Source organism: Schistocerca piceifrons, chromosome 4 (genome assembly GCF_021461385.2).
Source record: "Schistocerca piceifrons isolate TAMUIC-IGC-003096 chromosome 4, iqSchPice1.1, whole genome shotgun sequence".
NCBI lineage: Eukaryota > Metazoa > Arthropoda > Insecta > Orthoptera > Acrididae > Schistocerca > Schistocerca piceifrons.
The window spans coordinates 140,135,549-140,279,727 of NC_060141.1; positions in this window are offsets into that span (position 1 = coordinate 140,135,549).

Here is a 144,179-nt window from a genome sequence, read left to right on the forward strand (position 1 = left end):
GACTGCCTTCAGAACTTTTACGACAATTAATGCAATTTCTTCTGAAAGTAGCGACAGCCCACAGTGTTGGATGGAGTGCAAATCTTTTGGTGAAATTGTTACTGACCATGAATGTAAATATGTTTTCATGCAGAAATTAGTATTAATCTGATTATTGAACTTCGTAATATTAAAATGATTTTAGGTTCTATCATATTCCACAAACAAATACTATAGCACATAAGCAAACTATAGCAACCAAAAGAAATGGTTCCATATTTTTTAGAAAACATATAAAATTATGAATCTGTAAAGGAAGGACAGGAAATAAATGAATATGATTAAACTTTAACAGTATATTTTAAAGAAATAAAAGTCAACTTATGCCATTCTACACAGCCTAATATTTAAGACAAAAGAATCTCTACACGAAAGGTGCAATATTCAAATGCACACACTTGATATTCTGATTTCTAATAACTGCTCAATTTGTAAATAATTAAATAACAGTCCAAGAAATATATTGTATGATGACTTCATCAAATCCACAGAATTAATTGTTTAACATGAATCAAGCTAACTGAGAGAGACAAGAAAAATAGCATAAATAATAGGGCAAAAGAGCAGAGCAAAGAAGAAAAAGTCTTTCCTTCTCATCCTGTCCGGTAAGTCTCACCTGACCTTCGGTTCTGGGTGACTTTCCTGAACTGTATCCCTTTCCCTAAACCAATCCAGTCCTTTTCCTTCACCCCTCTTCCTCCCCCTTCAACTCTTCTACCAGAAGAAGAAGCCACTGGCTCCAAAAGCTTGTAAAAGTTAAATCCTTTTGTGTGTGTGTTCGCCTGCCGCCACTTAATGAGCAGATTTTTTTCTATCTATTTACATTATACACTCCTGGAAACGGAAAAAAGAACACATTGACACTGGTGTGTCAGACCCACCATACTTGCTCCGGACACTGCGAGAGGACTGTACAAGCAATGATCACACGCACGGCACAACGGACACACCAGGAACCGCGGTGTTGGCCGTCGAATGGTGCTAGCTGCGCAGCATTTGTGCACCGCCACCGTCAGTGTCAGCCAGTTTGCCATGGCATACGGAGCTACATCGCAGTCTTTAACACTGGTAGCATGCCGCGACAGCGTGGACGTGACCCGTATGCGCAGTTGACGGACTTTGAGCGAGGGCGTATAGTGGGCATGCGGGAGGCCGGGTGGACATACCGCCGAATTGCTCAACACGTGGGGCGTGAGGTCTCCACAGTACATCGATGTTGTCGCCAGTGGTCGGCGGAAGGTGCACGTGCCCGTCGACCTGGGACCGGACCGCAACGACGCACGGATGCACGCCAAGACCGTAGGATCCTACGCAGTGCCGTAGGGGACCGCACCGCCACTTCCCAGCAAATTAGGGACACTGTTGCTCCTGGGGTATCGGCGAGAACCATTCGCAACTGTCTCCATGAAGCTGGGCTACGGTCCCGCACACCGTTAGGCCGTCTTCCGCTCACGCCCCAACATCGTGCAGCCCGCCTCCAGTGGTGTCGCGACAGGCATGAATGGAGGGACGAATGGAGACGTGTCGTCTTCAGCGATGAGAGTCGCTTCTGCCTTGGTGCCAATGATGGTCGTATGCGTGTTTGGCGCCGTGCAGGTTAGCGCCACAATCAGGACTGCATACGACCGAGGCACACAGGGCCAACACCCGGCATCATGGTGTGGGGAGCGATCTCCTACACTGGCCGTACACCACTGGTGATCGTCGAGGGGACACTGAATAGTGCACAGAACATCCAAACCGTCATCGAACCCATCATTCTACCATTCCTAGACCGGCTAGGGAACTTGCTGTTCCAACAGGACAATGCACGTCCGCATGTATCCCGTGCCACCCAACGTGCTCTAGAAGGTGTAAGTCAACTACCCTGGCCAGCAAGATCTCCGGATCTGTCCCCCATTGAGCATGTTTGGGACTGGATGAAGCGTCGTCTCATGCGGTCTGCACGTCCAGCACGAACGCTGGTCCGACTGAGGCGCCAGGTGGAAATGGCATGGCAAGCCGTTCCACAGGACTACATCCAGCATCTCTACGATCATCTCCATGGGAGACTAGCAGCCTGCAATGCTGCGAAAGGTGGATATACACTGTACTAGTGCTGACATTGTGCATGCTCTGTTGCCTGTGTCTACGTGCCTGTGGTTCTGTCAGTGTGATCATGTGATGTATCTGACCCCAGGAATGTGTCAATAAAGTTTCCCCTTCCTGGGACAATGAATTCACGGTGTTCTTATTTCAATTTCCAGGAGTGTATTATCAATAATTATTTTCATTGTTACATTATGATTATTGATATATTATCAAGGGGTGTCTGTCATATTTACATTATTACGGGTAAATTTCATGTAGATGTTGAGGATGTTACATCCCTCATCCACAATGAGGGTGTCAGTTTCAGCTAAACTGGTGGCTGTCCGACCTTTGCTTAACGTGATTCAGAAGAATAAAGATCTTCAGTTCAGCAACAATAACTTTATTGCGAGCGCGTATCTGACTACACCCGGCATGCATGGACTGATTGGAGTTACAAAATTTGCTTCCAGCCTCTACAGAAGGATCCTTAATCCTGGGAAAACTTCTGTAGTTATTGGAGAGAAAACAGTACTTGTTCAGACAAGCCAGGAGGCATGGAACTCAAAAAACAAGGAATAATAATAATAAACAGAATATATATAAAAGCTAGAAAACACAGCAACTCTAGAGGTTGGGCACGGAACTACACAGACGTTGTGTACCGTAATTACAACCACACAGCACTGCACTGGCACACGCGCACACCACACACACACACACACACACACACACACACACACACACACACACACACACACACACACACACACACACCGGTGAGCTTGAATTAGTGCGTGGTAGCGTTGCTACAAGGGTATTCTCCCTCAGCATCTCTCACTCGTTTCCTCTCCTCCCTCCCTTTTCATCCCCTCTCCCTTTTGTCTCTCCTCCCATTCTACCTCTCCATTTTCATCTTTCTCTCCTTTTCCCCCCTCCCCCTCTTCCTTCTTCAATTCCTCACCCTCTTCCGACATGTCTTTCATTGTACCCTCCGAACTATTTTCATTGTTTTGTGCATCCACTAAATCTTCTGTCCAAACACCACTCTCTATCCCTTTACCCCCTCCTTGTGTCCTTCCCTACTGCTTCCCTATGCCCATCAAATCAGGCAGATGCTACCAATAATCAAATATCAGTAATTAGCTTTGTAGAATGTGGATTTGGGTGTTTATGTTTAGAAATGTCTGTACTGTTACTGGAAGAAGATAGTGTGAAAGCTATTCTTTTATGTGTTGCTGTGATCTATGCCGTTCCTTTATTTTAAAAATGAATGCATATACTAATTAATAAATGTGTGTTTTTCACATCTCCTTCTAAAGCACTCAGTTGATTTCAACAAAATTTGAGGAACATACTACTTATTGTCTGGAAAGAAATACTATGCACCTATGAATGACCTAACACCCATATGGGCAGAGGTGTGAATAAAAAAATGTTGGTAACCTGAGATCTTGTTAAACTTGTCCTTGTTCTTGTTCTTTATTTGTCCATGGAATATTTCTTGCAATGATATCGGACATGCTGTAAATCTACCACCCTCTGTTTAACAATAATATCCAAAAGTCAAACTAATACAGGAGGTGAGTGGAAGTTACACTAAAATAATACATAACCTATTGTTTTTGATGCTGCTTCCACCTTGTCGAATTCTTCTTTTGAAATTTGCCTGGATCTTGATTTGCATGTGGAGACTATGTAAATAAAAGATTCAGGTGTACTTTCAATTTTATCGTTGTTCATTTGTTCTCCACATGATATAGACAGCATTACTAGAAGACCAACTGTCCAAAGCACACACTGAGACTGAGACAAAAGACTGAGAAAAAGAAATGTGACAAAGCAGCCCTGCTGTGTTCCTTTATATAGAATTTTAAGAATCAATTTCAAAATAACCCATTATTAATTTGGTACAATTTTGATGTTACAACTAAAATTTACAAAACATAAAGAAACTGATATTACAGCTGAGCATGGTATAAAATACCATATTTAATTACATAATTTTTTTAGTATCAACTGTAGATTGAAACATAAAAATCAACCTGAACTTTAATTACGCTAATGTCTTTCATATTATTTTAGTTACATAATTAATTACAGTGTGGTACTGATCACTAATATTTAATGACAGTACAGAATGCATGCTTTATGTAATTACATATGTAAAATTCACAAATATGGCCTCACATTCTAGAAATTGGCAAGTTGGCTAGTGTGAACAATGTTCAGTTAATTAGAAACATAGTTATAAAGAATGTTAACATCAAATGTAGACATAAAAATGAACAATGAATAAAAATACCTTGCTTGACTATTCCTTCTAAGCTATTTCACAAGGTAATGTGGTTTTCTGTTATCAGATTTTTATATTACCATTTTGTTAATTAGAAATATTGATTTTTCATGCTAAAATTTTTGCAGTCTCTAGTTACTTACTGTTACAGAATGATCACTACAGTCTTATGAAATGACAACTAATTTAGCTTAGGCACAGGTTCAGATTAATGGTGTCAGTCAATTAACAAATAGGAATTTACTTGCTGATGAATCCGGAATGTTAAATTTACTTATATAGACTTTAGAACATACAGAACTATACAATACCCCCATAACTATACAGAAAATATATATTGAACTGGTATCATACTGTTGACTTGAAATTTTGGGAAGCAGTACCATTATAACATCATGTTTACATAAAACTTACATATACATAGCAAAAATACAGTGATATATATAAATTAATGAAGGATTGCATTTATAATCTGATTGTTACACATATTTCCTAGTTACAAAAATGTAATATACATAAAATAGAATTTTCACAAACAAGTCATTAAAAGTACATTATAAAAGACACCAAGGATAATACAGTTCATTTTTCTGTAGTTCCTCAGTCTCCACCCAGCACTGCTAAGAAAAACAGAGAATGAGTAGAGGACAGCAACATAAGTGTTTTGACACAAAACATTATTTCATACATCTTATATACTGGAAGTAATTCTATACATAGTTTTACATTTGTTGCAGTTTCCCTTTGCAATGTATACTGATGCACTGTTTACTTTTTTATTTCAAGATATTCTTAAACACTGAAAGGGTAAATATTTATCAGATGTCTTTTAATTATCTTTTAGAAAGAGACATACTGTACATAATCTTCATACACTGCAGTAAATTGTTATTCAGTATGTGTCCAGCATTGACAGGCTGTTTGTCTATTAATTTTAGCCTACTTCCTTCTATGTGATAGTCATTTTTTATTCTTGTCTTAGATTCATGATATTCTCCATTTAACAGTGCAATGCAGTTAGTTTTTAAATTTTCTGATGCTACTGTTAAAATCTTTTGCTCCCTGAATTTATTTCTGCAGGATTCTCTAGGTGATACTATTGCGATGCACCATATGGCTCACTTTTGCAAACTTCACACCCTTTGTGTGCACACTTGCAGCATTTCCTGAAACTAGGATGCCATATAAGATGTTCTAATGTACTAGTCCATTGTACATTGTTTGCAGAGTGTGTCTATTTACTGACTGATATTTTTCTCATCAGAAATATGCTTGAAATTATTTTGCTGCAGATGTTATTTTTGTGATTCTCCCATCTCGTATACCCATCTTTTGATACAGCTAGAAATTTATAACTGTCTATCATCTTTAGTTCTAGGTCTCCAAGTCTGACAGTAATGTTGTCAAAAGTGTGTTTTTTGTTTGCTCATATCCATATATATGTTGTTTTCATTTATAAAGAGATTGTTTTCTCTGAAACAATTGTTTCCACTTTTTATGTTTAATGAAGCCTTCTCTTGCAGGTCATCATTGTAGAACTGGTAACAACAAATGAAGTGTTATCTGCATACATGACTATACTATCTGGTACTGTTTTGGTCATACAATTGCCATACAGAATGAAAACTAGTGGACCAAGGTCAAATCATATTTCTCAATTTTAAAATTTGAAATGACATTTGTAATATTATTTTTCACTTTTTGCTTTATTTCTACACACTGCTTTCTATTTTCCAAAAACGCTTTAATGATGTCTACTACTTTCCCCATTACACCATAACAGTGAAGCTTTTCTAATTGGATGTCATGGTGTACACAATTCTAATGTTTTGACAACTTAAAGAGTGGGTCTGGGTTATACTGATTTATTTCCCCAACCCACATTACACTTATTTACGAGGTGACTTACTTGTAATTTTGCAGCCCCTCTTTTTTACGGGTAGTCAGCTGCTGGAAAATCTCTTATCTTCTCCGTCGAATAGCACTGGGTACAGGAACTTTTAAGCCTCTTTCTATTCATAAAATGAGTAGACATACAAACTTTTCTTTTCATCAGTTAACAATGTATTTGACTTTCAAGCACAATATAATTCACACTTTCAATATACATATGAATCTTCCAGCAAGTACCTCATACCATCAAACATTAGAAACAAAATGAGTTACAGTTAAAAGAAAGTTGGCTTGACTACCATGACTTTCTTAAAATGAATCAGAAAATACACCTTGCCTCTACCAAGGCTGAGTCAAGAGCCTGCAAGAGTACTTTTTCAACTGTTCATGTTTCACATAACAATAGTCAATGACACAATAAGCACTGAGCAGCATAAAAAATCAATGGTTGTTCCTTACACATGCACCAACACATCTATGGATTTCTCAACAGGTACTTGTCAGTGCTGTTCGACTGCTACATCTAGCTTCTTCCCACAACTGATTTCAAACCTACACACACAGACATGTGCCATGCAGTAGGTAGGATTTTACCATCCCACACCTGTATCTAGGATATCGTGTTTTCGAGAAGGTAGAACGCTGAGTGGTTCTAGAATTTACACAGTAATTCTTGAATCACTTCATGTCCCCTCCCCAGACTGAACATGCAATATTTTATAAATAATCATTATACAAATAATATCACTCATTCCATATCTTAACAGTATACATTATATGTCCTCTCTTGCAAAATCTTACCCTTACTTTTTTCCTCTTTAACTTACCTTACTTTATTATTAAGACATAAGCATTTATTCATTGTTTTAGTCAGCTTTACTAGTATTTAGGAACTGTGAGGACACTTTTCTTTTCTTTATTTCCTTTTTCAATCATAATCTTCAGGTGCTTATGACACATGAATAATCTGTTTTCTGTTATTATCTTCTTGTACTACCTTTTTCCTAGTATGTATTATTTTCATTAGTTGCAGCTTGGAGAGGCTCTGAGCAATATGAAAGTGTTCTTTTGTTGACACTCATTTACTTCCACAAAACATAATAATGCTAGTCGTTCATAGAATTTACGGTTTCCAGAATAATTCCTACAGAATTTGAGATTTTTGTCACAATTCTGTAACCTTCTCCTAGGATCAGCCCCTATTCCTTTCTTGTGGGTTGACCATATGAGAGCACTCCCTCTTTCCATTCTGGCAGGTATACCCCTTACAAAACATCTCTATTTTTTAGGCCACAGATTGTCCTATCTCCACGTAGGTATGTCTGCCCTTTATATTTATCGATTGCCGGGTACAGCCCCCTTATCCTTTCTCGGTAGGCCTCATGGTTTATTACCCTAATATACATTTCTATGTATACCATAATCAAGTATCTTCTGGTAAAAATATACGTCTACTTTGAACTTTGCATTCATTCTTTAATATATCGTTCACTCCCTAGACTCACCTACTTATCAATTTCTATATTTTCAATAGATACTATGTCTACATATACTATTCATGTCCCACTATCCTTCAATTCCTCAGAGTATTTATTACAGTGACATTGCTCATAGCTTTTTCTTATTTATCCATTACTCATTACTATTTTGTAGTTGTTCGTTATGTATGGGCACCTCTCGTTATGTATACACGATGTAGAACCATCATATAACTCCCCATATATGTGTGCATAATTCCCTATGTACACACCCTTTCCCTACAAAATCTGACGGTTCTCATTTCGTGACAGGCTTCATCTTATATAGTTTAACATTTGCGAAAAAATGTATATTTGTGTATATGTCAATGTGTGTTCTTGTAGTCTGATTCTTTGGCCTTCTTATCTAAAGATAAGATGTAGGTTATTAGTAACAACGGAAATAAGGAAGGACTTCAATGACAGAGGTTTATGAATATGAAAAGAGGGAAAAGATAGACAGGTCCTCAAATGAGAAAAAGAAAGGAAGAAATAGATGTGGTTGCTAGGATTGAAGAAGAGAAAGAAAATAGCCCTAAAGACTAGGAACCCCTCCCACTCCTCTTCCCCAGGGTCCCTACCTCTCAGCTACTTGAGTGAGACACAAGAGGAGGTTTGATGTTAAATCGTCTCCTACAGAATGGAATTGTCACACCTTCACCCTTTGAGCTCCCCGAAGGAAATCCTAGCAACCCTATGGAAATGAAGAAGAATCAGGCACACTTGTTTGTGAGTGTTGTTTGAAAGGTGTGATGTGTGTTTTGTGTTGGTCATGATTTATCTGTTCTTGTAAATCAAACTTTTAGCTACAATACCCACCCTTTTCAAAATTTATACAAACCCTCCCATCTATATCACATCTCATAAAAGGTATAAAATACTTTATACAAAATAGAAAATCTATGCACTATGGCATAACAGTTGTTCAAATAGTCACATAATATTATATTTTCCACAAATAACATACTTTATTCAATTTATTTTGTCTGGATATTGAAGTGTAACAGTCTAATGGAAACTTATTAAACACATAAATTTTAACCATAAATAGTAATTTCTGCCATAGAGGTGTATGGAAATAAGTACTTGTGAAAATTATATGAAGAAAACAATTATGGAATCTTAATTACACTAATGTGTAGAAGTCTGTTAAATGGTAGGAACATTTTATTTGATATGAATCTTCTTTTATTAGTAAATATAACAAGTGTATTGTTAACATTTGACACCTAAGCATTTATACATGATACAATTAATATATAGACTAGAATTCACTCGTGTGTTTAATATATAAGGATCCAGGTAATCATTGAAATGCGTCATTTGTTTTAGGATGAGAGTTTTAATTGTTAATTAATGAAATAATAATTTTAAACAATGCTGAGGATTGTTTGGGATTGTTAAGAAAGTATAAATAGTACAGCCATGTGGTCAAAGGAAGTCAGTCTGGTTTTGATTTTTGAGCAGTGAGCATGTAGCTGCTACTTTTGTATTGTAAGTATTGTTTGCCTTCGTACATAACAATAGTCTGTGACACAATAAGCACAGAGTGGCATAAAAACTCCATGGTTCTTCCTTACACACACACTAACACATCTATGGATTTCCTGACAGGTACTTGTCAGTGCCATTCCTGCTTCTGATTTTAAAGTTACACACATAGACATGTGACACACAGTAGGTATGATTTTACCATTCCACACTTGTATCTAGAATATCATGTGTCTGAGACAGTAGAAGGCTAAGTGGTTCTAGAATTTACACGGAAATTCTTGAATGTTTTAGATAGGTCCGGGAACATACCACAGACTTTCTTCTGTTCAACAAGTACTATAGTTTCAAGTGTTAAGAATTCCACTATTGCTGTTTTGGTAGATTTGCCCTTTCCACATGCATATTGTTCATCATTGAGAATATTACATGTTTGTATAAAATTAAATATTCTGTCTTTTACTATGGGTTCTATTATTTTAGAGTGTGCAGATGTAATAGTTATCGGTCTCTAATTTATTTTCTAGCCCCCTTTATATATAGGGAATACTTTACTCTCTTTCAGGGACATTGGATGTATTCCTTTTTCTTTAGATAAGTTTATCAGATAGGCTAATGGCTTTACTACCCACTGTAAACAGTAGTTAATTAGTTTAGCGGGTATACCATCTAGTCCATCAGTGTTGTTTGTTTTTAGACTATATATTATTTTTACAATTTCTGATTCATTAGTTGGGGTCAAGAATACGTATTTTGTCTCATATGGAAATTTTTGTGTGTTTATTTTGGTAGTATAACTTTGATTTATTAATTTGTCCACAAGTTCAATACAATGTTTCTTTAGAGTACTGCTGATATTTTGTGCATCCCTCAGTTCCCTCCCATATACCTCAAGTGTTATGATATCAGTGGTTTCCACACCTATACTATTCCTCTCTTTATTTATGACAGACCATATGATCTTAGAGATATATTCTGTGGTTGCTATCTTGTTTTCACAATATATCGATTTGCTTTCTTTTATCAGTTTGATGTATGATTTCTTCTTTTCCTTAAAAAGCATCCCTATTTTCTGGGGGTTTGCCTTAGCTGACAATTTTCATACATACTTTTCACCTCTTCCTTTTTACCTCTACTATGAGCCAATTTTTATTATACTTCTCATTTATTTCCCTACGAAGTAATGGACACGCAACACCTATGTAATGGCCTAATGTATTGCATAATGATTCCCAGCCTTTATCTAGGTTTTTTGTTAAGTATACGTCACTAAATTCTTTCCAATAGCATTTGTAGGCTATCTATGTCTGTTTGCTTAGTTTGTCTAAATGCTTTAAATATATTTTCTGGCCTTCCTACATTGCCTGCTAATTCAACTAATGCCCCATAGTGGTTGTGTATAAGTGTATGTGTTGTGTATATGACCTGTGCTGTCTGCTTGCTCTGTGGTATAATAATGATTATGTGATTCATTAATGTTTCTGTATTCATCTCGTTGGACTGTCTACTACTAAATTAAATCCGTAAGCTTTAATCAGATCTTGATAACTCCTTGTCTAGCAGTTATCTTTTAGTGTATTAATGTTTAGGTCACCAGCTATAATTATATAAGGGAATTCCCTGCTAGCCATATCTAACAGGACTTCAAACTCTTTTAGTAATCCATTTATCTGACTGTTTAGTGATCTGTGTGGAGAACTGTTACCACACACTTTCCCCCATTATATTTTGTCTGTATTGCTGCAGCTCCAAACATCATTTCTGGACAGTTGTCTGCTGTAAATAGGCTTCAAGAGTTTGCTGTCAGATCACATTGTGCACGTTCCACTTCTCTGGTTGGCAAAGGCATATATGACGCTGATGTTCATCGCAGCATTCTTGTACTGTGCAGCATGTCTGGCCTAAATATGCTGCCCCACATTGACAAGGAATCTTGCACACACCAAGTTTCCTCAGGTCAATGTCATCCTTAACTGAAACCAACAGGTTTATCAGTTTTGCAGATGGTTGAAAAACACACTTAGTTCTGTATATTCTGAGGAGTCATCTGATTCTTGATGACATGGCACCAAAATACAGCAAAAAGGTGAAAGTGGTGGGTGTCTTCGTATCTTCATTCTACTCCACAGATTGAACTTGCCTGGGTCTGAATGATACTCTCTATTTTATTGTGTACATAGACTGCCACCCCACCACCCTTATTTTCAGATCTGCAGAAATTAACAACTGTTTTATATTGCTGTATGTTGTAAACATAAATTTCATTTCCCTTTAGCCCATATTCTGACACAATAAATATAAGTGGAAACTCTGCCGCTACTAGTATTGTATTGTATTAAACCAGAGACCTAGAAACGACAGAGAGGTTTCGTCCTGCCTTAGCCCTCAGCAGGCAGCTACTACTATTTTTATCTGCCCTGATTTACTGGATGCATACGTTACATTCTGCTGCAAGATTCTTACAATAGACAAATTTGTGTTAATGTTTTGATTTTCTATGGTACCTTTCTTTTTACCTGCTGGTACAAAAAATCCTGCTCCTTGAGATGTTTTTGCTTCTTTGTTCTTTCTCCTCTCCCTTATCTGGCACATCTTTTTCTTCTGTAAGTGATGACACTCCTTCTTCTGCTGGTGATGATACTGCTTCTTCTTCTGCTGGTGATGACACTGATTTTCCTTCCTTCTTTTGCTGTATAGAGTGATGTACCCTCTCCTCTCTTTCATCTTGTGGCTGTTTTGAGTCCTTTACTGGATACACTATTGTATCTTCTATTTCTGCCCTCATTGACACTGGTATAGGTCCACACACCTGTTCTTGTGTGCTGCTAATTTTTTTCTAATATTTCTTGGCACAGAATGGGTTTACCACAATTGTTTCTGTGCAAGCCATGCTTTGTGAAATCTTTTCTCACTGAGCTTGTTGCTTCAATAAGTGTAACATTAGAGAATATGCTACATATTTTCCTGGATTTTCAATTTGTATTGATGATTTCTCTGTTTACACATGAAGCTACTATCAGGTCATGCCTATGTGAAATTCTTACAACATATATATCAAAATGTGTACGTTTTCTTAAAGATTCCCTTAGAGCCTGGGTTATATTTACACTTTAGTTCTTATATACATCATTTCATCCCCAAATAACAACACATTTGGAACCTTTTGTTACTGTTGTTTCACAGTCTTTTAGCACTTCATGTAGAGTTGCATCAGGATGGGTAAAATCAGGTACTTTTAGTTTAGTTTGCATAATGACCATAATACCTGCTAAGCCTCTTCCATTGATAGTTGAAAATATGTAAACATCACCTTTCTTATTTTTCTCACATAGTGAAAGATTTTGCACATGTTTAGTATTTTCTTGCTTCTTTGAGGTGCTTCTTGGAGAGTGGAACCATTTCTCTTACTTCCCTGATTGATTATGTAGTGGATCATACTTGTTCATTGTTTTCAGTTCAAAATGTTTGTCATTTTGTTTCATAACAAGCCATTTTTAAGCCTAAAAACCCTCTCATTTTACAATTTTTGTTTTTGTTTGAGTTCATTTGTCACTGTTTCCAGATTACTTATGTATTGTTTTGCACACAATAATTCCTGTTCTAATGAAGAAACTACAATTTCTTTATGTTCAGTACCATGTTTTGGTAAATACATCATTTGCAAACAGCAGTCAATTAGACCACAGGCGCCTTTTGTGTTTGCATCATCAAAATATGAGATACACTTTGAATGAACCTATTTTTGGCTCACTGGACATAGTCTAATACCATTTAAAGTCTTTCACTATATACATTGCAATCTAGGTTGCCTTGCATGAGAGAAATGTTGTGCTGGGGGTATTTTAATGTGTTCCAGGTGTGATGAAGCAAGCTGGGATATTTTTACTTCCCCTCTTGTTTTGCCATATGCCTCCTTAAAATTCATTTCTTCACTTTTAACTAATTAATATTAACATATGTGAGTATAATCTGTGTTTTCATAAAAGAGAAAGGTTGGCCCTCAGTTTTAAAGAACATAACACCAGATCTAATTTTGTGCTTATTTTTATGAATGTAATTGATTTTCTAATTTACTATGACCATTCCTAGTTAATGCTATTGTTATAGGGTGAAATTGGTGATTGTTTCAAAACTTAAAATTCTATTATTAATGCATAAACAAATATAAATTATATACTAATTATAAACATTTGGAGGAACAAATAATACACTCCTGGAAATGGAAAATAGAACACATTGACACCGGTGTGTCAGACCCACCATACTTGCTCCGGACACTGCAAGAGGTCTGTACAAGCAATGATCACACGCACGGCACAGCGGACACACCAGGAACCGCGGTGTTGGCCGTCGAATGGCGCTAGCTGCGCAGCATTTGTGCACCGCCGCCGTCAGTGTCGGCCAGTTTGCCGTGGCATACGGAGCTCCATCGCAGTCTTTAACACTGGTAGCATGCCGCGACAGCGTGGACGTGAACCATATGTGCAGTTGACGGACTTTGAGCGAGGGCGTATAGTGGGCATGCGGGAGGCCGGGTGGACGTACCGCCGAATTGCTCAACACGTGGGGCGTGAGGTCTCCACAGTACATCGATGTTGTCGCCAGTGGTCGGCGGAAGGTGCACGTGCCCGTCGACCTGGGACCGGACCGCAGCGTTGCACGGATGCACGCCAAGACCGTAGGATCCTACGCAGTGCCGTAGGGGACCGCACCACCACTTCCCAGCAAATTAGGGGCACTGTTGCTCCTGGGGTATCGGCGAGGACCATTCGCAACCATCTCCATGAAGCTGGGCTACGGTCCCGCACACCGTTAGGCCATCTTCCGCTCACGCCCCAACATCGTGCAGCCCGCCTACAGTGGTGTCGCGACAGGCGTGAATGGAGGGACGAATGGAGATGTGTCGTCTTCAGCGATGAGAGTCGCTTCTGCCTTGGTGCCAATGATGGTCGTATGCGTGTTTGGCGCCGTGCAGGTGAGTGCCACAATCAGGACTGCATACGACCGAGGCACACAGGGCCAACACCCGGCATCATGGTGTGGGGAGCGATCTCCTACACTGGCTGTACACCACTGGTGATCGTCGAGGGGACACTGAATAGTGCACGGTACATCCAAACCATCATCGAACCCATCGTTCTACCATTCCTAGACCGGCAAGGGAACTTGCTGTTCCAACAGGACAATGCACGTCCGCATGTATCCCGTGCCACCCAACGTGCTCTAGAAGGTGTAAGTCAACTACCCTGGCCAGCAAGATCTCCGGATCTGTCCCCCATTGAGCATGTTTGGGACTAGATGAAGCGTCGTCTCACGCGGTCTGCACGTCCAGCACGAACGCTGGTCCAACAGAGGCGCCAGGTGGAAATGGCATGGCAAGCCGTTCCACAGGACTACATCCAGCATCTCTACGATCGTCTCCATGGGAGAATAGCAGCCTGCATTGCTGCGAAAGGTGGATATACACTGTACTAGTGCTGACATTGTGCATGCTCTGTTGCCTGTGTCTACGTGCCTGTGGTTCTGTCAGTGTGATCATGTGATGTATCTGACCCCAGGAATGTGTCAATAAAGTTTCCCCTTCCTGGGACAATGAATTCACGGTGTTCTTATTTCAATTTCCAGGAGTGTAGTATTCTTAAAGAATCTATTTGGCTCTATTTGAAAACATGTTAGCAGAGCCAGCCCTTAATTAATTCCAAAGAAATTAGCAATTTTGTCCAAAGTATTGTTTTCGTAACTTATATCAGTTAATTTCATGATTTAAACAAATAATTCGGCATAACCCTTGTATAGAGGAAACTGTTAAAAAGAACCAATTTTTCAATGTATTCAGTTAATTTAATGAGTTAAGTTTTAATTGTAATTTCTGTAAAATAAACTTCAAACAACATGTACTTTCAGCACCTATTATTGTGAGGATATACAGTGTGCGGCAGAGTTCATAGTGCAATTTGACTTGCGTAGTACAATGACATACTACAGGAATGCGCACCAGCTCATGCCGTATTTCTGTACTAATGAACTGCCATTTCGAGTGTGACAGCAATATGAAGTGGTGGAGTGCACAGCATCATGCCTTTGCTGTTGAAAGTTACTTCAAGCATAACGACTCTGTTCTTAGTACCCAGCATCTACTTCAGCAACATTTCAACTTGGAACATCACAGGAAAGTTCCAGATGGATGGACTGTTGTGATGAGGGTATGTGCATTTCGAACAACAGGTTCTGTTCACAGTGGTAAATTGGAAAGAAGTGAAAGAACTGTGCAGACACCAGAAGCCATGGAAAATGTGTGTGCTGCAATATTGTGTAGCCTAAAAAGATCTGCTCATTGTGATGCACAAACTGTGCATATGTCCGATCTCTCATTCAGAAGAATGTTGCACATATATCTCCATTTTCACCCATATAAGCTGCAGGCCTTGTGATTGGGTTTCATGTGAAACATTCTGCTTAACCATGCATGATCTTTTCGCCAAAATCCACAAATGTTACACACAATCCTGATGTCAGATGAAGCTCATTTTGAGTTATGTGGTTCAGTAAATGAACAGAATAAGCATTATTGGAGTAATATAAACCCACATGAACTGCCCATCAAGCCCTTGCACAGTTCTCATGTCACAGTGTGGTTTGGAGTTCCTTCCTTTGGGATTATTGGCCCTTACTTCTTTGAGGATGACAGCAGCGAGGCTGTACCTGTTACCAGTGAACGCTACCTAAAGATGCTGCAAGACTTTGTCCTTCCCCAATTAGGTATGGTCAATGTGGGTGTGGAACAATTATGATTTCAACAAGATGGAGCGACCTCGCATACAGCCAGAATCTGCATGGACTTCTTGTGACAGACATTTCCTGGTAGAGTAATTTCCCATTTTGGAGACATTTCCTTGCTGCCTCACCCACCTGGCCTTTCATGTGCAGACTTTTTCCTTTGGAGCTATCGGAAGCAAGAAATGTTTGAAACATACTGTACCACCATTCCTGAGTTGAAGGATCACATCAGAACTGACATCGGCAATGTCCCAGGGAATACATTACGCCAAGTAATGGGAGGCTTCCAACGCCGCCTAGACGAATGTGTTGTGCAGAGGGGGCATCATTTGACAAGAGTCATATTCAAAAAGTAAGCCATGTAATGGACAATGACTTGCACGTTAATAAAAGTCATATCTTTAACTATTAAATGACTTAAAGAGGTAATAAATAAATTACATTTACAGCCTGATGGTGTGTTTTTAATATCCTACTATGAACGCTGCTGCACCCTATATAAGGGCCTTATTTTTGGTCATGAGATAGTCAGTCCACAGCCACGTTCCAGACGAGAATGACTACAATGCATCAACCTAACAGTGAAATAAGTGTTACACAATTATGCCGTGTATTTAAACAATGACAGTTTCTGCTGCATACGTACCTTTCTGTTCTTCAAGAACAGTGAACTTTGCATTTAGGTTATTACTGCTTGTAATTTACTGCTTTTTTGGGACACACAAGGTCCAGTACTGGAACATTATGGGGAAAGGGGCACAACAATAAATGGTATACATTACAGTGAGATGCTTACTGCTAGGCTAAAGCCTACAATTCAAAGCAAATGCCGAGGATTGCTGCCAAAAGGTGTTGTGTTGGTGCATGACAATGCTACCTAACTGCTGAAACGCTCCAGAAACTCAAATTTGAGGTACTGGATCATCCTCCAAATAGTCCTGATCCTTCCCCTTCTGACTATAACTTGGTGGTCCACTCAAACAGGCATTAAGGGGCTGTCAATTTGCCTTGGACAAAGCAGTGAAAGAAGCAGTGAATTCCTGGCTCGCAGCTCAACTGAGAACCTTCTTTTATGAGAGCATCAGGAATCTAGTACAACAATGGACAAAGTGCATTGAAATACAAGGAGACTGTGTCATAAAATGATGTTCTTGTAAGTTTCCTATTTGACAACAATAATTTTTTTAACTTCTTGGTCTGAACTCATCAGTAGCTGAGTTTATAAGAGCATTAGATTATGTACTTGCTCAAGATCTGGAAGGGAAACTTATTATTTGAGGATAATATGAACATCAACAAAAGCAAGACGAGAAAAATGGAATGTAGTAGAAATAGGTCGGGTGATGCTGAGGGAATTAGATTAGGAAATTAGACACTTAAAGTAGTAAAGGAGTTCTGCTATTTGGGGAGCAAAATAGCTGATGATGGTCGAAGTAGAGAGGATATAAAATGTAGACTGGCAATGGCAAGGAAAGCGTTTCTGAAGAAGAGAAATTTGTTAACATCGAGTATAGATTTAAGTATCAGGAAGCCGTTTCTGAAAGTATTTGTATGGAGTGTAGCCATGTATGGAAGTGAAACATGGACGATAAATAGTTTGGACAAGAAGAGAATAGAAGCTTTCGAAATGTGGTGCTACAGAAGAATGCTGAAGATTAGATGGGTAGATCACATAACTTATGAGGAGGTATTGAGTAGAATTGGGGAGAAGAGCAGTTTGTGGCACAACGGAGGGCAGTGTGGAGGGCAAAAATCGTAGAGGAAGACCAAGACATGAATACACTAAGCAGATTCAAAAGGATGTATGTTGCAGTAAGTACTGGGAGATGAAGAAGCTTGCACAGGATAGAGTATCATGTAGAGCTGCATCAAACCAGTCTCAGGACTGAAGACAACAACAACAACAACAACATTGAGGATAATAACTGACTTATCCTTGTAGTGCTGGTCTCAAACCATAATCACTACTGCCTGTGTGTAAACAAAATGGTAGTCTGAAATTGTGTCTGTATAACAAATTTTGATTATTAAATTCTTTCTTAATGTCATTTCAGAGTATACATTGTGGGTGATGAACTGCAACTGTGTACTTACTTGATTCTGGAGCTAAAGGTACCCAATGAAACCCGGAAGTTAAATCCAAACTAGATAATCTGAATATTTTTAAATTTTATACAAACATTCATCAATGTTTTCACAGTTTTCTTAATTTTTTAAAATGCTTGCTGACATTCTTCAGTCCAAACGCAAATAGTATTCTTTTAAGTAAATTGCTTAAACAGGATGCACTCGTACTTCGTCCACCCACAAATTTTTGATAAAATCCGCATAAACCATAAAAAGACTTCAATTGCTTTCTACTACATGGTAATGGGAAATCTGAGATTGCTTTAATTTTATCAGGATCTGCCAAGATTCCTTCCCCGGTAATTACATGACCTAAGAATTTTAGTTCATAGACAGCAAATTTATATTTTTCAAATTTCAGGGTTATACCTCCTTGTCTAAATTTTTCACATACCTGCTTCAACAACTTCAAATGCTCTTCCCAACTTTGTCCAGTTACCAAAATGTCATCCTTATAAACAATAAGTTTCCCTACCAGATCTTGAGCAAGTACATAATCGAATGCTCTTATAAACTCAGCTACTGATGAGTTCAGATCAAAAGGTCCTACACAATATTGGTATCATCGACCACTGTGTGTTTACTTGGTTCTGGAGCTAAAGGTACAAGATGAAGTCCAGAAGTAAAATCTGAACTAGATAATCTGAATATTTTTAAATTTATATGAATATTCATCAATGTTTTCATGGTGATCTGTCCTCTATGCAAATACTTGTTTAGATGCCTAGAATTGAGAACCAGTCTCACTCCTCCATCTCTTTTGGAAACAATGATTAATGGGTGTTATATGGGCTAATACTTCTCTCAATGATATCACACAATTCCTTCTTATGCAATTCTTTCTCAACTGCAGCTCTCTTAGCTGTAAGTACACAATATGGCTTTATGAAAAATGGTTCATATGATTTTAACTGCAAAGTATGCTGATATCCTCACACTTTAACTGGAATATCACTAAACACATCGCTATAATCCCATAACAAAGATTCCAATGTTCATTTCTGACTGTTAGTTAACTCTTTTGCTTCTGAAAGCCGAATGTCTACAAGTTATTTAAATTCAGATTCATTTGTGACTAATCCTGATATATCTATAGCTACAAATCCACAGTATTTTAAACATAGTATCTTATTTATCCTATCCTCCTCATAAAATATATTTGACTTTATAAAATCAGTACAAATCTCCATCAAGTGCATTGATAATAAAGTTCTGCCCTCCCCAATTAAAACCTGCATTCACACTAATTATCAAATGTCATGCAAAGAATAAGATCTTCACAGAGATCTTAAATAATTAAACATCCATGCATAAAACTCACTCCCTTAACCACTTTGCTATTTTACATAAATATTTAGGCACTCCAGTAATTTGGCTGCCTGTGTCAACAAGACACATGTCTTCCCAGATCCTATTTTGACTGTAATGAATGGAAAACAAATTTCAGTACATTTATCAGTCTTTACATCCTCATATGACAGGTCATCTTCTATCTCTTCAAAACTAAAGACTCTAAAATCATGTTGTTCTTACCAGTTTCATTGCCTTGGCAATCTTTCATTAAATTAACGCAAACAACATTATCTCTGTCATTGCAAATTCCATCAATCCATATGCACTTACATGTTTCACTTAGATCAGCACTACGGTACTTGTCTTTAAGTTGTTTTACAATAATATGTTTAATTTTGTGTCACCAGTCTGGATATCAAGTTAAACACAGATTTTTTTATCATGATTCCAAAGCATTCATCTTTCTCAATAGCATAACTATTTAACCAGAAGATTCATCCTGATTCTTAACTTTAAGCAGCTTATGGTCACTGTCATAACTGGTAACTGAATTAGTATGATCATGTATACATGCCTCCTTAATAGTAATTAAATCAAGAGTTTTGTTTGCTGTTAAACCGACATTAATCTTTAGGTACTCATACAGCATCATAGCCACTACTACACATTTGCTTCTACTAATACCTAATTCCTCCAATTCTTCTTTAAGACAAACAAAATACTTTTCTTCTTCATTACTATACTCATCCTCACTTACCTTTAATTTATCATATTCAGTAATACCACAAACATCATCAGTATCACCACACAAATTACCAACATCATCATTCCCTACTTCATTACTGTTTAAATATCCAGTTTCATTTAAGTTGCTGTTCATTAATACGGTATTCACTTTTTTCTTACCTGGTTCTTCCATTAGTTACTGAATTCCAAAATCATTGCAAAAATCAGTTACTTCAGTGTTTAACAAATGAAAAATTTCTACCCATTTATAGAATTGTGATTAATTTCTTCTGTATCCTCTTTCTCAATTTTTGTGAGTTCACTTACCTTATTTGTATAGTTTGATTTACCTGGAGAACATTCCCCTCCCCCCCCCCCCCCCCCCCCCCCTCAACGGATATCATATTAACAGGATAGTACACTGATCACTTGCTCTCTCGAAAATGAAAATTCTTACCATTTACTTTATTATTTTCATTCTAATGATAATTAATATCATTGAGATTACTACATTCTCTCCTAATGTGATTATTACTGTGCAAATTTTGAAGCCTACCTCTTTCAAAATGTGTGTGTCAACTGTAGTTGTATTCTTCCCCTGTATTTTTCCAAAACTCTATCTAATTTATCTAAATATTTCAAACCAGTCAACTGTGCATCTGGCCCATAAACTAGGTCCCTTTGTACCTCAGCTGGTAACCACCTTTTTAAAACATTAGTCTGGGTGAGTTCACTAAAAGGTATGCTCAAATGCAATAACTTTATAAACTGAGTTTTGCAAAACTGTTTCATACTAATACACCCTTCCCAGTAATTTGATCCATTCACAAATTCACTTTTTATTCTAGCTTGCTCAGTCTCTGACCAAAATTTATCTAAAAATCCTCTCTCACAATCTACATTTGTTGTATCATCATTAATATATGTGATTTGCCCAGATTAGTGCTTCACCTTCCAGAAATCCTCAACAAACTTTATTTTAATAATAGCAGTCAAATTACATACAAAGCCATCTCTGAAATGCTGCAAAGAATCTACAAGATGTAAACTAACTTCACACGAAAAGTTTTTCACTGGAATGTTGCAAAACATGGCACCAACATTGTTGACAAAATTTCTATTAACCACATTATTTGACAATTCTTCAACATTATACACAAAACTTTCTAGGGTGCTAGTTTGGTGTTACTTAATTTTACATTTTCTGTAAATCTGCTGTGTACTGTTTTTACCTGTTCAACAAAACTGCTTCCAGAAAATGCCAGTTTAGTGTCAACATTAGTTTCCAGAGTTGAAATTTGACTATTTACATTTTGTCGACAGTTTTTTTTCTTCATTCACTTTTTCAAAAGCAATATTTTTTCGTAACTTCAGTGATCTTAACCTTGACATTTCAACTTCATTATTAAATTTAAATTCAATTTCTTTCAATTTGGACTGCACAGACTCTACTCAGCCATCTATCCTCGTCATTTTTTGATATCAATTAATTGAGCTGTAATTTTACCAATAAATCAAACGATGCTCTTACTGAATGGCCAATTTCTGTGAACTGATTCCTATTATTACTGATTAATGGAAAATCTCATATAAAGATGTGAAACTTTTTTTTTTTTTTTTTTTTTTTTTACACTGATACAATGAAACACTCCAGCAAAAAGGAAAAAAATAAAGAAAATATTTTCAGTAAGGTACTTAACTTTGTTGTTGGATATCAGTTTTGTTATCTGTTCACCTAAATTTTTCTTTTTTCCGTTCTTTTCTTCTTCTTGTTTGCAAGCTCCTTTGTTGCTGTGGCTCATATCTGGCCAATTGTTCACATCATATTTTCACAATACCTTTTAATCTCCAAGAAGAAAATAGTCAAGCACAGTGTTTCCATTTCACTTTCAGAAAATTAGTAATTTGAGTGGCTGGTCATATTTTCACAGCTCCTGCCACACTGAGGTAGTGACACACTGCAGCAAGCAACAAGGACAGTCAGATTTTAATAACCGTATCTGTTAGTAATAAAAATACTCATTTTTTTGTTGCTCTTCTTTGTTGTTGGCTCATTGTTCTGCTCCTTTCTGTGTTTCATCTTTGGATAACTGTCTATTTCACCCAGTTGGTTAGAGTTCAAGTGTGGATAGATGTTCATATTATCCATTCTGTCTGTTGACACCTGATAGTTGGGGCTTGAATGTTTCCTTTCCTTTTCAATGTTACCAACAATGTTAGGCCACAATTTTTCCTCCACTGCTTTCAACCTCTGATCTAATACATCTCTTAGTGCTGCCTTCTATACCTTCATTGCTTTCTTGATCTCATCTACATAACTCATGTTTTCCTGGACTACCTTCGGCAGCAGGGTACTGCCTTAGTCCAGGACACCAGCTCGGCACTACCCTTTATTTCCTTAATCTCTTTATCTATCCTTTCTTGCTACTTTCTCGTGAACTGAGTATTTGAACTGTTACTTAGTTGCAATGACAGGTCTTGCATTTGTTCAGGTAGACCTTTGTGGGCTGTTTGCAATCTGTCAACAGTACCGGTGAGTTTATTTATATCCTGGCACAACTGTGACTGCTCCTGATGCGTTTTTGTCTGAGCCTCAGATACCTCCTTCACCTTTTCCATGAACCACTCTTGTGTCTTACCTATTGATGACTCATTTTGGCCTAAATTATTTATATCTTGTGACAGGTCACTAAGCAATTGTGATTTTAGGTCTTTCTCTTTACTTAAAAGTGAATCTGATAATTCATTTGAACTGTTGCTGTATGTGGTTTAGAAAGCATCAAGAGTTTGTTTTTTTTTCTGTTCAAATAAATCCCTTTGTGTATCTGTCTGTTGTTTGTTTCAAATTTATTTTCATTTTGTTGTTTTGAAAAATCATTAAATTTTTTGTCAATACTTTGTTTGAGTATTTGTTTTCGTTCTTCCTTAAACTCATTCTTAAAATCATTGTAGCTTTCTTTAAATAACTGTTGTAACATTTGCATCGTGAGAGTGGTTTCTGATATGCACAGTGCACCCTATCAAGTCATGTTCACATTAGGTGTAAGTGTAGCAGCAAAGAATTGTTTAATAAGTCCACCCTGTCATGCATTACGTTTTTACCAGGGGAAAAAATACTCCTTGGAGAAAGTTGTTTCCCCATCTCATTTATCATCACCATTGTATAATTTTGAATGATAATATTTCTAATCATCTTTGTCTATGTTAATTGAGAAATGTAATTAGCCACCATCACTGTGACCAATATTTTCAGTTTGTATTCCATTTGTTGCCATGATCACTTTGGCGACATCCTGTGCCTGGCTATCTGGTAATGGACTGGCAACAATGTGCTTATTGTGTACTCATTATTTTGATAATTTTACAAAATGACAAAATAAATGAATACTTTTGAAAATGAAAAATTCTGTTTGTAATAGGATACTACTACGAAACCTGTTCAGCTGTGCCTCACTAACATGTATCAAAATACATTGTCTGCGTACCTCAATTGTATGCACACATTTCTCTTCCTAAAATTAATTTTCTGCCCAAACATCTGTGCACTTTATGAGGATGCTTCAGTTTGGGAACTGGATTAGGAAAGGTACTACAATCACCACTGGCAGAGATGCTACTAAGTGCAGTGAAGCTGCACACAATTGATCATTAATTTTCCTATCTTTCTGTTGCCTTTCTCGCTCCTTTCAGAATTAATTCTTCAACTGATTATGTTTAATCTTTTGTACATCATGTGATTTTCAGTCTTGTTGTGTTAACATAGTATCCATTCATAAAACAGAGAAAAACAACAATAAGTATAATCAAAAATTTACAATATTATATAATTATTTTAAAGTATAACATATGTGCTAACACTCTCCCTAGTGTAGGTCACCAGATATAGTAGTTGGGGTGATAAATAATGTAATTATCATTTAGCTACACCAAAAATTGTCTGTCCAGGAATGGGTGCAGGCATAGATGCATGTGTGTTAAGAACATTGTGGCAGTTCTGGAACACTGAATAAACTTTAATTTCTTTTAATTTTCGTGTGTGGCTTTGTGATTTACCTTTTCTACACAATGATGTACATCAATGCAGGCATGACTGTGGTGGTTATTTTCTCTTCATGTTGACTTTGTCTCTGAAAAACTCCATTTAAAGATGAAAGTCCTCATCACATCAGGAGAACAAAATTAGGATGCAGCTTGGTAGTAGAATGAAAACTTGTGACTTCTGTATAACTTTTACTCAACATAATACAGAGGGAATGCACCTACATTATGTACAGTACAACATCAATGTAACAGAAATATCCACTTCTTTTACTACTAGCTTTTTACCTACAGCTTCACATGTATGTACTTATGTCACGTATACTGCACTCATCTCCTCCTCCCCCTCTCTTCCTCCATCTGCTCCTTTGTTTCTCTTTGTCTGTATCCACCTCACCCCTTTCTCCATCCAACTCTTCCTGCCACCTTCCTCTAACTCCTCCTCCCTCTCTTTCTATACATCTCCTTCTCCACCCACTCTCTGTCAGTCTCTTCCTCCACCTGCCTCTCTCTGTCCATCTCCTCCTTCCCCTGTCTCTCTCCATATGCTCCTCAGCCCTGTCTCTGTTGATCTGCTCTTGCCCCTCTTTCTGTTTATCTCCTCCTGTCTCTCTCTCTCGGTCCATATCCTCCTCCCTGCTTCCTCTCTGTCCATCTCCTCCCTCTCCCTATATCCATAGAGCTCCTCTTCCCTTCCTCTCTCCAACCATCTCCTCCTACCCCTCTCTCTGCCCATCACCTCTTCCTCCTCTCACACTCTCATCATCTCCTCCATCCCATCTCTCTGTCAATCTCCTCCTCCCCCTGGCTCAGTCCATCTCCTCCTAGACTCTCTCTCTCTGTCAGTCTGCTCCTTCCCCATTTCTCTGCCCACATTTTCCTCCCCCTTTTTCTATCCATCATTCCATCCCCCACACTCTGTCCATCTCATCATCCACCCCTCTTTCTGTCCATGTCCTCCTCACCTCCCTCTGTCTGCCCCTCTCCTCTGTATAGGTTCTTTAAATGGCCTACACACATAAATAAATATTTGTGTCATCCCTGTATGGCAAAGATAACGTAGTGCGGTATGATTATCTCAGTATGTTAACAGAAATTTGAAGGCTAAACTGTCAACTTTTTTACATACCTCTTATTTCTTTTCACCGGTCTCAGGGTCTGTTGGTCTTCTGGAAATGATAATACTGATTCTTTCAGGATAGCAAGTAACAATTAATGGTAGGGAGAATCTCTGGTTAGAGAGCCAAAAGGCAGTAATAAAGATGGGGGACTAATTGAGCATTACATTGCAAAAACTGCACAAAGACATGATTAACTATATCAGTATGTTTCCCATGTGTAGTTCAAATGAGCTGGTGCTGTGAGTGAGGGAATACCTCAAATGACTTGACTAATAAAGCTCTTTTTTAATTCCTTAGTGGGTCAAGAGTGCTGTGTCACAGTTTGGTAGCATCCAATCCCCCATACAGGTAGATAGGTGAAACTTCCTGGCAGATTAAAACTGTGTGCCAGACTGAGACTCGAACTCGGGACCTTTGCCTTTCGCGGGCAAGTGCTCTACCAACTGAGCTACCCAAGCATGACTAACGCCCCATCCTCACAGCCTTACTTCTAACAGTACCTCATCTCCTACCTTCCAAACTTTACAGAAGCTCTCCTGTGAAGCCTGCAGAACTAGCACTCCTGAAAGAAAGGATATTGCGGAGACATGGCTTAGCCACAGCCTGGGGGATGTTTTCAGAATGAGATTTTCACTCTGCAGTGGAGTGTGTGCTGATATGAAACTTCCTGGCAGATTAAAACTATGTGCCGGACCGAGACTTGAACTCGGGACCTACTGCCTTTCACGGTCAAGTGTTCTACCGCTGAGTCTCGGTCCGGCACACAGTTTTAATCTGCCAGGAAGTTTCATATCAGTGCACACTCCACTGCAGAGTGAAAATCTCATTCAGGTAGATAGGTGGTCAATCAATATTGTTAAATATTGTGTTGCACCATAATAGCAGACTTATCCTGCATAATTTCTCTACCTATACAAATGTTGTCACACTTGAAATTATCTGGTAGATTAGAACTGTGTGACAGACTGGAGCTTAAACCTTGGACCCTTGCTTTTTGCATGAAAATTCTCTACCAACTGAATTATCCAAGCCCAACTCAAAAGCTAACCTCACAGCTTTACTTCCAGAAATGCCTCCTTGAAGTCAGGTAACGAATCATGCTTACATAACTCTGTTGATAGAAAAGTTTTACGCAAAATGTAATGGTCCCAGGTTCAAGTCATGGTCCATCACACATTTTTAATATGCCAGAGTGTTTCATATCAGTCTTCACACTGCTTTAGGCTGAAAAATCATTCTGGATTGCCATTCCTTCCGGTCACTAGCATGGTGAATGAGACATCTACAATGTTTCTTCATATTTTTGTGCTAGGTATTCCAACACTTAACAGCATCACTCTGCAAGTGTAATGAATGTGGGAATCTGTTCTCTTTTTTAAATGAAATATTAAATACTTACTTTCATAGTACTTGGTTGAAAAGTCACAACAATTTTTTCCTTTGCCTGTGGAGAAATGCAAAAGCCTCTTGGGGCTATGTGAAATGCATCTTGATCATGGTGATCATCTGAAGGAAGAAGTCTTGCAGAAATATCACAAGTAACAAATCCTGGATTGTGGAGCCATACTGCAGCTGACAATTTGCTTCCAAGGCCCACTTTGTTGAAAATCAGCCTACGTTCTTGTTTGATGTAGAGGCAATGTTCCTCAACCTGAAAACAATGGTAGTAAAAATAATAATTCTTGTGATCATACTGAAAGGAATACAGAGCTAACAATAGTTATGGAATACTAATTAAATATAAACTATACTAGCAAGATTGAAGCCTAAAAGTATAACAATCATCAGGTGTGAGATCAAATCATTTTAAACTTTTTATTTCTTTAGTCTAATTTTCAGTTTGTTTCTCTTCATTCTGTTCATCTTTCCAATAAAAGTAGAGACACAAATTTCAGTATTCATGCATATTTACAGAATTTATGGTAATTTATCACATTATACATACCTAATGTAAGAGTGTAAGAGATAAGAGAGGACCATAAGATACAGCAAATTACATTAAATTCAACATACTGGGCAAGGAAGTTCTTGTCACTGCAGATGCATTGCCCATGGGTGATTGGCTGTATGGGAGTGATTTTTTGTTGTGGAAGGGGTGACAGCTGTTGAAATGCAGGTACTGTTGGTGGTTAGTGGAATTCATGAGAACAGAGGTTTGGATGGAGCCATCACAGAGGAGGAGATCAATGTCCTGGAAGGCGGCGTGCTGGGCTGAAAAGGACTAGGTGAGGCGGAGAGAAGACATTGCAGTTGTGAAGGTATGAGGATAGGGAGACTTGGCCCTGAGGTCATTAATGAACCTGAAACAGACCTGGGGTTTGTGGATTTGAGAGGCTACGAAAGAGTCCTCTAGATGGCCTATAAACTTGTTGGAAAAGGAGGATGCCATGTGGATGCCCATGTCTGTGTCATGGATTTTTTTGTATAACTGACATTCAAAGGAGAATTAGTTGTGTGTTAGGATATACACTCCTGGAAATTGAAATAAGAACACCGTGAATTCATTGTCCCAGGAAGGGGAAACTTTATTGACACATTCCTGGGGTCAGATACATCACATGATCACACTGACAGAACCACAGGCACATAGACACAGGCAACAGAGCATGCACAATGTCGGCACTAGTACAGTGTATATCCACCTTTCGCAGCAATGCAGGCTGCTATTCTCCCATGGAGACGATCGTAGAGATGCTGGATGTAGTCCTGTGGAACGGCTTGCCATGCCATTTCAACCTGGCGCCTCAGTTGGACCAGCGTTCGTGCTGGACGTGCAGACCGCGTGAGACGACGCTTCATCCAGTCCCAAACATGCTCAATGGGGGACAGATCCGGAGATCTTGCTGGCCAGGGTAGTTGACTTACACCTTCTAGAGCACGTTGGGTGGCACGGGATACATGCGGACGTGCATTGTCCTGTTGGAACAGCAAGTTCCCTTGCCGGTCTAGGAATGGTAGAACGATGGGTTCGATGACAGTTTGGATGTACCGTGCACTATTCAGTGTCCCCTCGACGATCACCAGTAGTGTACGGCCAGTGTAGCAGATCGCTCCCCACACCATGATGCCGGGTGTTGGCCCTGTGTGCCTCGGTCGTATGCAGTCCTGATTGTGGCGCTCACCTGCACGGCGCCAAACACGCATACGACCATCATTGGCACCAAGGCAGAAGCGACTCTCATCGCTGAAGACGACACGTCTCCATTCGTCCCTCCATTCACGCCTGTCGCGACACCACTGGAGGCGGGCTGCACGATGTTGGGGCGTGAGCGGAAGACGGCCTAACAGTGTGCGGGACCGTAGCCCAGCTTCATGGAGACGGTTGCGAATGGTCCTCCCCGATACCCCAGGAGCAACAGTGTCCCTAATTTGCTGGGAAGTGGCGGTTCGGTCCCCTACGGCACTGCGTAGGATCCTACGGTCTTGGCGTGCATCCGTGCGTCGCTGCGGTCCGGTCCCAGGTCGACGGGCACGTGCACCTTCCGATGACCACTGGCGACAACATCGATGTACTGTGGAGACCTCACGCCCCACGTGTTGAGCGATTTGGTGGTACGTCCACCCGGCCTCCCGCATGCCCACTATACGTCCTCGCTCAAAGTCCGTCAACTGCACATACGGTTCACGTCCACGCTGTCGCGGCATGCTACCAGTGTTAAAGACTGCGATGGAGCTCCGTATGCCACGGCAAACTGGCTGACACTGATGGCGGCGGCGCACAAATGCTGCGCAGCTAGCGCCATTTGACGGCCAACACCACGGTTCCTGTGTGTCCGCTGTGCCGTGCGTGTGATCATTGCTTGTACAGCCCTCTCGCAGTGTCCGGAGCAAGTATGGTGGGTCTGACACACCGGTGTCAATGTGTTCTTTTTTCCATTTCCAGGAGTGTAGTTGGAAGAGTGCATGGCAAATGTGGTAGTGGGTCTGGAGTCTGAAGGATGTTGAGAGAGGTAGTGATTAATAGCAGCAAGACTATGGGCTTGAGGGATGTTGGTGCATAGGGAAGTGCCATCAACAGTGACAAAGAGGGATCCAGGACGTTAAGGGGTGGAGTTGGAGGAAAGTCAGTTAAGGAAGTGGTTAGCATCTTTAATATGGAAGGCTAGATTTTGGGTAATACGTTGGAGGAGTTGGACAATAAGGGATACAATTCTTTCAGTACAAGCACATAACGATCTACAATTGGGTGTCCAGGATTGTGTGTTTGTGGATTTTGGAGAGCATATAGAAGGTAGATGTGTAGGGATATGGGCTGTGGTAGAGGTTCTGCAAAGGGCCTATGGATTTCAGTAGGATCTGGAGGTTTTGTTGGACTTCTGAGATGGCATAATTCTGGCAGAGCTTGTAGGTGAAGGAGTCATATATTTGGCAGAGGTCTTCTGTCAGGTAGTCACTGCAACTCATCACAACAGTGATGGAATCTGTGTTTGCAGGTAGGATGATTAGGTCTGGATCTCTTCAGGTAATGTGTAGCTGTCCTTTCTTCTGCTGAAAGGTTACTGTTATTAGGAAGGGATGAGTGGAAGGATGCTGAGACCAAGTTGGAGGTAAGGAATTCCTAGAAGCTGACTAGGGGATGGTTAGGTGGCAGGGGGAGGGTCATGGTTGGATGGTGGTATGAACTAGGAGATGCCAGGTTCATGTTGGGATTAGGTTGACCTTAGTTGGAGGGATTGATGTCAAAGAAGTGTTTGCATTGCAGGGATTAGGAGAAGGAGAGCAGGTCTTTGATAAGTGCAGCATGCTTTAATTTGGGGATAGTGTTGAAGGTTAGGTCTTTCAAGAGGACTGAAACTTCTATGGGACTGAGACAGTTAACAGCAGTGTTTTAGGGAGTTTTGGAAGATGTGATAAATTAAAAAAGTGAGCTAGATAGCCACTGACCCAAAGAATCAACTACAAAGGAGAGTCCTCACTTCACCCAATATGACCCCAGACTGGAATATGTGAACAATATCCTTTGCCAGGGCTTTGATTATCTCTCATCCTACCCTGAAATAACAGATATCCTACCCAAGATACTTCCCACCCTTCATACAGTGGTGTTCCATATCCCACATAACATAGGCAACATCCTACTCCAGCCCTTTGTCACTACCATTCCCAACACCGTGTGAAGGATCATATTCCTGCAGCAGAACAAGGTACATGACCTACCCAATCCACCCATCAAGCACCTCCTACTCCAGTCCTGTAACACACTTGTCATTCCTCATTAGAGACCAGGTCACCTGTGAAAGAAAGCACATCATATGCCAAGTCTACTGCAAATACTGTACAATCTTTTATGTTTGAATGACTACCAACCAGCTGTGCACCAGTGTAAATGGTCACTACAAAACTGTTGTCAAGAACAAAGTTGATCACCTGGTGGCATAAGTAGCTGTGCACAACATGCTCAATTTTCAGTGGCTGCTTCAGAACAGAAGCCCTCTGGACCTTTTCCTGCACCAACAGCTGTAGATGGGAGTTTTATTTACAGGAAATCATCTGCCCCCATAATCATCCTGTCCTCAACATCAGGTGAACCACACTTCACCCAACAGTTTCTGCTCTCAATCTATGTCCCCACATTACCTTCAGTGTGTGCTGCTTCCCACTGACCACTACAACAGATTTATATGCTATAAATGTAGGATATTCTGTATTAGTTCAAATACTTGTTTTGTATTTTATTATTTGATTGATTTATTCCTTAAACAGCATGTGGTGGATGGAGTTGATAAGCAGATGCCCTCACATCTCAACAAATGCTGCATGGAGCTAACAAAACTGCATGGACTGCCAAAGGAAAGGGCAGTGAGGGTGAGGAGGGATGGGTGTACAACAAGAGAGAGAAATAAAGATGCAAGATAGTAATGAGAAACATCAAAACTGAAAAATTTCATATAATTTGAATTAGTATGAATTTAAGATTCACTTCATACAGATCTCTGAACACAATATGAATTGTCAACTATGATCATCAAAAACCAATTTGAAAAAGTGTAAAATAAGAAAAGGCTGCTTATCAAGTAATGCTTTTAGAAGAAAATCTAATCAAATATTTTATACATTTTTGCCACCCTGATACCCTCTTATGTGGTGGCCATTGTTGGAAATGAATCAGGAGTGAAGAAGTTCAGTTTCAAAATTAACACAGAAGAAGAGACTTATTAAAAAGAAACAGACATTAAGAAAAAAGAAAAAAATGTATATTGAATAATACTTTATTGAAGACTTTGTTTGTCAATAGTCAAAAATAGCTTACTACTTTCAATTCAGTGGTCTGGAAAAGACAGTGTAAATGCATACAATATAATTACATGAATGATCATTGCAGTAAAGCAAAGAAAGCTGGACTACTGTATGAAATAAAAGTAACTAAATGTTTTGTGATTACTTCAAGTGCAAAACAGAACTGAAGACTGAACTTTATGTTTCGTCTTCAAAGTGAATTATCAGATTATTTTACACTGATGTGGAAATACTGTGTTAAAGTGGTGTGAATTTAGTCTAAAAACATTTATGCTACTGAAGAATTAACATTGACCAATAGGGGCATAAATGCATATTTAATAAATCAAAACATTACTCTGAACTACATATTTTGAACTCGAAACAACTTTAAATTATTCAATATTATTACCACAGAAGAAAGAAGAGCGATATTTTTCTTGGCAACACTAATAAATCAGCATCTGTCAAGAAATTCTACAATGAGAGCAAACCATTAAACATTATAAGCTATGTATAAAAATGGAGAGCACTGTTTACAACATGCTGGTACTTCAGTCTCCAAGAAGAATAGTTTGAAGAGTGACAGCAGTGAGTGCTCTGCGCCTGCTCATCCAGTTCAGAGATGACTAGCAGCTTGCAGTTTGTAGTTCCAAACAGTGCAGATAGATGCCACAGTTAGCAACCAGCATGCAATAGCTACAGAATTTGACATATTTGATCTTTAGCAGGGCTTACTCTACTAAACTCTGCAGATTCTCCTTGTTTAAGGTATTAGTTACTGTGTCATAAATTCTTAATTGCTTTTAATACAGAGTGAAGGAATGTACTTGTCTGGTGAATATCAAGATATACAGTTGATTAGTTAGCTGATTTTCTATTTTAACAGATAACTTGTTCTGTAAATTTTGCTGTTTATGAATGACTTAAGTTAAAGAAACACACAGCATCTGCTATTAGTGTCCACCCACTTATCGTCAATAAAGCTTCTGTTACATTTTATATACTTTTTGTGAGGAGATTGATAAACATGTCTCTCAGAATAAAGAAAAACAAAACATTTGAAAAAAATATGCAGGTGTCATCATAAATAAACAACATGTGGGAGTGACATCATCAACTACTCAATATGTGACAAGTGCAGTATTTCTTCAACTTTTTGAGAATCTTTGTTCTTTCTGTACTTGTTAGCTGTTAATGTGTTCACACTGTGATTCTCAGATGTGTGTAATAAAAGTGAATATTATTATATCAGTAATTTGTCTAGGTGTTTTATACAGAAGATGGTAATGTTTTTACATAACTAGTGACTTACAAGAAGGAATTGTGTTCTGGTGGATAGGTCATTTTTCATGACTCAAGTGGATACATTCCACTTATGGCCAACACAAATAATCTACTGCACACCATTGGTGGTGGCATTCAGGACATTAAACACAAGGGTAAGGTTCTACAGTGCCCATTGCCTGCCTTTCAATCAACAGATTGCACACCACACATTAAACTGGCTTGGAAAAACATGTTGATATCTGTGCTGGTTGTGCCACTGGCAGCTAAGAGCAAAAGACTTTCCAGGTGTTGGCTCTCATGGTCCTCTCGCACCATGTTTACAATTTGGTCTCTGCTGTTTGTGCCCAACCAATCGGATATAAGCTTTAGCTTATGTTGAACATTTTTGCCCAATAATAAATCTGTGATGACTTTGAACAGTTCCCTTTAGTGATCAGTAATATCACCAACAAGTGACTTCATTAGTGTCAGATATTATCTCACACTCCCCCCCCCCCTCCCCTCCCCCTCCTCCTCCCCACACCAACACAATCTGCCTAAAATGCTCTTAAAATGGGGCTGATTTACATTACACAACACCACTGGATTAAATGCTCATGCGGATCCTCTACCATACTAGATGTGGTGACAAGACACAATCTGAATTATGAAGACATTTGAATGGAATTATTGATGGCAGTATCATTTCACGCACCTTGGTAATATACATCTGGCAAAATCAATTGTTATGACAAGGTCAGCTGACCTTAACCACTCATGAATGACAGCCATTTGCAAGGTGCTCAATGTTGCTTATAGGGCACACAGTATACTTGACTCGTGCACCATATTGGCTGCCATGACAACCATAGTTTCTTCCAAAGGCAGCCGATAACTGATGGGCCGGTCAAATGAATTAATGCTTTGCTCTGATGCCACCTTCACCTGACAACCCCAAGCTTACCAAAGGACCTCTGAACTCTCCACACCACCATTGAGTAGTTGACTAAGTGGTTAGAGACAACTCAAATATTTTGTATCGAATGATGAAAGAGGCCAGTAGGAGACCTAACATGGTAAACAAGCTCTGTAACATTGAAGATGATTATACAACAGTCAAACATAAAACTATTAGGTAATGGACAGAAAACTGTGTGTTAAAACATACTCTGAAGGGCACAGAATGCAAATTAAGTGCAGCCTGTAAAACACTGCATATGTTTAAGACATCTTCACAGTACAACCTCGCCTTTCATACAGCTGTGTCTTGGGAAAAACAGCAGATTGAGAACCCACAGGGTGTGGCCACACACAAAACAAAGCACCATATTCCAACTAGCCCAGTCTACCTGTTTCATTACATGCATCTTGAATCATACCAGAATGGCTGCTTGATACCTAAGTTATTTTCAAAGAGATGCTTCAGATTGAAATCACACAACATCCAGTCCTTGGTCCTCACCTCACCATTAATATGCAAGAATGATGGTTTATGGTATCCTTGCACCAATTATCATGCAATGACTGCCCAACCAATTCTGGATAGACATCCCATACCAAATATGCAGGATAACACCAGTGCCCTCATGGATGTGACCATTTTTAGTGTGTTAGAGTGGCAAACAAAATACACTCAGGTGACAATAACTAAAAATATAGTGATAATGCTGTTTGTACTATTTGAGTTTCTAGTTATGTCTTCTGGATTTAAAAAAGTGGCCTAGGAGTGGCAACGTTTTTGAGCAGCATTCCAAGGGACATTTCCTTTTTTCTTTGCTTACATTAATGACACAATAGTATTTTCTGAAAAGCACAGTAACATGAACACTGCTTAAGAGCAGTGCAACAAAGGTTAAATGACTATGGAAATGTGCTCAACAAGGACAAGTGCATTTTTAATGAACATATGGTACTGCTGCTCAGCTATAAACTGTCTGCAGATGCCATCACACCGTTATCTGGAATATTAAATACTTTATCTGCCCTTCTGCAGCCACAGAATTATCAACAACTGTAGCGTTCCCTCATCATGATCATTTTTACTGATGCCAGCTCTGCTGCAACACAAACACCTCTCACAAACACACTGGCAGGCCACAGCACAACAGGCAAGTTCCCTCTCTTGTGGATACCAGAGATAGAAACCACATTCAAGGACTTGCAAGAAAGCGTTGTTGATGTTGTGGAACTCACTCACCCCTCTCCTGGGGCATGCATAGCTTTATTTGTTGGTCCCAGCCAACATGCTGTTGGTGGACCACCAAAGAGTGAAAAACTGCAACCCAGTTAAATACGCAGTAGTGCTTATGACAGGGAGCATTTAGTGTACTAGGATGGCCTCCAACGTTTCTGCCCCCTTATCATGGCTTTACTTATTACCATTTATACAGACCACAAACCCATCACCCCAGTGTTCTAAAACATCAGTACCAAGTGTTCTCCATGTCAACTCTGATGCACTGAATACAGCTGGCAATTTACTATGGCAAATTTACATCTGGCACATTCACAGTGCTGATAACATCATGGCCAACTACTTTTCTTGTATCAGCTGCCTTTGCCTATTCTGAACTACAATGACCTTGCCACTGACCTGTCTTTGGATCAACAGCTTCAACTGTTGCTGAATGAATTCTCCAATGGCCTGTGCCTCCAAATGTTGCATGCTCTTGGTGGCATAGCAGGTATATACAGGGTGTCCAGAAAAGGACTCCCTGACTTCAAAATTAAATATCTCGAAAACAAAGATCGATAGACGAATGCAGTAAACGGTATGTTTATTGTGAAAGCTGTAAGACGTTTATACAGCAGTTTGAAATAATAGTTACAAAAGCTGCTAACAGATGGCGCTGTAATCGCCATACGTAATGCCTAGTATAAATAGTGATCCGAAGCCCAGAGCGATCAGTTCCACTATTGAAACATGAAAGGAGGTTAGCGTACTGAAGGAAGAGATTAAAACCAAGTACTCCATTGAACAACGTGTTTTTCTGGTGCTAGAGTACCACAGGTTAGAAGAGAGTCCTACGGCAACAAGGTGAAGTTTTCAAGCACGATTTAATGTTCCAAAAGGATCCAATGCAAAAACCATTCCTACGCTCTTCGCAAAATTTCAACAAACAGACAGCGTAACTGATGATCTAGTGGGACATGTTGGTCGCAAGCAAACCACAGTTATGCCTGAAAATATCACCACAGTTTCTTGAATTATTCAGCGAAATCCCATGTCATCCATCCATAGAATTGCATCTGAGACTGGTTTGAAGCGTTCCAGCATGCAGAAAATACTGAGAAAGAGCCTACACATGTTTTAATTCAAAATTCAAATGCACCAGGCCATACCCGTACAAGCTGTGCAACGAAGGGTTGCCTTTGCTAATCAGATGCTCACAATGATTGATAGTGAAGGATTTGATGTTGGCTGCATCTGGTTTACAGATGAAGCACTCTTTCACTTGAATGGATATGTGAATAAGCAGAACTGGCGATTTTGGGGTTCCGAAAAGTGTGAAGCAAAATCCCTGTATTCTTCTAAAGTTACTGTGTGTGCTGCAGTATGCAGCAGGGGCATTATTGGCCCTTTTTTCATCCGAGAAATGGTCACTAGTGCACGTTACGTTGCAATTTTGGAACAATTTGTCACCACACAGCAAGCGTTAGAGGATCGACCAGGTACTGAATGGATTATGCAAGATGGAGCCCGACCACATCAGACTGAACAAGTGTTTCGCTTTCTTGAGGAATACATCAGAAATCGAGTCATTGCTTTGGAATATCCCAAATTTACTGTTGCAGGCATAGCTTGGCCTCCATATTCGCCGGATTTGACTCCCTGTGACTTTTTTTGTGGGGCACAGTGAAAGACATGGTCTACCCGAAGCATCCCGTCATGCTGGACGAGCTTGAATTGGCAATCTCTGTGGCATGTGAATCCATTTCAGTTGAGACACTACGAAATGTAATGGCGAATTTCATTCTTCGTTTGTGCCACCTCTGTAGTGCCAATGGTGAACATTTTGAAAACATTGTGATGCGATTGTTTGCAAAGATTGTTTTCATACGATTATTTCACTTATGTATGCTGATATGAGCTGTACAGCGTACAGTGCCATCTGTTAGCAGCTTTTGTAACTATTATTTCAAACTGCTGTATAAACTTCTTACAGCTTTCACAATAAACATACCATTTACTGCATTCCTCTATTGATCTTTGTTTTTGAGATATTTAATTTTGAAATCAGGGAGCCCTTTTCTGAGCACCCTGTAGAAACAAATTGAGGCCTCAGAGCATGTCTTAATTTCAACAGACAGGTTTTGACAGAGTCCAAAAGCTGGTGCACCAAGGGCCAATGCTCCACTCAAGCAAATGGTTGATCCATTAGTGTGGTCTCGAATCAGGGCTTGCCTGTGCATACAGTGGCAATGCAGCAAGATTGAATGTCATCCTTCATTGACCTAGTCAGCCCTCTTCCCCATCTGAAGACTGTGTGTGTATTGTCAAGACTTGGCTCACACATTTCAGTTGCTTTATGATCACTAAAGACTAAGGGTGATAGTCTGGATCCAAGCTTTTCAAGGAACTGTCAAAATTGTATGGTTTCCACTGCCATCATACATAAACTAACATAAGTTAAACAACAGCACTGTTAAGAGATGGCACTGCACTTTAACGGCCACCCTCATGTGCCACAGTGATGCTTAAACTCAAGAATTGCCTCTGGTTCAACTAGTACTATGAATAGCATTTAAAATGGATGTCCGTTACTCATCAGCAGAGATGGTCCCTGGTGAACCTCTGGACATTCCAGGAGACTTCCTAGCCCCCCAACCACTGTCAGATGAGTCACAGCTTCCCAAGTGAGGGACGAAACAGCACGTTCAGTGTAGCAGAATAGGAGAACATTTAATGAAAACTAGGATCACAAACATATCAAAGTCTACAGTACTACCAAATGGAGTTTGTGGAAGATTACATAAATGCAACAGCTTGAATTATAACATTATTGAATTACTATACTGATGATAATAAGTCAACATTAGATGAATTGTGATCAATTAATTAATAAAGATATTGAACCACAAACTAGAAATATGTCAAAATAACATAAACAAAAGCCCAATTTATCTTTCATGGAATTCACACATAGAAAAGTGATAGTAATTATGCTGCATGATGCATCCACCTGTAAAGGCAAGGGATTTACATTAGGAACTAAAATCACTCTGTATTTTTAAACAAATTAACAAAAATAATTAAGACATTGTATGGATGCATGCTTCAGGCAACCTTGATATGAGAATTGTAATGTTTGGATATGGTAAATGTTTCTGAAATACTGCAATGATTCGTAAAGGCTAGCATGAAATACTTTAATTGTTAATTCTGATAAGTTTGGTTGAAACAATGTACAATATAGCTTGAACAATGGAAAATCCAAGATGGATCATGCACTGCTGCTGCTGCTCACAGTGTGCTTCAACCATCAGAAGCTGCAGTCATGTGGGTGTGAGTTGCATTTGCGTGTGTGTGTGTGTGTGTGTGTGTGTGTGTGTTTGTTATAACTTGGCAATTTCTGTTATCTATATAAGTGTCAATGGCAGTAGCCATGGTAAGTCTGCCTTGCCACAGACGCAATATCCTGCAATCATGCAGCTCTATCATACATCAGCATAGGTGATTTCATGCTAAAGCCATTAGTACTTTAAAAAAATTAATAAAATGATGCTTTCAGGAAGAAACCTTTGATACATAAAGGTTATGTAGCTCAGTTCCATGAAAAAGAGTCTCTAATGCTCTGATGACTTAAAGTGTGAGTGTGAATCTGGGTTATATCAGTTTATTTGCCAAAACCACCTTCCACTTCTTTATGAGGTGACTTATGTGGAATTTGCAGCCACTCTTCTCTACTGGCTAGCCAGCTGCTGGAAACCCTCTTGACTTCTTCTCCATCAAATAACACTAGGTACAGGAATTTTTAGACTCTTTCTATTAATGAAACAAGCAGACATACAAACATTATTTTTCGTCAACTAAGGATATATTTGACCTCCATACACAATAAAAATCTCACTTTCCACATGAATATGAAACTTCCTGCAAGTCTCTCATACAGTCAGACATTAGAAACAAATTGTGTTACAGTTACAAGAAAGTTGGCTTGGATACCATGACCTTTCTTAACACGAATCATAAAATGAGTGTTGCCTCTAACAAGGTTGCGTCAAGAGTCTACAAGAGTACTTTTTTCAACGGTTCTTGTATTAATAGCAATCGTCAGTGATACAATAAGCACAGAGATGCATATAAACTCCATGGTCCTTCCTTACACACTCACTAAAACATCTATGGAATGCCCCACAGGTACTTGTTGGTGTTGTTTGAGTGCTGTGTCTACTTTCTTCCCGCAACTGATTTTAAATCTGCACACACAAAAATGTGACACGCAGCGGTTAGGATTCTACCATCTCACACTCATATCCAGAATATTGTGTGTTCAAGATGGTTGAAGGCTGAGTGGTTCTAGAATTTACACAGAAATTCTTGAATCACTACAAGTCATACTAAGCCAGAGTTCTTAATCTACTAGTGTTGAATCAAAAAGACTTAAGTGTAGGTGCTGATTGATGCAAAAACTCATTTAATGACAATATTTTTTAGAGAATACAAGCATAGCTATGTAAGAAATAAAAATAAATAAAGAAAATAAAATAAAAAAGAGACAAAGGCATAATAACATACAGATAATGTGGGTGGGGGGCGGGGATAAAATAATAAGTGATCTACACCTCATAGCAAGCTATGCCAATGAGCATTTTGCAAGTATTTCAGACAAGTTACAACAACAATCCCCAAAAACGAATACAATGCCTGTAAATAATTAAGCACTAAGTGCAGTTATGTTAACTAACAACCACATAACATGAAGTTGGTAAAACTGGAGAAAGACAAAAAAAGTCAGTAGACTTAGATGAACTGCCAATGTGTGTATTCAAACAATGCATAGAGAGTATACAAGCTCCCTTAACAAACATAATAATCGAATCCTTTGTATCAGGGATATTTCCAGAGTATTTCAAACTGTCGGCAACAGTTTTACTTCTATTAAGGACACGTAATGCAAAAGACAATGGAAATTACTGACCCATTTCCTTGCTGTCACCATAACTAAAAATAATAGAATCAGTTATGAAAGGCAGATTACAAAATTAATTGAATAAACACAACTGATTATGTGAATCACAGTTTTGTTCTGGAAATCATCTACAGTAGTATTCACAGAAGTGTTACTTAGTGCTCTTGATAAAGATTATTGTGTCACATGCATAATTTACATCTTGTTAAGGCTTGTGATACTGTGCATCATAAGTGTCTACTAAAGTGAGCTGCAAATAGAACTGACCTAAAATTGATTTCATTTTTTTCTTTTTTTTAGGTAATTCATTGTGTGAAGATTCACAGAAATACATTTCACTGGTTTTGTGCACTGGTATCAAAACAGAGAGTAACATTATTTAAGTGCTGTTAAGTGAATACATTGTTGCCTATGTACTTTGCTGGTTACTATCCACAAGATGGGAGAATTAATGGCCCTCGTTAAGCCACAAGAGGAAGAGTTAAAAAGGAGTATGAAACCTGATGTAGCTGTCAAATAGTACAGCAACACACAGAGAGAAATTGGAGAAATCAGACGAGTTGTCTGACAGTATCATAACCCAAGACCAAGTGTTGTCAGATTTAAAATGAAAAGAGGAGGAGGTAGCTACAAAAGTAGATAAAATCTCAAATACAAAAGAGACATTACGTTTATCTAAGGTGTTAAAAGGCTGAGAGAGATAAACAGTGAGATTTAATTAGGAAGGAGGTTCAAGAAAGTTTAACAAGCTATATATCAAAATTCAACAAATTGAGAGTTTGTCAAATCATAAATTAGAAACTACACATAGTCAGATCTCAGATATGTGAAGCCCAGTAGATCTGTTAGGTCAAAATAGAAAATTTGATTAAGTAATTCATGCCCAAAACACTTTGGCTGGTTTCGAGGAGCATCTAAAGAAGCTAGGTGAATGAAAAGTACAAGACGAAGCTGACTAACACCAATATCAGTTTTGCCAATTCTTTGGGTGATACTATTAAAAACGACAAATAAATTTTGTGTCTGAGTGAGCTTCCTAAAGTATAAAACAATCATCAACATCATTTTGAAAAATATTTGAAATATAATGAATACTCAATAGAAGATTTAAGCTTGGAATACAGTATGTGACAGTAAAGTTAGACTACACATGGAGATACTGAAGTATTTATTGGTTTTTAGTTTGAAGTAATAAGCATACAAATGTGAACGAATATATGAATATAACAGCAATGTATGAGCACATATTATATAGCTGTCATGTGACTTAGTGTCAACTGAAACAGCACAGTTTGCAACAAATGGTCTCTGTGTTGGGTTCAGTATGCTACATTATGCAGATGCAATGTTTGTACACATACTGTGTGCATTTTTTGATACAACAGTAGAAAGTGAAGATGTAGGATGTATTTACTCTCCTGATCCTCGAGGAGTCCATCATGTATTGAAGGCACGTAAAGATTATTACAGATGCAGTGTGCCTCTCACAAAGCAGTGACAGAGCTGGGACGATTTTTAGTTGTTATTATTATAAAGGATATTTGGTAAAAGTCACACAACTATATTTACATTATTTACATACCTGAAGTAAATTTTGTTACTTATTTATTTGCAAGTGAAAAAGAGGAAACTAAAGAGATTAAGTATTTATGTATTCTAAGGAACTGGCATGTATACCTAATATGTTCCTAAATACTATGCATAAAAACAGGATTTTCTATGCTCATACCTCGGTTTCTATTGGTGACCAAAAGGTAGGAAAGGTAGTGTAAATTAATTTGGATAGCCCTTGGGCTGGGGACTATATGTATACACATCAGAAGGATCGTTTTAGTGTCACTATACTATGGCACAATGTCGAAGTGTGAATAAACACATTTCCTCCTGCTTGCACAAATGGAGCAAATTGGATTGTTCTTTTAACATCTGATGTGGTCCACAATGGACCTGAGGGACTTATAGAGGCACCGTTAGTTCATGGGTGAATCCTCAGAACACACTGCAAAAAAAAGAAAGGATTTTTTTACTATATTTTTGTCATCACCAGCAGACCAAAACCCAGCCAAAGATTCCAAGATGGCTGTGCACAGCAAATGACTGAAATTTTTATGATATGTTGCTAAGACCCTGATCTCAAACAGCCCTGAAAAATTTCTCAATTGCTGTATCCATGTCCAAGATACAGAGCTTGAAAGATATTGTGCTTTTACACCCAAAATCTGGTGTGAGGAAAAATCAAAAGACTACATAACCACAGCAAATTGCTTAAATTTGAACAGTATATTCTCCAGAGCCAATTCCCCATTTTCAAAAATCTTTATCCATTATTGGGAAACACCCCATAACTCCAGCCGAGGATTCCAAGACAGCTAAATACAGCAAATGGCTGTAATTTTTATGGTGTATTCCTAAGATCCTGATCTCAAACAACCTTGAAAATTTTCTTCTTACCTTTCTGTGTTTTTGAGATACAGAAGTGCAAAGTTACCCTACTTTACACATAAAATGTGCACATAAAATCCAGTGTGAGGCGAAATTGTACTTTATAAAGTGGTATAGCATGGAGAAATATGCTCTAAACTGTCTCCATTGTCATTTGGGAACCTCCTGTTGTAGTACTGCAGCATATGCGAAAGTTTTTTGCATGTAAAATATGGTCTGAGGTATAAGATTAATTTTGCATTATTTCAATTTCACTTAAGTAAAATATCTACATTTTAGTGACCAATATATTTCTTTTCACATGAGTTACACGTCCCCCTGCAGCAGAGAACAGAAGGGAACAAGCAGAAAAATGCAGGTATCTCAACACCATGAATACAAATACGTTCCTGGTTATTTAAAATACTCTGACTGTACAATGGAGTAATAACTGCCTCATTCTACCTTCCTTAGTACCTTTAAAAATTTTCCCAAAAATGTAGGCATGTGAACATATTCACACTTTTTTATGTGGAGAGAGAAGAAGATAGTGGCAGTGGCAAAGAGACAGAAAAGTAATAAATACTGGAAGATAGTAGACAGTGATTGTCTTATAGTCCAGTAATGGCATCACAGAAAATGCCCTTTGCTTGCAAAAAATGAGGTACAAGATTTTTTTCCTTGTGCATATAGATGAGAGTATGTTCTACATCCAATACACACAGGACAACTTTTTATGATCAAAAACCACAAAATTTTGGCACTTTTTCAGGTTTTCACCTATTACTCAGGAATTATGTGACCTGCTGAGAATTTTGCCATCACCAAAATGAAAGAGAATTAAATTTTGCTTTGAATGACCTGCTGAAATGTCAAAATCAGTCCACCCATTTGGCCATAATCAATTTTCAGAGTTTATTCATTTTTACCAACTTGGCTAAAGTGTTGGCTCCAACAACTGTAACTCAAAAATGGCTCCGCCAAATGAAAAGTGTCAAGTTATCAAAGCTGCAGAGCATGAAATTTTATCTTACAAATGCGTCTAGTTTTTCAGTTTTAGGCGCTATTAAGCGTTCATGCACTTGAGAGCCAAAGTATCCCATTGTGTTGTTGTTTTTTTTTTCTTTTTTTTCTTTTTTGTTTTTGTTTTTTTTATGTCAAAATTATACAATGAAATGTAATTTCCAGTGGAAAGATGGATCTCAAATGAGCATATATGTGTTTTCTGTGATGTTCTTCACTAATATGTCTATTTATTCACTTTCATCCATACCTTAATTGGTAAGAGTGGGTTGCTAAAATGAAAACCAAGTACATAGTAATGGCCACTGTATATTTATGTATCAGTAATATAAAAATTTGTGCAAATGAACAAATAAAAGGTCATGACAATGTCAAAAAACTAAATTTAAATACCAGAGATTCACATTTTATCAAATTTCAATTCCATCAAGGTCATTTGGGAGACCACAGTCCAGTATCCAATCTTCAGGATCCAGTGTGGGTCCTTCACCAGTTTTCTCATCCAGGAATATATCTTCCTCATTCTTTTCTACCTCAGTTTCTGGAGTATTCTAGCAAAATAAGCCACAACAGTGTTGGCATGTGGAGGAGCAGTTCAGTCCAGGTTTGTGACATCCACATACTGCCATGCATCCTGTTTTGCATTTGCAGAAAACCATCTTCAGTAGTGTGTGTGGTGCCAGATCTTTCATCATCATGATGAGAAACAAGTCTGATAAGATTTGTTTCCAGCCTCACTGGCATGGATCACTTTTCTCCCCCATCCATGATTGCCCTTTATTGTAGGATCACAATGAATGCTGAATTACTACCTTTGATGTTGTTGGCAGCCTTTCAAAACTGAAAGATTTTATTGGGGCATGCTTTGCAAAAAGCTAAAACTTGATTTCATTTGAAGGTGCACAGTTGGAATTCCCATACAGTGCTAACATCAGCTCTTCTCCTGCCTGTGCTATTACATCTTGAGAGACTGATGGTTTAATAAATACACACACACTTTGCGGTGTGACTGTTGTTCCATAATGTTTAGTAATTTCCCTTGTCGATGCTCAAGAAAAGAGGATACAGTGTCACGTCCCATGAAGGCATGGTTGAGAAGAGCAAATGAATGATCAAAATTGAAGGAATTACTTGAGTACCACACTCCTGCTGTTTTTCCTGTTTCTGGTTTGTGGAAGTACAAATTGTTGTAGTTGTTTCCTTGACCATGAATGTCTTTGGCCACAATTGTCACACAGTAAGACTCATCAACTTGGGAAATATCAGTTTCCACATATATTGAACCTGCATCTTCTTCTGCCTGTAGCTCTTGAATGCCTCCATTCTCAAATTTCTGCATGAACATCAAAATCAAGTGGTTCCTGTTGCTCTCATTTGTGAGAAACTTCTCTTGTGTGACGGCAGAATTTGTATCTTCACTAAAACTGATACTTGATATAGAACCGGGTGTCTTTAAACAACTAGATCTTTCAGAAGACTTTGTTCCTCTTTGCAAAGCACCACTTGAGTAGCCACTGAATATAATTGTGGTTTGGGATGTGTAGTGTCTTCTGAAATAGGTTTCATATTTCATACAGATGGCTCCAAACCTTTCTTTGATGTGCCAAGTATCCTTATTAAGCAGGTGACTACCTGCTTAATGACTTGTTTGTCCATCTTTGGAGTGGAATACACCACTGATTCTGTGCATCAGGGATCTGAAAATTTGATGGTAGGTTTGTGGAGGTATCTGGAATTAGATTTCTATGCACTGGTAATGTAATTCATGTAAATAATGGGCCACTGATTTGTGTACATGGTTATGGTGCCTCATAGTGACCCAGATGGATTCCATAAGATTGCCATCAGATGAACTTGGGTCTGTTGTGACTCACTGTAATGCACCTCAAACCACGGTAGTATTGTTCTGGCTCTGAGATCTGACAGTTATACTGCTGAAAAATGTCATCACTGTCGGGAGAGACATCAAGCATGAAGGGCTGCAGATGGTTCACAGTTGTCAGCGTGTCTTCAATTACTTCCACAGTTCCCTTGCAAGTGCAGGAGAATGTCTCCTCTAGCATAATACTGCTCCCACCAGCCTGGGTCCAGGGTGTGCCACACGTTTCAAACTGCCATTCACCTCTTTGATGGTGTTTGTGGAGCTGACCCTCAATCTAGTGTAAAAAAAATGTGATTTACCTGAAGAGCTGATGTGTTTCCATTGATTGACAATTTAATTTTGATAGCCTAGTGCCCACTGCCCTCATAATGAAGTCATTGTTTCAACATGTGAAAATGTAGGGGTGGTCTGCTGCAGAGCTTCAGGTCCAACAATGTATGATGAATGGCGTGCTCAGAAACACTTGCGCATGCACGAGTATTGTGCTCTTCAGTAGGTATGCCACAGATCACCATCTGCCTACTGTACAGAGCAGACAAGCCTCCAAACTCCATGTTTTATGAAGAGCTGTTGATATCCAACCATTTAGCATCTTGTGATAGTTCCACTTAGACTTCTACCTCTCTCCATAGTGGCTCACAATGGTAGCATGTGAACATTTGACCAGCTTCCCCATTTTTGAGATACTCGTTCACAGGCTCTGCATAATAATAACCTGCCTTTTGTCAAAGTCGCTTGTCTCAATAGATTTTGCCCTATGCAGTTCATATCTTTGCTAGGGTGATCCCCATCCTTGTCTACTCTGCTTACATACTTTTGTTACAGCATCCCTCACACAATACAGGAAGGCTGGGCACAGCTAATAATGGAATGGAGGGGATGGCAGCCTCAGCTGTTTTGACATGTCAATCAAGGAAGATCTATACAGATACCTCCACACCCAAGATTTATGTTTCCCTACTTGAAATTTCATTTCACTGAATAACTCTGACTTACAACCAACAACAAAGTGGAATTAGTTTGGCTCTCAAGTGTATGAACATTTAATAGTGCCTAAAACTGAAAAACTAGATTTTTTGTAACATGAAATTTCATGCCCTACAACTCTGATAACTTGACATTTTTCATTTGGGGTACCTGTTTTTGTGTTACAGGTGTTGGGGCCAACTTTTTAGCCAATATTATGCAACAGCCTCCCCCAAGATTAGTATGAACTGTCTGATACCACCTTTTTTATATGCATCTGTGCGTTTATCGTACAATTCACTGCTTCCTAGGGCCTTTTATATGTATTTATATAGGTATCATTCAGTTCAGAGTGCCCATAAAAGGGTAGAAGAAAGGGTAGATATATTAGAAACTAATTTCACACAAGAGCTGTCCAAAAATGAGGAGAGATTCAAAAATCTAGATAAACATGTAGGAGCAGAAAATTCTAAACTTAAAGTAGAGGTTGTTCAGACTAGGAGAGTTTTAGAAGAAAAAGCAGAAGGCTACAAAAGGAACTCTGAGTTAAAATTTACAGACATTACCAATCAAATAAGTAATGTAGAACTGATGTGTGATGAAAAGAATAGATTTGTGTAAAAACAATGTTGTAGATTTAAGTAAGAAAGTTGTAGAATTACAACAGGGTGTAGCTCAAAGAAATTTTGTTAGCAATATTAATAGTGCTTGGGGTGGCATATCTTCAAAATGCTTTCCAGGAGATGGGAAACTGCATCCTGTTGATTTTTTACAGCATTGTCAGGATGATTTTAGTAATGACATGACAGACAGTGTTAAAATTAAATTTGTTAAGCGATTTTTGAATAGAGAAGCAATCTCAAGGGCCAATCAGAATGTTAATTCTACCTTGTCATTTGATGAATTTGAAAAAAAGTTCTTAAATAAGTTTTGGTCAGGATCTGAGCAAGCTAGGATTAAAATGGTTGAATGTATAAGAAAAGTGATGGTAGCTTTAAGTGTTTTTGTGAAAACCAATTGAGGAAATTGGTGAACTTAGACAAACCTTTTGACGAATTAACAGGAGATTACCAAAAAGAGTACAATGGAAGTTGATTTATGGACCAGACAATTCTGTAGATCAGTTCTTTAGATATGTAGATAAGTTGGATAGAGCCTTTGAGAGAAATGAGAGACTACATAATGGCAGATTTGGCAGTCAACCATCTGGGGGCTTGGAATCAAAGCAGGAATCAAGGCAGGAGTGATAATGAAAATCAGAATAATAATAGTGGTTACAACAGAAGTGATAATTGATGGATCAACCATAGTAATGGGAATGGAAACAGAGGACATGACAACAGGGAGAGACCTTGGGAGAATAGTGGCAGACAGTTAGATAATCACCAATCAAGATGAGGCAATTTAAACTGACAGGCACCTCAGTGGGAGCCTGTCAGTTTGGGATGAAAAATAAGTACCAAAATCAGGCTAAACACCATTGGCCTAGAGACATTGAAAATAGATACTTAAGACAAAGTAAACGAAGATATTGGAGTGGAAATGCCAGAACTAATGTAAGCAGAGAAACTATCTCAAGTCTATATAATCAGTGTGGTGAAGAAGTTTGCACAGAAAATGTTGGTTCTGATAGTCATCTTGATGAGTAGGGATTAGATTAATTAATGGAGGAAGAATCTATCCCTGTTAAGCACGTAAGTGATGATACTTGTACTTGTGTACTTGTCAACAATTCTGATGATCATTGTAAAGATGTTGTAGAAGTGTCTAGTGTTGGAAATGATAGGATGTGTGGCAACGTTTATAGTGAAAGTGTCAGTAATAACGATGAATGGGAGGGAGAAGTAGAAAGCATGGTGTATATGGAGTTAATGAGATTTCATTAATGGTGAAGAAGATGATATCAGTAGTATTTGAGAAGAACATGAGAACCAGATTGTGCCAATGGAGACTGTGCAGGTATCATCAGATAAGGAACATGTGGACAGCCATCATGATTTAGATGTGACGCTAGAAACTTTATGTAATACTTACAAGGGTTATAGTGACAGTGACAGTGATAGAGTAAAAAGGGTCATCAAGATTATTTGTGAAGAATTGCATTCCAACTGGGAAAGTAGAACCAATCAGCAGGCTTACAGTGAGATCAGTTTTGGGAAAAGTAGACAGTGTGTAAAAGAGGGATATGACATCAAGAAATCATCTGATGTAGCTCTAAGTAAAATGGAGACAAGTAAGAAAAATTGTGCAGAGAAAAATGGTATAAATGACTTGGACTTTAGAGAGATTGAGGATGATTTGTTGCATGAAGATGAGGAAAGCAGGAAGGAAAAGTTTTAGGTTGCCTGTATATACACATAAAAGTTGCAAATTATGAGGGAGTTTGCCTCTTAGACACAGGTAGTCCTGTTTGTGCCATTTCTGAAAAATTTAGAGACCAGATAAGACATAGTGTTAACTTTGAAGAATATCCTGGTATTGGAATGAAAATGAAGGGAGCAACTGATAGGCACAGCAAAGTTGTGAACATGCAAGCCTTAATATCTTCCACCATTAATGATGTACAGTATAACCAAGGATGTTTTTTAGTCCCTGACTTCAACGAAAATATTTTGTTAGGAATGAATTGGATACAAGGAGTAAGTGCAGATTTTGACTGGAATAACAAAAAGTTAAAGCTTACCAACCCAAAGACAGATGTAACACATGTGACTAAACTAATCATCCAAATTTGCCTAGAGAACAATTTTCAATTTAGAAGACTGTTTTGTGTAAATGAAAAGATTGACTTTAACAAGGAAGACAATGAAGAAGAATGCGGTGAAGACAAGTATTCTGTATTAGTGACCACCAAACTAAAGGAAGCTGGGAGTCTAGAAAATGAACAGACAGATCGGTTAGGTAGTTTGCTGTGGGAGTACAAAGATGTGTTTAGTGAGAAACCTGGGAAAGTGAAAAACTATGAATGTAGACTTACACTAAAACCTCGCGAACTATTTTTCATCAAACCATAAGGAGTAACCATCTCAAAAAGAAAAGCTGTTGAGAAAGAACTACAAAAGATGGAAGAGTGGGAAGTAATTGAAAGGTGCAATAGTGCATACAGTAACCCATTGGTGGTAGTTTCCAAATGTGACTGTTGAGTGAGATTTGTGCTTGACTTGAGACATTTAAACAAATACCTCAAGAGGGAAACTGATCACCCTGAGAACATAGACGAGTTATTACATAAGTTTGAACATATGAAGTACATGTCTAGTTTAGACTTAACAGCAGGTTTCCATCAGGTACCATTGGAGATTCAGTCCAGGACATATACCACATTTTTGTATGAAGGAAGATGCTACTGCTATTGTGTTATACCATTTGGTCTTAATGTATCAGTTGCAGAATTTATCCAAGCATTAGATTTTGTTCTGGGAAAAGAATTGTTAAGCAATCTAGTCCTTTATGTTGATGACATACTTGTAACAGGAAAGAGTTGGGAAGACCATATACATTTTTTGGGTGAAGTATGTTATAGATTGAGACAGGGAGGTAGGCATTAAAACTAGAAAGGTGCAAATTCATGTTAAACAACTCAAATTTTTAGGCCATACTATCTCAGAAGAAGGAATCTTGCCTGATGAAGAAAAACTAGAAGCCGTTGCAAAATTTCCTGCACCCAAGACTAAGAAACAACTTCAATCATTCTATGGAATTTGTGGCTACTACCGTAAGTTTGTCATCACTCAAGCTTTAAATGTGCCATGTTTGAACAACTTGTTGAAGAAGAATACCATTTGGATATGAGACAAGGATTGTCAGGAGGCATTCAACAACTTCAAGAAACAGATGTGCAACAGTAAAATGTTATACAGACCTGATCTTACAGAGCCATTTTGCATTATGACTGACAGCAGTGACTACAGGATGGGAGCTCATTTGTTCCAAGAAAAGATTGTAGGTGGTGTGATAGAGAATAGATCAATAGCTTTTGCCAGTAGAATGTTACAAAAACATGAGAAGTCATATACTGTCACTGAAAAAGAATTGTCATCAGTCTATTGGGCTTTCACCAAATTCAAGAACTACTTATTAGGACATCAAGTAGTAGTATACACAGACCATAAGGCTTTAATCTATATACAAGCGTGTACTTGCATCACAGTAGGATAATGAGGTGGGCACTATCCCTCCAGCAGTTCGACTACACAGTCAAGTATATAAAATGTGAAGAAAATCTAATTGCTGGTGCTGTATCAAGATTGGCAATGGGAGGAGAAGGTGAAATAACAGTGATGAGTGTGAAAGGGAATTTTGGATTTTGTATCTAAAAGGGGTGGAAGATGTGAATGAAATAAGGAAAATTTGTAATGACATCCGCAAATATCAGAACCATGATTCCAACTGGAAGTTAGTTAAAAGTTATCTGGATAAGAGAGGATATGAGAAAGTAGAGCAGTATTACTGCAGGGTATACTTTTCAGAAGTTACAGTACAGACAGCGATACTTGGAGATTGTGTGGGACAGAGCAGTATATTGAAGTACTGATAAAGTATGTACATGAGAGTTTTGGACATTGTGGGACACTGAAATGTATTCAAAAGATTCCAGAAAATGTATACTTTTACTATATTGCCAGGAGAGTGAGAACAATTATCTACATGTGACAGGTGCCAGGGGGTAAAAGTTAGTAATCAAATCTGCAAAGGATTTATGCAAAACATTTTGACAAAAGAACAACTACAACTTGTAACAGTAGATTTTTATGGATCATTGTCTAAGGCAAAAGGTGGATATTTGTCACAGTGAATCTTTTTTCAAAATTCGTTAAACTATATTCGTTAAAGAAAGCAACAAGTATGAACATCATTTTGAAAATTAGAAGAGACTATTTCACACAGGTAGCAACACCGAAGAGCATACTTTCTGACAATGGAGCACAATTTACTTCTAAACTTTGGAAAACATTTGTTGATGATGAGAACATAAACCTTATTCTAATATCTGTTTACAACCCATCAAGCAATCCCACTGCACATTACATGAGAAAAATAGGGAGATTATTTACAACTTATTGCAACAAAAATCATGTAAGCTGGGTAGAGTACATAGAAAGATATACTAAACAGCTTACAGCATTAATCTACTGGGTTTTGCCCATATGAAATAATGTATCACGAGAAACCACTGAATCTGATCAATGAATTAGTTGAATTCGCAGCATGTAAGGCTATGAGTCCACAGGAAAGAGAAGAAATAGTGAAGAAAGTAATGGAACAACAAGGGAAATTGAGGAAAAACAGACATGATAAGAAGTTGAAACCTACAAATTTTGAAATTGATCATCTGGTCCTAGTGAAGACACATGAAAAATCCAAAGCTATAAGCAATGAATTAAAGAAATTCTTTGACATCTACATTGGTCCCTTCAAAATGTAGGTTATGCCACACCCAAATGCAGACAGGTCAGTGTAACCAAAATCTAGAAGGTTATTTGTTTTACGTAATATAACTGAGCCAAAACCCTACAAGCAAGTGTCAGACACCAAGAAAAAATAAGATGATGTAAAAGCCCTCAGGAGGACACCACATTTTTGTGTCAAGTGCCTGGTGAGCACTAGGTCTCCGAGCTATGTAGCAATCTATGTTTTTATTTTTGTTTTCGGATGCTACATCTTTTACTCATCTATAAACCTGTAACTAAATTATATCTTACTGTAAATATTATACATTCTCTGTAGTACAAGTTTTCTGTATATAATATGAATATTGAATGACAATATTTGAAGAATAATTTGAAAATGTAAACTGTGTACTAAATTTGACATTCTTAAAGTAATGATTGACCAATAATTTATAATTATTTTCTAACTCTTAAGATGCGTAAGTAATGATTCTTTAAGCATTTCAGACAATAGTTACTACTATAGCAAAAACATAAGTGAAGAGGACATTTTAAAACTAGTTCATGAGAAATGAGTTGTGTAAAACATAGTGAGAAAGTTATGACAGCTTTGTAGAGATGAGGGTGATGATAGGTTAAAGTGTGTACTATGTATATAATAAGTATTGTAAGTGTTGTTAAGAAACTACTTTCTGGCCATCACACTCTGTGGACAATTTGTATTAGTAATTAATGTTTGCTTTTCCTGTGTATATTATTAGCTTTATGAACCTGTGATGATTTCAGGAGGTAATTGGTGGGACAATGTACTGTTCTGGAAGTAGAAGACTATTTTATAGTTCCATATGTTTGTGTACTGTAAAGTGTACAATAGTTATAGATAAGTTAGTGTTAGCATTTTCGTGACAGAACAGAATCTTGAGTGTATACGATTGTGGCATCAATAGGTCACATCGACCACACAAATTACAATCTGTGGAATATTAACTGCTCTGATGAGCCACCATGTTTAATTCAGTCTGCCTTTGTACTTCATGCAGTGTTCATGTGTATCAGTCTTTATGGTAAAATGTATGTGTACATAGAAAACTTGGGAACTGTTTATTACATATATTATGACCCATATCCATAATCCCATATTGGTGACCCTGGACAAAACATTCTATATCTTCTGCGACTTCCATGCCGGTGTTATAGAGTCAACAGGTTTCATGTACAGTTCCATCGCTACATCACCGAACATTCTTTATGAAGATTTGGAAGCCCAGCTCTTACAACCAGGCTAACACAACCTCCTGCCGTCACTTATTTCGCACCTAACTGACATTGATCTATGACACTCGATGAGGATAACCTCTACTTTACCAACTCCACACTGACCAAGTATTACGCAGTTACCTCAAACAATGGAGTCAGGTTTTGTTTCACTGGATTACACACAAGAACAACTGAAAAGCGAAGCAGACGATCTACTAAATGGTGTGACGATCGATTGCTCCTACGAAGTTCAAAGGGACTGAAATTGGCACATGTGCTTTGATCCTCTACACACCACAACGTTAGTTATAGTAGTGTCATGTGCAATGCTGCCATTTGTGCAAAACGCACATGCAATCAACTAATTCCAAGCTATGCCAGCCTGGCCTTCATCACAAATCAGTAACAGACATTTTTATGCATCCAGTTCGCCAGAACAGACCACCAGATTGATGGCCCAGTTTCACAACCACATGAGTGCACTCAACATAGCCTCTTCACCCAGCAATGTTGTACTATGACAGTATGACTGTCAACAGGTTTCGCCAGTGTTTTGTGGTCCTACCACGAAAGGTGCATGGCCAGTGTGTGCGGAAAACTCTCATTGTTGCCACTTTAAGCTCCAGGCCACCCCCCCCCCCCCTCTCCCCCATCCCCTCCTCACCAATGGGGGGGCCTCGATTCTGACCATACAACTGCTCGCTCCTTCCACAGTACCGTCCACGTCTGCAGTGCCATCCTTCTGTGTCATTTCCGAGTTGGACAATGTCAGCGCTATTCCTGCAATTTCCAGTCCAGTTTATGGACCCTCATTATGTGCTGCTCGTCTGTTCACTTCCATGGTAACGACCATGCCTGCCGCGTTGTGTTTTCGGGAGTCTTCAGAAATGAACGTGTGTGATAGTAACATTTCCGCTCCAGTGATGCTGGATCCCAGCATGAACTCTTGTGCAGCGGGACCACAGGCCTTCCAAGACATGCCAAAGCCACCTACATCTCCACCTCCAGGCTGCCTACCCAAGCTATCTCCCCTATACAAAGACAATCCAGTTTCATGGTTCACAGTGGTGGGGCACCTCTTTGAGCTGTATAAAGTGACTGATGAAAACTCCAAGTTCCTATGTTTGGTACCACACCTTCATGACCACTCGGATTTAATTTGTGATATCCTACTTTCGCCTCCACCACCACCAAAGTACAAGATCACCAAGAAAACAATATTGGTCTGACTTGCCTGCTTGCCACAGAAATTGATAATCAAGATTCTGTATGAAGAGCACCTATGCGACCGCACTCCATCCCAACATTGGTGCCGCCTCAGGTTACTTGTGAGTGAACACACGATGCCAGATATCACCCTGTGGGCGATATGGTCTCCCAAGTTACCTACAGACCTACAGATACACCTACTGCAGCACTCTTTCGAGTCTATCGGGTCTCGCTTACACATCGCAGATCAGCTGTATGTGCTCCTGCGCCAGAAACACCGAGCTCATCCATCAACGCTGTGTGACACTACACCTCCTGGTTACCGGCTGTCTGCAGGCAGGGATAGGGTCCGTTCCACTTCCTCACCATCTACGCCTTCAGGCAGTACTCATTCAATCTCTCCTATCTCCAAGCACTCAAGAATTGCCTACACTCTACACATCCCGGTTCATGTCCCAGAACAGATAAACAAGGACAAGCCTCCCACACTATCACAGTCACAGCCACATCTGGTTCATCCATACTGTTGGTACCATAAGATTTTTGGGCCTGAGGTCAAGAAGTGCAGGTTACCTTGCCAACACCCAAACGCTGACTGCAGGAACTAAGTGATGCAGAGTCCTGTGGGGAAGTTCAAGGGCATCCCCTAACATTGCACTCCGTCCATTCATCCCCTGGGCCGAGTGGTCACTTATACATGACAGACCTTTCATCACGGTTTGCCTACCTAATTAACACTGGCGCTGATGTGACTATCATACCTCAATCATTGGCTCCTACCGACTTTTCACCTACAAAGTCTCTCCTACGAGCTGTCAATGCACCAACATTACAAACAGTAAGTTCTGTGAAAGTGATGGTGCACCTATCGCCTTCTCTGCATTTCCCATGGACCTTCTACACCACTGACATTGATGAACCAATTCCTGGTGTGGATTTTTTGTCTCATTACAAGCTCTTCCCAAACGTAGTAAAGTGTTCAGTGTTACACCACTCATCTAACAATCAGATACTGTGCTCTGGCTTCCATTCTCCTCGTTCTGTTTCTGTTGCAAAATGGGATTTAGTTCACGAGTGTTTCACCCTCGTGGGCAAGATTGTGACCTATGTCACTGACCTACTTTCAGAATACGTCTCAGTGGTGCACCTACACCAGGAGAAGGACGAGCTGAAACAATGCATTGCTCACACTTGTAACGAGCTTGCTGCAGCCTGCACCTTGCTGTTGAAACTGCAATCTGCAGCTCCTCCACCAGATCGAAATTCATCGCCAAGCATCAGTTCAAACACTCATCATGTTAGTTCAAAAATATTCCTTGCAAGTGATGATTAGCGTTCAGTGACCTCCGCACCGCCCTAGCCCCCACTACTTGCAATGCCTCATGTTTCACACAGTGGCTCTAATAACAGTTGCTTGCACAGCACGACCATGCCCACTATGCAGGCAGCTGCCCTGCTTGTTGATAAACATTCCCCCTCTCCCACATGCCACAAAAGCAGTTCGGCGGCCATCACTGTCCCTCACGTGACGCCAGTGACTCTCTCACCCGGGCTGGTTACCCAAGGCAAATTTAACAAGAGACAGTCACTGGGCTCCACACTCTGCTCCATGCTGTGCGTGCAGCTGACCTCTACAAACAAGTGCACACTAAACTCATGTAATTAGAATGTGACTTTTGTGCTGCCTTTTCCCAATCGCGCCAACGGCTACGCTTCATCGCACCCCAGTAAACCCAAAACTCCATGTCAGAATGTTACTCAGATTCATGTGCAGTTCCCAGTCTCTTCCATCACTGACAGAATGACACACAAGATAATTACGAATGCCGGCTCTCCTATAGACACAAGGTTAGATGCCTCAACCCCATTAAGTTGCTCGCGGTCCCGGCAGCAAATTAACAAACTTCTAGAGGCACACATTCTACAGCCATCAGACATAATTGGTCTTCACCAATTCACTTCATCACCAAAAATGATGGTTCTTTTCGAATGTCTGGTGATTACAGACATTTAAATGTTCGACTGTCATGGACAATTACCCTGTGCCAAACACAAACAATTTCACTCATATGTTATCGGGTGCCACAATCTTCAGTGTGATTGACTGCAAACGTGCTTTCACAAGATTCCCTTAGCGCCAGAAGAAATTCCAAAACCAGAAATCATCACGCCGCTCAGTTTGTTCCAGTACAACTTCATGCCATTCGGTTTACAGAATGCGGCGCAAATGTGGCAACGTTTCATTGACTCAATCTCACGACGATCTGAGTCCTGCTTTACATACCTGGATGACACACTCATTTTTAGCAAATCGACTGAAGACCCTGAAGATTATTTACCCCAGGTCCTCCAGACTTTGGCATCCAATGGAGTCAAGGTCAACAAAGAAAAATTCCAATTGCGTCAGTCTTCTGTGACATTTCTGGTTTACACTGTCTCCACAGACGGAATACAGCCTCCCAAATCCCAAGTGCAGGCTATCACATCATTGCCACCCCAGCTAAGTACAAATAACTCAGACATTTTAGAGGTACCATTAATTACTACCGCCATCATCCACCTTCCGCTGCCGCCATACAGGCCCCGCTGACGGACTCACTCTCCGGCAAACAAACTTCAGACGTTAAACCAGTATGTTGGACTGAACCCGTGCTAGAGGCTTTCAGGGCTGGTGATTGCCTTCTGCAATCTCCCTGCCCTGTAATGAGCCCATTCAAGCTTCAGTTGTGTTTTCTCTGTCCAATGAGTCACCACTGCAGTTCGCGGGTTCCTCAGGCATGCCATCATCATCCCAATTCACAGATTTTGAAGACATTTCAGGTACTAGAGATGTGGACACCCCGGCCTTCATTTTGTGCTGCTATGTGCCACCTGACTGCAACGACGACATGCCGATTATGGTGTTAGATAATCATGTGCTTGTACTGCTCACTGACACCACAGACCAGACCCTCACCGAGGAACTCAACATCAAGATAGTGCACAGCTTGTGCCTCACACAACAGTGTAACCCTTCATGTGTTCGAGCTTACATTTCTTTGGACAGCTCAGTATGCATTTGGGTAAGGCACGCTCACACACTGCCTCCTCTTCCATACCTCTACTCCTGAGTTGGACGATGCATCATTGCCCCCCCACTGGTTTTCGGATTATGAGTTGGACCAGCGGCTGCCCACTGTCCCGACGGAGATGGAGCTTCTGGCAGTGTGCCTGCCATCTTGCACCATTCACGCCAACTCTGACACTCACACAACCCCCCCTCAGGGCTCATAGGCCATACTCTGTACTGGGGTGGAGGGTGGGTTGGGGGGGGGGGGGGCTATGTGGCTTTGATAGGTCACAATGACGACACAAATTACAATCTTTGGAACATTAATTGCTCTGACAAGCTGCTATGTTTTAAATCAGTCTGCCTATGTACTTCATGCTGTGTTCATGTGTAGCAGTATTTATGGTAAAATATATATGTATATGAAAATCTTGGGAACTCTTTATTACATATATTAAGATCTGTATCCAGAATCCTATAAATGTATGAGTGTAGGTTGTAGACACATAGTTGATGGCATATGGAAGTTTTCGTCTGGCTGTGGGTCATGCTCAGATAGCCTAATGTTAAGGTGACCATTCATGCAATGTGGAAAATCCAGGTTCAAGTCTCACTCTGGAACACAAATTTTCATTGTTGTCATTCCATTATACAACTTATGGTTGTCCGTATTCACAAATGTGAATACATTTTATATATTTCATAATGGCTGTAGTTGCAGCAGTGTCTGTTCCCTTGGACATGCATGCATGTCAAAAGAAATTTGGCGTAGTGATTCTGAACAACAAAGGCACTGCAATATCATAATCATCAAAAGAAAGATACACTCCTGGAAATGGAAAAAAGAACACATTGACACCGCTGTGTCAGACCCACCATACTTGCTCCGGACACTGCGAGAGGGCTGTACAAGCAATGATCACACGCACGTCACAGCGGACACACCAGGAACCGCGGTGTTGGCCGTCGAATGGCGCTAGCTGCGCAGCATTTGTGCACTGCCGCCGTCAGTGTCAGCCAGTTTGCCGTGGCATACGGAGCTCCATCGCAGTCTTTAACACTGGTAGCATGCCGCGACAGCGTGGACGTGAACCGTATGTGCAGTTGACGGACTTTGAGCGAGGGCGTATAGTGGGCATGCGGGAGGCCAGGTGGACGTACCGCTGAATTCCTCAACACGTGGGGCGTGAGGTCTCCACAGTACATCGATGTTGTCGCCAGTGGTCGGCGGAAGGTGCATGTGCCCGTCAACCTGGGACCGGACCACAGCAACGCACGGATGCACGCCAAGACCGTAGGATCCTACGCAGTGCCGTAGGGGACCGCACCGCCACTTCCCAGCAAATTAGGGACACTGTTGCTCCTGGGGTATCGGCGAGGACCATTCGCAACCGTCTCCATGAACCTGGGCTACGGTCCCGTACACCGTTAGGCCGTCTTCCGCTCATGCCCCAACATCGTGCAGCCCGCCTCCAGTGGTGTCGCGACAGGCGTGAATGGAGGGACGAATGGAGATGTGTCGTCTTCAGCGATGAGAGTCGCTTCTGCCTTGGTGCCAATGATGGTCGTATGCGTGTTTGGCGCCGTGCAGGTGAGCGCCACAATCAGGACTGCATACGACCGAGGCACACAGGGCCAACACCCGGCATCATGGTGTGGGGAGTGATCTCCTACACTGGCCGTACACCACTGGTGATCGTCGAGGGGACACTGAATAGTGCACGGTACATCCAAACCGTCATCAAACCCATCGTTCTACCATTCCTAGACCGGCAAGGGAACTTGCTGTTCCAACAGGACAATGCACGTCCGCATGTATCCCGTGCCACCCAACGTGCTCTAGAAGGTGTAAGTCAACTACCCTGGCCAGCAAGATCTCCGGATCTGTCCCCCATTGAGCATGTTTGGGACTGGATGAAGCGTCGTCTCACGCGGTCTGCACGTCCAGCACGAACGCTGGTCCAACTGAGGCGCCAGGTGGAAATGGCATGGCAGGCCGTTCCACAGGACTACATCCAGCATCTCTACGATTGTCTCCATGGGAGAATAGCAGCCTGCATTGCTGTGAAAGGTGGATATACACTGTACTAGTGCCGACATTGTGCATGCTCTGTTGCCTGTGTTTATGTGCCTGTGGTTCTGTCAGTGTGATCATGTGATGTATCTGACCCCAGGAATGTGTCAATAAAGTTTCCCCTTCCTGGGACAATGAATCCACGGTGTTCTTATTTCAATTTCCAGGAGTGTATGTGTCTCAAGAAACATGTGTTGGATAAATTCACAGTAGATAAATGCCTGCTAAGTATCAAGTTGTCGGCCATAATTTGCCAGTTTTAGATTTCCATATAGGAGTATCTTACCCCTGTTCCTATCTTCTTTATGACTGTATCTAGTTTAAATTATCCTATACTTTACAAGCAACACTATAGAATAACTAATGCATGCATAGTGAGGTAATTACAAGTTACAAATAACACAGGGTTACATTTGTATTTGCAAATGACAGAAATCAGCAAACACTGGCCAGCAAATGGACTGCAGACCCTAGATGATTTTTTCTTTTAACTGGTATTATCTGTTTGCTTCGTCACTTTTGAGGGGGGATCAGTGAGGATATACCTTTAGCTATAAAGTGTAAACGTTATGGGATAACATCCAGATATGACAGCATTCATAGTTACAGTAGTACATAAATATATGTAGTTATTATGTACAGAGAGGTACAATCAACACAACACAGAAGGCAAAGGTGAGATCAGTTATGAATACAGGAACAATAGAAGTATGTTATCTCAACATATACATGTAGAAAAAGAAGATAGAGTTGTAAATAATATTAGCAGGATATTGTAGATTAATCTGTATGTAAGTGTAGTGCGTTGGAAAGGATAGGTGAATCTAGAGGAAAAGGATGACCTGTACCTGGGAAAGAGAATGGATTATGTAAATAGGGATACAATCAGTATGGAGAGTTCAGTGATGGTATAGAAATAATCTTTCCATGGAAAGAGGTGTATCTTGATAGTTCCTACATAAGAAGGTACCATGAATTTTGAATTTCCTCCAAAGAAGCAAAGGAGATGAATTTATCAGACTTTGTTAATCTGTTAATCCATATTTAAAGGTGTAAGAATAAAGTGACAAGTGTCTGCATTTTGTATGTTGTTCTTCAAGAATAAGAAGCCATTTTACAAATGCTGAAAGAGGCTGATGAGGCTACTGATGTCATAACAAGAGATGTTTTTCCTATAGTAACTTACACAGGTCAATATCCCATTATAACATTGTAGGTGTGTATGGTTTCATATACTTTTCCTATGTAAGTGACATGGTTAGGTTTATAGGAGTTTTTCCATGGAAGATGTGGGCAATTTAACCATGAAATTGGCATAATCTGAATGTTGGATTTACAGAGGACAAGGTGGTAACTGTGTCTTATTACTATCCTCCCCACTAGGCATCAATAGAAAGGTGTTAGAACCACTTTTCATGGCTTGGTGAGGAGAAGCTGATGACACCAATTCTCCAGAATTTGCAAAGATCTTCATTCTCTGACCCATCAGTGTAGAACCTACAAGGTGTGTGGGGTGAGGGCAGGGGCTGGGATAGGACTAGTATCAGTCTGAGGGATCTGTCTCCTTTCTCTCTTAAGTTCTAATGTCCTTAGACATTCTTTTCTGTCTTTCTTCTCCACCTGTAAACTTTAGCTATCCTTGCTCTTTCCCCATTCAGTAGTCTACGTCATAGAACCTTCTCATATTTATTTATTAAAATCTGCATACACCTGTGAGCCAGAGGTCTACACACATCCAATGATTTCCAAAAGTGCAGTGAGTATGGCTAGTAAAGCTTGAGTTCTGGAAGCAAAATAGTTGGATAAATGAAATAAGGATGAAGAGACTAAAAATACTACTCAACTACAGCTCCCAGCAATGAAGACTTCTTGGGATAAAATAAAGATATATTGTGAAACTATTTAATGAAATGTACTTATATGTAATATGTATTATCATAGGTTTCATCATAGTCATAATGAGAGAATGATTTCCTGGTAGAGGTTTAAAGAGGCTTAATCAAAATTAAATTAAGGACAATACATGACTATGATTAATGGGTTATAATTCATTGTGGAATATTCTACATGCAATTAACAGGACTAAGTATTTTTACTGCAAATGATATAAATTATAACTGTGATCTTGCATCAAATTGACACAAGCTCTTCCTACTTTTAGTGGAGTAGGTTATAACTAGTTTTGAGCTTTATATTTTAATTGTTAACTGGCTTTTCACAATGGTGATAATATCATATACCAAAGAGGGGAACCTGTAGTGTAACATAGTGCCTTGGTAAAGTGATGTGTTGCACAAGCCTTTACCAAACTGATGAATGATGATCACCACTATAAAAAGTTTATTTATGCAATGAATTAGTAGAGCCTCCTGTTCAGATGCATTTTTCATTTATGTGCGTGCAGACTGCAGAGCATGGATGCAGTGTACCTGTAAGCCTGAACATGGATAGAAATATTACCACATTCACAGTACCTGTTGGTTGGGTGGTTCATTCTATTTCATCAGGTCCTCCCTTGGAGATATGATGTGAGCTGTGGAAGAAGAAGGGACTGTGACAATGCCATTGGTGTCACAGGGACAAGAGAAAATGTGTTCTCTGTATATTTAATTGATATCTTTTAACTAAGGCAGACTGTTTTGGATAGAGTCTGTATTGATATATTGGTGATGTTCCAAATAATGAGTAAACTTTGTTAAGCATGGTAATCATAAACAGAGTATAATGAATGACACATTGTTTCTGAGTAGTATCATATTTATCTCAAGAATATGGAAATTTGATTGTACTCTCAATTTCCAGCAACTACAGCAGCACATTGCCACTCTGTGTCATGATAAGGAAACGAAAGAACATCACACAGAGTGGGCTTCTGGAAAATGTGTTCTAGGTAGCCCCCAGAGAATGTTTTAGAGCTTTTTCACAGGATTTTTTGTCGTGAGAACCACCCATAAAACTAATTTTTCCAGTTGATTGCTGGGCGATTAAAGTCTCCTCCAATGCTGAAAGTATGACTAGGAAACTTAAGTACAAGTGAACTTATGTTTTCTCTTAAGACTTTAGTTCACTTAATTTGCACTGTAACTCAAAAATGGTATGTGTTGGGGCAATTTGAGCATCACATTTTTATTTAAAAAGCCTAAAAAATAAGAAATTTGCTTAAATCAAACAGTGCGAAGTCCATGATAAAATAACACAATACAGAAAGAGTAAATTGCTACTCAGCACATACAGGGGCACTGAATCACAGACAGTGACAATGAAAAAGACTGCTAAAATAATTAATCTTTCAGAAAAAGTCGTTCCAAAAGAGAAAACACACACACCCATTCACACAAGCACAAGTCACATGCACATGGCCCTGCCTCTGTGTACTGGGGACTGACTGCAGTCAGAGTTAATGATGATATGTGCATGAGTTGTGCTTGTGTGAATGTATGTCTGTCAGAAAAGGACTTTGAAAGCTTAAGTATTTTGGCAGTCTTTTTCATTGTGTCTGTGTAACTCAATATCTCCTCTGCATGGTGAGTAGCAGTCTCTCTCTTGCATATTGTTGTTAGAAATATTTAGTTCAGTATATGTTACAAAAAGAAATATTTCTTGTAGGCCAGTGTAACAAGAGTTAATTTAGGATTCACTGTAAAATCCACGAACATAATATCATGTGTCAAAATAATTTTCTTCAGGACTATGCAGCCCTGTCTAGTGGTCAGGCCTGAAATTAAAAATCCTAACAACTTTCGCAATTTATCATAATATTTTGACTCAGTTTCAAAGTTTTTAATATGTCCATCCTAAGTCAGTATTGCTACTGTGGCTAATGAAAGTAATGCTTAAATGTGGGACTTAGAATGTCATTACCTTTTCTGGACACACAAAATCATTCACTGCTTCACAGATGTAATGTTCCTGAAACATACTTTCTGCATCATTTAGATCAATGGCAGGGAGACATGCAATTCCATATAGTTTTACTATGTTGTTGCTTTCATATAAAGGTAGAGGCTCAGTCACTTCAACAATTATTTCCTGAAAGAAATAATGCATAATATATCACTTTATGAATAAACATAATGCAGATCATGGTAAGACAGATAGTCTAAACTACAAAACTGATTTATTTAGAGTGCATTTGCTGACATTAATATGTAATGGTGGCAAAGACATCAAAGCTAAAAACACAGTAGTACTGGCAATAATAAGCACATAAATGCCTGCTGGAATTAGAACTGAATATAAAATTCTAGAAGTATTAGGAAAAGTAAAGAAAGCTTCTGGGACAAAGTTTTTTATTTCTTTGATCATGTGTATGTACATAGGATTACTACTTATGAAATCATGCTGTGTGATACACTGCATGTTTGTTTTCATACCACTGAAATGGACTCACAATAAAAGGAAAGTAGCACTACAAAATGCTTATGGATTATGTAAGTACTTGCCTGCAAACATTATGCTTACTCTCCAGGTCACTTTTTTCATATTTCATTTCTTTCACTGTGTATAATATCAGACAATGCAAAATCCACTATGGAATGTAACAATACTATGAAAAGGAAAGTTGCCATTCACAATATAGTGAAGATGCTATGAGTCGCAGATAGGCATAACAAAAATACTGTCACAAATGAAGCTTTCAGCCAGTACAGCTTTTGTCAAAATAGGCGCGCACACACACACACACACACACACACACACACACACACACACACACACATACACACACACACACACCCGACACATGCTGACCGCAGTCAGCACTTGCTCACACATCATGCTCAGGGATGACACTGTCAGACAACCCTTACAATCCTCTTACCTTGACCCCTTCGAAGTATTCTGGAGGAGTGAGACGACATTTGACATTATGATAAAAGATCACCCACAAACCATTTCTCTACACAGGCTCAAGCCTGCCTTTGTAGATCCTGACACCCCTCTGCTGTTCCAGTCAGACTGCCTGAGCACATGTTCTTTTGATGAACCCGATAACCTACGGCTGTGTTTTCTCTGCCCAATGAGTCACCACCGAAGTTCGCGGGTTCCTCAGGCATGTCTTCATCATCCCCATTCACAGGTTTTGAAGACATTTCAGGTACTAGAGATGTGGACCCCCTGTCTTTTGTTTTGCACTGCAACAGTCCACCTGACTGCATCGATGATGTGACAATTATCGTGTTAGATAATAGTGTGCTTGTGCTGCTCACCAACCCTCACCGAGGAACTCAATGTCAAGATAGTGCACAGCTTGTCCCTTCCACAGGAGTGCGACCCATCATGTGCTCGAGCTTTCATTTCCTTGGATGGCTCAGTATGCATTCGTTGAAGGCACACTCACAGGCTGCCTCCTCTCCTATACCACTTCTACCGAGTTGGTCGATGCATCATTTTGCTCCGTTGGTTTTCGGATTACGAGTTGGACCGGCGGCAGCCCGCCGCACCTATGCACGCTGTCCCGACGGAGATGGAGCTTCTGGTCATGCACCTGCCACCTCGCACCACTCATGCCGATGCTGACATCCACATGACCCCCCTTAGCTTAGGGCTCAGAGGACATACTCTATACTGGGGGAAGGGGGGCTTTGTGGTGTCAATAGGTCACATCGACCACACAAATTACAATCTTTGGAACATTAACTGCTCTTTTGAGCTGCCATGTTTTAATTTAGTCTGCCTTTGTACTTCATGCAGTGTTCATGTGTAGCAGTCTTTATGGTAAAATATGAACTGTTTATTATGTATATTACGATTTGTATCCAGAATCCCATAATGTGAATGTTCAGACATGTGATGGTGTGCAGACAGAATGCTTGCTATTAGTGAATGGACTACTTAAAGAAGCAGGTGACAGGTTGGATGAGCATCAGCTTGAAGGAGAATGTAAGTCATTAGTAACTAATAGTAATATGATTTTAAACTGTGTACATAACCTCAACATACAGTGGGACAAACTGGTGTAAATGCAAATTACAGAACCTTCGCAGGTTCGTATCCTGTCTCGGGCATAGAAGTGTGTGATGTGCTTAAGTTAGTTAGGGTTAAGTAGTTCTAAGTTCTAGGGGACTGATGACCTAAGATGTTAAGTCCCATAGTGCTCAGAGCCATTTGAACCATTTGAACTATGTAGACATTATCAGTGACATCATTCTGGCACCCCCTCAAATAATAACAAATAGAGCATTGTGAAATCAGCACTACTGTAATGCTTTTCACAAATGATAGAGCAACAATTAAAATGAGTTGTACATGACGAATGTCTGTGAACCAGTTCACCTTCACAACTTTGGCACTGGCTGCATGCTCTGGTAGACATTACCTCATGCCTGATCACATACATCTTGAAACCACTACATGTGCAACTAGCAATGATTTTGCAAGAGTGCAAAGCACTGGAGCAGAAATTAATGTTGGTAGATAGGATTTTTACAATACTGCAAAATAGACAATGTATCAGTGCAGCCAACAACAGTTCCTGCCCTAGAACACACAGCAGCTATGCTACCCCATGCAGCAGGAGGCAGCCAGACTGACCTGTCACAACTAACCCCAAGCCACAGGATGGAGACATACTGACAATCAAAATGCACAAGCTCATGCAGTTGGCAAGGACATCCCATGCACAACCTCAGTGTTGGGGTCAAGGTCTGCTCATTTCATATTTAGTTTGGTGATGCAGTATGGAACTGTAGGCCAGAGTGTGAAAATGAAAATTGCAATCCGTAATAGGTGCACCAGATCATAACAACCTTCAAGGCACTCTGTAATATATCAACAAAACATCCAGCACACTGCCTTCTCACCAGTGTTGCAGACTTAACATCCTTGATCGCATTTGAAACCAATATTTACTTGCTGACACAGGTCTGGTAGTGAATAACTCACGTAGTGTAACACATCACTTTGGTGGTGCAGTGATGTGATGCACAAGCATTTTCCTATCTCATTAATTTAGTGTGTGGTAGTCTACTTTCTGTTAAAAATGATAAAGCCTGATGATCTCCAAACTCCTCATAAGTGTTTGAAATTTTTGTAGACTCTAAACTATGAACAGCAATTCTGATTCAGTAGTTGTCTAATTTAATTTCTGTTTGTGAAGACTTCCACTGGCAAAAGTTATTTCATTGCATTCTCCCTTATTGGGACCCCATTCATCTTGAAACATCTCACATATATTTCCATATTCTGATGCGTCTTTTGCCAGTTTAGAGGGTTGATGCATTTCTGGATAACTCAAAATTTTAACTTGAAATAGAGTCCGCTTAATATTGTTAAACACTCCCATTTCTCCATCAACTATTGCTTCAAAAGCTTTAAGAGTTGTTGATAATTCACACACTGCTATTTTATAAATTACCTATTGAAGCCAACTAACCCAATAAATGAGTAAGCTGCTCCAGGCAGAAAATATGTTTTGTTGGTGCTGCACATTTCTGTTGTTGTGATTGAGATAAACTGGTTGGGCAGTGTTCATCTTTGACACACCTGTGTAAAAGTTGCCACAGAATCAGCTATGTGAAAGATCTGTACAATTTCCATGTTTATCTATACCTAAAAGATGACTTCAGAATTTTCCTTTGCGTAAGACTGCATGTTCCAGATTTGTGTGCTGATTTGAAACTCTAGATTCACATGTGTCACTGTTTACATCATTTTTGCATAAAATTTCACTGATTGCATCAATAATGGTTTTTATTGTGATATATTGTGAAATTTTGAACATTTGTGAGTGTTGCAATACACTTGTACTGTTATATGAATGCGCGGTGTCTGAATGAACAGACACCATGCAGAATCTGCAGCTCTGAAACATTATATGTAAACTGCAGTGAGATCACTGCTGTCAGCTGCATTGGGACATTAAGCAGAATAAGTGGTGATGAGCAAAAATGTATACCGGACTGGCATTCGAACCTGGGATCTCCTGCTTACTAGGCAGTGTAGTAAATACTGTGGCATCCGACACACAGCATTATCACAACTGCACAGACTATCTTGGCACACCTCATGGCTGATTCACATTCTCTTCATTACACGACATCCGTAACTGGCTGGTCAGGCTAAACTGAAATGCATGGAGTGGAGAAGGGGAATGGGTAGTAGAGTACAGGTGGGGGAAAAGGTAACAGTGCTGCCTGGCAGAGCATGCAGAGACTAAATTTTCAGACAAGGCTAGCTAGTGCAGCATCGGGTGGCAGTGGGGAAGGGAAGGAAGAGGAAAAAGTGAAGCAGAAGGTTACTGACAGCACTGGCAGAGAGCAGTGCATGATGAGAGTGAGAGTATGTGAATTGGGAGGCCAATCCCCAACACAAGGATGGCAAAAAGATGGTTCGATGCTGAATGTTACACCAAAAGGAACACTGTTCTAAGAACACTCCACAGACTAAGAAACCAGCATGATGAGGAAACATACAAACTGTACACAGAAGAGAGGAGAATCTGCAAAAAACTAATAGAAGAGAAGAAAAAAGAATACATAGAAAGAGAGGCAAAAAGAGAAGTAGATGAGGCAGAGAAAGTCCCGTACATAGCAGCAAGACCAAGAAAAATGGCTCATACACCAAACATAGATCTGAAGGAATGGAAAGACCACTTCAGTAAGATACTGAACAAACGAGGAATCAAAACACCCACAAAGAAAGAGAAACAACATCAAACTAAGGAAAAAGACAATTTATGGGAACCTCTAAATGAAGAAGACATGAAAGAAATAATAAAAGCACTGAAGAACAAGAAAGCAGCAGGACCCGATAATATATATAATGAACATATAAAAGATGCAAAAGAGGCCCTCCAACACATATGGACCAAACTATTTAACAAATGCCTGGAACTTGGAAGAATTCCCACACAATGGAAACACTAGACAATAAAAGTTCTCTACAAAGGCAGAGGAGACCCAATGGACCCAAACAAGTACCGAGGCATAGCCCTGGAAAATACTGAATTCAAGGTGTTTTCAAAGATAATAACACAAAAAACCCAAGCCTCTGTGGACAGTAATCTCCCAGAACAACAAATGGGTTTCAGATCCGTAAGATCAACACTTATGGCAGTCGGGCTTCTTCTAAACAAAATCGACGAAGCACTACAAAAGAAACAAATGTTCTACACAGTGTTCATATACTTTACCAAAGCCTTTGACCTATTGGAAAGAGATCTCATAGTCCGAAAACTGGAAAACACAATGGGAGTAGATAGCGTATGGGCAAGAATAATCAAATCAATCCACGAATACGACTTAAGCACAATATCAGACAACTTCTCTTTTTTGAACCCCATTCTGCAATCAAACGGGGTCTTACAGGGTGCCTTTGCTGTACATTCTTTCCACTGAAGAAGTAGTCCGAATTGGAGAAAATGAAGAAGATATGTATGTATATGCATACACTGACGACATAGCCGTAGGTTCAACAGATATACAGAAGCTGCAGAGAATCATTGAGAAAATAGACCGATGGTGCAGTGAATACAAACTACACATAAACATAACAAAGACAGAAATGGTAATTTTCAGAAAAGGAGGCAAAACACCCAAGAATGCAGAAATCAGCATCAGAGGACAAAAAATTAAAATCTCATCAGACTTTTAATACCTAGGAGTGACATTGCAACCAACAGCCAAATGCTTCACAAAACATACAACAGAACATGCAGCCCAAGCAATAATAGCAATACAGGACATCAAAAACATCCGCCTATTAAGTCTAAAACAACCATGAAATTATTCAACACAAAATCTTGCCAATCCTGGCCTATGGGGTGGAGGTTATATGGGACCACCTGACAGAAAGAAATCTAGAAACACTAGAAAAGGTAAAATTGACCTATCTAAAAAGAGCACTAGGTCTCTCAAAGACAACAAGATCTAGACTAGTGTACCTGCTAGTGAGAGAGGCATTCCTAATTGAAGACATCAGACTTCGATATATGATGCCACACACCAGGGCTTCCAGAAAGCAACTGAAGATCATGGAGGACAAACGAGAAAAAATATGGCTGGAGTTCTACGGCACCGAAGCACTGATGAACTGCTCATGGACAGCACCAAACTTCGGACAGCGACATGTCATAACTAGACTTTCTATTCACAGCTTTCATCATCTAATCTGCAAAAACAAAACTAATCAAGACCCACTACAACATGTGTATGTGAACTGTGTAACAAAGCCTTTGAACAATATCACATATAACTGTGCAGTAAAAGAGTGAAATCGATAAATGAATATGCAAAAATGTAAAATGTAAATGTAAAATGTTAAGCAAAGTAACTGTATATGGCTATTTGGCTGCAATTTTATTAAAAAAAGTAATACTATTGTCAGTCATTTCCTTTTTTTCTTGTACCACTATACCAAGACTTATAGGAATGTCTTATGCTTTGCAGAAAGAGGCATATCATCTTTTGTCCTAAACACACAAGTATATTCACCAATTAATCCAGGCTTATCTTACAGAAATGTTGGAACACATGAGGCAATACTGACCCTACGACTTATCTTAGAAGAAAGATTAAGGAAAGGCAAACCTATGTTTCTAGCATTTGCAGACTTAGAGAAGGCTTTTGACAATGTTGACTGGATTACTCTCTTTCAAATTCTGAAGGCAGCAGGGGTAAAATACAGGGAGTGAAAGGCTATTTACAGTTTGCACAGAAAGCAGATGGCAGTTATAAGAGTCGAGAGACATGAAAGGGAAGCAGTGGTTGGGAAGGGAGTGAGACCAGTTTGTAGCCTCTCCCTGATGCTATTCAATCTGTATATTGAGCAAGCAGTAAAGGAAACAAGAGAAAAGTTTGGAGTAGGTATTAAAACCATGGAGAAGAAATAAAAACTTTGCGGTTCACCGATGACATTGTAATTCTGTCAGAGGCAGCAAAGGACTTGGAAGAGCAGTTGAACGGAATGGACAGTGTCTTGAAAGGAAGGTATAGGATGAACATCAACAAAAGCAAAATGAGGATAATGGAATGTATTTGAATTAAGTCGGGTGATGCTGAGGGAATTAGATTAGGAAATGAGACACTTAAAGTAGTAAAGAAGTTTTGCTATTTGGGGAGCAAAATAACTGAAGATGGTTGAAGTAGAGAGGATATAAAATGTAGACTGGCAATGGGAAGGAAAGCGTTTCTGAAGGAGAGAAATTTGTTAACATCGAGTATAGATTTAAGTGTCAGGAAGTCGTTCCTGAAAGTATTTGTATGGAGTGTAGCCATGTATGGAAGTGAAACATGGACGATAAATAGTTTAGACAAGAAGAGAATAGAAGCTTTTGAAGTGTGGTGCTACAGAAGAATGCTGAAGATTAGATGGGTAGATCACATAACTAATGAGGAGGTACTGAATTGAATTGGGGAGAAGAGGAGTTTGTGGCACAACTTGACTAGAAGAAGGGATCGGTTGGTAGGACATGTTCTGAGGCATCAAGGAACCACCAATTTAGTACTGGAGGGCAGCTTGAAGGGTAAAAATCATAAAGGGAGACCAAGAGATGAATGCACTAAGCAGATTCAGAAGGATGTAGGCTGCAGTAGGTACTGGGAGATGAAGAAGCTTGCAGAGGATAGAGTAGCATGGAGAGCTGCATCAAATCAGTCTCACGACTGAAGACCACAACAACAAACTCCTTGCTACTTCAGTAATATTTCCTGCAGTTCATCTCTCAATTCCTGGGTTAGAATTCTAAGATGCCTATGACCTAACTAAGATGTTTTATATTAGTGGTCTTCTGTTATGAGCAGTTTACCCATTGCTACTGGATTGGCCATAAATTACCAGGTTAACATGCTTCAATATTTGCAATTCTTGCTTAAAACCTACAGAGTTATTTTTAAAAGACCTTTGATAAGTGAATTTATCTTCATGCCATTTTACTCTATTCATATTAAAATCAAGTGAGTGCTTTTTCAGCCTATGACTGCATCAAGATAATCCTTGTCTCTCCAGTTTGTCATATTACTGTCAGCATGTCAGCTAGACTGCAGAATTCATACATTGCAGAATTCATACATTGTGCTGTGTTGCATCTGTAGTCTTAGAGGAGATCTCATACCTGGATAGTACATTTTTCAGCTCTCAAATACCATACTTTTTTCACCTTCTTCTGAAGCAGAAAAAGGTATGTTCCTTTTACAAATGATCTGTTTGAAATTCAACACAGATGTACAGGCCTACAATACAGCATGATTGTTTACTACTGAGTATCCTGCAATCTCCTTTCAAGCCTGCTCTTTTACCACAGATAAATGGTAAATTACTGTTATGTCCATTGGTTGTGCATCAAGGTGAATGTGTGTTTTTATAGGAATTAGGGACAGATGACTAGTGCCATGTTTATGTACAACATAACAACAGAACATATGTCAATGTGTCAGACTGGCACTTAATGGGACCTCATTAAGGGTGAATGAGGAAACAACAGTAAAAGATTTCAGATCTTATTATGGCCCAATTCTGTAAAAGGTCTTCTCCATCTCGTTGTAGATCAATGCTGCAACCGCAGCTGCACCAACAAATTGGTGTAATGTCCTGTGAAAAAAATGACAACTAAGAAATCATAAGATTTAAAGTGAGTGATAAACATGCAGTATTTCTGGTTGCAGTCAGAAATGTTAAATGTGCGGTGTAGAGGAGTCATACAGCCAATGACTGCTAGAAATTTGAGTGCAATCTGTCACGAATATGAAGCCTGTACCCAGATTCTTGGAGGGTGTAAATGTCCCCTCTTGTGCCTCCTTGCAATTGCCTATGTACCCAATGGACCAAGAAGTGAAGTAGTAGCCCCTTGACTACTGTACACGATTGTGTGCCCCCCCCCCCCCCCCCCCAATCTAAAAAAAAAAAAAAAAATCTCCATCCTGCCATCCCCAGTATGAGTTGTGTGTCACAAGATTGACTTGATCATTGACAAAGATGATTTAAAACAGTGTACAAAGTTAAATGATTGTAATTCAGACTTGTACTGGGAAGCAAGAAGGTGAATGACAATAAGTCAAGAGATAGAACATTAAAGTAACAAAAATAATTTTTTAAACTTTCAATTGAAATTTTGTTTCTCAATGTAATTTTCACAAAAAGTTTTAATTTTGGTGAGGATATCTAAGAGTACAGTACTATTACATATAACGAAAGTAATATTATCATTGAACCCCACTACGATTTTTGGTGAACTTGGAACATAAAGGGGGGCATCAGAGTGAGTCATGAGCCAGTTAGGACGCAAATACAGTTTTGTGTTTACAGAATTAATTTGTAGTACACACAATATTAGCAATAAATATGTATTATGAAGTGTTTGTATGATAGAGAGTTGATTTCTGTTTGTCAAGTCATATTTTCTTAATTTTCTGGTAGACAACCTCACAGTATAAATATATGTTTTGGAACCATTGGCACTCACCATAAAAAAAGGATGCAAATCTGCAACATTCATCAATGGACACACCTTACTACTTTGACTGACTGTTTTCATCAAAGAAGGTACAAAATTTCTGAACAACACAGAAATTTTAGAATATTTCTCTTATCACAGGAAGAGAATTTACTAACATTTCTGTGACGAATCTATAACAGTGATTTATTTACCTCTGAGAATTTTCCTTCCACGTCAGCACAGAAACTGACTGTGATAACAGCAGCTGCTTCAGGTTCTATAATACCAGTGCATGGAGTTAAAGTGAAATAATCTGCAAAAAGGCTAATCAGGTCGGCCCTGCAAAGAAGAAAGTTGCAGTGTTAAAACAATTATTCTAAAATGTCTATCAAAAATTAGTTTCATGAGAATATACTTTTATCCAGAAAGTACTGTGTCTGACTGGAACAGAAAGTAGTCTGAGCTGGAAGAGTATTTCTTATTTTGTAGTGAACAGCTGATGTTATTCCTGAAATTACTGAAAAAAATGTTGGCAAAAGTCACTGGACTAGTTGTATATGGTATATTAGTTATTACTTCCTGCAGTCATTGCCAAATTTAAAGATTGACACACTATAACAGGGGCGGGCAAACGTTGCACGCGGCTCATGAGCACACAGTGCTGCACGTGTGCTGCTCGCGTGCAACCGTCGACTGGGGCAGTGGCGACAGCCGGCAGGTTGCTGCACTGTAGTGCGCTAAGCTGCGGACTTTGATGCGAATCGACCACTATGTAGTGAACATTGTATTTCAAGAACCAGAAAATTCAGAGTGAAACAAGGAAACGGAGAAGTGGAGATTTACTGTCTTTTAAAAAGTAATGGGAGAATCATTTTTTCTCTGTGCAAAAACGTGAAAATTCGAAATGCATAATATATGGCAGTATTCTCGCAGGTCAGCGGAAGTTTAGTATTGAAGGCCATTATGATAAATTTCACAAGGACGAGTACAATTTATTGTCGGATTCTGAGCGGATGGGGAAATTGACTGAGCATAAGAAGAGCGATCTGACAATACTAGATAAATCTGTCGTAGTTGCTGTTGCCTCGAGAGATCTGCGACTTTCTTTTGTCATGTCTCTCATTTAACTGATTTAACATTTTAAGGAGCACTGTTTTCAATTTTTCTGGATGACAACAATAATAGCCCAGCGGTACGTGCAAGTTATAAGATTGTGCTTAATATAACGAGAGCTGGAAAACCATTTGCTGAATTAATAAGTCTCGGTTAAGAGCAAACATCAGTGATGAAAATTTACGTAACTGTTTGCATCTGTCTGTATGTAGAAATTTTGTTCCAGATATTAAACGTATTGTAAACCCCATCTGTGATAATTAAACAAAACGTATCGTAGGTAATAGGTACTCTTTCAAACCATGATTTCTTTCAAGCAGTCCTACTAGCTTTATTCCTTCATTCAATAAAGCAAGCTAGGAAACAAAACGCATTACAGAGGAAGGAGCGGACAGAGGGTATGGTGGGGAAGGGAGATAAGCGGTTGGCCAGCTTGCCCCTGTGTGCACGCAGAACACCTGTTAACTGCACGCGTGCAAGTGCACCGCACACGTGCAGGATTCCTGCCCACCCCTGCACTATAAGGAAATAAAAAACCACATTACAAGAGATATTACCTAAAAATATAAATTTAAAAAACACTACAATCACAAAAAATAACCAGTTGCTTTATCGGCAGACAATATTTTTGTAAATTCTTGCAGTCTGAGTTGTTCACATTTTTAAATGACTGACATTTTCACACGACCACATGTAGTAAACAGGAAGAACACCATTTACATTCTGTATATAAGGAAAAACTGCCTGGTGGAATTGGCAAGGAGAAATCACATTGGAATATTGCTTGTTTGTAAGAAAATCATGTTACGCTTAGTACAGTAATGAGATATGCCTATCGGCCTGTATCAGTTCAACAATGGTAGGCTCATTGCTTTGAGACAGCAGTTCATAATGTCTTAATATTACAGTTCACATTTCAGGACTGTACAACTGTCACATGAATATGTAATCAATAGGTGGGTTTAAGAGGACTATACTCAACACCATTCATGATCTCAGGGCTCTGCATGACTAGTGTTGAGAGGAAGGACATACTGTTAGCTCAGATATCATACAGCCATTTCATACATAATTTATAGCAAGACAAGTATCCACACAGTTTGTGGGATGACATGTGGAGCAATGTGGACGGCAGCATGGTGACCATTGTTGTGGCTCCCATTCATGCAGCAGTAGTGAGAGGAATGCCACGAAAAAACTGGACACTGAAACAGCACACTGTCATCTTTTGAAATGTGTCTCAAATATGTGTGCAGCATCACAATGGATGTGTCTGTGTGTGATTGCTCTGAGGAGTACAACATTGCCACATTGCATTCATCGTCATCACGTGGGTCTTGCACCTGACACAAAATGCATTGAAACTGCCCGCACAAGATGTCACCTTGGGTTTACACAGTCAGTAATTTGTACACCAGCTATTATGTTTCAGCATTTTAAGGTCATTGGCTATGCCCCATGTTTGTCTCCATGATGTTTCTTTCAACAAGATAACTTAAGACCACTTGCTGCCATGCTATCCTGCCCTATTTCAATACGGAGAGTGATTGACTTTTGGCTCAGTAAGAGTGTTCTCCAGCCCTCTCATTCATTGAAAACGTCTGATTATGGATTGCCAAAGACTAACACACTGCAGTTTGTCAATCACTGCTATTGATGAATTCGGATACAGAGTTGTATGACATACCAGTATTTGACATCCAAACTCTATTCTGCTCTTATGCCCAGCAGAGTCAGAGACATTGTTGCTGCCTGGGATGAAAATGAGGTACTAGATTTTGCACCTTGTATACTTCCAAATCATTTACCTGTCTAACAAAATATACATTCTTCTATACTGTATACAAACTAAATGCAAAATTTTGATATTCAGTAACATTTCTCATGCTACAGTTTTAATGGAAAGCAATTTAAAAAGAACATCTACTCTTTTCATCTGTTGTTGCTGTTGTCTTCAGTCCAAAGACTGGTTTGATGCAGCTTTCCATGCTGCTGTGTCCTGTGCAAGCCTCTTCATCTCTCAGTAACTACTGTAACCCACATCTTTCTGAATCTGCTTACTCTATTCATCTCTTGTTCTCCTGTACAATTTTTACCCCCCCCCCCCCCCAACCCCAACCCCCTCTCCCCCCTGCTCTCCAATGTGTCTCTCCAGTATTAAATTGGTGATCCCTTGATGCCTCAGAATGTGCCCTACCAACCAATCCCTCCCTCTATCCAGGTTGTACCATATATTTCTCTTCTCCCTTATTCTATTCAGTACCTCCTTATTAGTTACATGATCTACCCATCTAATCTTCAGCATCCTTCTGTAGCACCACATTTCAGATTCTTCTACTCTCTTCTTGTCTCAACCGTTTATCATCTATGTTTCACTTCCATAAATGGCTACACTCCACACAAAATATTTTCAAAAACAAAATCTTGACACTTAAATCCATACTCTATGTTAACAAATTTCTTTTCTTCAGAAAACCATTGCCAGTCTGCATTTTATATCCTCCCTACTTCAATCATCATTAGTTATTTTGCTTCCCAAACAGCAAAACTCTTATACTACTTTAAGTGTTTTATTTCCTGGTCTAATTCCCTCAGCATCACCTGATTTATTAGACTACAACCCATTATCCTCGTTTTGCTTTTGTTGATGTTCATCTTATAAGGGTTGCAACTTAAATAGTGGCAACTATTTATTCACAACTGATACAAAAGAGTTACATGTTTGCACCTGTTACTGTCCTTCAAAGTAGTTACCAGCATTGTGTAGAACCCATTTCCAGCGACGTGGAAGGTGTAGTATGCCATTAGCAGAGCCTGTTATGTTGATGGTGCAAATGGAACGGTCTACTGCCTGTCGAATCTCTGGAACAGTTCTGAAGCAAATAGCACAAAGTGGTTCCTTCATCTTCAGAATCAAATCAAAGTCACCATCACCTGTGACCAACTTTCCAAAAGAAGCAGTGACACTTTATGTGCAACCCACCCATAATTTTGCATGACAATGTGTGGGCACATGCAGCCCAAACTGTGGCTACTCTGTTCAGTCAATGGGACTGGGAAGTACAGTACCATCCACCATACTCCCCGGACTTAAGTCCTTGTGACTTTGATTTGATTCTGGAGATAAAGGAACCACTTCATGGCATTCACACTGTCAACAGAACAGGCTTTGCTAACAGTATACTACACCTTCCCCATTGCTGGCAACAGGTTCTACACAATGCTGGTGACTACTTTGAGGGACAGTAACAGGTGCTTACATGTAACACTTTTGTATCTGTTGTGAATAAATAGTTGCCGCTATTTAAGTTCCAACCCTCATATATCCTCCTTTCAAGACACTGTCCATTCTGTTCAACTGCTCTTCCAGGTCCTTTGCTGTCTCTGACAGAATTACAATGTCATCGGCTATCCTCAAAGTTTTTATTTCTTCTCCACAGATTTTAATTCTTACCCCAATTTTTTCCTTTGTTTCCTTTACTTATTGTTCAGTATACAGGTTGAATACCATCAGGGATAGGCTACAATCCTGTCTCACTCCCTTCTCAACCACTGCTTCCCTTCTTTGCCTCTTGTCTGTTATAACTGCCATCTGGTTTCTGTGCAAACTGTAAATAACATTTTGTTCCCTGTATTTTACCCCTGCCACCTGTAGAATTTGAAAGAGAGTATTCCAGTCAACATTGTCAAAAGCTTTCTCTAAGCATAAAAATGCTGTAAATGAGGGTTTGCCTTTCCTTAATCTGTCTTCTATGAGAAGTCATAGTGTCAGTATTGCCTCATGTGGTCCTACGTTTCTCTGGAATCCAACCTGACCTTTCCCAAGGGCGGCTTCTACCAGTTTTTCCACTTGTCTCAAAAGAATTCGTATTATTATTTTGCAGCTGTGACTTATTAAACTGATTGTTCAGTAATTTTCACACTTGTCAGCACCTGCTTTCTTTGGAATTGGAGCTATTATATTCTTCTTGAGGTCTGAGGGTATTTTATTTGTTTCATACATCTTGCTCACAGGATGGAAGAGTTTTGTTGGCTCTCCCAAGGCTATTAGTAGCTCTAACAAAATGTTGCCTACTCCCGGGGCCTTGTTTTGCTTTAAGTCTTTCTGTGCTTTGTCAAATTCTTCACATAATATTATATATCCCTTCTCTTCTTCATATATATCCTCTTCCATTTCCTTAATATTGCCCTCAAGTACATGTCCCTTGTATAGACCCTCTTTATATTCCTTCCACCTTTCTGCTTTTCCTTTCTTTACTTATGAGTGCTTTTCCAACTGAGCTCTTGATATTCGTACAAGTGGTTCTCTTTTCTCTAAAGATCTCTTTAATTTGCCTCTAGGCAGCATTTATCTTACCCTAGAGATATATTTTTCTACAACCTTGAATTTTTCTCTAGCAATTCCTACTTAGGCATTATGCACTTCTTGGCTACTTCACTTTTTAAATATTTGTATTCCCTTTTCACTGCTTTATTTATCACATTTTCATATTTTCTCCTTTTATTGATTAAATTCAGTATCTATTTTGTTACCCAAGGATTTCTACAAGCCCTTGTCTTTTTACCTACTTGATCCTCTGTTGCCTTCATTATTTCATCTCTCAAAGCTACCCATTCTCCTTCTGCTGTACTCCTTTCCTCTGTTCTTGTCAGTTGTTCCCTCATGCTGTCTCTGAAACTCTGGCTCTTACAGTTTATCAAAGTCCAATCTCCTTAAATTCCTGCCTTTTTCATTTTCTTCAGTTTTAATCTGCAGTTCATAACCAATATATTGTGGCCAGAGTACACAACTGCCTCTGGAAATTTCCCACAATTTAAAACCTGGGTCCAAAATCTCTGTCTTACCATGATATAATCAATCTGAAACCTTCTGCTGTCTCCAGGTCTCATCCATGTACACAAACTTCTTTCATGATTCTTAAACCAAGTGTCAACTACGATTAAATTATGCTGTGTGCAAGATTCTTCCAGGGGGCTTCCTCTCTCATTCCTTTCTCCCAGTCCCTATTCCCCTACTACTTTTCCTTCTCTTCCTTTTCCTACTATTGTATTCCAGTCCCCCATGACTACTAAATTTTCATTTCCCTTAACCATCTGTATAACTTTTTTAGCTCATCATCATGCATTTCCTCCATCTCCTAATCATCTGCAGAGCTATTTGGCATATAAACTTGCACTGCTGTGGTGGGTGTGGACTTTGCCTGTATCATGGGTACAATAATGTGTTCACTGTGCTGTTCATAGTTGCTTATCCATTTTCATATTTTTTATTTATTATTAAACCCACTCCTGCATTACACCTATTCCATTTTGTATTTATAACCTTGTATTTACCTGACCAGAAATCCTTTTCCTCCTGCCACTAATTCCTCCTTCACTAATTCCCATTATATCTACCTTTAACCTATTCACTTACCTTTTTAAATGTTCTAACCTAACTGCCTGATTCAGGGATTTGACATTCCACACTCCGATCCATAGAACGCCTTTTTGTTTCTCCTGATAACGATGTTCTCCAGAGTACTCCCCACCCAGATATCTAAATGGTGGATTATTTTACCTCCAGAATATTTGCACTGTGGCTTCAGCTTAGTTTGTAAATGTCATGACCACTTTCATAGGTAACCCTGCCTGTGACTGGATTGGAGAAGGTGATGGTGTGGTTTTGTATGAGACAGGTCTTGCTTGTAGGTCTGTGGGGATGTAGAACCACTGGCTCTACCACCCAATAATATCACTGCCATACTGCAGCAAAAACAAATGTAGTTTTCCTAGATCAGTTCTCTGTAGTACGTGCTCTATGCTAAATGCATTGCATATATGCTGTGAGAATAAAATTATTCATAGTAAGTGATGGGAGTTCAAGTGATTATTTGTCATCGTAATTACCATGCCTGCACCTCACTACCTTCAGTGGTGACCCCATCATTTTCTTTTCAACTGTGCCATGAAATACTGAGTTATACTTGTGCCAGCACACTGTCAATTTCCATGGGATGCAGACTTCACGCTACTAAGAATACGCCCCATGATGGTGCTTCATCACCTGGCATCACTACAGATGATTTATGTACCCATCTGTTTTGTGTTCCTGATGATTCCCAGATGATATAAACAGTGCAACTGTGGTTCTCGAATGGTCAACAATGTTCCCATTGTTTCAACAACTGGTATGGAAATGGAAATGTCGTGTGGCTAGGGCCTCCCGTCGGGTAGACCGTTCGCCTAGTGCAGGTCTTTCGATTTGACGCCACTTCGGCAACCAGCGCGTCGATGGGGATGAAATGATGATGATTAGGACAACACAACACCCAGTCCCTGAGCGGAGAAAATTTCCGACCCAGCCGGGAATCGAACCCGGACCCTTAGGATTGACAGTCTGTCACGCTGACCACTCAGCTACCGGGGCGGACTCAACAACTGGTGAACAATGGCTGCCTGCCACTGTCTCCAACTACATCCTAACCAGTGGTACTAATATACCGATCAGTGATAGTACTGATGAACAACACCACACTCATTTTCATTCTAATGATTCAGCCCTTGTGCAAGGTATCAAATTACAGAAAGCCTCAGAGTAGAGCAACTGTTGACAAACAATTTCCACTAAACTGACTGCCTTCTACCGCAGGAAACCTATATTTATGGGTTACTGTTGACAAATCTGTCCTACAAGAGACCTTCCTGTGTCAGACCATGTTTTTCCACAGCTTATGCCTAAACTCTACATTCTGTGCAATACCATACATCACCGGATGATGTCACACTTGTTACGGCTGCAGTGGGACATGCTTCTAGTCATCACAATTACGTCACACTGACAACAGCTGTGCCACACTCCACACCATGCCTGCTGCATGAAGTCACTCAAAAAGAAGGTACACTGTGTCTACCTGCAACTGAGCAGCATTTTCACACCTCATTACCGCAGCATATCAATATGGTGAGCCCAACCGCAACTATGACCCATGGACCATGGGAACACAAGAAGTACCTACAACAGTTGCTATGTTATGTCATCTACACTGATGCGCAATCCACAGTGACTGCCGCCAACCAGAACCTGACCACGACACCATGTTCCTTGGCTCCCCATCACAATCCCATCGTCCATGAAGCCGACGCACCAGCTGCGGCACCTGTGCTGCATCCCGTGATAATTGGTCATGACACCAACATTACCGACACACCTACTGCGACCACCACACAGCGATGTCAGCTGATGCCTCTACCAGCACCACCAGATGGTGTTCACAAATCTGCACCATGTACTTTGTATGATTACAACAACCTCTTACAGGTCCTGACCGGTCGCCTCCAGGCTGATTACTGCCAGCCACTGTAATAAAACGTGGTGAAAATGTTTATGTGAAATGTGGGATGTTTATTGTAGTTTAATACAAGAAAAACAATGTTCAGTCACCATCTAATTATTTCATACCACATTTTACAACACGTTGCCAGCATTCAGATAACCCTCCACCAGTTTGTTGTTTAGTTATCTATTTAACTGCAAAATATCGAAAGTTAAACAAAGTTCAATTAGTCTGGTATAAGTTTTGCAAGTAATTATACATATCTCGTGTAATCCAGGGTGCTGCTTCTTGATGCTACCACAGGTTCATTTTGATATTACTGCATCACCAAATGGATATTATGAAATGGTCAAAGTGAGTTGTGGGAGAATATTTTCATATTTACAAAAATTTTTGTTTTGCACTCTAGATGTTCAGTGGTGAATGTGTTTTATATCATAGAATTTACATCTTCTGGTTATAAAACAGTTTACACATGTGTAGGTACATGGAGAAAGACCCCCAGAATATCGTAAATTTAAAATTTATTAAAACCAAAAAATGAAACACTAAATCGAACATAAGCTCTCTCACAGGAGAGCTTCTGTAAAATTTGGAAGGTAGGAGACGAGATACTGGCAGAAGTAAAGCTGTGAGACCGGGCGTAAGTCGTGCTTCAGTAGCTCAGATGGTAGAGCACTTGCCCGCGAAAGGCAAAGGTCCCAAGTTCGAGTCTCAGTCGGGCACACAGTTTTAATCTGCCAGGAAGTTTCAGGGTTTGTTATTATTGCTATAGTAAGAAATTTCTATCACATTCTCATTAGTCATAAAAACTAATTGTTGGTATTTTCTGTTTGCATGAATCACAATGGGGAGCAAGTAAAGCAAAAAGTCAAAAAGTGAGGAGAAAATTTTGGAAAGGAATAAGAATTTGATACAGGTTATGTAAAATTTTCTATGGTAAGCTGTTTTGTTCAGCGCAGGAAAGGTAGGAGAGCTACGCAAGTTGCTTGCATGGTTGTGCTTGGTACCACCTCTTTTGATGTAGATAGAAACCTTTTCCTCTCATTATTCCCCTCCTTTAATTTTATTGTGAAAAATTCACAGGAATTTTTCAGTGTGATTCACACTGTCAGTAAAACAAAGAATTGCAATACAGTAGTTTGTGCATCATAATAGTCGTAAAACAGGCATTGACATCATGTAAATTGTGATTAAGTGTAATAATAAGCATATGAAATTTTAACATTTCTGTGAAAATTTTATTTTTGCATATTCATACAACATGGCAGAAAATATATGTCCAACACAATCAGCCGAGATAGCGTAGAATTGCACAATTGAACAATTGAAGTTTAGGCACCATGCATGCCTACTGTAGAAAGTTTAAATGGGTCAGAGATGTGTGTCGCAGGTGCAAAAAATGATAGCAGCACTCCACAGCAGTATAAACTTGATGACACAATGTTTACAATTGAACAAACAATGTCACACATCTCCCAAAGCTCATGAATGAAACATTGGAGAGTGATTCCAATACGAAACTTGAAAATACGTTACAGACACCACTTGGTCACAATACAAACATTAACTTGAAAAGTACAGCTGAGAGCAACCACAGTAGTACAACTAAAGCACTGCTATGGCAGTTGTTATCTAACATAAACACGAAATTTGATGCAATGAAACACAATATGAAAACAAATTTCAGTGACATAAAACAAGATATGGATACCAAAATTGATACACACAACTGAACACCATCACACAAGATTTAAATACAGTGAAGAACAGCAACAAGTATTCAAGGATTTGCAAGATACGGTCTCACAGAAATTTGATGACATAGCCAAAAATTTTCGCACTGAAATCGATGAAAAATTGAATTATTTGTGAAAACAAGTAAAGCATGAAGTACTTTTGAAGTTAACTGTATCATTATGGAGCTAAAACAGAAATTATATTCTTTTAATGACCATAATGATCTAGCAGAGCAACAGATAAAGAAAATCACAGACGCAAACACAAATACTGATGCCACACAAAACCAGTTGGTTTCAACATTAAAAAAAGTAACTACTGTCATTAACAAACTAAATAAAGACTATCAAGGTGTACCTCTGGCTGGAGAAGAGATTACTCTAAGGGTAGCAACATTAGAAATTAACTCAGCATGTGCTAAGAAGGAGAGAGGGAAGTTCAATGTAAATCTGAGTAATATCATTAGTCAAGCTGAAGCGGGTACGTTAGATAAGGGTAATAGCAGAGAAGTTAGTAACAGACTGTATGCTCTACACAGATGTAGTGGAAAAGGCTATTCAGAAAAAAGAAAATGAAATAGTGAACTAGGTAAACATTAGCCTACAAGCCGTGGAAAGTAGGATCTGTAATCTTTTAGAAGAAAATGTTACCAGATCTTGAAATATGCTTGTAAATAATACACAGGCTATGGTGAAAAAACCACAACCTGTCAGTATTTATCCACAAATTGTCAGAAGTCCCACAGCAGGTACCAGTGACAGTTGTAGAGTTCAAAATGTAAACATACCCATAGCTCTGATACCTGAACAATTACCTACCGGAATTACAGGTAACTGCAATAACAACATAAATACGAGCAAAAATGCTACAAGTCTACGAACTATTTTTGCAGACTTAGGGTTGCTGAGACATCAACAGTTTCTACATTAACTACAGAAGGTAAAAGAATGAATCCAGTAGTATTTATCACTACTTTTCATCATGTATTTTCACGCAACTGGACAGAAGCATAGAAAATCAGATTTGTTGTGGGATATAAGTAAGGTGACATTCTTTTATGGGCAGCTGAAGTGGCCAAACATTACAGCACTTATACCCAATTTGAATGAGCTTTCCTCCACAAATACTGGTCTGAGGCAGTGCAAGAAAGACTCAGACATGAGGTTTTCAACCCAGTGGCAAATACAGTAGTCCGTGTGGATACTTTGAAAACTACCTGAACAACACACACTACTGGACAAACCCAGTATCACAGGTAGATATGTTAAAAATTTTGAAAAGTCATTTGCCATTGCACATTAGAGAAAATTAGTCACAACTCCCAGGCACAACACTGAATATTTTCTGTCAGTGCTCGATACATGTTGGAACAAATTCATTAAGGAACAGCAGTGAGGAAGAAATGGCAAACGAAACAAGAAACATGATTCATTCTACAAGAAATATATATGCAGGATCTCAGCTGATACTTAGCGGAATCATAAACTGTAGTTCAGTGAGTGAAAAATATAATGCCAAAATAAACTGTGCTCTTAAAGAACAATGTGGTCATCTTGGGGCAGTTTTTATAGACCGAAATGAATTCCTAAGTGAAAAGTCACTAACAAAGGATGGCTTGCCGTTAAATAGACTGGGGTCTGTAACATTCAGCAGAATGTTTGCAGATGTCTGCAAAATCATTAGAAGCAAGGGAAACTAATATGGCCTGAAGGGGGTGAAAAATCATACACTCTAGTTGGAAAAGAAAAATATAAGCTCCAAACAAAAAAAGATGACGGTAAACAATTTGCCTCAGAATACAGCTCACAACTTGTAAACTTCCAAAGGAAAAATTGCATAAAAGTACTTCATAAAAATATTCAATACTTTGGTAACAAAAAATTAGAAGCAGAAGTACTCCTGAGTGAAGTAAGACCAGACATATCATGCATCACTGAACATGGACTAACTGAAAGTAAAATAGGTAATGTTGCAACAAAGGACTACAAACTAGCTAGTTACTCCTGAAGATCTAAATATAAGGCTGGTGGCGTTTTTATATATAATAAAACAGGCGCTCTCCTAAAGAATGTAAACCATGAAGCTGCTACATTGCCCATAGCTAGAGAAAATGACTTTGAAGCTACTGGTATAGTGACAGAGGATTTTAGAGTGTTTTGTGTGCACAGATCACCATGTGGCAATATTAGCACCTTTCTGAAAAAAATATCTAGCTTATTGAAAATGAATATGAAGAGAAACCTCATTATATGTGGAGACTTTAACACTGACATGGGAAAAGACACAAAAATAAGACAGGATTTTGAAGAATTGTTAATACAGCATAACATGAAAGTAACAATAACTGCACCAACGAGAGTGACTTCACAAAGTGAGACAGTTATTGACAACATAATTACTAATATGTGTAACTATGAGTCACACATAGTTCAGGCAGAAATATCTGATCATCATGGACAACTAATCAGCTTTTGCAGAAGTAATGACACAGTATCAGAACCAAAATGAACAACCAAAGAAATTAGGATCATCAGTGAATAAATATCCACATCTTTAGAACAATGTTGAGTAAGGAAACCTGGGATGAAGCCCTACAGGCCCAGAGTAGAAAAATATGACGCATTTATTTCAACAATTAAATGCCATTTTAATGCAAAATTTCCCAAAGTAAAGAGACAAGAAAGACTGCAAGATCAAGCACAGTGGATTACCAGTGAAATACTAGAACAGCAAAGGAAGCTGCAGGATCTGAGATGGATGGACAAAGCTGAAAACTATAAAATGTTAAAAAAGAAGTACAGAAAAACAAGAAGAGAATGAAAAGCCAAGAGCAATTGACACCACAGAAATGAACTCAGAAAACAAGGTAAAGGCAGCTTGGAATGCAATTAATACTGAAAGAAAGGAAAAAGATGGGTGAAACAAAGAAGAAGGTATTAGGTAAATTAAAATAGACAACACAGTGGTCACAGATGATATGGAAATAGCAAACATACCAAATTATAACAATATCAGTGTAGTAGAAAACTTAAAATTGGAAATAAATAGTCAAAAACAGAGGAGTACTAAGGTACAAAAAAGATCATGCAGTACTATGTTCTTAAGACCAGTCACGGAAGATGAACTACAGAAAACTATACAGAAACTGAAGTCCAAGAAATTAGCTGGTGATGATGAAATATCAAATCATGTAATAAAGCTGGTAAGTGATCAGATAATAACACAATTTCTGAACATAGCAAACTGTTCTTTCAAAGATGGAATTTTTCCAGAAAATGAAGATAACAAAGGTGGTGCCAGTGTACAATGACCCCAACAACTACAGACCAGTTTCACTTATATAAGGTTTCTCGAAAATCTGAAAAATTCTTATGTATACCAGATTAGTTAATTATTTGGACAAACATAACATTCTCATACCCTCACAACATGGTTTCAGAAAGGGTAAATCTACAGAATCAGCAATTTCCAGTCTAACAGAATACATTTTACAGTCCTTAGATGAAAAAAAGATTGTCTCTGCAATGTTTCTGGATCTTTCAAAAGCATTTAACACCATTGACCACGAAATGCTGATACAAAAATTTGGTAACTATGGATTTCGAGGGCAACCAGGTGAATAGATAAAATCATACTTGTGCAACTGCAAGCAGTATGTATCATTAGGATACTCATACCAATCAGAAACCAAACCCATCAAATATGGAGTGCCACAGGGTTTGGTAATGGGCTCATTGTTATTTAATGTGTTTGTTAATGATATAGGTGTTGAGGAGGAAGAAAAGAAAATATTGTATGCTGATGACATGACAACACTAAATCATGACCAAAATATGGAACAGTTTGAGAGAAGAGCATACTTATCTGCAAATGTCACAGCTCAGTGGCTGTTGGAAAATGAACTGGTTATAAATCTAAAAAAAAATTGTATGGAGTGTTTAAAAACAAGGAGAAGGCTGTAGACATGTATTTAGAGGTTGATGGAACAGGGCTGGAAAAGTAAAATCTGCGAGATTCTTAGGTATTCTTGTGGATAATGAACTGAAATGGAAAAATCATATTAATAATGTCTGTAAGAAACTGAGGTCTGTCATATTCTTAATGATGCAGCTATCACAGTACTCAGACAAGAACCTTCTGTGTACAGTGTATCATGGGCTTTCTGAACCATACTTACTGTATGGAGTGACTGTGTGGGGAAACTCAAACAAACAAGAGACAAAACAAGGAATTAGGACCATTTTCAGAAGAAAGACCTCTGAAATGTGCAGAAACTGTTTCAAGAAGTTAGGTATCTTAACTTTTTCATCATTGTATGTATACAAAACAATAATGTACATCACAAGAGGTAGTGAGGACTGATTACAAATGCTAGTGTATGCACTCACAATACAAGAAAGAAGAATGAAGTACGGGGCGTACCCCACCGACTGGCAATGCTAGAAAAAGGACCCCAGTACTCTGGTATCAGACTACTAAGAAGTCTGCCTAAAAACCTGCAAGATAGTGCACTTGACAATGACTTTCCAAAGAAATTTAGAGACTATCTCATTGAAAAGAAGTTTTACAGTGTTGCAGAACACTATTAAATTTGTATATATTGTTATTCATTATCAATGATACAAAAATGTAAGCTAAAGGGGTAGAAAAATGAGTGATAATCAATTCAATTCTATTCTATTCTATTGACTTAAGTCTATGAGGAAAGACCTGTACCCCATAGAGCAACAGAAAATCTGGTGCAACAACAACATAGTTGTGTAAATCAGCCAGTAAAACATGATCTAAATGCACATCTAGGTTGGTACACACAACAGCAAAGTTATACACCCAGAGATAATGAGTTCAGTTACTGGAACAGGCAAAACAAATGATTTAAAAGAAATTTTCAAAACAATAGAAATAATTCCAACACATGTGTGAATTACAATCCACCATCACAAGGCCCTATGCCAAACATAAACAGAAGCAGGCAGCTGCATCAGTGGCCGAGTGCGGCAATAATGCCTTGCCTTATGCTGTACCACAGCCAATCTTTGGGCAGCAAACAAAACAAACTGGTGAAGTACCCATACAGTGAAACTAACTGAAATTGCTCCAGGTATTGAATTAAGTCATACTATGCTTTTCAAAAACACCAACCGGTCGTAGTTAAGCCCCACGCTATTGACCTCTCAGGGAGTGGGGGCAAAGCAAAACTACAAATATATTTCATAAGGTTGAAAAAGTGACATCAAGGATGATCTGTATCAGTATGTGTTCGATACAAGAAATAATATTCAAGAAGAACAAATACAAGCAGTCATTAAGGTGAAAATATTTAATATTGACACACAGTTAATTTTAGATATAGGTTCAACTATCAACCTAATGTCAAAGGCATTTTTCTGTGAATTGAAGAAGAGAGGCAAATTTCCAACCTTTCCTGTCCAAAATTGCAAGTTGCAAACTGCTACAAGCAGTAAGACTAAATTGGTTAAACATCAGAATTTATTCTATTACAAACTGAACATTTTACAGTGAAGTGCACGTTTCTTATAATTGACAAATTTATAGTTAATTGTCTTATTGGCATAGACAAGTTTAGAACATACAAGACACAGATAGACATAGGTAATGGTAAATACCACTTTTATGTAAAGGATCAGGTTTTTTTTCTATTGATTTTGTCAAAACCCCTGATGAAAGTAACAAAAACAAACCCGAGTCAAATGTAATAGTACAATATTTCTTTCCAACTGTATATTTCAACAAAAAATTTGATACTGAAGAAGCAAACACTGAGGTTAGTTAAGAAATGGTAGAGCAGAAACTAAGTGAATCACAGACACTAAATGATACGCAATGACAAGAAATTTCTGACATGTTATTTAAGTATGCCAATGTTTTCAGCAAGGAGCCAGGAGTAATCAAAGACTATGAATATAAATTTGAAGTCTATCCTAATGAAACATTTTGTGTGATGTAATATCCTATTCCATGGGCAAAACAAGAGGGAGCAAGGGAAGAGATCAATTGTATGATTAAATGGGGAATTATACAACCTTCATATTCACCATACTGGAGTCCTATATTACCAGTATGTAAATCAGAAGGTTCTGTAAGATTAGTTCTTGATGCTAGACATATCAATAAAATTATAGTACCAGTACCCGTAAGACCAGACAACTTGGACGAACAGCTTCTAGAGTATGACAATACAAAATATTTCAGTATACTTGATCTCAAGGTGTCCTACCGGCACATAAAAGTCCACGAAGAAAGTCGAAAATATAAAGCATTCATTTGTGGCGGCAGAAATCATGAATTTGTGTTCTATCCTTTGGGCTGAACATTAGCACAAGCGTGTTTATATCTGCATTGGACAAGGTTTTAGGGCCAGAATTGCTTAGCAAAGTCACTGTTTATGTAGATGACATTTCTCTTAACATGTAAACTATTGCACCATAAATTAGCTAGGTAGTGTCTATATTTAAAAGAATTCAGTTTCCAGATCATCTATATTAAACGAAGTCAAAATGTTATTGCAGATTCCTCATATAGTTTACCACAAGGTTTAGAGGAATTTGGTGAATTAACAGAGCAGGATGCAGAAATCTAAATATTATTAACGCAAGATACAACACAACAGTCTGATTATCACAAGTTTTTAAGCAAATGAAAACTATACAACAGCAAGATTACAGGTGGAGTAAAGTCATGCAAAACCTTAAGCAAGATGAAAGTGGGAAGGTAAGTAAATTGTATCAGAAGTACAAGGGACTTCTGTTTCATAGGAAACATGAAAAATCTGATCAATGATGTGTGTGTATTCCTGATGATTATATTGATGAATTTATAAGGCACACACATTAAGTATGGGGACATTAGGGAGTAGGCAAATGTACTGAAAAAATTGCAACACTTTGATATTTTCCAAATTTGAGAAGGCGAGTCTTACATGTGCCAACACAATACACAATATGTCAAAAATCAAAGCAGTCCAATGTTTCAAAATATACTGAGCTACACCAAATACTCACAAAAAACCCGCTAGATATAATATCCCTGAACGTAGTTGGTCCATATTCAAGAAGTAAAGCGGAAGTAAGATATGTAATAGCACTATATGATATTTTCTCCAAACAAATCAAAATGTATGCAATTAAAAATGAAACAGCTACAAATATCAGAAAAAAAATTGAGGGAGTCTATTTGAGAAGAATAGGTAAACCAAAGATACTACTGATAATTCTTCATATTTTGTTTGGGAAAAAGGGAAATAATTTATGACCCCCCAGGGCATAAAGCACATATTAGTAAACATTTTTTTACCCAGAAGCAAGCCCAATAGAGCAAGACTTTACTGAATTTAACCAGTTTATTAGGACATACACACCTCACAAACACACCTGATAGGTAGAAAACGTAATTCCCCTTATGCAAATGAATAAGTGGGAGTCACCCATACTGAAGGTCTCCACCAAAGAAATGACACTACAAGACAAAATCAAACAAGCCAGGGTTACACCAGAAAACAGGGCCAAGTATAGAAAGAAATTTTACAAGGTGACAACTTTGCTTCCGCCTTTTCCCCCCACAATTTGAGGCTTTAATGAAACAAATTGGTTACAGATGTATCATTCAAAGTATTTTCCATTGCTGGCCAGTACTAAAGTTCCCATCTTTCAGACAGTATACGAATCCCACATTGAAAAAATTGTTCATCTTTTGAAGTGATCCATGAATCGATCCAATTTGTGACTTCCTCATGAGATTGGAAGTGTTGACATACGCCTTTGATCTAAACAGGTGATGGTCACAGGGAGCAATGTCTGGAGAATATGGCAGGTGGGGTAGGACTTCCCATTTTAACATTTCCAAGTATGTTTTGACCTTACTCAGTCAACAAACTGATCTGAATCGTAAGTCCTACTCAAAAAAATTTTTTGTATTTTTTGATCCTGAGATAGGATAAACATATGAAGTCACAGATAACACATACACAAAAAATTAAGCATATAATATCTATGCAACAAGCACAACAATCCTGACTCCCAAAGACAAAAACATCTGTAAACATATTGCATCTAAGGATGCCAAGTATCAATTAACTGTCAAACAATTATTATATTGAAAAATACCATATTATAAAAGCTACATATAATAAGAATAATATCTCACAACAGAAAGTACAGTTGTCTCTGGGATGCCAGATGATAGTCATCTCTGCCGAGATGCAGTGAGAAATGTAATATAAAAACATGTTATTGATCATAAGTAACATGTAAATAGGATTCATTATTCACAACACCACAGATGCACTTGAAATGGCACTGTAGTTGAAAACAGGTAAGCTTGTTCTGGAGAAAACTCTAGATACAAGCAATAGATATTACATTGTAGCTACAGGAACTGATTTCTCATAAAATATCACGAGCTATACCACGTATCTCAGGAACTGTAGTTTTATTTGCTATACTAAATGAAGAAACACCATCTGAATAAAAATTTCATTTATTATCAATTAACAGTTTGGATCTGTCCTGCAGATCATCTTCAGATTTGGTGTTGTAAGGTGGTATGAATGAGATAAATCTACCATAAAAATTCAAATGATGAAGTGGGGATGAACAGCATATAGTCTGTCATTGTTTACATTTGATTATAGAATCCATCATGTTTCTCATATGGTTCTACTATTATATTCTTGATTTTGGTGGCATCACTATGGACTGCTTGTATGTCCATCCTACTTTTGCATTTTCTTTCTTACACAATTCTGAACTTGCCTGAATTTCCTCCCTTATAACTGTGGGTGTTTCAGATAGCTTTTGTTGTCCTACTTCCAGTTCAGAAATTCTTTCCTGAGTGGTCAAATGTACTTCTGGCTTATAAAACACTGCGTCCTTCTTCTCTAGCCATTGGCCTCTCATTTACTCCTATATTATTGATGCCATTAATGGATTGTGTCAAATTTGTACTCCCAGTTCACTACTAGACATTTTTTTTCTTTTGTGGATCTTTACATGACCCTCAGTGTGCAAGACTGCTGCATGTAAGACTTTCCCCAGTCCGATTTTGCTATTGTCCACAAATCCTGAATCCTTAGATTAATACTTTTGTTTTACTTTATTGAAATCCTGGTACTTATTTATTCTACTAAATAGTTCTCCTGTTTCAGCTATAATGATGTTTTACAGCAGTAAAAGCTTAAAAATCACAAGTCAACACCAATAAAAGTGTGAGATATCATCACAGTAGAGTCAACTGTAACATCACTCACTACTAATTTAAAAATCTGAGCTATTAAACTTTTAGACAAACAATAGTCAAATTAGAACTTTTTATTCCACTGGAGTAATTATTGATGATGATAATGGATCAATAGGAACAATTACTTTTCTTCTTTTCTGTTCTAGAACTTGGAACATTTTTCTTGTGTCAGGCAGTAACACACTACTAAACTCCCCAAAGACAAGATAGTGGTAATCTATCCAAAAAGATTGTAAACTTAGTATTCACTGAGATTAATATAAAGAATAGCACCAAAACAACAATCATGAAATCATCTAGTAACTGAACCACCAACTTGTGATATTATAGTCTTATGCTTGCTTCTCCCACTGCTCACTGCACAATAAAATATGAAAGTACTTGTAACGCCGGAAATGCATATCCTCCTATTTCCATCTATTGCACTGCAAATTTTTTTCCTTATTTTGTTACCAGAAGATACAACATTTCTGTGTCTTTTTATATTGTAATTGTTTTACTGTTTGTATATATATGCATTTATGTCGATGTATAATTGGTTTGTTTTGTGAATATTATTTGCATTGTGCACATCTCGTAACAAAGTACTGGTTACGAACAGCTCGTTACATCAAAGGGAATAAGTAGTTGGAGGAATCGTAATTAGATTTGAGATTTGGCATTTACACTCCTGGAAATGGAAAAAAGAACACATTGACACCGGTGTGTCAGACCCACCATACTTGCTCCAGACACTGCGAGAGGGCTGTACAAGCTATGATCACACGCACGGCACAGCGGACACACCAGGAACCGCGGTGTTGGCCGTCGAATGGCGCTAGCTGTGCAGCATTTGTGCACCGCTGCCGTCAGTGTCAGCCAGTTTGCCGTGGCATACGGAGCTCCATCGCAGTCTTTAACACTGGTAGCATGCCGCGACAGCGTGGACGTGAACCGTATGTGCAGTTGACGGACTTTGAGCGAGGGCGTATAGTGGGCATGCGGGAGGCCGGGTGGACGTACCGCCGAATTCCTCAACACGTGGGGCGTGAGGTCTCCACAGTACATCGATGTTGTCGCCAGTGGTCGGCGGAAGGTGCACGTGCCCGTCGACCTGGGACCGGACTGCAACGACGCACGGATGCACGCCAAGACCGTAGGATCCTACGCAGTGCCGTAGGGGACCGCACCGCCACTTCCCAGCAAATTAGGGACACTGTTGCTCCTGGGGTATCGGCGAGAACCAATCGCAACCGTCTCCATGAAGCTGGGCTACGGTCCCGTACACCGTTAGGCCGTCTTCCGCTCATGCCCCAACATCGTGCAGCCCGCCTCCAGTGGTGTCGCGACAGGCGTGAATGGAGGGACGAATGGAGACGTGTCGTCTTCAGTGATGAGAGTCGTTTCTGCCTTGGTGCCAATGATGGTCGTATGCGTGTTTGGCGCCGTGCAGGTGAGTGCCACAATCAGGACTGCATACGACCGAGGCACACAGGGCCAACACCCGGCATCATGGTGTGGGGAGCGATCTCCTACACTGGTCGTACACCACTGGTGATCGTCGAGGGGACACTGAATAGTGCACGGTACATCCAAACCGTCATCGAACCCATCGTTCTACCATTCCTAGACCGGCAAGGGAACTTGCTGTTCCAACAGGACAATGCACGTCCGCATGTATCCTGTGCCACCCAACGTGCTCTAGAAGGTGTAAGTCAACTACCCTGGCCAGCAAGATCTCCGGATCTGTCCCCCATTGAGCATGTTTGGGACTGGATGAAGCGTCGTCTCACGCGGTCTGCACGTCCAGCACGAACGCTGGTCCAACTGAGGTGCCAGGTGGAAATGGCATGGCAAGCCGTTCCACAGGACTACATCCAGCATCTCTACGATCGTCTCCATGGGAGAATAGCACCCTGCATTGCTGCGAAAGGTGGATATACACTGTACTAGTGCCGACATTGTGCATGCTCTGTTGCCTGTGTCTATGTGCCTGTGGTTCTGTCAGTGTGATCATGTGATGTATCTGACCCCAGGAATGTGTCAATAATGTTTCCCCTTCCTGGGACAATGAATTCACGGTGTTCTTATTTCAATTTCCAGGAGTGTATATTGAAAATTATTAAAATGAGTGAAGGCAACAATTAGCAAAATTTGGTAGACTTGGATACAGAACAATCGGTCGAACAGTGTGAAATGCGCACCGCGGTAGCCATTGTTCAGGGGCAGGCGGCTAGCATGAAAGACACAACCACCATAACGCAACGAAGAGCAGAAATGGAATTCCAAACTTTAGAAAATGTTTCGGAATCGGTAGTGAAAATCAAATCTGAACCCCTTGATGACGAATACGGGGGGACAATTAAAGAGGAAACAGCTACAGAAGTAAAACCGGTAGTTTCTGGGAATTTAACTGACTTATTGAATGTTTTGATTAACAAAATCAAGAGTCAATCGGTAGAAATTAAAGCTCAGGCTGCCAAGCAAGAAGCTCAGTCTGCCAAGCAAGAAGCTCAGTCTGAAAAAATTGAACGAAAGCTAGACAATCAGAGCAAACCTATTAATGTTGTTAACAACAATGTTGGAGTTGTTAACACAAAAGTTGGTAAAATCAAAGAAGATATTGTTGTGATTAATACCGAAATCAGTAATCTTAAACAGGAAATGATAGCGTTCAGGCAGAAATTGCGAGCATAAATACTCATTTTTATTCCGAAATTAGCAGAATCAAGGAAAGTGTAGGAGAAGCAGTTGCTCTGATCATCGAGAATATGGTGATGGAACAAACTCAATTAGTGAAAAATGAGGATCAAAAGAAGGTGGAAACTTTAAAGGTTTTAGTATCTGAAGTAGATACCAAAATGAGGAAGCAGTTTAATACCTGCGAAGAGAAAAAGAGGGAAGTGGAAACGCTTGTGACAACCACTTGCCAAGTAATTACGAGAGTTTTGGAATTAGAAAAGAAACCTGACGAAAAACAGAGCTATGTGCCAATCTGTGCACATAGTTCGGAATTGTTGATGAAAGAGGAGCAGTTCGACTCCTTGAAAAAAGGTGGTATACATGCGACGGATTTCATTAAAAATTGAGTTTTACCCAGATCATGGACCAATGAGGGAAGAATTAATGCGGTTATTGACGTGTTGGCTGGTGATGGCAAACACTGGGGCTTAAACCTCAACATCACGCACCTGACTTTCGATGAGTTTAAAAATTTGTTTCTGGCTGAATACTGGTCAGAGCAAAAACAACAAAGTGTCTGGCACGAATTTATCGTATCGGGGCCTTTCGAAGCGAATTCGCGTGGCTTGATGAAGGAGTTTTGTGAGGTCTGGATCCGCAAGTTGGAATATTTGTGTGATCACCGCACGGAATCGGAAATAGTCTGGGAACTCTACAAGAAGCTTCCAAATGATACAAAACGCTACGTAAGAAGCAATTACAGGACAATCAATGATTTCCTGGAAAGAGTTGAGGACGAGGACAATTGGCGCAATAATCGCAACAATGGTAGAGGCTGTGGTAACAACAATGGGTACCACAGCAGCCACAACAATGATAACTATGGGAATAATGCATACTGCAATCTTGGCAGCAATAACAATAGTGGTTCGGGCCATAATGACATTTGGTACAATGCAAATAATAACAGGAATGACGGAAACCAGTATCATACTAGCGTGATATGGGTTTCGCAGAATAGTAATAACACCAGAAGGTGTGATCAGCAGCCTCAGCAGCATCTGGGGAGCGTATCTGCTGGGACAAGACAGGGAAACCATTAGCCGCGCTGGTGAGGGGCCGGCCCGGCGTGGTGAAATTTTGGCGGCCCAATAACAGTAGAAAACCGAGGTGTCATTGTTATGAAAATTCTGTATGGAATAATCAACGGGGGGAGAGTGTGCCAGTGTTAGGAGAAAGGAGTGCGCCCACAAGTAGTAGATCAGCTGTAGACATGGCAGCAGAAAATACATTCACTGTCAGTGAGAACAATTTAAGTAGTGTTCCGGAAATCGAATATAAAGTGGCAGCTGTAACACCCACAGCGGAACTGGAGATTGAGTTTAAGAATGATTCGCAATTGTTGAGAGAAGATCAGATGTCAGATAACATGTCCGTCATCGAGCGAGGGGATGCAGAGAGGGATGAGGTCTGGTTAAGGCAGTTCGGTTGCTTATACAACGAACTAAGAGATTATAGGGGTCTGTATGGGAGAAGTGTTTATGGGCAGGATTTGCCGCGTCTCTTCCTGCAGGAAGATAGTGTTTGTGAAGTGATAGAAAGTTCTGGCCCTAACCGGCAGACTTTACCAGAAACAGTTGATGTTAATGGGGAGCAAGAGCAAGATTCGTCGTGTTTCGTCCTGCAGGAGTTAGATGTTGAAGTAGTAATGGAAAGTTCTGGCCCTAACTGGCAGACCTTACCGAAAGTTGTAGTGGTAGAAGTAGCCGACCCATCTGACGCAAACCTCCAGTTTAAACATTGCGAGAGTATTAAGGAGAAAGATTATGAAAATTTTAGTGATAGCCAGACACGATTTGTAGAAAAACATGTAGATTACAGCGTGTATGAGGTTAGAGCTGACGTTATATGGTCGGACAGTAGCAGTGTGGGTTGCGCAGATCCAGAAGAAGGAATTGCAGATACTACTGGGCACATTTCTCCAGGCAGATTGGCAGATGAGATCAATCTGACCAAAGAGGAATCAAAGAAGGTGACAATTAGTGAATTGATAGTAAAGCAACACTCACTGGTTGACGAGTTACAGGAAAAGGTTTTGGTATTGGAGGCGAAGCTACAGACTAAGCCTCAAGACAAACGTGTTAAAATTAAAACTGTATGTGAACAGAGGCTGAAAAAGCCACCAGATAAGCCGGATTTAGGATCAAAGCCAGATTTTTTTTTTTCGAATGACCTGGATATAGACGAGGGTTTACTGTGGGAAAATAAAGAAACAGTCGAGGACAAGTGTAGACAGATAATAGTGTCTGTTAATATGCACGGCCTACAACTAAACGTGTTGATTGACACTGGTGCAGAATTGAGTGCTTTATCTGGGAAAATATTTGAGTTACTGAAAGACAGACCTGGTATCATAGTTATGCCAGTAACAGGGGTGAAAATTATCGGTGCTACTGGGAAGGCCAGTAAACCGGTCACAAAACAGATTTTTGTCAACTTCGAGATATGTGGGGCACGATTTGAACAAGAGTTTGTCGTCATGCCAGACTTAACTACTGAAGTAATTATCGGGTTAGATTGGCTATTAAAGTACCATGCAGTGATTAATTGTGAAAGCAAAACTTTGACATGTACGTCACAAGATAAAACAATAGTAGTTAGTTTTGACGAGGCAGGAGATGGTGTGCATAGGCAATACCAGCCTATACACATTGTTAACTGGCCGGATGCCATTGACGTAGGCATGAATTTGAACTAATGTAATGTGAGGAATCTCAGCATTGACAATAGTGCAGAAAGTGAATTGTAAAGTATTGGAGACGGTGTGTCAAACGAAACACACGGACAAAGATGAGGCCTGTATGAAGTAATAATGAGGAATAAGAGTGTGTTTTCAGACAAACTGGGACTTGTGGAAGAGATAATCAAATTCCCTCCATGGATTGACATTAGTATTGGTGTGAAAAAAGATTGTTTGCGAGAAATAATGAAGCTAAAAGCCAATGCTCGCATACGTCGTCATGACGCTAAAGAGCGTTTTGCTAAGTTTGCAATCGGAGACTTAGTACTTGTAAAAGCTCATGAGAAATCGAGCGAGATAGACAATGAAATCTCTAAACTTAAGTTTGTTTATAATGGACCATATAAAGTCATTGGTATACCTCACACAAATGCTTATTGCTTAGAGTATCCAAGCTCTGGAAAGCTATTAGGTATACGGAACATTGTAGACCTGAAATTGTACCAACCAAGGATTGATTAAAACCACAGAAAGGGTAATTTGTACAGTATGTAAATATAAAGTGTAAGATTTAAGGATGTGCCATGTTGCGATGATTTTGCCTGACCTAGAGGTCATTAAAGAAGTTGTCATTAATAAGTAATTAATTTTGATTAAATGATTTAACACTAACTGATTAGTAACCAATTGAAAAATCCAAGCTGGTAGTTTAAGTTTTCAGCTGAGTCACAGTAGATTAAGGAATGTAAATATGAGTTTGTAACTAAGTGTAAGATTTCATAAACATGTGATTTACTAGTCACTGCCGATGTATTTAGACACTGTTTTAAGTTGCAGGCTAGTACATGCATGTGATGATGGACAGTGTCGAGTTATCCACTGTGATAGTGTTAATGGACTCCTTGAGATTACTCGGGAGTGAGTTTTTCTGAAAGAATTCAGTGAAACGGATGTTCTGGAAATGCCGTTACACAGGCAAGTGAGATCAAGCGTGCCGCACAGGTGGGCACAACAATACTGGCAAGGCAGAGCCGCTGTCTGCTCTTGTGCCACTCTCGGCATTCTTTGTACTTGCGAGTACGGAAGGCGGAGTTGTTTTTCTTCCCGGACAGCTGATGTGAAAGAATTCTGTTGTCAATATTTATGTTTTTGTCGATCTGCTGTATATTATTTTCTTGTTTAGCGTTAAGTGGACTCTCATGATGAGAATATTAATTATGAAAAGGCTATATACAATGTGTATTCTATGTAATTAATTATTAATTTGCATGTATTCATATACCTGTTTTTTATGACCATGTACTCTGGTTAATTTTGTAAATAGAGTTCCATTTCTTGATACTGATAGGAATTTTGATTTTTTGGATAGCTAAACCATTTTCTATGAATTTTAATATGTTGTCAACCTGTTTTCTTTTGTGTAAGATGACAGAGTGGAATAAGATTAGGAGTGTCTCCACTCAATTATTATGGTCTAAAAATTGGTTTAAGGTTAATTAGCCTAATACTAAATTTTCTTGATGTTTTGAACATATGCATTTCCGCTGTTTTTTTTTTCCTTTTTGGGACATTTTCTGAGTCTGTTTCGGTTACACAAACATCCTCAGACAATGTGGGGCATGTGTAGTGCCGTAAATGCATATCCTCCTATTTCCATCTATTGCACTGCAAATTTTTTTCTTATTTTGTTGCCTTAAGATATAACATTTCTGTGTCTTTTTATATTGTAATTGTTTTACTATTTGTATATATATGCATTTATGTTGATGTATAATTGGTTTGTTTTGTGAATATTATTTTTATTTATACGCTGGGTCTGGCCTAGGGAAAACTATGCTATCGAACGAATACATCGATAGGTCTTGTGGAGACACAAAGAGTTTAGGATCTTTGGTAGTGTTAACTCTGTCGTGTGGAGCGTGGGCAGAGGGAGTCTGGCTGGAGGAGGGCAGTGGAGCAGGTGTGTTGTGTGATAACCTCGCGAGTTGCCGCGCTTTTTGGGTTTGGCAGCATGTAATTGCGCTCGACTTGCTACGTTAGATTCTGACATGGTGTCGCGGACGGGAAGCATCAGCTGGCACACATCAAGAGCCCGTTTCAGCTGGAGAGCGTGTCGTGAAGAAGGCACACCAACATCCAGTTTCTGCAACAGCGATGGCCGACAATGAGTGACTGTCGCCACCTCCTCGATCGACGACTTCAAACCTTCAATCAACCAACAAGGAAGACTAAAAGCACGTAAAGTTTTAGAATTGTATGGCAGACCTCAGCTTTTAAAATTGTTGCATCACAAAATTACAGCAACTTAGTATGAACCTTTCTTGCTCATTGTCCCAATTGCATTACCAAGCAGGGTCCCTTCCTTTTCCGAAATGATCCCGAGTGTCGTTGAAATTCAAACGCCAGAATTAAAGTAATATCATTCCATTTCACTGCTTTAATTTCAAAGTTCAGTTAAGGTATTCATAGCTGGCTACAATATTTAGATTACACAAGCACAAATTAAGAGTGCGAGTTTTGTTAGCATATTTTAGCTTACCTGTGACTGCAGCTCAGCTTGGTACGTACTAAATGTTGCTATTGTTAATTGTCGAGAATCATTTAATTCAAGTTCAAAATTAAATCTCTTATTTCTAAATTGCATAGATTCAAGTAGCTTTTGTAATGATTGTCGAGGTAGCCCAAGACTAACCTTATTTTACTGAATTTCGTAGTGCTTCAGAAACAAATCTCACTATTAATTTCAGTCACTAAATTAACTTTCAGTTTTCCAGTTTTATTAATTCTTTTGCTAAATTAAATCAGAGTGTAGCGAAATTTATTACTTCTGACAAACTTTCAGTTTTCACACAACACGTGTCAACCTTCAGTTGCCATGCTTTTAGTGCTAATATATGTGCAATAACCTTTCTTTTTCAGTTAATATAGTAGTTGTCCATAGGAATGGCGACCGTAATTTTCCCCAAATCTCAAATATCTAATTAATGCCAATTAATTGTCAATGTGACGACCGCACATTTATTTTCTTTATTAATTTTACCCTTTTTAAAAATTAATTCCACCAATTTCATTTGCAATTTTCCTTTCATTTAGATGTAACCCTTTCCTCCCTCTTTACCGACAGATAAACTTCAGTGACGATTGCTTATCCCAAGTTTCCATTAGGTACACGCGGTTTAAATATTCACTGTCATTAAGGTAGATAAGTGATGGGGAGGTTACATAATGATACCCACTCACAAACATGTCAAAAAGATTATTTACACATCTGTAAACTCAAAAGATTCACCATCTCCATAAATAATAGCACTATTTTTATGGAAGCCATTTGAGAAAGGAGTGACAATACTGCACTTGATAATGTTAATATCATACTAATTATTATGTAATAAATAATCAGTGCTGCTTTTCCTTGTCGTCTATTTGTTAAGTTCCAGAGGACATCACAATGAAGTAAAAGGATCAAACTTCCGTAATTCTGCCTGGTATGTCACAGTTCAAGATGTTGAAAAACATAAAACTACAAAGCTGCACTAAATGCAATAATAATGGAATTGCTTTTTCACTTTTTTATTACTGATCTAGCTAAAGCTGTAACAAACAATGAAACAATGCCAAAATATATGCCATACTTTTTTTCCTTTAAGTGACTTGGCAAGTCCAGCTAGTAATCAATAAGAAGAAAAAAGAGTATCCCTACCATGGCCAAATGGGTCTTATGGTACTGTTGCTCTAAACAACCTGACCTGAACCATTTACAATTTCCTTTGATAATTTTTGCCCTTTCTCATTTCAGTGAACTGCAGTACATCCACTTCTTCTTCTTCTTCCTATTCTTCTCCCTCCTATTCTGCAATCATTCTTCTTAATTTTCGCACATCCTTACTTTTTACTTGTAGTGACACTGTGCCTCTTTGGAGATGGCACCTGGACAAGCATACAGGCTGTCAGGTCCTAGTTATGACAGTGCACAACAGCTGCTATACTGGCATCTCCTCACACTAAAAGCATTCTTTAGATTATGAGGAATGTAATATATGTTTGACTGTCCTTGGATTTAGAAAATCATGGGACTTGGCAGGCATTTGTGTAAGCCACATTGGAATTTCTACGATTTTATGGTTATTTTACCATAGGATTTAGGGGAAGTATTCATTACTGCCTCACTAAATTTGTCTGGGGCCATTCACCATGGGTAAGCCACTTACTCTGTGAGTGCAAATAAAATTTGTGCAAGGGAAGGACACTATTTCCAAACAAAATTGTCAGTCTTGATTGTGAATGAAAGAATTAAAAACAGATAATTACCTTTTCCCTTTAACAGAAGATTTACTCTTTCCTGATCTTGAGTCCTGTTTCTTTGGGGCTGCCTTTCCACCAGCACCACTGTTCCTTGCTGATGACCTCTGGTGAAACAAAAGGTCTGATTTGTGAAATATGGCTGTTAATACTTAAAAGACACAGAATATTGTATAGCTACATCATTATGAAACCAATAGCAAGCAAGTAAGGTTAGCTACATTATAGGTGATTAGATACACATTTCATCATAGTTGTCTCTGACCTTAGAGGTGGGCTAGTGACATAATAGTGTCATGCAACAGTACTCAATGAGTTTTTCTAAATCAAACAGTCATTCATGAAGTAGATATGTAAGTTCTATAAAAAGTTATTTCTTTGATGATAATGGTCAAATGGCAACAAAAAAATACATCCAACAACAAGATTTAGTTATGAAGAAAAAGAACAGTTTCACAGAATCATAAATGCTGACTTGGTTACAACATTCAGAGATGGACAAGGAGACAAAGTATATAATGGTCACACGGTGGGTGTGAATTGCAATTCTTTCATAAAATATTCTTACAACATTATGAAATAAGTTTTTCTTGCAACTAATGAAGAACAATGGCAGTGAAAGCCACAAGAGAGGGTGGGTAACATTTGGCATGAAAGTATCTTGCATTACAAAGAAAGAGCCTTACTTAATGGAGATTACTAGCTCCAGTCAAAACTTAAACATATGCTACAAGAAGTATTGTAAAACTTTGCACTGCCATTAAGGTAAATCTATACACTATGCACAAAACTACAAGCTACAGCAACAAACACAAACCAATTTGGGTGACAGACAGGCATCAGATGAATAAACTCAGTAAGGAAAATGACATTCATAGTAGCAGTAAGACAGTGAAGGCTAAATTCAAATTACTGAGCACTTAATTCAATTAATTCTTCTTAACTGTAGTGGATAGCATGGGGGTCTACACTGGATTACAAGACATTGATCACATTAACTTACAGAAGTATTGCTTATTCTACTAAGAGGTATTAGTTTTCCCAAGCAAACTACCAAGTAATTCATAAAAATCATTTGATCATAAAATTCTATTAATTTCACATTCTATGTTTCCAACAGCACCATCAGAGAAAACTCAGCACAAAGCAGAATGGAATACATAATTAATTACTATAAACAGTTAGCCACATTGTCCTCAATATGAGAGTCGTCAATTGGTTAACCACCTTGAACACAAGAACAATTAGTCATATCATGATACATGTTCTATACATTTTAGAGGCACAACAAGAAAAATTGAGTGAAGCAATGTAGAGAATGCACAAGAATAGCCTTTTTCAATTATCAATATTGTTGGTGTGCCACTGTGGAGTGCTTTAGTATGAAACACATCAAAGAGTAAGTTATATTCAGCAATGAGATCTGTGATTAAGTAGAGTGTGGCATGACTAGTAGGACAGTAATATTTCTGGTCTGAGAATTGTCATTCCTTTTAGCAAGAAGCCATTGAATACTATGGACAGATGTATAAGTTGTTAACAAAGGATAGATTACTAATCACCATAAAGATAACACATTAAGTTGCAGATGAGCACAAGAAAACGACTGTTACTTATTGTGCTTTTGGCCAAAGCATTCTTCAGAAAGGAAACACACACACACACACACAGTGACACATGCAAGCTGTAGCAGGACTTTGAATTTCACCGCGCTACACTTGTTCCCTCACATATAAATTATACCATCGCAGCTGTATGAGCGCTCAACAGCAGAGAAAATATATAAGAAAATGAAGGTACTAAAATTGCGACCCTTTTTGTTTTCTACCCGCTTTTGTCTTTTGAGAGTGGAAGCTTAACTTACTTATTAGCTGGTCTTGGTCAGATGAAGACAAAAAAACTTATTGATGTGCAGACGTATTGTAGAGGTCTGTATGAAATTCAGAGGATGGAAGCAGCAACGTAAAATACATTGCATTCAGTATCAATATGGTTTTGATTTGTATACATTAGTGATTCTTGGAAAATGAAATTTATTGCAAAATTTCGCAGCAGCTAAGACTTTTCATGCAGAAATGAAGCAGGAGATTTTTGGAGAACAAGACCTGGACACCGCACGAGTGAAGACATGTTAACATGATAAAGGATGAACCGTTATCTATGCAATTTCCCCCTGTTAATCACATTTTGTTATTCTCTGTTCTCTTTCAAGTAATTTTTGTAGTGGAAATTGGTTTAACTTTTGCTCAAAAACGCCACAAGGACCACCCCACCAATAGCTTTTCCGAATCACAAAGTCTGATAACTTTTCTGTAATACGAAGTCCGATTTGCATTTCATTCTTTCCCTTTTTCACGGTCATTAACGATTTTAAAACCCCCTTTTTATTCACCATTTCTTCCCACATTTTCAACCTTTTCTTTTCTTCTCTTTTTCTTTTTTATTAACCACTACAAAGCACATCTCATGCGCGTATGACCACTGTCTCCGGCCAGTCTGATGAGAATCTGTTGTTAGTTATTTGCATAAGGTGTGGATCATAGCTGCAGCCTCTAGCGATTATATGGAATAAGCCCATTTTAGAGTTATAGAACATCTCAGCAGAAGATATGGCAACATACTGATCATTTACATGATCTCTTAAAGATTTTTAAATTTTTTTATGTGCATGCTGTATTTTACATTTAAATTGCATTTCTCTCTCTCTCTCTCTCTCTCTCTCTCTCTCTCTCTCTCTCTCTCTCTCTCACACACACACACACACACACACACACACACACACACACACACATTACTACCAAATTCTTCTTTGGAAAAGGGGGGTTGTCAAGCATTTCACTGTACCTGTCTATAACTCAACATTCCCTCTATAAGATGGGTAACAGTTTCTCCTCTCTACATTGTTGTTATTTCCATGCCTGGTTCCATAATGAAATTTTCACTCTGCAGTGAAGTGTGCACTGATATGAAGCTTCCTGATAGATTAAAATTGTGTTCCAGACTGGAACTCAACTTGAGACCTTTGCCTTTCACGGGCAACTGCTATACCAACTGAGGTATCCAACCATGACTTGTGACCCATTCTCACAGCTTCACATCTACAAGTACCTCATCTCTTACCTCCCGAAATTCATAGAAGTTCTCCTGCAAAACCTACAGGATTAGCACCCCTGGAAAAAAGGATATGGCAGAGACATGGCTTAGCCACATCCTGGGACATGTTTGAGAATGAAATTTTCACTCTGCAGTGGAGTATGCATTGATATGGAACTTCCCAGCAGAGTAAAACTGTGTGGCATGGCAAAATTTGAATTCATTTTCTTTGTTTCTGTTGGAAGATAGGAGATGAGGTACGGGCGGAAGTAAAGATGTGATGACAGATTGTAAATCTTGCTTTGGTAGCTCAGTCAGTAAAGTACATGCCCAAGAAAGGCAGATGTCCTGAGTTTGAGTCTGTCACACAATTTCAATCGGTCAGGAAGTTTTGTATCAGTACACACTCCCTGCAGACTGAAACTTTTATTCCCAGAACATCCCCCTGAATGTGGTTAAGTCATGTCTTAGCAACACACTTCTTCAAGGAGACAGAAGAACTTTTGTGAAATTTGGAACATAGAGGATCAGGTACTGGCAGAAGCGAAGCTGTAAGGACAGGTCATGAGTCGCACTTGGGAAGCTCAGTTGGTAGAGTACTTACCTGTGAAAGGCACAGGTTCCAAGTTTGAGTCTTGGGCTGGCACACAGTTTTAATCTGCTAGAATATTTCAGGTATTTAAATGTTCTTCCAGTTTCTGATCACTGTCTTCACATATCATCACATCATCTGCATATGCTATGATTTTTATATGATCTGCTGTTGATCCTTGGTGAATATTTCTTTTAATGTTGTCCATGACTATACTGAAGAGCACTCACACTTCCTTGACAAACTTCTGTATCAGTTCTAAAGCATTCTGTCTTTTTTTCTATCTATAGTAAAACAAATAAGGCATTTGTTATATGGTACATGTATCTGATACTATGTTGGATGCCTTTTGAGAGTTTAAATCTATTCAGGCCTTGTCGCAGGGGTGAAGTACAGTCCCTGGTCTGCATTTACCATGAACCTGCTATGGTAGCTGTGTCGGTCCCACAGGAACTCTAAAATGTGATGGCCAATCGGGCTCTGATGAAGTTATGATAGGCGCAGCAAGTAGTGTGGATAATTTCTTTGCTTTCAACAATCAAATGTACCTTTGTTCATGCTTTACTGAAAAAACATATCATGTAAAATTTTATTGTTTTTTCCATGATGCACTTTTAATGGCCAGAAGTGAAAATAGATAATATGAACTGAATAATTCATTTTAACTTTGATAATGGGTTACTTACCCCAGTTGTTGCTAGAAGACTATCTTCAGACTGTGCTACTTTTGTTCTTTTCAGCTCATATTTGAAATCAAGTTCTCCTACATTTTTAATTGTTAGCTCTAACATTTTAGATGTTCCTATAAGCTGAGGAGCAAATATGATGTCAGGCATTGGGCTGATAACAAACCTTGAAAGGAAAGCAATAGCACATTCATGTACATGATCTGAAATTGGAAGTTAAAATAATCGAAAATACAAAGTATATTCCAGACTGGAAATAAAAGAAGTACTAACATAAATAAAATTTAAAGCTGCCAAACAGATGACACCCAGCTAAAAATTTTGAAACCTTGTCTTAGACTACTCTTATTCTCAAGTTAAAAGAACCAAAATGGCAGAATATTCAGACAAAATAAGAGAAAAAAAAGGAAAACTATGAATACCATGTCAGCAAAGAGGCACAAAATGTCAACTCTAAAAATTCAAATATTTGAACACAGAAAATTAGATTCCAGATTCATGGCATTAACAAAGCTATTAATCAGAAAATAATGAGAACTTCACAACCCCAGATAATCTAAAAATCTGCTGCTTATAATCACTACACATAAAATAAAACTACATGTTGGTTCATTGACATCCATGGAACAGTTAGTTCAAATATGTGTAGTAGATTTCATAGGATGAGGGACCAAACCGTTGTTTATCCTCTTCTTATTCATGCATTTAAACAATGTTCTCTGTAGACCCCATTCCAAAAATGAAGCTTTGTGAATTTAATATGAGTTTAAATATGCTTCAGCAGCAAGAAGCAGCTTTTAACAAGTGTTTCTGTAAACTTTCATAAAATTATTTGTCATTGAACATAATGTCATTTTTATTTCTAGACAAAAGATATAAATTAAAAATCATATCTGGTTATCAAAAATGCCATTATTTTTAGTGGGAAAATTCAACTACCAATCTGAACTATCTACATATATAAATTATTATATATCAGTACTATTAACTTACAGTTCCTTTATTAATGAATCTTTAAGTTGTGGGTGTTCCTATCTGATTAAAAAATAAATAAATAAATAAATAAAAATTAAAAAGAAAACTCTTAGCTGAAAGTGTTGGCAAGACTTTAGTTTTACTTAATTTATTCATGGAAGAAAGAACAATATATTATAGATGCTTTACAACAACAAATACATACCCACTAAATGTACAGGGCTATTACAAATGATTGAAGCGATTCCATAAATTCACTGTAGCTCCATTCATTGACATATGGTCACGACACACTACAGATACGTAGAAAAATTCATAAAGTTTTGTTCGGCTGAAGCCACATTTCAGGTTTCTGCCACCAGAGCGCTCGAGAGGGCAGTGAGACAAAATGGCGACAGGAGCCGAGAAAGCGTATGTCGTGCTTGAAATGCACTCACATCAGTCAGTCATAACAGTGCAACGACACTTCAGGACGAAGTTCAAAAAAGATCCACCAACTGCTAACTCCATTCGGCGATGGTATGCGCAGTTTAAAGCTTCTGGATGCCTCTGTAAGGGGAAATCAATGGGTCGGCCTGCAGTGAGCAAAGAAACGGTTGAACGCGTGCGGGCAAGTTTCAGGCGTAGCCCACGGAAGTCGACGAATAAAGCAAGCAGGGAGCTAAACGTACCACAGCCGACGGTTTGGAAAATCTTACGGAAAAGGCTAAAGCAGAAGCCTTATCATTTACAATTGCTACAAGCCCTGACACCTGACGACAAAGTCAAACGCTTTGAATTTTCGGCGCGGTTGCAACAGCTCATGGAAGAGGATGCGTTCAGTGCAAAACTTGTTTTCAGTGATGAAGCAACATTTGTTCTTAATGGTGAAGTGAACAGACACAATGTGCGAATCTGGGTGATAGAGAATCCTCACGCATTCGTGCAGCAAATTCGCAATTCACCAAAAGTTAACGTGTTCTGTGCAATCTCACGGTTTAAACTTTACGGCCCCTTTTTCTTCTGCGAAAAAAACGTTACAGGACATGTGTATCTGGACATGCTGGAAAATTGGCTCATGCCACAACTGGAGACCGACAGCACCGACTTCATCTTTCAACAGGATGGTGCTCCACCGCACTTCCATCATGATGTTCAGCATTTCTTAAACAGGAGCTTGGAAAACCGATGGATCGGTCGTGGTGGAGATCATGATCAGCAATTCATCTCATGGCCTCCACACTCTCCTGACTTAACCCCATGCGATTTCTTTCTGTGGGGTTATGTGAAAGATTCAGTGTTTAAACCTCCTCTACCAAGAAACGTGCCAGAACTGCGAGCTCGCATCAACGATGCTTTTGAACTCATTGATGGGGACATGCTGCGCCGAGTGTGGGAGGAACTTGATTATCGGCTTGATGTCTGCCGAATCACTAAAGGGGCACATATCGAACATTTGTGAATGCCTAAAAAAACTTTTTGAGTTTTTGTATGTGTGTGCAAAGCATTATGAAAATATCTCAAATAATAAAGTTATTGTAGAGCTGTAAAATCGCTTCAATCATTTGTAATAACACTGTACAAGACAAGTCAATTACTCCACATTACCAAAGATGAATACACAGCAAACAAATAATGAGTATTATATAGAATTGCCGTTCAATCACTGTGTTTTCTCAGAGCATGCATCTCTCTCTCTCTCTCTCTCTCTCTCTCTCTCTCTCTGTCTTCTTGTAACCCCCACCCCCTACTTGTTTGTTTGTAGATTAAAGGAACTAAACTGCATAGATATCAGTTGTGTCCCCCCCCCCCCCCCCCCCCCCCCCCCGCCAAATGACAACAATGTAGTTTCCTCTTTGAGTAGTTTACCTTCCAGTTTCATATTTTCAAATGTAATTTTGGAACTATTTGTCCACAGTCTGTTGTCTGACATTAAAATTTGAGGTAGTTGAGGAACAAATAAAATATTTTAAATAAAAGTTGGCACTGACTTTTATGTTTCAGTTGATAACACCCATTTCAACAAACTGCATTGCCTTTGTCACAGTTTCTGTTTTTTAAAATGCTCAACACTATTCTTGATTCAAGCATCTGCATTTTATCAGTGCTTTTTGTGTCATTCACAAATTGTTCACTCAGACCAGAGCCTGAAACCAGGAAATTGATTCATTAAAGCACCAGTCACAAAACAACTTTTACAGTATTCTGCATTTTCAGTCTTTTTTGTTTCTATTTATTTTATAACAGTCAGCTATTTTGTGTCTAAATTCATCACAGTTATGGCATTTAATACAAAACTGTTCTTCTCTGCCTGCACTGTACTTCTTGCTTTTGTAACTTTATTTTCCCACAGAGATTTCCTGTGTCTGAAATGATTTCTGTGTGTATTATGTTCTGTCCCAAGTCTATTGCAGGTTTCTTTTTATAGTCTGCACATTTACTTTTGTGGCCCATTACCCTGTTTTTGGAGCAGCTTAATTATGACATTATTATATTCACATGGAATTGTTAACAAAAGATGACATACAGCATCAGTTTCTTAAATTGTGACACCTGTCAGGCATTGCTGTTGTTGTGGTCTTCAGTCCTGAGACTGGTTTGATGCAGCTCTCCTGGCTACTCTATCCTGTGCAAGCTTCTTCATCTCCCAGTACCTACTGCAACCTACATCCTTCTGAATCTGTTTAGTGTATTCATCTCTTGGTCTCCCTCTGCAATTTTTACCCTCCACGCTTCCCTCCAATACTAAATTGGTGATCCCTTGATGCCTCAGAATGTGTCCTACCAAGCAATCGCTTCTTCTAGTCAGGTTCTGCCACAAATTTCTCTTCTCCCCAATTCTATTCAATACCTCCTCATTAGTTATGTGATCTACCCATCTAATCTTCAGCATTCTTCTGTAGCACCACAGTTCAAAAGCTTCTATTCTCTTCTTGTCCAAACTATTTATCATCCATGTTTCATTTCCATACATGGCTACACTCCACACACATACTTTCAGCAATGACTTCCTGACACTTAAATCCATACTCAATGTTAACAAATTTCTCTTCTTCAGAAACGCTTTCCTTGCCATTGCCTACTTCAACCATCATCAGTTATTTCGTTCCCCAAATAGAAAAACTACTTTAAGCGTCTCATTTTCTAATCTAATTCCCTCAGCATCACCCATTTAAATCGACTACATTCCATTATTCTTGTTATGCTTTTGTTGATGTTCATTTTATATCCTCCTTTCAAGACACTGTCCATTCTGTTCAGCTGCTCTTCCAAGTCCTTTGCTGTCTCTGACAGAATAACAATGTCAGCAGTGAACCTCAAAGTTTTTATTTCTTCTCAATGGATTATAACACCTACTCCAAATGTTTCTATTGTTTCCTTCACTGCTTGCTCAATATACAGATTGAATAACATCAGGGAGAGTTTGAATAACATGAGAGAGAGGCTACAATCCTGTCTCACTCCCTTCCCCACCACTGCTTCCCTTTCATGTCCCTCGACTCTTATAACTGCCATCTGGTTTCTGTACAGATTGTAAATAGCTTTTTACTCCCTGTATTTTACCCCTGCCACCTTCAGAATTTGAAAGAGAGTATTCCAGTCAACATTGTCAAAAGCTTTCTCTAAGTCTACAAATGCTATAAATGTAGGTTTGCCTTTCCTTAATGTCTTCTATGAGAAGGCATTGTGTCAGTATTGCCTCGTGTGGTCCTACATTTCTCTGTAATCCAACCTGATCTTTCCCAAGGGTGGCTTCTACCAGTTTTTCCATTTGTCTCTAAAGAATTAATGTTAGTGTTTTGCAGCCGTGACTTATTAAATGGATTGTTCAGTAATTTTCACACTTGTCAGCACCTGCTTTCTTTGGAATTGGAGTTATTATATTCTTCTTGAGGTCTGAGGGTATTTTACCTGTTTCATACATATTGCTCGCCAGATGGTAGAATTTTGCCAGGACTGGCTCTCCCAAGGTTATCAGTAGTTCTAATAAAATGTTGTCTACTCCCAGGGTCTTGTTTTGGCTTAGGTCTTTCAGTGCTCTGTCAAACTCTCCACGCAGTATTATATCTCCCATTTCATCTTCATCTACATCCTCTTCCATTTCCACAATATTATCCTCAAGAACATCACACTTGTATAGACCCTCTACATACTCCTTCCACTTTTATGTTTTCCCTTCTTTGCTTAGGACTGGGTTTCCATCAGAGCTCTTGATATTCATACAAGTGGTTCTCTTTTCTCAAAAGGTCTATTTAATTTTCCTGTAAGCAGTATCTATCTTACCCCTACTGAGATAAGCCTCTACATCCTTACATTTGTCCTCTAGCCATGCCTGCTTAGCCATTTTGCACTTCCTGTCAATCTCATTTTTGAGATGTTTGTATTCCTTTCTGCGTGCTTCATTTACTGCATTTTTATATTTACTCCTTTCATCAATTAAATTCAATGTATCTTCTGTTACTCAAGGATTTCTACTAGCCCTTGCCTTTTTACCTACTTGTTCCTTTGCTGCCTTCAGTATTTCATCTCTCAAAGCTACCTATTCTTCTTCTACTTGATTTCTTTCTGCCATTCTTGTCAATTGTTCCCTAATGCTCTCCCTGAATCTCTTTGCAACCTCTACTTCTATCAGTTTATCCAGGTCCCATCTCCTTAAATTCCCACCTTTTTGCAGTTTCTTCAATTTTAATCTACAGTTCATAGCCAATAGATTGTGGCCTGATTCCAAATTCACCCCTGGAAATGTCTTACAATTTAAAACCTGGTTCCTAAATATTTGTCTTACCATTATATAATCCACCTGAAACCTTCCAGTATCTCCAGGCTTCTTTCATGTGTACAATCTGTCAGTCAAAGACGATGTATTAGTTTGTTAATGCCCAATAAATGCTCACTCATTGTATTTTATGCTGGACTGAACTTCAATTGCAGTAACAGTTTAAGCATAAGTAATTGTCCAATGATGCATTTTCTTTCAAATGTGTCAGTGACTTTTCCCACATTCAAAATGCACAACTGGTAATGTTAAATGTATTCCAGATGGTTGTCTACAATCTTTCTAGTATTATTGAATAATTACTTTATCATGATTTGTGATTTTTTTAGTTTTTTGTCTTTCTCTGTGCAATCCTTTTCCAGGGTGAGAGTGCTGAAATTTTGGACTTTTAGTTTGAGAAGATTTCTGTCAATATCTTCTGTGACTTAAAATTTCTATACCCTTGAGATTAAATATAAATGAGAAAAGTTCTATTAGGTTTATGCATGAGTTCAGAGTGTTTTTGATTTTCATGTGATATTCCAGTTCTATGGGTTCATTTATCAATTGTGATTATTTATTTGTAGTTCACCATTGCTATTTGAGTTAACACATTGTCATTTTGCAATCTTGACTTAGTGACTGAGCTGTGGATGCTAGAAAATGGAGCTACAAGTTGAGAAATTGTAACATTTCCAATATGATCTTCTGTTTGAATTCAGTAGAGGGGTGACATCGGTGGAGGGAGCCACAAACGTTTGTGCCTTGTATGGGGATAATGCGGTTGGACAGGAAAATTCCCCCCCCCCCCCTCCCCCTGGCATTAAGGAAGGTTGTTTTGCATTAGTGACTCTCCACATTCAGGAAGACCTTCAGGATGTGATGAAGATCTTTTATAGAAATTAATCCACAGCAGTCCACATCAGTTTCCTCTGGAACAGGAAAATGTGATGAACTGTGAAAATTCCACCACTGACCAACATTTGCATTCATTGGGGACCTTTTAAAAATTGGGTGTATGGGTACTGCATGCTCTAAGCTAAAACCACAAAAATTAGTGGGTAGCCATATGAGCATCTCTGCTTGTTCATCATCAATCGGCTGGTAAACAACACTCTTCATTCCTGTACAGTTAGTCATGATGAGAAAGGGTGTTTTATGTTAAAATAAGGAAAAGAAGTGAATGACTTATATCAAACAAATCAACAGCTTCCTGTACAAAGACTCGCACATACTCGAAAAACAATATTATGCTTCTGGCAGAACAGCAAAAGTATGGCATGGTATGAATTGCTTCCCTGAGGTTTAAACATTGGTGATGACACTTATTGTCATCAACTGAGACATATCACTAATCCCAACCATCAGTAAAATATTTGTAATTGTTTTCGTATCCCAACTTGCAGCATTCTTCTCAAGGCATAAAAGTGTTACTGAATCACAGCACAAATTTAGGAAAGAGCTATGCATGGCCACTGATGGTGTCAGTTTCTCCCTAGGAAAAACTAGTAGTATTCAACTAGCCATACACACTGCTGCAATACTTATAGACCTGAGCAAAGCTTTTGACTTAGTAAACCATGTACTTCCCTTAAAATAACTGTGAGCATTCAGTATCAACAATGTATCAGTGACTCTTTGCTGCATACATCACCAATCAGGAACAGTGTATCAAACTTGCACATCAAACAGACAATAAGGTCTTAGCTTCCAAACCAACAAGCAAAACAATAACACAGGGAGTTACTAAAGGTCCAATTGTTTCTCCTTTCCCTTATGTAGCATACATTGATGACATTGTGCAAACCTTTAACTCACGCATTGTAAATTGTGCTGATGACATTTCGGTTTTATTCTATTGGATAGAACCTGAGGAAGTGGAATTAAATAATAATTTTCCATACTCAAGGACTAAAGGTAAATGTAAGTAAATACCAGAAGCTAATTTTTGCTGTGGCAGCTCACAGTACACAGGCATAAATGAAATATGTGGGATGATGGTGGAAGAAGCAAACAGTTGTAAATTCCTAGGTGGCGATCTGAACACAAACCTTTGGTGGATTAATGACATGAATGATCTGTGTAATAAAGTCAGTAATAACCAGTATTTTCCTAGGCAGTTGTCGAAAATGGTGCCACTCGCACAATGAAAACTGTATATTATGTCGGATTATTTACTGTGAAGTTTTCATACAGTACAAACACTTCATGATCTATTCTTTGTACCACTATAAGCTGATTAGTTTTATTTGTCACACAGAAACCTGAAGTAATTAAATGTAGTGATATACATGACCACAGCACAACGTCCAATGGTAAACACTTCAGACAGAGATGGTAGACTGGAGCCCGTACATTACCAGGCTGATATACCAGGCTGATATGGTATGCTAAGCTGCCAAAGTCCCTGAAAACTAGTTACAAAAAGATTCACAGAATATAACCAGAGCATAAAAGTAAAGATTGTAAACACAATGAATACATAATGTAAATGACAAACTTTACATATAAAATAGATTCTTGTATGAGATCACTGAACTCGAATTTCTTGGCAAAACATACAAAAGTATCCATTTTATGCTCATTTTCATTATCCATTCTCTTGATGTTGAATGACGAATTGAGAGATATTTCTACCTATAATGTACACCAAAAATATTTTGATTTAGTAAATATTAATAATTGCTTTCAATTTACCTGGAGGAGAAAGACTGCAGTGTAACATTGATAGGGATCACAGATACAACAGTGCCCCTCTCCAGAAAATAACATGTCAACAATGGCAGTTCCTTAACATCAATTTCATATTTTGGAAGGCATTGTATCTGAAAAATATACCTCAAGATTTGAATGTCAGTCATAAGGGAATGTTTAAAATGCTATTCACTTTACACACACTACAAGAATGGGCTAGTATGGGATGGGGAAATGACAATAAGTGCATAGTTCATAATACCTGTATTCTCACATCAGCATTACATTGTATGCACAGTGAAACAGAGTAAGTTGGAATCTCCCCTTTGCTCTTATTGCATCCTCATGAATAATTAATTTTGTCTGTACTTTATTCTCAATTCACATACACTCCCCAAGTAAAATACATTTCGTAGGCGCTCAGATATTTTAAAAACTTAAATTAATTAGCCTTCCCTACTTGGATTCATAATTCAGGGCATTGTAACTAGTGTACTGCTTCCAATGATTCATCTAGTTTTATGCAAACCATGTTACTCAAATGATATAAACCACAAACTTTTTACTAAATGATGACTATTCAATTTTCATCTAATTTTCAAATACGGACTTAGCAATGCCACTCATTCGTAAGTGTGGATTTCCGACTATTCACTAATGTATTTCATGTCTGTAAGACTAATCACCTTCTGAGATACTTGACATTAAAGTTTACATGGCAGATTTTACCTCTGTACTCATTAGATTCTGACCTTTGAAACTATACTCTCATTGAACTGAGTTTTATGAAGAGGCTGCCACTACATGGTTAAGTCACTAACTAAGATATTTGCATAATTTACCATAATTTTCAATATGGTATTTGTACCTGCATTGGATTCATAAAATGGGTTCACAAAATTTTCTAATTTCCTAAACCACCAAATACACTCCTGGAAATTGAAATAAGAACACCGTGAATTCATTGTCCCAGGAAGGGGAAACTTTATTGACACATTCCTGGGGTCAGATACATCACATGATCACACTGACAGAACCACAGGTACATAGACACAGGCAACAGAGCATGAACAATGTCGGCACTAGTACACTGTATATCCACCTTTCGCAACAATGCAGGCTGCTATTCTCCCATGGAGACGATCGTAGAGATGCTGGATGTAGTCCTGTGGAACGGCTTGCCATGCCATTTCCACCTGGCGCCTCAGTTGGACCAGCGTTCGTGCTGGACGTGCAGACCGCGTGAGACGACGCCTCATCCAGTCCCAAACATGCTCAATGGGGGACAGATCCGGAGATCTTGCTGGCCAGGGTAGTTGACTTACACCTTCTAGAGCACGTTGGGTGGCACGGGATACATGCGGACGTGCATTGTCCTGTTGGAACAGCAAGTTCCCTCGCCGGTCTAGGAATGGTAGAACGATGGGTTCGATGACGGTTTGGATGTACCGTGCACTATTCAGTGTCCCCTCGACGATCACCAGTGGTGTACGGCCAGTGTAGGAGATCGCTCCCCACACCATGATGCCGGGTGTTGGCCCTGTGTGCCTCGGTCGTATGCAGTCCTGATTGTGGCGCTCACCTGCACGGCGCCAAACACGCATACGACCATCATTGGCACCAAGGCAGAAGCGACTCTCATCGCTGAAGACGACACGTCTCCATTCGTCCCTCCATTCACGCCTGTCGCGACACCACTGGAGGCGGGCTGCACGATGTTGGGGCGTGAGCGGAAGACGGCCTAACGGTGTGCGGGACCGTAGCCCAGCTTCATGGAGACGGTTGCGAATGGTCCTCGCCGATACCCCAGGAGCAACAGTGTCCCTAATTTGCTGGGAAGTGGCGGTGCGGTCCCCTACGGCACTGCGTAGGATCCTACGGTCTTGGCGTGCATCCGTGCGTCGCTGCGGTCCGGTCCCAGGTCGACGGGCACGTGCACCTTCCGCCGACCACTGGCGACAACATCGATGTACTGTGGAGACCTCACGCCCCACGTGTTGAGCAATTCGGCGGTACGTCCACCCGGCCTCCCGCATGCCCGCTATACGCCCTCGCTCAAAGTCCGTCAACTGCACATACGGTTCACGTCTACGCTGTCGCGGCATGCTACCAGTGTTAAAGACTGCGATGGAGCTCCGTATGCCACGGCAAACTGGCTGACACTGACGGCGGCGGTGCACAAATGCTGCGCAGCTAGCGCCATTCGACGGCCAACACCGCGGTTCCTGGTGTGTCCGCTGTGCCGTGCGTGTGATCATTGCTTGTACAGCCCTCTCGCAGTGTCCGGAGCAAGTATGGTGGGTCTGACACACCGGTGTCAATGTGTTCTTTTTTCCATTTCCAGGAGTGTATATTATAAACCAAGTTACCATTAATATTTGTAGTCCACACTACATAGAAAAATTTAAGCTAGCCATTTTTTAAATGAATATGAAGTTTCTGAGATTGCAGCATATTCACATGTCAGTCTTTAAATACTCAGAGTCTAAATAACAGTCATACAACACCTATGCAGGATATTGAGAAACTGTGGCTAATAGCTTGGGTTGTGTTAAAGTCTATTCTTGAGTTCACATTTGGTAAACACACAACTAACATATTGGGAAAAGTAGATTGCCTATCATGTTATCTCATATAGTATTTTTGAAAAGCTCTTTGTTTAAACAAGAGCTTTATTATCTGTCACTGTGCAGTTTACTGGGTCCACTTACCGTATAATTCAGTACCAACTTAAGAATGTTCATCTGTCTGACTCCAAATAGAAGTGTGCTGAGGCCAAGAAACAAGCAAGTGGACCACTCTGTTGCTGAGAACACTGCCAAAATCATGAAAATTATGAATCAGATGTAATAAGGGGAAACAAGGTGAAATCTGAGGGAGTACTTCAATAGTGAAAGACAAAAACCAACTGAAATTGGCATGAAGTCACAAAGAGCTCAAAGAAAAATAGGAATAAAAAATTTTTACTGTGGGTTGCAGGTCTGTGGCTGGATAAGTGTGAAGGAGGAGGACAGCAGATGTGACTAAATTAGGTAAAATTAGTAGGTGCAAAATGGAATAGTGAGGAGAAAGAGCAAGGGGTATGGGGTTGTAGGATCATGTGGCACAGGAAAGGTGCATGAAAATGCAGGAGGGTGATGCAGGGAGGGAGATCAACTTGAAGGTATAGGATTAATGATATTGGTGGGAGTAGTGTGGGGCATAAGATGCTGCATCAATAATCAGCATGTTCTTATAGCTGTCTGTTGTGTGCGGCTGAGACAGGTGACACAGTGTGGCTCATGAGCAGCGTGTGCAGGGGAGTTTGTAAGGTGACAAGAGAAAAACAGGAAAAAGAGAAAGGAGGATGGACTTTGAAATACCACAACCCCTTTTTGGAATCCTGTATGATATTACAATCTCACCTTCAATCTCCCATAAAGGGCATATCTGTAACATTAGTAATTTATGCCAATTTAAACTGTTGCTTTGAAATTGTCTACATTGGGCCTTACCAGTATATAGAATGAAGGAAACATATATGGTTTAAAAACTAATGTACCATCATAATTTACACACAATACAAACTACAGGCACATGGTAGAAATAATTTTACTACTGTAATTATGGAGTAATTAATGATTAAAGTTTTGATATTTTCAAGTCACAGAGTGATGGCTATTATTATGTTTTGAAACCAGGAACTATTTGTATCCCTAATAGAAATATGACACGATGATTTTTCAGTCAGAATCAAACATGCCCATGTTCTAATTGGTGTTGTTTAATAGAACTGTAATTATGATCACATAGAAATGTGAAATTTTACTCTTACAAAATTTAATTAATTGAATCTAGGCCTTTTATTCAATAAAACTAATTGCTCTGTTCATCAGAAAATGATAGGATGAGTTTTCTTTAACTCAGTAAAATAATATATGAGTAAAATAATATATGCAAATTAACAAAATATATTTTTGCAATGATACCCCTTGTAATTTATAGAAACAGATTTTTTCCTGTCTTTGTATGAGAGTGAAGCTGGGAGATGGTAAAGTGCTGCTGCAGGAGCATGTATGGATGAGGTGGAGAGAGGGCAGGACAGCTCGGTGCAGTTGGGAAGTTAGATGGAGGGCAGGGGAGAGAGGGTTGGGGACCAGTGGAAAAGGAGGTAAGTAAAAAGACTGGGTGTGTTGGTGGAATAGAGGGCACAGTGGAGGAGCAAGATGGTAAGGACAATGACTAACAATGGTTGAGGCCAGGAGGGTTTCAGGAATGAAGCATGTATTGCAAGGAGAGTTCCCACCTGCACAATTCATAAAAGCTGGTGTTGATTGGAAGGTTCCAGATGATACAGGTTGTGAAGCAGTCATTAACATGAAGAATGTTGTGTTGTACAGCATGCTCAGCAACTGGGTAGTCCAGCTGTTTCTTGCCCACAGTTTGTCAGTGGTTATTGATGCAGACAGTTTGTTGGTTGTCATGCCCATCTCACAATGGCTGCAGCTTAGCTTGTAGATCACATGACTGGTTTCACAGGTAGCCCTGCCTTTTATGATAGAGGTGATGTTTGTGACTGGACTAAAGTATGTGGGGACAGGAGGGTGTATGAGACAGGTCTCGTGTCTAGGTATATTACAGGGATATGAGACATGCGGCAAGGGGTTGGGAGCAGGAGTTGTGTAGGGGTAGATGAGGTATTGTGTAGGTTCAGTGGGCAGTGAAATAGCATTGTGGAGGGGGGCTGGGGTGGGGGTAGGAATGATAGTGGGTAGGACATTTCTCATTTTAGGGCATGGTGAGAGGTAGTCGAAACCCTGGTGGAGAGTGTAATTCATTTGCTCCAGTCCTGGGTAGTACTGAGTCATGAGGGGAATGCTCCTCTGTGGCTGGGTGGTAAGACTTTGGGAGATGATGGGTAACTGGAAAGTATTTAATGAAAAACAGACATACAAAAGGTATATAGTACGAATATATGAAGATAATTATGTGTTTGTTATGCTAAAACCCGTATGTGAATTAGGACAACATTTGGTACTATAATTGTATTTGAATGAAATATTTTTGTTCTGAAAGATTGTTTATTTCATTTTTCACAGTATAAAGATTAGTTATTTATGTCTTTAGGTACTAATGGGTTCAATTAATATCAGACAAAGTTATGAATGATTAAGTAAAAGCTTTTGTATGCAATTAGATTCCATTTATTTCATACATACAAAAGATTTTGTTTGACATTTAGAAATAAGTTATATTGATTTATTAATACATGGTATCATATGTATCTTTCTGTGTATCTGAGCCCTGAGAGTGACTGAAAGCAAGGACACTGACAGAAGAGCCTGGAAAATGGACCCACCGAAGGCAGAACTCACAGCAAGGTGTACATGTAAAGTGTTTTCAGCAAAACTATAAGTTACATGAAATACAAAATTTATGGAAGTGTGGTAGATCTCCACTAAATTAGTGAGGAAATGCCCTAATAACTTAAGTGACAAAGTTATGATTAATAACAATTTATTCTAATGGAGTACAATAGAGCCCAACTACACAGCACAGTGTTCTAAAACAAACTGTCCTTCCATCTTAAGTCTCCTAAATATCGCACTCCATGGCTGAGACTGATTAGTCAGTTATATTGTTGGCAATGGCGTCCCCCAGAAGTTCCCCCCTCCTCCACCTTGTAGTGTGCAGCACTAAAGGGAGAGGTAGATGACACATACTGACAATGACATGACCTGGCCACAGGTGCTTGAGACAAGCTGCATCATGGATGTCTGCTGTCCGAGGAATGGCTGGATTATTTCTGGCCATCTTGGATATGGTGGAAACTGTATAATTGCTACAGCACAAGGTACATCAGTAGCAGTCGAATCTAGACTGATTTGTAGCTGATAATGTCAGTGAGCTTAGTGGTGGTATTGGCATTGTTGCCAGTGTTGCTAGCAGGGTTGGTGATGACATATCGCTTAACTGCTGAGAGGGGTTATGGGTGGGTATGTAAGTATACCATCCGATGATATGAATAAGGATAAGATTGTGGAGTCAATATTATTATGTAAGCGATAAACATGACTGAGTCATCAGGTTACAGAAGTGAGGGGTGTGTCTGGAAGGTCACGACATGTAACTACACTTACATCCATGCTGCCAAATTTAAAGCTGAGATCACATGGTGTAGGAGATCTGCTTGCTTAAGTTCTAATGAGAGACAGATATGCTGGAGAAAGTTAATCACCAACAGCGGTTTGCTTGTGTCAGTAGCAATGATGATCAAAGGGCGGTGAAGATTTTTGCTGAGTTGTAATGTAGGGTCACAACCTTTCCATGTACCAAGTTCATGAAGTCACTGGTGGCTTGGAGCTGGATTAAGGGTGTGTTGTTAAATTTTTTGATCACGTCCTTGGTCACCGTAATAACACTGGAACTGGTGTCCATGAGAAAATATGCACACAAGTTGTGATGAAGGACTTGCAGTCTGCCATGTGACTAATCATCTGTTGCCAAAGATGACTCGTCACTTGTGTGCAGGCCGACATGCCTACGGTGGTCCACTCTTGGCACTTGGGAACTTGCATCGAGGCTGGCAGCTGCATTTGGTGTTGCTGAAATATGCATGGCACCAGCATGGCTGTGTTGTAGTGGCAATGGGGTTGGGTATCATAGTGTTCTGTGCTGCAAAAGTGTTGCTGTGCACATGCACTGGGCCACACCCTGTGTTGTTGTGGTAATGTCACTGTTGATTGTTCTGAGATCTGTTCAGGATAACTTGGGATGTGCCATGGGTTACTGCTCTCTGACATGCATGATGGTATGGGGTTGTTGAAGTTTATATGGTGCTGATGCTGTATTGTTGTGAACAATCTACCCGCTAGGCTGAGTTTTCTGTTTAACAATTCTGTTTTATGTGTGATTACAGATAATTGCAGTTGCAGAGGAATTGTAATGACCCAGTAAGTCCAGAGCATATTATCTGGCATGAGGTTTGTATCTAGTTAAGTTCGTAGTCAGCATCACAACTGAGATGGAGTTTTATCATCTAGGTGTTTTTCATATATGGTCTGTTGCAACTGTTTTTCTGGTGTATGGGCCAGCCATTGCAGTAAGACTGTTTCATATTTTTTATGCACAGTGGGCAACAGTGGAAGTGTCCTGCAACACTTGTAGCACAGATGTTGAACACATAACAGTATCTGGTAGATAAGAAGACCAGTGCCTCAAATTGTCTGGGTTGGCAGTTTTTACAGCTGGAGAGTGTGGTGATTGATGTGATCAGTCTGGAATCAAAATGAATTTTTGAACATTGAGTATCAAGTCCTTGGAGGAACATTTGTGGTGCTGGATCTTGTGTAAATTCTAATAATAAACCAGAAGATGGTAGTCATTGATGTGGTTTGATGGTTCCAATAGCTTCAAGCTTCATTGTTCACACACACAAACTCTAATGTTTTTCATGATAAAAATGTGTGAAGTTGGATTGCAACCTTCCCACTTCTTTTACACAAGTCGACTTATTTGTGAATGTGCAGCTCATCTTCTTCTCTGGATAGCCGGCTACGTCAATCTCTAAAAATTTCTTCTCCAAAGAATTATGCTAGTTAAAGGAACATAAAACACTCTCTCTCTACTTGTGAAATAAGCAGGTACTCAAAGAATACTTTTATTCACTCTCGGTACATTTCAACTTCCACAGAGAACAAAATTATCACTTCTCACATAAATATTCAACTTCTTGTAAGTCACCTGTATTGTCTCACATATCACTTTAGACACAATTAAGATACATTTACAACAGAGTTGGTTTAACAACCACAGAAAGCATAAACATGTCTTGCCTGCAGCAAATCTGTGTGAAGAGTTACTTAAACTCTTCTTCAACTCAACTGTTCTTTTGTCACTAACAACAGTGACAGTAACAAATCAGCACAGAATAACACAGAAGTTCCTTGATTCTGCCATGTGCTTTCATTATGACTTCCATGGACTGACCAATAAGTACTTGTCAGTGCCTTTCAACTGCCATGTCTACAGTCTTCTCACGACAAACTTCAGATGGCGCTGATAGGAAAGTGTAGTGACGCTTCTCTCTCGTTAAAAAGGCAAAAAATGAACAGTTCTTCGTGTAGAGAATGTAAAAAGCGTGTGATGAAGGGTATTCTGTGTATCAAATGCAACTTCTGGTTACACGAAAAGTGCGCGAAAGTAAATCTAAAGTTCGTCAGCGATGATTTTCCGTGGACATGTCACGGTTGTTTACGTGACGAACGGCCGATCTTGTAAGTGCAGTTGATACAAAAAACGAAATTATAAAGTTACTACGAAGTGACATTGAGGCATTAAAAACCGAACTTTCCAACATCAAGAAAGAAAACGATACATTAATACAAGAAAAGAAGTCCTGTGTGTGTAAAAGTCATCAAACGGAAAAGCAAGAAGATCGCGAAAATACGAATGACAGATCGTACTTTAAAAACAACATTTCAAGTGTTCCCGTTGATGTCTCGGTAAACTCAGTAAGCCAAAAACCGGAAGATAAATATAAATGGAAGGTGGTGACATACAGCAAAAGGAAAAACAAGGCGACAGATACGCAACAAAAGGAAAATGACTTTTTAATTATTGGCGATTCGCTGCTGAAGAATATCGCTGTCCCCAATTGCAAGATCGACGTACGACCTGGTATTAGAACGCATCAACTCGGTAAACATTTTAAAAATATGGTACATGCAAGACAAGATACTACAGAACCAGATTCTGAAACCAGACATAACTATAATGGGGTGTTTATACATGTTGGGACGAATTTGTTAAGGAGCAGCAGTGAGGAAGAAATGCCAAGCGAAACAAGAAACATGATTCGTACTGCAAGAAATATGTATGCAGGATCTCGTCTGATACTTAGCGGAATCATAAACAGAAGGTCGGTGAGTGAAAAATATATCGCCAAAATAAACTGTGCTCTTAAAGAACAATGTGAGCGTCTTGGGGCAATTTTTATAGACCCAAACAAATTCCTATGTAAAAACTCACTAGCAAAGGATGGCTTGCATTTAAATAGACTGGGGTCTGTAACGTTCAGCAGAATGTTTGCAGATGTCTGCAAAATCATTAGATGCAAGGGAAACTAATATGGCCTGAAGGGGATGAAAAATCATACACTCCAGCTGGAAAAGAAAAATATAAGCACCATACAAAAAAAGACGATACTAAAGAATTTGCCCCAGAATACAGCTCACAACATGCAAACCAACAAAAGAAAAATTACATAAAAGTACTTCATCAAAATATTCAATACTTCGGTAACAAAAAATTAGAAGCAGAAGTACTCCTGAGTGAAGTAAGACCAGACATATTATGCATAAGCGAACATGGACTAACTGAAAGTAAAATACATAATGTGGCAGTAAAGGACTACAAACTAGCTAGTTACTTCTGCAGATCTAAATATAAGGGTGGTGGCGTTTGTATATATATTAAAACAGGTACTCTATCAAAGAATGTAAACAGTGAAGGTGCTACACTTCCCATAGCTAGAGAAAAAGACTTTGAAGTTACTGGTATAGTGGCAGAGGATTTTAGAGTGTTTTGTGTGTACAGGTCACCATGTGGCAATATTAGCATCTTTCTAAAAAAAGTTGCTAGCTTATTGAGAATGAATATGAAGAGAAATCTTATTATATGTGGAGACTTCAACATTGACATGGGAAAAGACACAAAAAAAAGACAGGATTTTGAAGAACTGTTAATACAGCATAACATGAAAGTGACAATAACTGCACTAACAAGAGTGACTTCACAAAGTGAGACAATTATTGACAACATAATTACTAATATGTGTAACTATGAGTCACATGTAGTTCAGACAGAAATATCTGATCATCATGGACAACTAATCAGCTTTTGCAGAAGTAATGACACAGTATCAGAACCAAAACAAACAACCAAAGAAATTAGGATCATCAGTGAACAAAATATCAACATCTTTAGAACAATGTTAAGTAAGGAAACCTGGAATGAAACCCTACAGGCCCAGAGTGTAAATGAAAAATATGATGCATTTATTTCAACAATTAAGTACCATTTTAATGTAGCATTTCCCAAAGTAAAGAGACAAGAAAGGCATCAAGATCAAACACAGTGGATTACGAGTGAAATACTAGAACAGCAAAGGAAGCTTCAGGATGTGAGACGGATGGGCGAAGCTGAAAACTATAAAATGTTAAAAAAGAAGTATAGAAAAACAATAAGAGAAGCGAAAGCAAGAGCAATTGACACCACTATAGCGAACTCAAAAAACAAGGCAAAGGCAGCTTGGAATGCAATCAATGCTGAAAGAAAGGAAAAAGATGGGTCAAACAAAGAAGAAGGTATTAGGTCAATTAAAGTTGACAACACAGTGGTCACGGATGGTATGGAAATAGCAAACATACTGAATAATAACTATATCAGTGTAGTAGAAAACCTAAAATTGGAAAGAAATAGTCAAAAACAAAAGGGTATTAAGGTACCAAAAAGATCATGCAGTACTATGTTCTTAAGACCAGTCACGGAAGATGAATTGCGGAAAACTATACAGAAACTGAAGTCCAAGAAATCAGCTGGTGATGATGAAATATCAAATCATGTAATAAAGCTGGTATGTGAGGAGATAATAACACCACTGCTGAACATAGCAAACTGTTCTTTCAGAGATGCAATTTTTCCAGAAAAACTGAAGATAACGAAGGTAGTGCCAGTGTACAAGAAAGGGTGTAAGGATGATCCCAACAACTACAGACCAGTTTCACTGATATCAGGTTTCTCAAAAATCCTAGAAATGCTTATGTATACCAGATTAGTTAACTATTTGGACAAACATAACATTCTCATGACCTCACAACATGGTTTCAGAAAGGGTAACTCTACAGAATCAGCAATTGTCAGTCTAACAGAATACATTTTACAGTCCTTAGATGAGATAAAGGTTGTCTCTGCAATGTTTCTGGATCTTTCAAAGGCATTTGACACCATTGACCATGAAATGCTGATACAAAAATTAAGCAACTATGGCATTCGGGGGCAACCAGGTGAATGGATAAAATCATACTTGTGCAACCGCAAGCAGTATGTATCATTAGGAAACTCGTACCAATCAGAAACCAAATCCATCAAATATGGAGTGCCGCAGGGTTCGGTAATGGGGCCATTGTTATTTAATGTATTTGTTAATGATATAGGTGTTGAGGAGGAAGAAAAGAAAATATTGTATGCTGATGACATGACAATACTAAATAGTGACCAAAATATGGAACAGCTTGAGAGAAGAGCATACATATCTCCAAATGTCACAGCTCAATAGCTGTTGGAAAATGAACTGGTTATAAATCTAAAAAAGACTATGTATGCAGTGTTTAAAAACAAGGAAAAGGCTGTAGACATGGATTTAGAGGTTGACGGAACAAGGCTGGAAGAAGTAGAATCTGCTAGATTCTTAGGTATTCTTGTGGATAATGAACTGAAATGGAAAAAACATATTAATAATGTCTGTAAGAAACTGAGCTCTGTCATATTCTTAATGATGCAGCTATCACAGTATTCAGACAAGAACCTTCTGTGTACAGTGTATCATGGACTTTTCGAACCATACTTACAGTATGGAGTGACGATGTGGGGAAACTCAAACAAACAAGAGACAAAACGAGTGTTCACATTACAAAAAAAAGCAATTAGGACCATGTTAAGAAGAAAGACCTCTGAAACATGCAGAAACTGTTTCAAGAATTTAGGTATCTTAACTTTTTCATCATTATATATATACAAAACAATAACGTACATCACAAAAGGTAGTGAGGACTGGATTACAAATGCTAGTGTACACACCCACAATACAAGAAAGAAGAATGAAGTACGGAGCATACCGCACCGACTGGCAGTGCTAGAAAAAGGACCCCAGTACTCTGGTATCAGACTACTAAGAAGTCTGCCCAAAACCCTGCAAGATAGTGTACTTCACAATGAATTTACAAAGAAACTTAAAGACTATCTCATTGAAAAAGAGTTTTACAGTGTTGCAGAATACTTATGCCATTAAATTTGTATATATTGTTACTCATTATCAGTGATGTAAAAATGTAAGCTAAAGGTGTAGAAAAATAATTGATAAAGAATTTTAATACTTTGACATGTCCTATATTACACGTACATTTACTGTACATGATGTAATCTTACAGGATCAAATAAAATTCAATTCAATTCAACCTGCACACACAGATGGGTGAAGTGCAGTAGATAGGGTTCCCCAAGTGGTTCTAGAATTTAGGCAGAAATTCACAAATTACCACATATGAACCCCCCCCCCCCCCCCCCGATCAAACACGCTATATTTTACACATAATCATTATGTACTTTAATATCACACATAAAAACAATTCACATTTTAACAGTACACATTTCTTTTCTTTCAATAACTGCGAATAACCTTTTGCTTACGATTTAGCTACTCTTTTCTCATTTTACTTTGATAATAAAACGTGAGTATTTCATTCAAGGTTTTAGTCAGCTCTTTTGTTATATAGAAATTGTAAGAGCTATATTGTCCTTTTCTTTTTTTTTCCACTATCTTTCCAGTCGTAAACTCCAGTTGTTAGTTGTTCATGACACATGTCTAATCTACTTTCTGTCCTCACCTTTTGTATTACCTTTCCTAAGTATGTACTCATTCATTACCTGTTGTAGTATTGAGGAACTCTGGGCAACATGAAAGTGTTTTTTTTTTTTTGGACACTTGTAAACTTACAGAAAAAGTAATAATGCTTGTTGTCCATTGACTTCATACTTTCCAGAATAATTCCTATAAAATGTGTGACTTCTGTCATGATACTGTCCCCTTCTGCTAGGATCAGTACCTATAACTTGCCTGTTGGTGGATCATAAGAGTGTACTTCCTCATTCCATTCTGGTGGGTATGCCCCTTTATAAAACATTCCTATTTTTTAGACCATAGGTCATCCTATCTCCATGTAGGTATGCCTGCCCTATACACTTAACAAATATCAGGTACACCCCCCTTATCCTTTATGAGTATGCCTCATGGTTTATTACCCCAGTATATGTTCCTGTGTATACCATAATTAAGTATTTTTTGGTAAAGCTACATATCTACTCTACATTTTGCATATACTTCTTAATACTTCATTTAATCCTTACAGTCCTCCACTACTTCTCAATTTCTATACTCTTAGTAGATCCTACAATTTGTCGGAGTATTTATGACACTGACATTCCTTAATGATTTCTATTTTATCACTGCAGCTAGGCAGACATGCGGATATGAAGCTCTCACTAAGTTGAGTGATTAATATTGAAATAAGAGCTAATTTAGTTAATATTACATTTTAGACTAGTGTATATTCTTCATCTATAGGCTATATATTGAACGTTTCACTTTTCTATTTAGATCAAAAAGGAAGTATTTTGTAAAAGGCCAGTAGTTGCTAGTTTTGTTTGTGTTTTTCTTAGGCATAAATTTCATGCGAGTGTAGATTTTCATTTTTGGCTAGAGTTATTGCTTCAAAGTCAGATTAATTCATGTTGGTCAAAGAGAGTTTAGATAGTTAAAACTTTCAAAAGCAAGTTTAAAAGTTGGTTTACATGAGTTTTTATTTAATAATTAGTAGGCTACAGATTACGAAATTACTGTGGTTTTGTGCCAGCTTACTCTCTGCTTTTGTGTTAAGTTTGTCTATCAAACAATATGTGACAAATGTGGTGGTTGCTGTAGAAATTTGAAAGAGGGAGTGTTCTGTGTAGACTGTAACTTATGGTTTCATTGGTGCAAATGTAGCAGTGAGGAAATGAGGGTAGAAAATGAGGCTCTTCCATGGCAGTGTAGGATATGTAGCAAGGACAGAAAAATTGCTGAACATGAGGCAAAAAATTGTGCTCTTAAGGCTGAATTAGAAAACATGAACTTGGAATTATGTAGTATAAGGGAGGAAAAAGAGACGGGTAACTGGTAAAAGATAGCAAGCAAAGGGCAAAAATGGGAAACACTTGAAAAAACTCCAGAAATTAAATTAGAAAATCAATTTGGCTTGCTATCTGAAGTGGAGGAAGGGCCTCATCCAGATGTAGTTGAAAGCAGGGTGGAGCAGAATATTAGCTTAAAGAAAAAAAGACAGGTTGGGATCAAACCAGAATAGGAAAAGAAGAATTCTGATTATAGGCAGCAGTTACGGGAGGGGTGTGGGCCAAGCTTCAGGAGAAATTAGGTGCAGGATACCAGGTCACTAGTTTTGTGAAACCAAGTGATAGCCTTAGCCAGGTGATAGAAAACTTAGGTCTGCTATGCAGGGACTTTGAGAAGGAAGATCAGGTAATTATAGTTGGGGCAGCTGGAAACAGCCTGGCTATGAATCCAAGATACAGTATTAGGAGTGACCTAGATAAAATAGAAGCAGAAACTGAGCAAACAAATGTGGGGTGTGTGGAGGTCTTTCAGCACCATGATCAGCCCTGTGTAAACACTACTGTAAGGCATGTTAACACGAGCTGAACAGGATGCTCCAGACACCGGCAAAATCTCACATAAGTGTTGTTCCAGTAAATGCTATTGGTAGGTGGGGGGTACACTGCACATGGCATGCACCTGAATAGGATGGGGAAAAGTAAGTTAGCTTCTCTATTACCAGAAACTGTAAGGGGGTCCACAGTCACACAAGGGGTGTTCCCTGTGGTTAATGGGTCCAAGCAGACAGGTTTTTTAGGTTGAAGCCAAAGTCCAGACAGATCAAGATAAATAGAACAAAAGAAACTTTATGTACAGTAAATAGGGGTAACGCTAAGGGCAGTATCAACTTACTTCATCAAAATATCAGGGGAATAAAACATAAAGTAGATGAGCTATTAATGTGTCTAGATGATCTCAAAAATAAGAATGACATTGTTGTACTCTGTCTGTCTTAACACCATGTAACTGTGGGCATGGATAGGCTCAGTATAAGTGGGTATAATTTAGCATCTTAGACTTGTAGATCTAGGATGGATAAAGGAGGAGTTGCCATTTTCAGAAAACAAGTGTATAAATGCAAAACTGTAGAAGTAAGCAAATTTTGTGTTGATTAGCACTTGGAGGTTTGTGCACGTGAACTTCAGCTAGATAATGTAGTATTGATATTAACAACAGTGTACAGGTCCCCATTAGGAGACTGGGAGCTGTTCATAAAAAAGTTTGACTCCATGTTATGCTGTCTGTCAGATGATAAGAAGAATTTATCAAATGGTGATTTCAATGTAAACTTTCTAAGTAATTCTTATACGAAAAGTGAACTAGAAATGTTATTAACAACATATAACTTAGAATCAGTGATCAATTTCCCTACACGTATAGCTCAGGACAGTAGCACACTAATAGATAATGTATTTGTACAGAAAGAAGATGTAAAACAAACACATGCTTTCCCTGTGGTGAATGGATTGTCAGATCATAATGCACAACTGAAATGTTAACTGGGGAGATGTATATAATGAGCCAAATGCTAATGATAAATGCATCATATTTCTTGATAAATTTATATCCATTTTTGAACATAATTTCCCAAAGAAAATTACTAAATGTAACAAAACACACTTTTCAAAGAAACCTTGGATTACTACTGGTATTAAAGTGTCTTCAGAAACGAAATGAAAACTGTATGAGACAGCAAGAACTAGTAAAGATTCAGAAGCAGTTGTACACTATAAAAATTATTGTAACATACTGAGAAAAGTTGTAAGGAAATCAAGAAATATGTATGACAGAGAAGAAATTATCAACTCTGGCAATAAAATCAAATCATTATGGAATGTTTTTAGGAGGGAGACATGAAAATTAAACACTGGAGTGGGTAGTATTATTATTAAAGAGAACGAGACCACCTTAACAAACAGTACACAAGTAGCTAATGTATTTAACAACCATTTCTTAAGTGTAGGAGAAAAAATTGGTGAGAACAGTTCAAAAGAAAAAGCCAGGCAGCACATGGAAGAGTTTGTTCTGAACAAATTTAGTCAGATTAACTTTCACCTAACAACCACATGTGAAATAAGTAAAATTATTAAATTGTTGAAAAATAAATGTTCTGTTGGAGCAGATGACATCTCTAATAAGATTTTAAAACAATGTGGAGTAATTACAACTGATGTTCTGAGTAACATACATGATGCATCACTAACTCATGATATTTTCCCAGACAGGTTAAAATGTGCCATTGTCAGGCCTCTCTACAAAAAGGGGGACACCACAGATGTCAATAATTATTCGCCAATATCCTTGCTTACAGCATTTTCAAAAATCTTTGAGAAAGTAATATACTCAAGAGTGGTTAGCCATCTCAACAGTAATGGGATACTTAGTGTATCACAGTTCGGGTTTCAAAAATTCTGTTCCACTGAGAGAGCAATATACAATTTCACTGTCCACATAATAGAGTCTGTAAATAGTGAAATGTCACAAATAGGAATTTTCTGTGACTTGTCCAAAGCATTTGATTGTGTGAACCATGACGTTATGTTACAGAAATTACAATTCTATGATATAAATGGAACAGCATATAAGTGGTTTAAGTCATACCTACAGAACAGGAAGCAAAAAGTTTCCTTTATGGGTCAAGTGATTTAAATAAGTTTGCCACTTCATCTAACGGGGTGAAATTACATTAGGTATTCCACAGGGTTCAATCATGGGTCCCCTTCTGTTCTTGGTATAAGTGAACAACCTCCCTTCCTATCTGAAACAGGAAGCTGAACTGATACTGTTTGCTGATGATACAAGAATCATTCTTAATCCAGTAAAAGAAACTCCAATTGAAAATGATACAAATAAGGTCTTTGGAAAAGTCATTAATTGGTTTTCTGCAAATGGGCTTGCCCTAAACTTTGAAAAAAACACAGTACATCCAACTTCCTGCTGGAAAAAGTACAGTTCCTTCAATAAATATAACACATCAACAGCAGTCAGTAGACAGGTGGAGCATACTAATTTTTTGGGTGTACATATAGATGAGAATCTTAATTGGAAAATTCATATTTTGTATCTTCTAAAGCGACTAGGTTCAGCAATTTTTGCATTCAGAATAATTGCCAATTTTGAGGATATAGAAATTAGGAAGCTAACATACTTTGCATACTTTCACTCTCTGATGTCATACAGAATAATATTTTGGGGTAACTCAACATTTGAACAAAAAGTATTCACTGCTCAAAAGAAAGTGGTTAGAATAATGTGTGGGGTTCATAGTCGCACATCTTGTAGGCATCTTTTTAAAAGATTGGGAATTCTTACAACAGCCTCACAGCACATTTACTCACTAATGAAATTTGTTCTCAACAACATGGACCAGTTTAAAAACAACAGTGACATTCATGATAATAATACCAGAAAAAAGAAGGACTTACACTACCCTTTACTCAACCTATCTATGGCACAAAAAGGAGTAAAATATGCTGCTATACAAATTTTCGGCAAATTACCACATGAAATGAAATGTCTGAGAGACAGCAGTAATAGTTTCAAAAATAAATTGAAATCACATCTCCTGGCAACTCCTCCTATACCATAGATGAATTCTTGAATAGGAATAAATAAATCCATAAATATAGTATATGCATTTTGTGCCATTTAAGGGAATGGGGTAAATAATAGAAATATTAACATGTAACTCTGTATTGTAAAATATATATATTAAAAATCTTGTCTCATATGTGCATTGCTTGTGCACTTGACACATTCTACATCATAACGGCTATGGTACTGTACAGTTGATCAGTGGAACACACAACCAACTAACTAACTAACAATTAATTCCTCACTGGCTTATGTTCTCTTTTGTTACTCATGCATCTTTCTTAAGTATACTTGATGTGAAATCGTCACAGTTTTTATACATATATATATGTGTGTGTGTGTGTGTGTGTGTGTGTGTGTGTGTGTGTGTGTGTGTGTGTGTGTGTGTGATAGTTTATATATAGACTATGTAGAACCATCATAGATTTTTATATACATATATATGTGTATGTTTCCCTTTGCACACATATACATTCCAATTCAACACCTGGCAATACTCACATCGTGACAGGTCTCTAATATGTAATTTTAATGTTTGTGTTTAAATGTAGTATTTTGTGTATGTGGATGTGTGTTCATGTAGTCTGACTCTTTGGCCTTCTTATCAAAAGATAGTATCTAGTTTCTAGAAAACACGGAAACTAGGAGGGACTTCTGCAATAGAAGTAGGAGAATATGGAGAGGGAAAACACAGGTAGGTTCTCAAATGAGAAGTAAGAAAGGAATAAAATAGAAATGGTTGCTAAGATCAAAGAAGAGAAAGATGATAGCCCCAAAGATAAACCCTTCCCACCCCCCTTCCCCAGGACCCCTATCTCACAGGTACCTGAGTGAGATGCTAGACGAGGTTTGGTGTTAAATCATCTCCTACAGAATGGACATTCCCACCTTCACCCTTCAGGTCTCCAAAGGAAATCTTATCAGCCCTATGGAAATGGCAAATGGTGAAGAATCAGACACACTTGTTTGTGAGGTTTGTTTGAAAGGTGTGATGTGGTAGTGTCAGTCATGATTTATGTGTTCTCACAAACCATGCTTTTATCCACAACACCCACCCCTTTCAAAACTGACACAAACCCTCCCATCTAGATCACATCTCCTAAAAGGTATAAATATCCTATACAAAATAGAAAATCTATACACTTCAGCATAATAATTGCCTAGTTAGTCCGTTTATATTACATTTTATACACACATAAAATACTATATTCATTGTATTTTATGCCAATATCACTTTCTTTTTCTATGATTCTCTTGGATTGTTTTTTATTTTGATGTCATATCCAGTTTTCTAAGTACTAAGATTACAGGATAGTTTAAGATCTGAATGGAATTCGGTGTAGGATAACTATTTTCTAAGAAACATTGAAAACAACTTGGGATCCAACAGTCGTCACTCCACATGTTAACTCAGAATGTTAACGTCCCTGGGGGATATACAACTTTACATCCTTTATATTATACTTTCCCTTTTCTGATCCAGTTGTAGGATCCACTAAAAATAATGTCTTGGGATGGACTACCGTTTGTACTCGGTATAGTCCTTCATATTTTTGGAAAATCTTTCATGTCTCTTTCTTCAGGGCAGAGTTTTAAAGATGTTGTTTTACAAGAACTAGGTCATTGACCTTGTACTGAGGCTCAACAGCTTTTTCATTATGTTTACTTACTCTTTGTTGTGCCTTTTCAACTAAATTATTAAAAACTATTTCCTAGTTACTTTCGTAATTGACACTCAGTAGTTCAGGCCAACTAAAATATCTAATGAGAGGTTCTTCTACAAAGGGTTTGCCTATTACTTCTAAAGGTGTCAACCCAGTCAATAAATGTGGTAATTCATTTAGAATAAGTTCAAAGTCTTTAATTTTCATTGCCCATAAAGTATGTTTTTCATAGAAATAGGTAAGGTATAGTTTTCCAATTTCCTTCATTACTCATTGACACGGATTCAAGGATGGGTTATAGTTTGATGTTAACACTTGACAAATACCTTCCCATGCTAGAAATTCTTTAAATTCTTTACTCATGAATTGCAGGCCATTATCCATAAGAAACCATTTTGGTTTATCTACTTCCAGAAAGTATTCATGCAAACAGTGTATAACTGTCTGTGTATTGGCTCTTTTGATTGGATATAGTTTAACATATTTTGACCAACACCCTATGATGACGAAATATATGACACTCCTCCCTTTCTTTTTTGAATTGGTCCAAAAAAGTCTGCTGCTCTGAGATCACGTAATGACTTAGTAATAATCGGATACATTTTGTATTTTACATGAGTATTATTCTCTTTCACCTTCTGACATATTTCACAGGCTCCAATTAAAGATGCTACTTGATGCCCTAGCTTCTTACAATAATAAAACTTATTCATATGGGCTATATACTTTTTGATTTTGAAGTTTCCATATCCTGTATGAACATACCATAGAAGTGCATCTTCTATTACCTTCGGAATGCATAAGCGCCAACGTTGCGACATTACGCTGTCTCTCCATAACAAATTATGACTTATATTTTCCATTTTCCAACTTGATTAGTGGGTAAGGAATTTCACATACACATAGAAAAAATTTCTATAAAATAGGGATCGTGATGGATATTTTCTTTTATTCTTTGAGCCGTCTCCTGTTCCCTAATGTTTCGATATTCTACTGACTTAAAATTAATTGCAAAAATAATGCTGGGTCCTTCTGTACATTTTAATTCTTCCATTCCTATGGGTAACCTAGACAAAGTATCTGGTATAATATTCTCGGATACTTTTACATAAGGTATCCTAATATTATATCCCCATAGGAAAAGCATCCATCACATTAAGCTACTGGGTAACAATCAACTACTCATTAGATAGGATAGACCTTGATGATCTGTGTAAACATGGATTTCTGACTGCCATACTAGTGTTTGAAATTTTTGGATATTCCATACAATTACAAACTTCTTTTTCAGTAGCTGTGTAATTTAATTCGTGCTTATTTAGACTACAGCTAGCAAACGCTATGGTTCAGTGTTCTCCTTATTTAGATCTCACTCTCCTTGGAAAAGTTCTGCAGCAATACCATAATCAGATGCATCCATTGAAACTTAAAAAGTTCACTCATAATCAGATGATGTAATGATTCAACAAGCACACTTTTCATGTTTTCAAATGCATCATTTGCCTTTTGATCCCAAATCCACGGTACTCCCTTCCTTAAGAAATGTAAAATTTTCAGATCATTTATTTCGTGACCTCATATGTACCATCAATAGTATCTGACCATTCCCACAAATCTCTTACACTGGCTTACATTTATTGTGTGTGGACATTCTTTAATAGCTTTGATGTACTCAGGGTCTGGTCTAATTCCCTGCACCCCTAAATATGACCTAAAAACTTAAGCTCTTTGCACGCAAAATACTATTTAGACAGTTTCACCGTAATACCATTCTCTTTAAATTTTTTCAGATATCTGCATAAGGTGAGACAATGTTCTTCCCAGTAGCTGATATTATTAGGATATCGTTTACATACATTATTAAATCCTTCAATAAATCTCTCCTGAATGCCTCATCCAGTGCACATATAAATATGGATACAAAAATGATAAGTCCTAATGGCAATACACTGAAATGATGTGATTTACCATCAAACAGAAACGCTGTATACTTTTTAGATTCTGGGTGTAATTTTATTTGCCAGTATCCCACTGTCAAATCGATCGTACTTAAAAATTTTGCTTTTTCAAATATGGATAACAATTCATCAATATTAATTGGTCTCTCTCTTTTCTCTCTCTTTCTGTCTCTATATGCTTATTCAATGTACAAGTATCTAAATATTGTTATCGATCATTTAACTGATTTCCTCCCTAACTGCTTCTTTCAAACTTTTGGATATGGTTTGCAAAAGAACGGGGTGTCATCTTTGATTTTGAATTTACATGTGTAGTCACTGATATTGCCTGGACAATCGGAAAACGCTACTTCATATTCCATCAGAATTTTATATAAATATCGTCTCTGTTGTTTGTTTTGTATTTGGGATTCATTGACTTTGTCTTATATATCAGTTCGATGTGTTCCTGAATTACATTGTTGAGCTTTGATGACAGTTGAGCTGTAGCTGTTAATCGCAGACACTGACACTCTGCTGTTGATTTACCAATGTAGCTGTCTGTCATAAATGGTATCCAGCATCTACTGTTCCTTTTACCAAAAAAAAAAAAAAAAGATTTTCCTCAAATTATAAGATGACTTTAAATTCTAATAACCAATCTAAATGAAAAAATACATCTCTATTAATATTTTCTACTACTAAAAGTGTTTGGCAAAATTAGATATTTCCAACACTGCAGTTCACTTTGGTTTCGTGTTTCACAACTTCATTTTTCGTCCCTGCTATACCAACTATGTAAACTCCAGTTACTGGCAAGAGTGGTAAGTGCTGTTTAGTCTGTAATGAGTTAAAGAATGCACTAGGTATGAGTGATACTTCACTCACTGTGTCTATAAATATGTTAACTTCAGAAGTCTTGATGGTCCCTGCTGTAATTTGCATTTACAAATTTTCTGCAAGAGAAACTGATCTAATTCAGTTTCTCTTGATGGTTCTCTTCTCTTGTTATGCTCCATTGCTACGGCAACAATAATAGCATTTTCTCTCATTTTCATCTCAAAATCCCTGTTTCCCTATGGTCCTTTCACACCAGTCACCCACAGTCAAACATTTTTGATGACAAGAGTGTGTGAACGTGATTGCAACCTTCCCACTTCTTTTACACGAGTCGACTTACTTGTGAATGTGCAGCTGATCATCTTCTCTGGATAGCCAGCTACATCAGTCTCTAAAAACTTCTTCTCCAAAGAATGATGCTAGTTAAAGGAACATATAAGACTCTCTCTACTCCTGAAATAAGCAGGTACTCAAAAAATACTTTTAGTTCACTCTTGGTATATTTCACCCCACAGAATGAATGTAAAAATGTGGTTCAACAACAACCCTATTTGTTAAAGAAATCCTTAATATGTGAATATTGGAATTTGTCTACAAAGCTGCCCAGTGTTTGTGTAATTGTTATATAATGACAAAAACCAGAAGAGGTTATTATAGCATATGTGTGTGTAATCTTTTTTATCCAATATTATTTAAATTGTAATTATACATGTGAAGTAGAAAGCAAAAAGATGCCTCTTATCAGCAAAGCCAATTGTTTTGTATCATGAAAACAAGTGGTTTGTCTCAAACCTTTTTTTTTTAATCCTCTACATGCTATACAATCAGTAGTAGAACAATTTGTGACAGATAAAACACTCAAATCCATCATTAAAGTAGTGAATGTTGAGTCTAGCAAAAGTTACCTCTTGTCTCTTATGGAGAAATAACGCAGGCCAACAAGAGGTTACTTTTCATTAATGCTCTTGGCTAACATACATCACTTCGAAAACTAGCCACTTCTGAATGCTAGTGCCAGCTGAAGCAACTATTACTGGTTTCTTCCAACAGTAGAAGGTTTGCTGATAAGAATAATGTCTGCTCTCATTACAGGTCTCGGTTCATTCAAAGGTTTAGAAGACAGTAATATTGCTGATATTCAAAATCTAACTTTGCACATTTCTTTTTAAGAGTTAGTTATTTTTAAGGGCTCCTTTACCATATTGTATTTAGCTTTTGTAAACAAGTATTGGTAACCTTGTAAACAACTGCAAATCAATTAACAGAGCAACAGACTTGATTTCATTTGTTTCTGTCTTCTTTTCTGAGTATCTAGTTAAGATTAAAGGTGATTATAAAGTTTTATGTGTCCACCTATTATTGATTGATGTGAGTCTAGTAGAAATGAGTGAATATAAAGTTAAAGGTATGTTATATAACATAGTTTTTGATAATTACAGTTATATCAATGATAAAGATTATGATGTGTATGCAGATTATTTTTTGGAAATATGTTTAAGCAGCGATGAATCAACTGAAGATGAAGGATGGATGAACTTTCAATTAGTAACTGTTGTACTCTTGTTGATATTGCAATTACAACTGAAACAGAAGGAAGTCATGGTGTTCATGATGTAACTGATGAGAATGATGGTGGGAAAAACCTGCTATTAACTGATAAATGTGGTGATACAGTTCACAGTTTTGATGTAGAAAACTACCATAAACTTTTCGTGAATTTTTTAGAGACTGGCTATGGGTGTAAAGAAAATTGTTATCACTTATTTTTTGCCAATGAATTTTTGCAAACGTGTTACAAATGCACTGAAATTGATCATTATCATGTTATACATGGTACCCATATGCATAGTAGAAAACATACACACATTCACACAAACACAACTCACTCACACATGACCACTGTCTCTGAGTCAGGCCACATGAGACAGAGGCACAGTGGTTGTGGTGTGTGAGCAGTGCTTGTGTGGCTGTGTGTGTGTTTTATACTTTGGAGGAAGTCTGAAAGCTCAAATATGTGGTAGACTTTCTGGCAGGCAAGTCTGCGATTAAGTATCACCTCTATACACCGAGTATCAAACTATTCTTTTCATAGTATTATCTTTGTTAGAGATAATGTTGTGGTTCTCAGTACCCTTGAGATAATGCACACTAGCAAATTTGCAGTTATATTGGCTTAAAATTCTAAGTGTGTACAGTACTTCAATTCTTGTATTGGTATGGTTATACAGCACGTTTCGTCACATGTTCCTGATTTAGCACTTGAAATCTTATTATCCAGTACATCCCAAAGCTTTAATCAAGCCTTATCTGGTGTTCCTTCAGGCATAAAGTCAAACATATTAAAGTGTTTCATGACATCTGCATTATAATCATCCAGGTAAAGTTTTAAAACTAACTTCCTCCTAGTTTCTTGTTATCCACATGTCTCCACAGGACTCTGCTTCCCCTAGAACTTTAAGTTCAAAAGCCTCAGATAACTCATGGTGCCACTTTTCTTTCATTCCACTGTCATTAAAAAAGACAAAAATATCATCAGTATACAAAGAAACAATTGAAAGACTTTTCCCTGACCTCTGTGAGTCTTCACGAAACAACCCACATGTTTTGGAGTTTTATTCCGATGTCTAGCTGATGATTTAAACTATAAATAGGCTTGGATAGTTTGTAGACTTTACCCTCATTATCTTTTGATACAAAACTGTCTTGTTGCTTTATGTAGATGGGTTCCTGCAAAAGTCCTCATATAGAAAAGTAATGCACAGGACAGCACAAGTTGGAACTGGGTGAAATGGAAGAGGTGATTGTCAGGGTCAGTTAAAAGTCATGCCTAGATAGATTATGTCTGCTGTGTACAGTTACAATGGGACACTCCAGAATTGCTGTAAGGTACCTGATAGTGTTCCCAGCTGAAGGTGGCTGTCGTCACATACAGGGAATGAAAGGCTATTTACAATTTGTATAGAAACCAGATGGAAGTTATAAGAATTAATTGGCATGAAAGGGAAGCAGTGGTTGTGAAGGGAGTGAGACAGGGTTGTAGCCTATTCCCAATGTTATTCAATCTGTATATTGAGCAAGCAGTAAAGGAAACAAAAGAAAAATTTGGAGTAGGAATTAAAATCCAGGCAGAAGAAATACAAACACTGCCATTTGCCAAAGATATTGTAGTACTGTCAGAGACAGCAAAGGACCTGGGAGAGCAGTTGAATGGAATGGACATTATCTTGAAACGAGGATATAAGATGAACATCAACAAAAGCAAAATGAGGATAATGAAATGTAGTCAAAATAAATCAGGTGATGCTGAGGTAATTAGATTAGGAAATGAGACACTTAAAATAGATGAGTCTTGCTATTTGGGGAGCAAAATAACTGATGATTGTCAAAGTAGAGATGATATAAAATGAAGACAGCCAATGGCAAGGAAAGCATTCTGAAGAAGAGAAATTTGTTAACATTGAGTATAGATTTAAGTGTTAGGAAGTCTTTTCTGAAAGTATTTGTATGGGGTGTAGGCATGTATTGAAGTGAAACATGGATGATAAATAGACAAGAAGAGAATAGAGCCTTTCGAAATGTGGTGCTACATAAGGATGCTGAAGATTACTTGGATAGATCACATAACTAATGAGGAGGTACTGAATAGAATTGGGGAGAAGAGGAATTTGTGGCACAACATGACTAGAAGAAGGGATCGGCTTGTAGGACATGTTCCGAGGCATCAATGAATCACCAATTTAGTACTGGTGGGCAGCGTGGAGGGTAAAATGGTAGAGGGAGACAAAGAGTTGAATACACTAAGCAGATCAAATGAATGTAGGTTGCAGTAGGTACTTTGGGATGAAGAAGCTTGCACAGGATAGGGTAGTATGGAGAGCTGCATCAAACCAATCTCTGGACTGACAATAACAACCTAATACTGTATGTTGTCTCATAGGCAACAGGGGTGGTTTGTCAAAAATTATAAGATATTGGAAAAGAACAGTCATATTACAGGGGAAAATGCAAAATAAAGTTCAGATGTACATGGATCAGCCACCTACTTAGCAGCTGTGTGTCCACTATTGGCATGGATAACAGCAGCGATGTGTCACAGAATGGAAGCAGTGAGACCTTGGTAGGTCACTGAAGGGAGTTGGTACCACATCATCACACATAACTCACCTAATTCATGTTAGTTCCAGGGAACTTGCCACTATCCTCCTTCAACCACTCCATCACACTGCTGTCCTTGTGACATGGTGCATTATGTTGTTGAAAAATGCCACTGTCATCGGAAAACACGATCTTCATGAGGGGATGTAAGTGGTCCGCAACCAGTGCATGATACTCCTTGGCTGTCATGGTGCCTTGCATTAGCTCCACTGGACCCATGGATGCCCACATGAATGTTCTCCAAATCATAATGGAGTCATCGCCAGCTTGTATCCATGCCACCATAAAAGTGTCATGGAGCTGTTCCTTTAGAAAATGATGAATTCGTGTCTTCCCATCAGCATGATGAAGAAGGTCAGAATTCATCAGACCATGCAACACTCTGCACTGTGCCAATGTGCAATGGTGATGCTCACATGCCAATTTCAGTCACAGTTGCAAATGTTATAGTGTTGACATTGGCTTATACATGGGTCATCGGCTGCAGAGGCCTGTTGTTAGGAGTAGTCACTACTTTGGGTGTTCAGATACTCTTATACTCTGCCGAGCTATAAAGTCTGATGTTAGTTCCATCACAGTTCACAGCCTCTCCTGTTTTACCAGTCTGCCAAGCCTACAATGCCCAACATCTGCAATGAGAGGTGGCTGCCCAACCCCACGATGTATGGATGTGTTTTCACATTGGCTTTGCCACATGTTGAAGACATTCACCACAGCACTCCTTTAACACACGACAAGTCGTGCAGTTTCTGAAATACTCATGCCAAGCCTCAGGGCCATCACAATCTGCCCTTGGTCAAACTTAGATAGATCACGCACCTTCCCCATTCTACACAAGGACAGCAAGCTCACTGATACCACATGCACTGTGTGTGTGTGTGTGTGTGTGTGTGTGTGTGTGTGTGTGTGTGTGTGTGTGATTAGCAGCCATTCCTTGCCAGGTGGGGAAAGCATAAAGCCATCTACCCTGTTGCAAAAGTAATACACAAGAGAGTGTAATTCCAAAGCATCTCTCCATATACAGGAGTGAAAGGCGACTACATGCCCTCTCTTCCATACCTCCTGGGCAGTAAGTGGTTGTTGTAAAAATGCTGAGCTACACTCCTTCTTAGTGTGTGCTCTGTAATGGCCTCAGACTTTATTCTGACAATTCAGTACACATATAATGGCACATGTAGTGGTCTACAAGGACTGGGTACAGAATGTAAAATCTTAACAAAATAGAAAACCAATAAAAATTATTCTTCATCTACATCTACATAGATGCTTCATAAGCCACCATACAGTGCATGGTGCAAGGTACGATGTAGCACTGTCAGTCATTCACTCCCCTGTTCCACTTGCAATTAGAGGGAGCAAAAAACAATTGTCTGTATGCCTCCATATGAGCCCTAATTTCTCATACCTCTCCTTCATGGTTCTTACATGTAATGTATGTTGGCGGCAGCAGAATCTTTGGCAGTCAGCTTCAAAGGCCAGTTCTCTAAATTTTGTTCCCCAGAAATACATTGCCTTCCCTCCAGGGATTCTCATTTGAGTTCCTGAAGCATCTCTGTAATACTTACATATTGTTCGAACCTACTGGTAACAAATCTAGCAACCCAACTCCGAACTGCTTCGATGTCTTCCTTCAATCCAACCTGACATGGATCCCCCACACTTGAGTAGCACTAAAGAACAGGTTGGACCTGCATCCTGTATGTAGTCTCCTTTACATGTGAACCACACTTTCCTAAAACTGTCCCAATAAACTGGAGTCAACCATTCATTTCCCTACCACAGTTCTCACATGTTTACATGTTTATTCCATTTCATTTAGCTTTGCAACATTACCCAGAGATATTTAAACAACTTCACTGTGTCAAGGAGGACACTACTAATACTATATCTGAACACTGCAAGTTTGTTCTTCCTACCCATCTGCATTGACTTACATTTTTCCACATTTAGAGCTAGCTGCCATTCATCGCACCAAATAAAATTATGTCTAAGTCATCTCATATCTTCCTGCAGTCACTCAGCATTGAGATGTTACTATACACCACAGCATCATCAGCAAACAATGTCAGATTGCTGTCCACCCAGTCCACCAAACCACTTATGTATATGGAGAACAACAGCAGTCCTATCACGTTTTCATGGGCCCCTCCTGATGATACTATTGTCTCCCTGCCAAGGACGACATACTGGGTTCCATTACTTAAGAAGTCTTTGAGCTACTCACATATCTGTGAACATACTCCATATGCTCATACCTTTGTTAACAGTCTACAATGAGGTATTGAGTCAAATGTTTTCTGAAAATCTAGAAATGTGGAATGAGCCTGCTGCCCTTCATACATAGTTTGCAGTATATCACGTGAGAAAAGGGAAAGATGAGTTTTGCAAGAGCAATGCTTTCTGAAACCGTGCTGATTCATAGACATAAGCTTCTCAGTCTCAAGAAAGTTTATTATTTTGAACTGAGAATTTATTTAAGGATTATGCAGCAAACCAAAGTTGGGGACATTGGCCTGTAATTTTCTGGTACATTCTTTTACCCTTCTTACATACAGGAGTACCTGCACTTTTTTCCAGTCAATTGGAACTGTGTGCTGTGTGAGAGATTTATGATAAATGCAATCTAGTTAGGGGTCAGTGTGCAGAGTACTCTTCGTAAAACCAAACTGAAATTCCATCTAGAAATGGTGATTTATTTGCTTTCAAATCTTTCAGATGTTTCTCTACACCAGGGATGCTTATTAGTATGTCATCCATAAAGGAGTCTATCCAGAGGTCAAATGATAGTATGTTTGTATTATTCTCCTGTGCGAACATTTTCTTGAATATGAAATTTAAAATTTTGGCTTTCGTTTTCTATCATCAACTGCCACACAACACTGGTGAACAAGGGACTAAATGGAAGCCTCAGGCCCACTTAGTGATTTTACATACACAGATCTTTCGCTAAGGTATGTCAGCAGTAGTTATCGTGTGCCTCATGCATAAACCTTTTCACACACGCATAAGTTCAGCTAGCCTTTGCTTTCCGTTATTTGTGCATTTTCTTCTAAAACGTAAGTGCAAGAGCCTCTGATTCCTCAGTATCTTATAAATATTGTTATTAAATCATGGAGGGTCTTTTCTATCCCTTATCCACTTACTAGGCACTAGCTCTCAAGACGACAATTTACAGTCTGCTCAAACTTCACCAATAATTCCTCTGCATCCATCTTACTGGAACTATGCAATGTCGTTCACTTTCTAAGTGAGATGTCAACAACTGCTTATCTGTTCCATATAGCACAGACAGTCTCCTTGCCTTCTTGACTGATTTAGTAACTTTCACAACCATAGTCGCTATATGACACTATGATCGCTAAAACCTGTTTTTATTCTACCACTGCCGATAAGATCCAGACTATTCATAGCTATGAGGTCTAAGACATTTCCATTGCATGTGGCCTGCTGAGCTAGCTGCTCAAGACAGTTTTCAGAA